Source organism: Haliotis asinina, chromosome 7, assembly GCF_037392515.1.
Source record: "Haliotis asinina isolate JCU_RB_2024 chromosome 7, JCU_Hal_asi_v2, whole genome shotgun sequence".
NCBI lineage: Eukaryota > Metazoa > Mollusca > Gastropoda > Lepetellida > Haliotidae > Haliotis > Haliotis asinina.
This window is the reverse complement of record NC_090286.1, coordinates 6,035,002-6,146,432: the sequence shown is the minus strand read 5'-3', so window position 1 is coordinate 6,146,432 and position 111,431 is coordinate 6,035,002. Positions and strand designations below refer to the sequence as shown.

General features: G+C 40.7%; 1 protein-coding gene and 1 long non-coding RNA gene across 2 annotated transcripts; both read left to right on the top strand.

Moving 5' to 3' along the window:
- Positions 1-7,044: 7,044 nt before the first annotated feature.
- LOC137290463 (multifunctional protein CAD-like) lies at positions 7,045-90,205 on the top strand. Its single transcript, XM_067821411.1, has 47 exons — positions 7,045-7,122; positions 7,229-7,444; positions 11,162-11,431; positions 13,952-14,010; positions 15,301-15,384; positions 16,007-16,148; positions 19,657-19,828; positions 20,268-20,453; positions 24,552-24,653; positions 24,987-25,143; positions 25,676-25,807; positions 26,803-27,036; positions 27,739-27,960; positions 28,612-28,800; positions 29,257-29,490; positions 30,008-30,145; positions 30,700-30,867; positions 31,668-31,750; positions 32,166-32,412; positions 32,746-32,844; positions 33,096-33,197; positions 33,876-33,998; positions 35,811-35,993; positions 41,014-41,232; positions 41,470-41,637; positions 42,275-42,457; positions 42,728-42,832; positions 43,256-43,498; positions 43,975-44,056; positions 44,248-44,414; positions 44,876-45,040; positions 45,613-45,744; positions 46,086-46,287; positions 49,428-49,543; positions 50,181-50,396; positions 50,846-51,056; positions 51,737-51,778; positions 53,483-53,515; positions 57,150-57,304; positions 58,179-58,256; positions 61,841-61,982; positions 62,687-62,757; positions 63,080-63,205; positions 63,838-63,993; positions 67,150-67,251; positions 85,810-85,904; positions 87,310-90,205. Exons 2-47 carry the CDS (start codon positions 7,357-7,359, stop codon positions 87,410-87,412), a joined length of 6,726 nt encoding a protein of 2,241 aa, XP_067677512.1. The 5' UTR covers positions 7,045-7,122; positions 7,229-7,356; the 3' UTR covers positions 87,413-90,205.
- A 17,308-nt stretch (positions 90,206-107,513) lies between these two features.
- Positions 107,514-109,456, top strand: LOC137291471 (uncharacterized). Its single transcript, XR_010957260.1, has 4 exons — positions 107,514-107,627; positions 108,077-108,213; positions 108,360-108,391; positions 109,308-109,456. It is a non-coding gene; the product is annotated as an uncharacterized lncRNA (long non-coding RNA).
- The last annotated feature ends 1,975 nt before the right edge of the window (positions 109,457-111,431 follow it).

Genomic DNA, 111,431 nt, shown 5'->3' with positions numbered 1-111,431 from the left:
ACTGACGAAAACATATCATTTATAGCACTTCGGCGTTAAACAACAAACAAAACCTTTCCTTTGACCTGAATAATCTCTCACAAACAGTGTGTATTTATTTCAGTGATATGATACATAATAGTATAACAGAACTTGGTGATTAGTCATTTGCACACAGCAACATTTTAGCTGTATGCAGTCTGATATATCGGGTGTTGGCATCCAGCTATTAACAGACTGAGCATCGATCTGTGCATTTGAGATACGACGACCTGTTAACCAGGTCAGCAAGCCTCACCAACCGATCCGTTAGCCGCTTCTTACGACAAGCACAGGATGCTGAAGGCCAGTTCTAACCGGATCTTTTCGGGTCTTATGAAAAGTCAAACTCGAAAACAGTTAATACTTTCCCTATCCACTTACGTTTTTTCCATAGATAAGGATATGCCTTACCAGTGTTTTTCTTGACACTTGAATGACCGGCCTTGGACATAGTTATGCTGTTGGCAACAATGCTTATAAGACCGACAATCATCATGATGGAACCTGTGGTGATTCGCCCACTTGGACAACTGGCGGTCTGAAACAGGAATGTTCCGTCAAAACTCGAATAGAACCATGACTTAAAAATATATTTTTACTGGCTTCAGCGGCGTGATGGAAATAGCTCAAAGTATGGCGTGACAATACCATCTTGAACTAAATGTTGTCGTAGGAGTGTAATGGATATATGTATCATTATCAACAAGATTCCATTAAAAAAGCAATCTTCTTTACGCTTTTTAGATGATGAAAAGGGCTGGCTGAAAATAGAAACGTCTGAATCAAACAACGATATACGCCATGACAAAGCTGGAATATTGCTCAAAGCGGTGTAAAACAATCCCTGTATGGTATAAGGTGCAGGTGTGGTAACCTAGTCGTTAAAGCGTTCGTTCGTCACGCCGAAGACCCGGGTTCGATTCCCCAGATGGGTGCAATGTGTGAAACCCATTTCTTTGTCCCCCGCTGTGTCATTAAGGGAATATTGCTATTCTTCTGAGAATAATAGATCATAAATAATCTTTGCTTAGCAACACGAGAATTATGTTAGAGTGAAATACAAACTCGACTTTGTGGATAGATGTGAGAGGTAATTTTGAAAAACTTGCGGCTGAGGGCACCAAGTTGGGCTTGTACATGGGTTCTCTTAGTAATGTTTGGGATATGTAAGTTAGACATTGTTTTGATTAAATTATTTAAAGTCTTTCTAAGGCACAACAGAAATACATGTTCACAACACAGGGAACCGCTAAGTCGGAGGAAATGCAGCAATCTAACTGGATACAGGTGTAATGTTTTGACGAAGCAAAACAAACCATTCACTCACCATTCACACAAACACGCGATTGTTCTTTATTATCAACCAAATCAATTACCAGTATAATTAATTCAGACGTCTTTGAATAAGCTGTAATACAACAGCCAGAATAGAATAAAACTCGGCGTTACAGCTATTGTTGAAGAAAGTGCATTTTTCAATACTACATATCAATCTCAACTCACTTCTGAACTGAGCAATGTTTAGTAAAGTATAATTGAGCATGCATTTGTACAGGTAATATTTTCCCAATAAAATAAACAAGTCAAAATCTGTCAGTAAAAACTGTTTTCTTGCAGTCAAAAATGTTTAGTTCCAAAATGAGTTTGAGATCATCGATGTGATCACAACCTTCTGTTCATCATGACAAAACATTCATACCAAAACGTTTGCACAAATTCACATTCCTATAACAAGTGACAAATTACATTCGTTTCTTCATTACAGAATGAACATAAATCGGAATCTTTCACTTTATATATTTTTCTATGAAATGAACTGGTGGCTAAGATTTCATGAAGTATCCTGTACTGAAATCACCTCAGTTTGGTATCGTTTAAACGATTTTAGGAGAATGCAGTTTAGTAATACTCCACACAGGCTTAGCCGCTGTACTGAAACGCCATCGCAAACAAAAAACAAACATATACATATGGTATAAACGGGAGTGTCTCGCTCAACATAACGATGTCACTTCAACATAACGATGTCACTTCAACATAACGATGTCACTTCAACATAACGATGTCACATCAACATAACGATGAAGTGGAGATGAGGTAGATTAGTGGCTAAAGTCACACCGAAGACCGGGTTCGATTCCCCGTGGGTACAATGCGGAGCCCCTAAAATTAAACACTGTCAGGAATTATGTGATTGTAGGTAAGATGATTCCTCACAAATCCTCAGAATCTGCCATCGATCTAACGAAAATTCAATTCATGAAAATTATTTATGCTACTCTGAAATAACATTTAAGTCTATGGAATTAACGTCAAGTGGCCCAATATAACTGGCACGAGTCTTTAAAAACGTCTCGACCGCAACGAAGTACTTACATCGTCAGCCATGTTTTCCCCTCTCTTGTTACTTCACAAATGCGCCAGATGTAGCCATAAAGCAGCTTGAAAAATGCCGTGCGTCTGTTGTGCCCCTAAATCTACAATTGGCTTAAATACACACAAATCATAAATATTCATGAGGAAACACGTATGACGTGGTCACATAAGCTCCGCCCACTCATGTATATTTATGATTCCTCTGCACTTAAGACCATTGTAGGTTTAGGGCACAACAGACGTCACAACAGACCTTTTGACATTCCTATACACTCACTCTATACCAGCATCGCATTGGCTGGCAGTGACTAAATAAAATGATTTTAGTTTTTCACACGTGCAGCACATACAGTGATTGTAACTGACGACAACTGCCTGGTATGTGACGTGCTCAACACCTTAAGAACAATTTAATTGTTAACAGTTTGGCATAGGATGAGGACTGGAGTTTTGATTGTTTTTTTTTAATCATAGAAGGGACATTGTCGCGTTTTGAAAAATATTTTTCTATTCATCCAAAGGGCGACTTGCGACAAAGAGACGCGACCAAAATATGTCGCGTGGTCATAAAGGTAACGCTATTTTTCAGGGCATTATCATTTGCAGAAGCCCGAGGTCTTTCTTTAACTGTCCGACGAAGGAGGGCAGTTGAAAAGACCGACGCCGTGAAAAATAGCGTTACCGTTATTATAGCTAAAATGAATAGAATTTTAAATAAAACAAGAATAAAAACAACAGCATCGGTTTAGAAGCATTTACTGCCAACAACAAACGGAGGTCACTGACACAATTTTTACAAATATAGACGCGTCTTAGAACAACACCGATGACGTCACCATTGAGAGTGACGATATTCGACCTTGACCTTTGCCCATACTACCAGCCACAATTGTTTTCAGTGATGAACAACGTTGGACTTCAAGTTGCTGTATGTTTTCATTGCTGTTTGTTGTCATTCATGGTACAACTGTTATGGTTGGTACAGGCAGGAACGTGCATAATGGCACAGGTGCATGTGACGAATGTGAGCCAGATCACAGGCAAACTGTAGCGCAAATGGGGTGCGCAGCATAGAGAAAATGAACAGTCTTCTTACATGCGCGCTCGCTTCGCTCGCATAAGAAGAAGTGTCATATTCTCTATGCTGCGCAACCCCAGTTGCGCTACAGTTTGCCTGTGGCCAGATATATGGTCAAAAATGAACTCTTGTTCAAACGAACCGTAGTTGATTGAACTTCAACAGCTGAGCTACTTATGGCGTCACCTAACAACGGGCTTGATAATGGCCCGTCCTCAAGCATCATCAAGTTACAGTGGTCCGCCTATTTCTGATAACGTGCGGGCGTTTTAATGATAATTCTATCCATTTTAACTATAAAGTATGTTACCCATTGGATGAGTGGAAAATATTTTTCAAAACGCGACATTGCGACGCTGCGACAAATAGCTGAAACGCCCAGTTGTCGCATTGTTGCGCTTTGGTTAATTTGGTCTCGTTCTCGCTTGTTTTTTTGTTTTTTTCAGACAAGGCGACTATGCTTGTCGTAAGAGGCGACTAACGGTATCGGGTGGTCAGGCTCGGTGACATGGTTGACATATGTCATCGGTTCCAACTTGTGCAGATCGATGTTCATAGTGTTGATCACTAGACTGTCTGGTCCAGACTCGATTATTTACAGACCGCCGCCATTTAGCTGGAATATTGCTGAGTGCGGCGTAAAAGTAAACTCACTCATTGGTTTAGAGAGGGTGTCAATGCGGCAATGTCCTTTCTAGAATTCCATAGTTACAGGGTACAGGGTAAAAACGCCAAACACCTCTACCCGATGCATAACAAGATAAATGTGATATCGTTGGAAAGTTTGGAATTTATAGTTTTCCAAAGCCAATGTTGTCAGACTTGGAAATGTTTGTCAACATTTTAGGGCGTTTCCATGGCTACCATGCTATTTTTCAGTGAACGTGATTGTTATGTACTTTAGACGTCATTAATAAGGGTCAAATGATTTATAGTACATGTAAAGAAAGGTTTATAGAACTTATAGAACTATAAGAGGGTCATCATACTGCTGAATGTGTACAAACGTCACTTATCGTACAGAAAATAATTTCAAACAGCTCTAGCAAACATTAGTTGTATAGATCAACTCCACTCTAAATGAAAACGCCAAACAAGCAGCACTCCGCATCATTCAATATCTTGTGTACACTTCTCGAGCGTCCAAGACACTGGTGCCCCCGTTCTCATGCTCCTTATCAAGTTCATAAAGAAAGCTTGTGGAACCGCATTCCATTCCTCTACTAGAACTCTGCAAAGTCCTGGGAGATCCACTGATCCCAAGCTCAAGTGGGTTAAGGTCTGTTGAGCCTGCTGGCCACTCCATCCGCCCTATACCCTGCTGCCTAAGGAATTCCGTGACAGTCCTGGCCCTATGAGGCCAAGCGTTGTCGTCTTACTGTAAAGATGGTCGACCAGAATAGCCATAATAGCGATAGGAGCCAGAATCCCCTCCCGACAACGCTGTCCAGTACGTCTACCGTATACCACGTGTGTGGTGCCCTTAAGTGCACAATGGTCTTAAGTGCAAAGAAAGCATTAATATTCATCAGTGGGCGGAGCTTATGAATGCTTTCTGAACATTTTAAGACCATTGTGCACAACACACGTGCAGTGGAGAACGTCCAGTTAGCGTTATCATTTGTTTTCATTTGGTCATTTCTATTATTAAACTTGAAGTCAAAACCTGAATATTGACGTAATCAAATGTTCACATGCGTCAAACTAACATCATGCTCATACAGGCTCATAAACACTATAAACTTTTCTTGTTTTAGTTTCCCCCGCCCATAACATTCATGACGATGTTGTGAAAAATACTCTTACCACACACAAAAAAAACCCCAGATATTGTTTCATCTGCATTTATTAAAATTTGTTTGTGATTCAATCTACACCGTGCATTAATGTAAAGACTATTTCCAAGTAATCCAGTTCCATAAAGGAGCGGCTTTCAGGAACATAAACTCTCTTTTGCTATTCCTACATTTTATATATACTTTTCCGCACATCAGAGACCCGCGAAGGTCTGCTCAACTATACATATCCTTCTAACCACAAAGGTACGAATCACTGTTTGGAAATTAAAATGCAAAATAAAAATCTAGACTTTTCAGAGTCGGATACGGATTTTTTAGAAAGTTGGGGAGCACACTCTTGAAAAAGAGGGAGCGGACACTTCACTTTCACCCGTTTTTAATGGTTATTTAATAAACCTTAAGGACAAAAAGAGGGGATGTACGGGTGTGGTGCGCATTTGGTATTAACATCGTGAGCATCGACCCACGCCTTGTACGAAATGTACAAGTGATCGAGTGAGTTTAGTTTTACGCCGCACTCAGCAATGACACAACCGATGACATGTGTCAACCAAGTCAGCGAGCCTGACCACCACGACACCACTTACGACAAGCGTAGTCGCCTTTTATGGGGAGTATAGGTTGCTGAAGGCCTATTCTACGACGGACCTTCACGGGTTTACGTGTACAAGAGGAAAGAAGCTTGTATAATGTAGGGTACAGGTCCAAACTAGCGTACAGGTTTGATTGTCATTAAAGGGAGAAACGTTCAGAAAGAGTATGATTAGAAGAAATTCATTACAATTTTTTAAGTATAATTATAAGCCTTAACGTCTCAGAGTATCTCAGTGTTGTTTATTTAAAACACCCTAGAGTGGTTACGTCTTTATTTCATGAGTATTGTCAGCCATACAACTGTTTATTTAATTATTACAAAGGTTTTACCAGGGTCAATGGTAACAATTCTGGTCAGACTTATGGCCACGTCAAGTTTGTAGAATGTAGTGCACTTGTGTGATGCGTGTAGTGATGATGTCTGTAGTGACCTTTATGGATGTGTGAACATTTGAACTACCTCTGAATATTATCACATACATCAACACCTAAATGTATGATGATCACACTACAGTATTACTACATAGAGATACAAAGATAAAACATATAAAATATATACTAGTTTATACAAGAAAGTTACCATTGTTCCCATTTGAATTTTATCTATGGCGACCCTGTTGAGTTTCCTTTGGTCCTTTCGACTTTTCTTTGGCGTTTTTTAATTTTTAAATTTTGACCCTTTTGTCCTTTGTTTTGGGATTTCCCCCCTACAACCCGTGTGTGTACAACCCGTGTATGCATGTCTCAGTATATGGCCATTCTTTTGAGTGGCCGAGAGCCGCAATGCGGTCCCACAGTCAGTTCAGTGACTGAGGCATTGCGCTGCGGCTCTTGGCAAGCTGTTGATCACTAGATTGTCTGATCCAGACTCGCCTATTTACCGTGCGGCGTCAAACAACAAACCATAACACAACTGCAAAATGAACACCCATATCTTAGCTCCATTTGACCATCATGAGATGATCAGTGGATTCAAATTTAGCAATCGAAATATTGGTTTGATGCATGGACCCGTGGCGCTGTGTGCATGCGCGCTAACGTTATTATAATTGAGAGACACTACATTGTTAATGTCATATAATGTCATTTTAGCTGATATATTTCTAATAGTTTCTGGTAATAGCGAGGTAAGAAATTCCGTTTTGTCTCTCGTAGAGTAACCTCCCCTCGCTGACAGTGATGGCGGCTGTTTGCCATGTGGAAGTCTCATTTTGAGGAGAACCAGCGAAAAAATTATTTTTCCGTTAATATCAGGTATGTCCCTTCATGTGATCATACCACATCTTGAACATAAGAACATTAGCTAATATGGGATGAAAAATTAAGCAGTAATAAGTCGGCTTTCTGTATTTTATTACAGATTTCAAGAAAACCGTTTTTGTCAACAGACAGTGCACTGGTAAACCACGTGCCGATTCCCGCGCTGATTTGTTCGTACATTCAAACGTGGTCAAATCTCAGTTGTCATCAAACGATTTCACTCGAAGCATGGATATGGCCACTTTACATCTAGAAGATGGCTCAACATATCACGGGCACCTGTTCGGAGCTGCTGTTAGTGTTCCAGGCGAAGTCGGTAAGATGATGTTTATTAGCGGATGTTGGCCTTGACTCGACATTCTAGACTTTGTCAAGGCTGTTCACACATTTTATATCTATACGGCTTGGCTGGCAGTGCCTCATCTTATTGGAGTGGTATTATGGACGTTTGGGATTGCAGTAATGGCAAATTATGGATAACAAGGTCATATTTTTTGTGGGTGCTACGTTCCAGTACAGATTCATCCTCAGTTGTCATGTATAAGTTTAATTAAGTTGTTTTCTCTAAGTATGATAGTATATATATTATATATTTACCTATGTTACTTTTTTTCAAAGAAAAGACTGAATTCCCTGCTTTTGATGGAGTTTGAAATACTAATCATGTGTTGCTAAATTTGTCTAGATTGTGGAGTTCTTATGTATGTTTAATATGTTTTCTTCTCACATTTTACTATGACTTGACCTTTTGGCTCCCTGGTCTGTTGTTTAATGCTCCCCTTAGCAACATTCCAGCTATGTGGCATCTGTCTGCAAATATGGAGGTGTCTGGTCAAATCCTGTGAGCAATAGCATGAGCACCATTCCATGCATTTTGGATACTATGAGACAACAGGTTCAAATGTAAGAAATAATTAGTGAAAAAAGCAGTGACTCCAATGTGGAAAAAGAGTACGAAAATAAGAAAGTATTGTGGAGTTTATTTGAAACATCTTTAAGTGCTCTCATTTACTTGGTCTCACCCAGGTACATTCGGTGTGATGCAATTACAAATTCAAATTTCTTTTCAACACTAACTGCATTTTGTAACCAATCCAGGTGTATCATATGTCCACTGTACTAGGGGTAGATATCTTTCTTCAACCATAAATGCTGTTTTCTGATTATCTTAGCCAATCAATTAATGTCCATAGCTTTCAAGCATGTAGCATTTTCTATATGTAACGGAAATGGAGAACGATGGGAATTCGCTAGATACTTTGTGTTAGTAGTTTATTGGCTGTTGACCTTATTTTGATCCATTACTCATGCTTCAAACAGTTTGAAATTAACATTTAGGGGCTCAGTAAATTAAGTAAGTTGCTCACTTGTCACAAAGGGAACATGGGTTGATGTACCCTCGATGTGTGTGTATGTTCCCCTCGCACTTGTGTCTCAAGGACCGTAAAGAAATATCGAGGGTACATCAACCCATTCCCAGATCGTGACCAGTGAACAACTTTGATTCCTTACCAGGATTCCTTACCAGCATCTAATCTTTATTTGGGATTTGAAGCAGACAGTCACCCTCTCGCATCAGTAACTTAACTCAGAATTAAGTCAAAGTACTCATGGGAAGAGAAATAAAATAGTTTGTTGTGTTTATCATGTGTTTTTTCTGTCTTCACTTGTTCAGAGTGTGCTACTGAGCAGTACTTTGGGACTGGAATTGGCGCTGTATATAAGAGTTTTCATGATGGTGATGTCTGTTGCTTCATTGAAATATGTTGTTTTAACTAATAATAAAATAACTATATTTTTTCCCAATTTTAGAGTTGGTCCTCTAATCATCATCCATTTAATGATAAAATAACGCTAACCTCAACCCTGACCTGAACCCTGACCCCTAACCCTTGAACCAGGTAGAAATAATGACATTTTGCATATTATCAACAAATTGAGAAGCATATGACAACATACATCACAATCAACAATGGGTGAAAACAACTGCTTGCAGCAATGTTTAGATGGGAAGATGCGTTTGCACAATGCATGTGCAATTGACAATAAAAGCTATGAATGAGCTTGTAGAAATAGTCAGTCTTAAGTAAACTTATCCTCAGTACTTTTCGTTACACTCCACCACTGAGTCTAACAAAACCTTACGAGAGGTCGCGTCAGGTAACCTTTGAGATTGACCAATCAGAGCACAGCTTACCAAATCGCGAAAGTGACCTATCAGAACACAGCTTACCAAATCGCGAAAGTGGACATTCGTACATCCCGAATGAACTTTTTATCTCGTAAAGGTTCGTACCCGAATGATTCCGAATGTTATTTAGCATACGATCGCTTCCGGGTGATGCACACGGCCATGTACTGCCATGACAACGGTGAGTAAACAGTCGCTGAAAATAGTGTTTTTGACAATATTCAAGGATGTTGTCTTGCGGAAATATTAGCTAATGGTAACCATGTCAACAGAAACCCCAAAGCGTATATACTGCAGCTCAAATAACTGTGTTATATGCTGATTTTTGTTTGTGGAGAGATCTGTGTCGGTGACCTGAATATTTTGAAAGTCCCTCCCATCCCTAAATAGTAGCCGTTGACTGATTGGTTATATCTATTTAACCGTCTCGCATTTGATTGGACTGTCATTGGTTGCTCAAAGGTTAACTGACGCGACCTTCTACTAGGTTTTGTTAGACTCAGTGGTGGAGTGTAACGAGTATGTGAGTGACTGAGTTTAGTTTTATGCTGCACTCAGCAGTATTCCAGCTATATGGCGGCGGTCTGTAAATAATCGAGTCTGGACCAGACAATCCAGTGATCAACAACATGAGCATCGATATGCGTATTTGGGAACCGATGACATATGTCAACCAAGTCAGCAAGTCTGACCCACCCGATCCCGTCAGTCACCTCTTACGACAAGCTTAGTCGCCTTTTATGGCAAGCATGGGCTGCTGAAGGCCTATTCTATCCCGTGACCTTCACGGGTCTGGAGTGTAACGAAATACACTGAGACGAAGTTTACTTAGACAGTAAAAATAGTAAACTTACAACAAAAACAAAAGTACAGTCATAGCCAATATACTGAGAAAATCCCCAAATCAATTAAGATCAATTCGTAAACTTAGTAAATATATCAAACATGATCCCTGATGTGCCATTTGGGGATTAGACCCAGATATGAATTGTACTTTTTGCGGTTTAAATGGAAACATGAATTAAGCTGTGGCCTTGAGGATGTTATCTTGTCTGGAGCAGATCTCCCAAAGCTTTTGCTTTATCAAACTTGGTACATATGTACACCATGTTCATCATGATCCCTTGATGTGCCTTTTGGGGGTTACAACAATGTGGGAAATTTATCTTTTGTGGTTTCAATGACAACAAGTTTGACTTTGAAATTGTTGGTTGTGCTCTTTTCCAGAGCAGAACTTTAAAACTTTTCGCTATTTCTTCATCAGACTTGGCATATAGATAGGTCAGGTGATACAGTGCTGCCTTTTGGTAGGTTTCAATTTCTGAATAAAATATTGTGTGTGTTACCATGACAACACTTTCGAACTCAACTGAATTTGGTGGTAGTGTTTCTTGCGGGAGCAGAACTGTAAAACCTTACAAAACTCTCCTTCCACTCTCCCATATAGACACCAAAACACTGACATATTGTAATCATAATTAGTGGACATATTCATGAAGAGTATTTTGCCATTGTGAGGGATAATTTTCTTGTTATTCTTGTTATTCTTACAACAGGATGGTAAGTTGTTATTAAATTGTCTTTCATTTATTCGCTATTTGATTTCGTAGAAACAGTGAAACTGTGTACAGTGTTGCCTATTTTGTTTTTTTTATTGGTTTGACTTTAACAAAATGCACCTGCAGGTTTCATTCAGTGCCTGTAGGTTTGAAAACCTGCAAGTAGTAGGAGGCCCTGATGGCCAACTAGCAAATTAAGGTATTGCAGACACTTGTCAGGATATATCCCGGATTACCCACTACCCAAAACAAATAACAATGCATTACTGTCTTTATTTTACAGTGTTCCAGACAGGCATGGTGGGTTACCCAGAATCCCTCACTGACCCATCCTACAGGAAGCAGATCCTGGTCTTGACGTACCCGCTGATAGGGAATTATGGAATCGCTGATGAAGAAACCGATGAGTTTGGCCTGAAGAAATGGTTTGAATCATCAGAGATCCATGTAGCAGCCTTGATAATAGGAGACTTGACTGAGAAGCGAAGTCATTGGGCTGCGGTGAAGTCGCTTGCAACGTGGCTTGAAGAACAACACATCCCAGCAATATGGGGTATGTTTGAAAATAGATTGGCAGTGGGGTAGCCAAGTGGTTAAAGCGGTTGCTGAACCATGCCACAGATCTAGGTTCGATTCCCCACATGGGTACAATGTGTGAATCCCATTTCTGGTTGCCTGCTATGATAGTGATGGAATATTTCTAAAAGGGGTATAAAACTCTCTTATAAGTAAGAAAATCAAGTCATAATACTTTAGTCCAGTGTGACTGCACCATTTTCGCTAGAACTTGAAACAATGATGTTTTGAAATTAAGTTTCACTGTATGAAAAATATTGCGGTTTGAGTGAACCTAGCGACATGGATTTCCAGTTCTGTGGTGTGAACCCAGATTCTTATGATTTCCATCGTCCAACATATTTCAGCTTATGGATTTTACTTCAGTGCTACATGGCCCATTCCTCAAAGTGATCATATCACTAAGGTGATCATAACTTGCGTACTTTAACATAGACTTACGACTGTCGTAATGACTACGATCATTTTATTATGTGAAACAGGTTAAAGGGCCTGAATCCATAAGGCATTCACAATACTACAGTTTTAGCATATCATACACTTCAACTAATGTAGTGCTACATATGAAATGTGGTTAACGCTCTAGGATGGATCTTTAAATTCTGCAGCTTAAAACTGAAACACACATAAGTGTTGTTGTTGCCTCGTTTGCCGCATGATGTCACGAGTCTGCGAATATTTGCCATTACCTTTTCCTGTAGTGAAATTGTTCCGTTGTAGTATTATCTCTTGGGGAATTATTTCCATGGAAAGATATTACAAGGTAATATTTCCTGTAGCCATTCTTTTTGTTTCCCCAGATTTCTGTGGGTATGTTATAAATTACCTAATGCTGACCCTGACCCAGATTAAAGCCCTAACCTTGACCCTCCCTTATGTAAAAATGCAAGCAAGCCGATTTCTACATTTTCTAAATTTTCTTTGGCCTTCTTGAGCTTGATTTTGCTTGGCAAGCTGTATTTACACATGAATTAATTCCGTGTTAGATTGATCATTGTTAACATGTTTACAGTTTTCCCCCTTCTGTTGGTATGAATACAAATGATGAATATTAATGAATATGCAACAAATTTCTGTTTTCCTGAAGGTGCTTTTTAAAATTCTTTGACACCTGAAGTTCATAATATTTATAAATGTGGTCATGTAATTCCAATACTGTGTTGATTACCTGAACTGAGGTGCTGTACATCGCGTCATGTGACTAGGTGCTCCAGTAGCTGAAAATGATGCAGTTCATCTTTCAGAGTTGCCTCCCTTGCGATACTGGGTTGCAGGTTCAAATCCCTTGTGTTTGGGGTATTTTACCAAATATGGTAGTCACCCTGCACCACTTCCTATCTGGGGCTGTAATGATTCAGTTTGATTCATCAAAAATTGTATCTGACACCTTAGTTTCGATTTTAGATAACTCTTATCGCTATTTAAATGGATATTTCCAAATCATTTCTATGCAGCGTGAATGTAATTTGACTCCAACTTCAGCAGTTTCTATTGCTGAAATAAGGAAAAGTGAAATTGTTGACGCTGAGATAATTATCCAATAAGAAATGTTGTAAGTAGACATGGATTTCATGAAGAAAAACCAACTCTGAGTGTTATATGAAATATGAAATATTTTACTTTAATATAGAATCAAATCAAAAATCATCATGTGAAAACCAATATTGAAAACTGAATCAACTCAAGGTCTGCGTGAATCATTTCAGCCCTATTCCTGTCGTCCTGCCACATAAAGCTGTTTATGGTGTTATCTGTGACGGTCCCGGGGTAGAATAGGCCTTCAGCAACCCATGCTTGCCATAAAAGGCGACTGTGCTTGCCATAAGAGGTGACTAATGGGATTGGGTGGTCAGGCTTGCTGACTTGGTTGACACATGTCATCGGTTCCCTGTTTTGCAGATCGATGCTCATATTGTTGATCACTGGATTGTCTGGTCCAGACTATCCAGATTATTTACAGACCGCCACCATATAGCTGGAATATTGCTGAGAGCGGCGTAAAACTAAACTCACTCACTTACTGCTTATGGTGATCCACTCACTCACTCACTCTACTATTTTAAGCCCACTGTCTCCAATAAAGCTTCCACATAGGTTCATTTAGTGAAACTAATTTCTGGTGTGCGTCCGCCATGATATGCCAGGAATATTGCTATAAATGGTGTTAATCTAAACCTCTCACTCACTCCAGTAAAACAGTAGATGTGATTTGGTTCTCACCTTCATACTGAGGAAGCTGACATGTTATATTAGGGCAGTGGGATTAAAGTATTCGCTCATCCCACTGAAGACCCATGTGCAATTCCCCACATGGGTAAATGTGTGAAGCCCATTTCTGGTCTCCCCTACCATGATATTGCTAGACTATTGCCAAACTGGCTTAAAACCAAACTCACTCACTCACTCACTCACTCACTTACGTTATGTTAACCGAATTATTGAATACAGCTGAACAGAAGAAGCTGATTTTTTTATTGATAATGTTTCTTTTATCCAGGAATTGATACTAGAGATCTCACAAAAAAGATCCGAGAGAAAGGGACCATGCTTGGGAAGGTATGATTGTCTTGATTGTCGTTACCATGGTTATCAGGTGTGATGTATCATGTGACTTATCCCCACCATGAAGTTGGGGGGGGATATTGGTTTGAGCTCTGTTCATCCTAAATGATGGGGATAGATTTTCTCGAAAACCATTATTGATAGGGAAACCAAATTTGATATGTGTTTTCAGGACATGAATAGCTTCATAGAGTTCAAAAACTTATTTTACAATCTGTTACCGAGTTATGGCCCATGTCATGCATTACTTGACTTAGTGTATGGTATCACCAATGGGGACAGAATAACTCAGTAAGCGTTAAAGATAAAGAGACCAAATGTATGTGTGTTCAGGACCTACTTGTCGAGGTGGAGTTACTAAGCACATGAACCAAATGTATGTGTGTTCAGGACATAATTGTCGAGGTGGAGTTACTAAGCACATGAACCAAATGTATGTGTGTTCAGGACCTACTTGTCGAGGTGGAGTTACTAAGCACATGAACCAAATGTATGTGTGTTCAGGACCTACTTGTCGAGGTGGAGTTACTAAGCACATGAACCAAATGTATGTGTGTTCAGGACCTACTTGTCGAGGTGGAGTTACTAAGCACATGAACCAAATGTATGTGTGTTCAGGACATAATTGTCGAGGTGGAGTTACTAAGCACATGAACCAAATGTATGTGTGTTCAGGACCTACTTGTCGAGGTGGAGTTACTAAGCACATGAACCAAATGTATGTGTGTTCAGGACCTACTTGTCGAGGTGGAGTTACTAAGCACATGAACCAAATGTATGTGTGTTCAGGACCTACTTGTCGAGGTGGAGTTACTAAGCACATGAACCAAATGTATGTGTGTTCAGGACATAATTGTCGAGGTGGAGTTACTAAGCACATGAACCAAACACAGTGGTGGGAGAAGTGATGACCATGTCTTCTTGTTTCAGTTAGTTGTAATAAATTCCAATATTTTTAATGCATCTACTCACCTATTTATTATGGTACAAAATATTATTCTTTAACAACAATACAGCATTCATGTAATCTCTTGAAGTAAATTTATGTTGTCTTCAAAATGTAGGAGATATCTTTGAGACAAACTCATTGATATGCTGTAAAAAGTTCTTATTTTTGGGGGGTTTTTTTCACTTTTTTTTTCAGTTTTTGACTTAATTTTTGTTAACATTTGGGGAAAAAAAAATCAATAATCTGTCATCAAATGTAAAATATAATTGTAAGAGCTGCTATCTTGATTTTGATGAAGTTTGAGTATGTATTTGTTTTCCTGTTTCTACTCGAAGGTTGTAGTGGATGGTGAGGATTCAGAATCTGTCTCCCTGCTGGACCCAAACATCACCAACCTTGTCAAGGAGGTGTCCATCCAGGTGAGAATGTCCTCCCAGTATGTACCTACCTCACCTTGTCTCACTGACACCTGTCTCCCAGATACCTTTCTCATTGATACCTGTGTCCCTGACACCTGTTTCCTTGATACCTGTCTCCCTGACACCTGTCTGCCAGATACCTGTCTCCCCAACACCTGTCTCCTTGACACCTGTCTCCATGACACCCGCCTTTCAGATACCTCTCCCCCTGTTTCGCTAAAATCCTTTTTCACTGACACCTGTCTCCATGATACCTGTCTCACTGACACCTTTCTCCCTGATGCCTGTCTCACTGAAACCAGTCTCTGTCTCACTGATACCTGTCTTCCTGATACATGTATCTAATAGATCGTTGTGACCCGTGAAGGTCCAGGGTAGTATAGGTCATCAGCAACCTAATACTTGCCACAATATGCAACTAACGGGATCGGGTGGTCAGGCTTGCTGACTTGGTGGACACATGCCATTGGTTCCCAATTGCACAGACCAATACTCACACTGTTGATCACAGGATTGTCTGGTCCTTACATGATCATAGAACAGAGATATAGCTAGAATATTGTTGAGTGCGGTGTAAAACTAAACTCACTCACTAATAGATCAATGTATTATCACTTTGCAGAAGCCTGTTGTGTATAATGAATCAGGAGATTTGAAGATCATGGCGGTGGATTGTGGCATCAAGTACAACCAGATCCGATGTCTCTGTCAGCGTGGGGCTCAGGTTACCATGGTGCCGTGGGACCACCCCATCAACAGCGCAGGTGAGCAACATCAACAACATTTAAAATTAACAGGGCAGTAATTGATAAATTGCAATTGTTGAGTCTCCGATAGCAATTAATTGATGGTAGAAACGGAAAACTATTGATGCATCGATAGTGCATGTGACTATCGATACATGAATGTCATTGATAAATGCATGGTGCAGAATACAAGATGTTGGCTTGCAGATTTTCAGTTCCATTGAGTTTGTTTTATCTGTTTACTTGATCTGGGTTTCAAGTTTCTTGTCAGTGAGTGAGTGAGTGAGTTTAGTTTTACGCCGCACTCAGCAATATTACAGCTATATGGCGGCGGTCTGTAAATAATCGAGTCTGGACCAGACAATCCAGTGATCAACAACATGAGCATCGATCTGCGCAATTGGGAACCGATGACATGCGTCAACCAAGTCAGCAAGCCTGAGCACCCGATCCCGTTAGTCGCCTCTTACGACAAGCTGAGTCGCCTTTTATGGCAAGCATGGGTTGCTGAAGGCCTATTCTACCCCGGGACCTTCACGGGTCTCTTGTCAGTTATGAAAAGAGACTGAAAGTACTTCAACTTGGTTTTGTTTCATATGAACTATACCTTCATTTGAGAAATGACTTAAGTGAGACAATTCAAAAAAGAAAAAGGCTGGTCGCAATAGAGTACCACTTTCACAATAGTTGTTTCGCCCTTAATAGTCACTGGTAGCTGTCCTCAAAATGGGAGTCAACTCTTGTAGACTTAAGAATGAACCTTACTACGTTAAGAGTTCTCTCCCCTGGTGATAACATGTCAAAATTGGCAGCAGAGGAGAAAAGAACTGGTTCTAGATGATTTTGAAAGAAATGTTGCAAATTGGCTGGTATTAATGACATTCCTCTGGTTATAATATACAGAACTTTGAAGAATGTTCCCCCTCAGTAATCATCCTTAATGATCATACCTCATGATAGTCACTGGCTGATGGGTATTGTGATCTGAGTCAAAATGTGCACTGAATAAAAATGTGACCAGTGTCTCAAAAGTATCATCGAATACATTTTGACCTCTAACAAATTTTCTGGTATGAGGTGTCAGGAAGCATGTTTATGGGTGTATTTTTAACACACTTACAGGTATAAGACTGAAATTATGTTTGTCATTATTCTTGACCATAGCTTGAATGACATGTTTTGAGAAACTGAAAAACATTGTTCATGGAACAGATGGGTAGCCATGTTGCTGGATGCTTTATGGATCTGCTGAGGCAAACATCCAACTATGGAGAAAAACACATCAAAGTTGATTGCCTTGCCAAAGAGAATGAAAGCGATAGGGGACTGGGTCTAACAAAACCTAGTAAGAGGTCACGTCAGGTAACCTTTGAGGACCTATGACCGACTGTCCAATCAAATTTGTGACAGCTAAATGGATTTAACCAATCAGATAATGTCTACTGTTTAGGGTTTGGTGGGACTTACAAACTACATCGGTCACTGACAGTGATTTCTCAACAAACAGAAATCCGCATATAACACTGATATTTGACCTGCAGTATATACGCTTTTGGGTTTCTGTTGACATGGTTACCATTAGCTAATATTGCCGCAAGCCAACATCCTTGAATACTTGCTCAAAAGGCAATTTTCAGCAATTGTTTTTTCACTGTTGTGGCGTGCTCCATGTGCATCACCTTGTAGGGAAAATGACATTCGGAATCGTTTGAGAACAAACGTTTGCATGGGTTAAAGTTCAGAAGGTATCTGTGAATGTCCACTTTTGGGATTTGGTAAGCTGTGCTCTGATTGGTCTGTCTCAAAGGTTACCTGACGCAACCTCCAAGTAGGTTTTGTTAGACCCAGTGTAGGAGTGTAACACGGGCTAAGTTTACTTAGCCTGTTGACACTGGTATCATCTGTTTGGGTTCAAATGAGAACAAATGAGTAAATATCTCAAAATTGGGATAATTGTACAAAACATAAATAAGTCACATGGTCCTGAAACCTCGGGACCCAACAGGATCTGAAATCTGAAGCTTTATGATCAAGTGCTTAAAAAGTGGTTTACGAAACTATCATGTAGCATTGTGCTGTGTTCGTGCTTCATACTGGAGGATAACAAATAGCTGATCAGACAGCACCTGACTAGCAGGGCCAATTTACCTGGCTGTGCTAGAATGCACCTGACTAGCAGGGCCAATTTACCTGGCTGTGCTAGAATGCACCTGACTAGCAGGGCCAATTTACCTGGCTGTGCTAGAATGCACCTGACTAGCAGGGCCAATTTACCTGGCTGTGCTAGAATGCACCTGACTAGCAGGGCCAATTTACCTGGCTGTGCTAGAATGCACCTGACTAGCAGGGCCAATTTACCTGGCTGTGCTAGACAGCACCTGACTAGCAGGGCCAATTTACCTGGCTGTGCTAGAATGCACCTGACTAGCAGGGCCAATTTACCTGGCTGTGCTAGAATGCACCTGACTAGCAGGGCCAATTTACCTGGCTGTGCTAGAATGCACCTGACTAGCAGGGCCAATTTACCTGGCTGTGCTAGAATGCACCTGACTAGCAGGGCCAATTTACCTGGCTGTGCTAGAATGCACCTGACTAGCAGGGCCAATGTACCTGGCTGTGCTAGAATGCACCTGACTAGCAGGGCCAATGTACCTGGCTGTGCTAGAATGCACCTGACTAGCAGGGCCAATTTACTTGGCTGTGCTAAAATGCACCTGAATGTATGCTAGTGCTGTTCCACCAGCTGTTTCAACCCAAACAGACTATAATTTTTCCAAAGGAGTCAAGGTACATGAGTATGAAAAGGGATAGAGTGTTAGAGATACGACTGAAGACTGGATGAAAACAATGTTGGACTGGACCCCTAGTGTGTGCGGAAAGAGAAATGTTCGCTTGTGTTGAATGCCATGCGATGTCTTCGTCTACAATCAGTGAAAAGACAAATGAAAGCAATGGAGAGAGATCTGGTTATCATCCCTAGGGACTTTTTTGATTTTATTGCTTCAAAAGCTGTTCCAGTCTCTTCTACAATCAAAATGGGAATAATGGATTGCCAACCGACAGATCACAACATCCACTGGTAGCAATTGCTGCTTGTTACACATGCAAATCAAAATGATGTCTTTTCTGTTTAGGAACACTTTCCACTATGTCAGTAGGAATTCTTCAATGCAAGATACTCCATCATCTTTTATTTTTTATGTCAGCAACCCATGCTTGCCACAAAAGGCAACTATGCTTGTTGTAAGTAGTTGACTAACTTGGTTGACACATTTCATCAGTTCCCAGTCGCGCAGATTGATGGTCATGCTGTTGATCACTGGATTGATTGGTCCAGACTCAATTATTTACAGACACCTGGCATATAGATGGAATATTGCTGTGTGCGATGTAAAACTAAACTCACTCACTCACTGAATTGTGGGGACCTCAATGGGAATTATATTGTAAGTATAGTCATGCTTATATTTATTCAGACAGGCCTTATTTCTGACTCTTAAGGGAAAATAAGTTCTTTTTCTTTCAGATTATGATGGGTTGTTCCTTAGTAATGGACCAGGTGACCCAACGATGTGTGATGCAACCATCTCCAATGTTAGTCGTGTTCTCAAAGAAACCAACTTCAAGCCAGTGTTTGGCATCTGCCTAGGCCACCAGCTCCTTTCACTTGCCATTGGCGCCAAGACGTTCAAGATGAAGTAAGTAGGGTAACTTGGAAATATGTATATATCCTTAGCCATCGGCGCCAAGACGTTCAAGATGAAGTAAGTAGGGTAACTTGGAAATATGTATATATCCTTAGCCATCGGCGCCAAGACGTTCAAGATGAAGTAAGTAGGGTAACTTGGAAATATGTATATATCCTTAGCCATCGGAAATGTGTATATATCCTTAGCCATCAGAAATGTGTATATATCCTTAGCCATCGGAAATGTGTATATATACTTCGCCATCGGAAATGTGTATATATCCCTATCCTGGCACCTGACATGCATGATTTTGTAAGTACTTGGAAATGTGTAATATATACAAAAAAAACAATCAGTAGCTCTCAGATTATTTGTCCTTTCAAACATGTCGGGGCCGGGGGGATATGTCATCTTCTGATGACTCTTGTTCACATTCATCTGTCCTTAGATACGGTAACCGAGGTCACAATCAGCCCTGCAAGTACGAGGATTCTATCCGCTGCTACATCACCACACAGAACCATGGATTTGCTGTCGATCCTGACTCGCTCCCATCAGACTGGGCACCACTGTTTACCAATGCTAACGACAAGACTAATGAAGGAGTCATCCACACCAACAAGCCATTCTTCAGGTGCGTATATACCGTCACCACGATGTAGTGGATAGACTGTTGCCGTTATATAGTAGAAAGAACATCACCATGATGTAGTAGACGGACGGTCACCATGATGTAGTGAACAGATGGTCACCATGATGTAGTAGACAGATGGTCACCATGATGTAGTAGACATACCGTCACCACGATAGAGACAGACCTGTGGCCATGTACAGATTGTCATCATGATGTAGTGGACAGACGGTCACCATGGTGTAGTAGACAGAGTCACCATGATGTAGTAGACAGACGGTCACCATGGTGTAGTAGACGGACGGTCACCATGATGAAGTAGACAGACTGTCTCCATGATGTAGTGGACAGACGGTCACCATGATGAAGTAGACAGACGGTCACCATGATGTAGTGGACAGACTGTCACCATGATGAAGTAGACAGACGGTCACCATGATGTAGTGGACAGACGGTCACCATAATGAAGTAGACAGACTGTCACCATGATGAAGTAGACAGATGGTCACCATGATGTAGTGGACAGATGGTCACCATGATGTAGTGGACAGACGGTCACCATAATGAAGTAGACAGACTGTCACCATGATGAAGTAGACAGACGGTCACCATGATGTAGTGGACAGACAGTCACCATGATGTAGTAGACTGACGGTCACCATGATGTAGTAGACAGATGGTCACCATGATGAAGTAGACGGACAGTCACCATGATGTAGTAGACAGACCGTCACCATGATGTGGTAGACAGACTCACCATGATGTAGTAGACAGACAGTCACCATGATGTAGTGGACAGACAGTCACCATGATGTAGTGGACAGACAGTCACCATGATGTAGTGGACAGACATTCACCATGATGTAGTAGACAGACGGTCACCATGATGTAGTAGACGGACAGTCACCATGATGTAGTAGACAGACTGTCACCATGATGTAGTAGACAGACAGTCACCATGATGTAGTAGACAGACTGTCACCATGATGTAGTGGACAGACAGTCACCATGATGTAGTGGACAGACATTCACCATGATGTAGTAGACAGACGGTCACCATGATGTAGTAGACGGACAGTCACCATGATGTAGTAGACAGACTGTCACCATGATGTAGTAGACAGACAGTCACCATGATGTAGTAGACAGACTCACCATGATGTAGTAGACGGACGGTCACCATGATGTAGTAGACAGACTGTCACCATAATGTAGTAGACAGACTGTCACCATGATGTAGTAGACGGACGGTCACCATGATGTAGTTGACAGATGGTCACCATGATGAAGTAGACGGACGGTCACCATGATGTAGTAGACAGATGGTCACCATGATGTAGTGGTCAGACGGTCACCATGATGTAGTAGACGGACGGTCACCATGATGTAGTAGACAGTCACCATGATGTAGTGGACAGATGGTCACCATGATGTAGTAGACAGACTGTCACCATGATGTAGTGAACAGATGGTCACCATGATGTAGTAGACAGATGGTCACCATGATGTAGTAGACATACCGTCACCACGATAGAGACAGACCTGTGGCCATGTACAGATTGTCATCATGATGTAGTGGACAGACGGTCACCATGGTGTAGTAGACAGAGTCACCATGATGTAGTAGACAGACGGTCACCATGGTGTAGTAGACGGACGGTCACCATGATGAAGTAGACAGACTGTCTCCATGATGTAGTGGACAGACGGTCACCATGATGAAGTAGACAGACGGTCACCATGATGTAGTGGACAGACTGTCACCATGATGAAGTAGACAGACGGTCACCATGATGTAGTGGACAGACGGTCACCATAATGAAGTAGACAGACTGTCACCATGATGAAGTAGACAGATGGTCACCATGATGTAGTGGACAGATGGTCACCATGATGTAGTGGACAGACGGTCACCATAATGAAGTAGACAGACTGTCACCATGATGAAGTAGACAGACGGTCACCATGATGTAGTGGACAGACAGTCACCATGATGTAGTAGACTGACGGTCACCATGATGTAGTAGACAGATGGTCACCATGATGAAGTAGACGGACAGTCACCATGATGTAGTAGACAGACCGTCACCATGATGTGGTAGACAGATGGTAACCATGATGTAGTGGACAGACTCACCATGATGTAGTAGACAGACAGTCACCATGATGTAGTGGACAGACAGTCACCATGATGTAGTGGACAGATGGTCACCATGATGTAGTAGACAGATTGTCACCATGATGTAGTGGACAGACTCACCATAATGTAGTAGAAGACGGACGGTCACCATGATTTAGTAGACGGACGGTCACCATGATTCAGTAGACAGATGGTCACCATGATGTAGTAGACAGACTCACCATGATGTAGTAGACGGACGGTCACCATCATGTAGTAGACAGACTGTCACCATGATGTAGTAGACGGACAGTCACCATGATGTAGTGGACAGATGGTCACCATGATGAAGTAGACGGACGGTCACCATGATGTAGTAGACAGATGGTCACCATGATGTAGTAGTCAGACGGTCACCATGATGTAGTAGACGGACGGTCACCATGATGTAGTGGACAGACGGTCACCATGATGTAGTGGACAGATGGTCACCATGATGTAGTAGATGGACGGTCACCATGATGAAGTAGACAGACAGTCACCACGATGTAGTGAACAGATGGTCACCACGATGTAGTAGACAGACTGTCACCATGATGTAGTGGACAGATGGTCACCATGATGTAGTGGACAGATGGTCACCATGATGTAGTAGACGGACAGTCACCATGATGTAGTGGACAGACTTTCACCATGATGTAGTGGACAGACTGTCACCATGATGTAGTGGACAGATGGTCACCATGATGTAGTAGACGGACAGTCACCATGATGTAGTGGACAGACTGTCACCATGATGTAGTAGACAGACTGTCACCATGATGTAGTGGACAGACTGTCACCATGATGTAGTGGACAGACGGTCACTATGATGTAGTAGACGGACGGTCACCATGATGTAGTGGACAGACTGTCACCATGATGTAGTAGACGGACAGTCACCATGATGAAGTTGATGGACGGTCACCATGATGTAGTAGACGGACCATCGCCATGATGTAGTAGACATACCGTCACCCTTATGTAGTTGACACTGTCACCAAGAGGAAGTTGACAGATATTCACCACTATAGAGACTGACCCATGGCTATGTACACACCGTCACCATGATGTAGTAGACACCGTTGACGGTGTAGTAGAAGGTCATCATGATGTAATAGACTCTCGCCATGATGTAGTTGACAGATTGTAGCCATGATGTTGTAGACAGACCATTTGCCTCTGAAAGGACTTACTTTCTAATACCGTATTCACATGACATATACCTGTCATGCTTTATAGTGCAGCATGATATGTCCCCACAAGTACATGTTAAGCACTATTGATGGAGCTGACGTTTCAGCAACAAGTGTTCCTAGGGCAACTGGTAGCCTACAGTGAGTAACTGACCAAAACAACATGTTGAACAGTTATCTCGTGATGGAGAAAGTTTGTTAGGGTATTTTGGGGCCATAATATTGCCTCCTTTTACTGTGTATTGATCATCTTTATTTCTATTTTGTCTTTAGATGTTTTGTTATTGTCTCATATCCATGGGATGTCCTCGGGACAACGTGGTTCTGTCTTGTTAGAGTGGCATTTTAGAGATTGCGACATATAACAGTTTTGTGGATAACAGCATCTTTATTTTGTGAGTGCTGTGTTTCAGTCTCAGTACAGACTCTGGTACTGTCATCACTCATGCTTGACAACAATACAAGAAACTGTATTGAAACATCGCTCTCACTAATTAAAGAAGTTTTTATCCATAACATTTGTTCTAGGTTAAACATGGTTCCAGTTGAACTATGCTTATAAGTTTTGTTTTATGTCTGACTATTATCAGAGCATTGACATTTGATTGAGCAATCAACTTTTTAAACAAAGAAAAAGTCTTGGAATGTGCTTTATTGAAAAATATAGGTAATCAGTGTACTGTCCCAAAGTGTCTTTAATGGTCCTAGCTCTAACCATGGTTGATGGACTGGACATGTTTGTTACAGCGTACAGTTCCACCCTGAACACATGGCGGGCCCACAGGACCTGGAACTGTTGTTTGATGTGTTCCTGGAACAAGTCAAGGCCCACAGGCAGGGCGAGATCAGGTCAGTATATGAGGTCAAGGTAAAAGACAAGGTGAGGTCAGAATATGGAGGTCAAGGCCACAGGTAGATGAGATCAGGCATATGGATGTCAAGGTCACAGAGATTTAACATAAGCTTTGTGTGGTGTTAATGCTTATTGTGCTAATGATTTTGAATCAGAATTCATTGAAATTTTGCAGTTGCCACTTTTTAAAATCTTGATATATTTTGACTCCTTACAGAAATATCTTATGTTAAATAGTCTATTCAGTAAACGAAGCTGGGTTTTCAACTGACGGGTCATGTGACAAGATCATTCCCTTATTTCACTGGATGTTTTTTCTGTGGCTGCAGCCCAACAGTGAGAGAGAGGTTGTCAATGAAGCTGAGGAGCCCAGGAATCACACTGAATGTCCAGCAGGCACCTCCAAGGCCCAAGAAAGTGCTGATCCTCGGGTCTGGGGGACTGTCCATCGGCCAGGCAGGAGAGTTCGACTACTCTGGGTCTCAGGTGGGGATAATGAAGGCTGGTTCAGGTACTGATCCCCAGGGTGTGGAGAGATTGAATACCCTGGATCTCCGGTGGGGTTAATAAAGGGAGGTTTAGGAGGTGCACATCCTCAGGGTGTGGAGATTTCAAATACGCTGGGTCTCCAGTGGGGATAATGAGGTGTGGTTTAGGAGGTGCTCATCCTCAGGGTGTGGAGAGATTGAATACTGTGTGTCTCCGGTGGGGATAATGAGGTGTGGTTTAGGAGGTGCTCATCCTCAGGGTGTGGAGGGATTTGACCTGTGGTAGGATGGATTGGTAGGATGGATGGGTGGGGAGGTTGAGGAGACCGCAACTGACACAGGTGGAGGGGTATGTGACCACTGCCAATCACTGTGATCAAAGCTGTTGTTGGGGGATTTACTATGTCTGAAAAACATCCCTAATTAGTCCTTCTGGGGATAGCAGCATAGGAAGGTATCCCACAGTCACAGGAGATGTGCAATTTGTGAGTTTAAGATGTGTGTGTGAATGAGCTGTCTCATCTGTGCAGGCCATCAAAGCCCTAAAGGAGGAAGGCATCCATACAGTCCTCGTCAATCCCAACATCGCTACTGTCCAGACGTCTAAGGGCCTGGCTGACAAAGTGTACTTCCTGCCTATAACCCCAGACTATGTAACTCAGGTGAGGGAAGTTCTGATACATCAATATGCCATACATGGACCACGAACAGGATAGATTGGTTTTTTTATGTTCTGTATTGCCACATTCAGCAATATTCTCACCCTATGGTGTTCCTTGTTGTGAGGCAGATCTAAGTCCTAAAAACTCCTGTGAGTCAAGCTGCCAAACACAGCCGCCCATCCAAGGACTCTATAACTTCAACTGATTTGTGACCTGAACTGTGTACAGAACCATACACCATTACTTAACACAATGTATGAACCTATATGGACCTTATGTGAACACTGCACAGACCCTGAACAGATAATGGCTGACTCATGTTTGGGACTTGCATTGGGCGTGCAAGGACCTTAGACAGAACTGTATTGTACAATTGACTCTATGTGGTGCTTGCCTGGTGTGGCAGTCTGTTGGTTACTGAACAGAGATTCATACTGTATGTCTGAAGTCAGTCCTGTCTGCAGTTGATACATTGTTTTGGAAATGTTAGAAGTGAGTACGTTTATTTTTATGCCGCACTCATCAATATTCCAGCTATATGGCAGCGGTCTGTAAATAATCAAGTCTAGACCAGATAATCCAGTGATCAACAGCATGAACAGTTGCCTTTAATGGCAAGCATGGGTTGCTGAAGACCTGTTCAAATGTTAAAATGTTGAATGATGCCACAAAATTCTATAAAGATGGAATTATCAGTGAAAAAATAGCATCTTTGCTGCAGTGTATTTTCATTTTGTGTATTGCAATGAGCTTGCACATAGTTTCTTGAGTTTGTGGTGCATAACAAATCTATTGTATTATATTTCCACCAAACCCACAGCAGTAGGAAGTGCTGCCACCTACAACTGAAATACAATGCTATGACAACATAATATTAGTGTATAAACCATGTACAAGTACGCTTTGCCGTTATATGATTTTGTGATTTTTTTAAATGAAATCAAAACCAAAGTGTTTCATCGTTCTGTTTAAACTTCTGTCATGTTTATTTGCAGGTTATAAGGAGTGAAAGGCCTGATGGGATTTTGCTGACATTTGGCGGGCAGACAGCGCTGAATTGCGGGATACAACTAACCGATCGGGGTGTACTAGAGAAGTACAGTGTCAGAGTTTTAGGGACACAGGTGGCATCTATCGAGTGGACAGAGGACAGAAAGATATTTGCAGAGAAAATGGCGGAGATTAAAGAACATGTGGCCCCCAGTGAGGCAGCCTACACTGTCGATCAGGTGAGGACATTGTCCCGTGTGAAGCGGACTCCTTTGGATGGTCTTTGTGTGACATGGATCTGTCTTGTAGAGTCACATGTTAAACACATGTGCTCTTAACAAGGAAATGTTACATCCGTTAGGTCAGTTTATTTGAGGGTACTAAAAGAAGACAATTAATGTCAGTTAATCTGAAATATGACCAGACGAGAGGGCTTTACCTCTTGTAGTAGGGATGCTTTTGGTGAATTAGTCATGAGTGGTGGGAGCACCTTCAAGCAAAGCTTTTGTCAAACATTTCATGTATTTTACAAATATTTTGTTGAGTTCCCAGACATGTCCTGAAACTCAGTTCTACTTCTACACTTATGGCAACAGAAATCAGATTAAGCGAGGCAAGAAATGGTAGAGCACAACAATCAATCAAAACTTTCGATTTTTGTCTCATTGTCATCATTCTTGCTCAGTCATGTAAATATTTACTGAAATTTTTTTCTTTTTCTTTTCAAAGGTGATTTGTTCATTATTGCTTTCCAATTATGTCTGTACCTAATCCTGGTGATGTACCACACATTTGGAAGATTTATAGAGGATGAATAATAATCAGTTGACTAACTGAATAAGTATGAAAAGTATAGACATTCATTATCAAAATGATCAATGAAATTTGCTTCTCTTTTGAATAATGGTTGGAGATTTCTAAGGACCAGTCATTCCTTACAGGTTGTGCAAGCGGCAGAGACCTTGGGTTACCCTGTTCTGATCCGAGCAGCATTTGCCCTCGGTGGACTGGGATCGGGGTTTGCTGCCAACAAGGAAGAGCTGCTAGTACTGGCAAATGCCATCTTTGCTCACACCAGCCAGGTGTTGATAGACAAGTCCCTCAAGGGCTGGAAAGAGGTGGAATACGAGGTTGTCAGGGATGCCTACGACAACTGCATCACAGTGAGTGGAGGTCATCAATCATATAGGGGCTTCGCCATCAAAATGGATTGTTTTTCTGTTTATCTGTGATTAAACCTTGGGTTGATGTTCAGTCACATCACCATGTACTCAGTACTTGTGTTACCTGTCAGGTAGAAAATAAGGTTGGATCAGTGCTCTTGGTCATTTCTGTGGTGAATACTCCGTGTCACTTTTAAGTTGGGTCAGTGTTTCTGGGTCAGCACCATAAACCCTGGGCTGACTCATCTAACATCATTGCACTGTGGTAGGGTGATTTAAGACAGTAACTATTTCTGAATGTCTCAAGGTGTTGGTTGCCAAGTGATGGAAGCTTCCACAAGTCTGAGGTCCATGTTCATGTCCCAACAATCTGTGCAATGATTAAACTTATTTTGCAATAATTTGGCTCAATATGTAGCCATTCTCACTGATTCATTCACTCCAATGTTACAAATCAGGCTGATTTTGGGGTTCGGTGGTGAAGGGGTGGAAGGTTGTATATTGATGATAACATAAACTGCAAGTGTCATTGTTTGACCAATTTGGACATGTACTTCAATGATTTCTTTATAGTTACACATGACAGTGGCTGTTTGTTTAATGATGTTTCTGTATCTGGCCAGCCTTTACTCACCTATCTGTGTGCTGCAGGTGTGTAACATGGAGAATGTGGACCCACTGGGCATCCATACTGGAGAGTCCATTGTTGTCGCTCCAAGTCAGACCCTCACCAACGCAGAGTACAACATGCTCAGAACTACAGCCATCAAGGTTATCCGCCATCTCCGTGTGGTTGGAGAATGCAATATCCAGTATGCTCTCAACCCACATTCACAGCAGGTAGGTCAAAGTCACTCAACAAGTAGGTCAAGGTTGCTCAAAAGTTCAACAGGTATGTCAAGGTCACTCAGCTGTGAGGTCAAGGTCTCAGCACAAGGGCTATATCAAGATTCAGTTATTTCAAGCTTTCTCACTTTCTCTGCAATAGATTTAGAACTTGTAATCATATCTAATGTGAATATGCATCATGTGTGATGACCAGTCAGTGAATTCAGGATGTAAATTGCCAGAGGTTAACAGGACGGTTTCGATTAAGACATACAATGTCCCTACAATGATCAGACATTATACCTGCTACACAACTGGCGGACAGGTTATGAATGTTAGTTCTAGAAGTCAATATATACATCAGGACAGATCTTGTCATGTACAGCTGGTCAGTTCTGGGAATCTGTAGTCACATATCCTAATCCTGTTACAAATCAGCACCTAAAGTATAAATTAATCATATTTCAGTATTACATCATTGAGGTGAATGCCCGACTGTCTCGAAGCTCAGCTCTCGCCAGCAAGGCTACTGGGTACCCACTCGCTTACATCGCTGCCAAGCTGTCTCTAGGAATCCCTCTCCCTGAGCTGAAGAACTCTGTCACCAACTCCACCACTGCCTGCTTCGAGCCCAGTCTCGACTACTGCGTCGTCAAGATTCCTCGCTGGGATCTGCGGAAGTTTTCCAGAGTCTCAACAAAGGTGCGAACAAAAATTATTGAATTATAGTAAGATTATGGCAGTATGTTGTGACTGTGGTTTAACATGCAATGGAAACAATGGGAAGGTTACACAGATCATAGATACTACAGAGAAGAATAAGACGACAACGAAGAAGAAATGCTTGATTGAGGTGTCACATACATACTTGCATGTAACAGCAACAGAGGACAGCACTGTTAAAAACTACACTATCAATTAGGACTGCTGAGAACAGTAGTAAGAAAGGGCAAAGATCATTTCACTGCTTCAGTGTAGCAGACGTAATAGATTTTGTCACCCTTAACATAAACATGAACATTTGCTGTGAGTCTTAAAGAGTTCCATGTGCCCTGTTGTATTTGATTGTCACCATGATGGGGAAGAAAAGGGGTATATTCCCCCGCATGATGATTGACTAAATCTGAGATAACAGAACTGACTTAGATAATGCCAATACTCTATTAATGTGGGATGTGTAAAGCTGATGTGTTTTGATTGTTCCCTTTTCTGCTTGTAGATTGGCAGCTCCATGAAGAGTGTTGGAGAGGTGATGGCCATCGGACGCAAGTTTGAGGAAGCAGTACAGAAAGCCCTCAGAATGATGGATGGGAGTGTGCTTGGCTTTGATCCATACCTCAAAACTGTCTGCGAAACTGTAAGTCATTCCCTTAACTCACAAGAGAGGAAACTCGGTGAATACTAAAATACACATTACCAGACTGTTTGATGTAATGTATTTGGAAGTCAGTCTTTGCGATTTCTGGGTATTATCTCAAAATACTCTAATCACATGGATCACTACTCATAGTATCATTTGCATGTTAAATGACGGACAGCATAATGCATGAATGTACTCCAGCATAGTTCCAGTGAAAGCAAACACATAGATGAACCACCAGCTAATGTCAGTGTCCCTCTAGTCAAGGACAAATCCCAGGAGGGAAGATCTGTTCGATCCCATGTTTGTGTAATACCAAAATGATTTACGGAAGTTTGTATTGTTTCCCTCTCTGCGCTCAGCATAAAGGTATCCAACTGGTTCTGACTGGTTCACTGTCCTACGGCTGCTGGAGTATTGTTGTGGCAAGTGACCAACAAGAGAGAAGGCAAACTACCCTGTCCTTTGTTCATCTTGATTGTGATTGCAATAGAAAAGAATGGGACACATTCTTTGTCGTACATATGTGCTACTGACTCACATTTTTTCAGGAACTCCGGGAGCCAACAGATGAACGCATCTTCGTCCTGTCTGCCGCTCTGAAGCAGGGATACAGTATAGAGCGTCTGTATGAGCTGACCAAGATTGACCACTGGTTCCTGCAAAAGTTTAAATACATCACAGACCACATCACTGCCATGGAGCAGTACAGAGGCAAGGTAGGACATTCCCAGGGAGTTTGATACATTGTAAGGGAAGGTAGGACATTCCCCGGGAAGGGGATACATTCTAGGGGAAGGTAGGACATTCCCGGATAAGCTGATACATTCAAAGGCAAGGTAGAATGTTACTGAGGGGGGTGATACATTCTAGGGGAAGGTAGGACGCTCCCAGGGAAGGTGATACATTCTAGGGGAAGGCAGGACATTTCCGGATAAGGTGATACATTCAAAGGCAAGGTAGAATGTTTCTGAGGGAGGTGATACATTCTAGGGGAAGGTAGGACGCTCCCAGGGAAGGTGATACATTCTAGGGGAAGGTAGGACGCTCCCAGGGAAGGTCAGACATTTCAAGGGAAGGTCAGACATTCCTGGGGAAGGTAGATCAAGTAAGGAAGGTAGGCTATTATTTTGGGAGGGTAGGCTGGTGGTGGTGTTAGGTAGGCCTGTTTGGAAGGGAGTGGAAGCTTGTGGGGATGGAGTTGGGCCTTTTGGAAGGGTGGTCTGTTTTGGGGGTGAAGGTAGGCAGTTGGTGTAGGGAATGTCTGTTTCAGAGGGAGATGAGATCTATTTAGGGCTGGTCTGTATGGCGTGAAGGTAGTCATTTGGTTTGAGAAAGACGGGTCTTTCAGAGGGGGAAAGTGGTTAGTTGGGAATGGGGAATGTGGCCAGTTAGGGAAGGTGGGCTTATCGGAGGGAGGATATGGTCTGTTTGAGGAGATGGTAGGTGGGTAATATAGGTAGTTTGGAAGAGTTTATAACTTTGATTGTTTGTCTTTTATATTCATGTTGTGTTTCAGGCCAGTACTGTTCCAAAGGAGACGCTTCTTTATGCCAAACAGCTGGGCTTCTCAGACGAACAGATAGCTGTAGCCATAGAGAGGTTGGTTCTAAACACTAACGTATTGTACACATACAAGTTTCATTATGATTGAAGTTGTAATACAATCGCCAACTAGGCATCAACTAATTACATATTGAACAACTGTTTACCTTCTGTAAATGATTTGTTTAAAGTTATGAATTAAACACCCAATCTGTTTAATGCAAGACTACTCACTTGATCAGATTTCCAATCTCAGATTGGTTGATTGCATGTCAGTGGCTACATTTCAGTGTAATAAATCACTGGTTTGTCTGGTTCAGACATGAATATTTATGGGAGGTTCTCGTAAGGCTGGTATATTGCTGATTGCAACGTTGGTCAACAGGCAGTCAGTGTGTGGTAAATTCTGTTTCCTAAAACTGACAAGGGTGTAACTTCTATCATTGAGAACAGTTTAATCAATATCTTTCAGTACGGAGCTTGCAGTGCGGAAACATCGTGAGGCTTTAGAGATTACACCATGGATCAAGCAGATCGATACAGTGGCTGCTGAGTGGCCTGCCCAGACCAACTACCTGTATTTGACCTACAGTGGCCAGAGCCATGATCTCGACTTCCCCGGGGGCTACATCCTTGTTGTTGGCTCTGGCGTGTATCGCATTGGCAGCAGTGTCGAGTTTGACTGGTGTGCTGTCAACTGCATAAGAGAACTTCGCACTGTAAGTGGTTTTACAGCTGTTAGAAGTGTTGTATACATGATACAAAACGTTGCATGCTTCTCTTGAAGGTAATATGTTCTGATGATGCCTCTTCCTAGCAGTGCCATCCGAGCTGGTAGGCAAGGGACAGCACTGCTACAAAGAGTGAGTGAGCGAGTTGAGTTTTACGCCACACCCAGCAATATTCCAGCTATGTGGTGGCAGTCTGTAAATAATTGAATCTGGACCAGACAATCATGTGGTCAACAACATGAGCTTCGATGTAGTTTGTAACATAGTTTGTAGATTGTAGATTATGAAAGTCCCATATCTACAGAGAAATGGATGTTGCAGATGGGGTACAAGACGATTATGGTCAACTACAACCCAGAGACTGTCAGCACTGACTATGACATGTGTGACCGTCTGTACTTTGATGAAATATCCTTTGAGGTAAGTACGAGAAGCTCTTGTTGAAATAACATCATGCTTGATCGCATGTGAAAGAAAATATATATCTTGTTTAATAAGGAGACACGAGTACTTCAAACTATCATAAGAATTTCAGGATTTAGAGTCTCGATCCATGCAGGTCTCATGAAGATCATGAAGATCAAGCATGAGAGCCCTTGTGTTTCTTAACAAACTATTTTAGTGTAAATTTAAACAAATTGTTTCTGGTATATCCCTGTCAACTATTTCAGACTGTAATGGACATCTACAATCTGGAGAACCCAGAGGGAATCATCTTGTCGATGGGAGGTCAACTTCCCAACAACATCGCCATGGCTCTTCACAGACAACAGGTATGTACTGCTCTCTTTCTTTGTTTGATGTAGGGAGTATCATCAAGTTTGGACGCATAGATTAGGGCGATCGGGTGGTTATTAATATTTTACATGACGTACAGGGATGTTACTTGCTTTGAACATAAATTGGGGTTGGGCATCATTCACATTGTATTCTATAAATACATTCTTCCTTATAAATATCGTCCTCACACTTAAGTACTCCAGCGTTTAGTCCACCTCAGTTCTAGTGTAACACTGTATGTTATAGCCTTACAATTCATAGCATTCCTGAAAAATAGTTTCTGTGGTCATGAATAAAATGGTAAAGTTTGTATTTTAAAAGATAACAGGAAAGATTTAGTTATAGCTATTGCCCAGAGTTATCCCCCTTCCTGTTGTCATCTGTTTCTATTCAAGTGCAGCCTGTCAGTAACAAATTAGAAAGGGGGTCCCAGAGGAGACCTATTGTATTTCTGTGCAAGTAAAGGGATAGTGTTTGATATGTGTCAAGTGTGGAGCAAGATTGCTCACTTACTTTGTCTCTCGGTAAAATTTTTAAATATTTTGAGTATGTTTTTCACTGTCTTCATCTGAAAAGCAGAAAGGGCCAAGATTCTGGAGATTTGAAATGATATATATAGATTACTGCGATGTCATTTTGTTAGCTGGACATGTGACTTTTGTGTTTTCTAGGCTCGAATTCTTGGCACGTCACCAGAGAGTATCGACAATGCGGAGAATCGGTTCAAGTTCTCCCGTATGCTTGACAATATGGGGATCAGTCAGCCACTGTGGAAGGAACTCTCCACTGTGGAGGTACATTTACAACTGTAGCAGGGTATTGAGTCATCCCGTAGATGACATCCTCACCTTGTCAGACTGCTGACTGTTGACTTTTCTGGATCAGAAGGTCTGTGGTTTGAATCTCAAGGCTTTCATGGCTGCTCTACAACCCTAGACATGAGTCTACCAATAATCTGTTCTATTTGGCAAGGTCAATTAAGAAAAGTTCATTTAATTACACAAAGTCTATGCAAATTGTGTTGCAACAAACTTTCAAACATAACCTGTGCTTCTTTATCAGCTTGTTTAATGTCCCACTTCACACTACAACTAATGGATAATGGGGATAGTTTTTATGTGTATACAACTTCTTTATTGTTATACCCCTGCTACGAAGTAATGGAGGTATATAGTGTTCATTCCGTCCATCCTGAAACTTTGCCCAGAGCATGTCTCTCAACGTTTACATGCTAGGTTCAAACACCACATACATGTTAATCATTTACCTTAGATGTGCCTTTTGCTATTTTGAAGTATGTCAGAATTTTATTTTTGGCTCTTTCCATGGAAACATGTCTCAGTGCCAAATGTGTTTCATGGTTTTGTCTGGATTAGATCTCTTAAAGTTTACATGCTAGGTTTAACAAACATCACATACATGTAAATCATTACCCATAGAGGTGCCTCTTGCTATTTTGAAGTTGTTTCAGAATTCTGTGTTTTGGGGTTTCCATGGAAACATGACTTGGTGCAGATTTGTTCGATGGTTACCTGGCCACACCATATAACCGAAACTATACATACTAGGTTCACCAAACTTAATACAGATGTTAATCATGTCCTACAGATACGACATGTGCTATTTATTTGCAAAAGGTTATTATTCAAAGTGTAATGTTAACTTTTCACTTTTCATGGTCTTTCTTCATGTCATATGTACCAGTATGTGGTTTATTCTCTGTATCTAGATTAGTTATTTCCTTGATATTATGAACATGTGATTTATTTTCTGTATCTACACAGGTTGTTTTGTTCATGTCATTAGTACAAATATAGTTCTGATTGATTCTAGATACTTAAATTCTTCATTTCATATATGCATATAAAGGTGTACATGGCATAGCTATTATCTAACATGTATGTAAAGTTTAGTAGCGTCTAGGAAACAGTTTTGTGTCCCAAAGTGGGAAGCGGGGTTATATGAGCTGTGCTCACTTCTACACTTGTTATTAATGTAATGTTGCACATCTATAGAACTTTCTCAGCTGTTCTTCACACACTCCTTCTAAATGTCACTTGGAGAAGTTACAACCAATGGGTTTCTCACAGGTGAGGAGCTCGGATGACATTGGGCTAAGGGGATGGGGCTAATGTGAACTTATTATGATGGAGCCACACTCTGAGATACAGTTTAAAGAAGGTTTAACATCAATTTGGAGCTGGCCAGTCCCTCCATTTCCTTGCAACCAAGTGCCAGGCAGGTTGATGAGAAGTTGCATCTTTGAACATCTGATTGTTTGGTTGAAAAAGGTGGACTTCACCTCCTTGAAGATCTGAGCCAGCATATTGCCATAGTGAACTGTAATTTTGGACTGTTCCTGTATCATTTCTCCTTTTGTCAGTATGGAATATTTTGCTTTTGTGTTTTCATGAAAACTTTGCAAGGTGGCATATTCTTATTTCAAGATGTAAGTCCCTTATCGAACAGTGCCAGTAATCATGAAATATTTGGTCTTCAGATACAGTCTTAGGCTCTGTTTTATTATCATGATACCTTTAAAGTATATTGAGTAATTTTGTCAAGCAGAGTTTGTTTGACGTTATTGCCCATGTGATGTGCTGCAGAGCGCCCGGAAGTTCTGTAAGGAGGTCAGCTACCCCTGTCTGGTGCGACCCTCGTATGTGTTGAGTGGTGCAGCGATGAACGTGGCTCACAGCCCCCAGGATCTGGAAACTTACCTCACGCAGGCCAGCGCTGTGTCCAAGGAACATCCTGTTGTCATCTCAAAGTTCATCCTGGAAGCTAAGGTGATTGTCAGTTGTTGTCATTACAGATTGATCTAGCCTCACAAACATTTCTCAACATCTGTAAACACAAATCCCCTCAGCATGATACAAATGGAGGCACGAGTAGACAGAGTTGCTTCCTTTTGGTGTATCAGAATCTTATGATTACAGGCACTATGAATGGGATAGCCTTGAACAGTGATTAGAAGTTTCTTGTCAGAAATGTGAGTGAATGAGTGTAGTTGTGCCTGCTTCAACACTGAAAATATCCTACTCAAAAGTTGAACGGTGAGTGAGCTTAGTTTTATGCTGCACTCAGCAATTTTCCAGCTGTATGGCAGTGGTCAGTAAATAATAGAGCCTGGGTCACACAATCCAGTGATCAACATCATGAGCAATGATCTACGTAGTTGTGTTACGATGACGTGTCTGACTACCTGATCTCATTAGCCGCCTCTTACGATAAGTATCAGTTAGTGAGGATCATTTCTAATCCAGATCCTCATGCATGTCAGAATGGTGATCTCGGACCTCTGTTTTGCTATGTAGTCTTTTGATGCAGTTTACTAAGGGCTTAAGTCTTAATTTCTTTTGACTCACAGCCTACCACCTTACACCAAGATATACTGTTCAACTTTTGAGTAGGATATTCTCAGTGTTGAAGCAGAAACGAAACTGATTGCTGGATTGCCCAAGGGATTAGCTCTTCATAGCAAATTGCTTTATATTTCCTTATCATGCTTAATTGTTTATCTCCTCTTCCCTGGCAAGACCTGTGAAGAATAGGCCTTCAGCTACCCATGCTTGCCACAAAAGGTGACTATGCTTGTCGTAAGAGGCGACTAACGGGATCGGGTGGTCAGGCTCGCCAACTTGGTTGACGCATGTCATCGGTTCCCAATTGTGCAGATCGATGCTCATGTTGTTGATCACTGGATTGTCTGGTCCAGACACGATTATTTACAGACGGCCGCCATGTGGCTGGAATATTGCTGAGTGCGGCGTAAAACTCAACTCACTCACTACACCACCAAGTCCAAGTTCTCTAACAAGGGATAAGTTTAACACTCGAGAGAAGTCATTTTCTTTTCTTCTCCCCTATGGAGGAAACAAGCGTCCTCAGATGTCAGGTCATTCGTCTACGGATGGAAGAGGAGGTAAACATTGCAGACCAGGTTCGGAATGACTGGAGTCTTCCACCCCTAGCTGTTCCCGTACAACCGTCTTCAACTGTACTGGAAGACTTGGGGAATTCTCAACGACAACTTCGTCCTGAAAATTCTTGGAGACATCTACAAGATACCACCGCAAACTACACCTCCAATCACAAGAGATGATGGTATTATCTTCGATGGAAAAATTCTGACACATCTACCTGGACGACAGTCTGTCTACATCAGCTTTAAGCAGCAGGAGTTTTTTTTGCGCGCTTTTACTCATCTAGTCACGTGCTCGCCGAACAGAATGGTTACGGACAAGCCTGAATGCTAGCAAGGGTATCACCGTCTGAACAAGATTTCATGATGATCAGCTGACTGGTACACCGGAGACATCACGTCTGCAATCTGATTGGTCCCCAAGAGACAACTCCTTGCGCGGAATGTGATGTTATCCTTCCAGTGTCAGGAAGTCGTCTACTTCGATTACAGACTTACATTGCTGGAAAGATTCGATTGCACACTAGATTAGCAGTTTACAGCATCATTTGATTCTTCTTCAGGCGGCATAGAGGTCTTCTAACAGCAGATTCAGCGATTCCTAGCAGGGGGCTTGCAGCAATTGACAGTTTCTGACAGGCAGCCAGCTATAAATAGACTTCCTTTGAATGTCAACTCGCTCATAATGAACAGTGTTGACGATCTGAAGACGAAGAATGACGCATCTTCACAACATACAAGCTCATCATGAGAGACTCAGTCAACTCAGTCTACACTTGGACTTCAATATCAGGCTAGTAACTCAGCTTCAATGGCTTGTGAATCTAAATTCCTCTGGATTTGATTCATCACTACATTGAAATACATCACTGTTCCAGAAGTTTGGTGGGTCAAAGTTCACGCCGATGTTAGGACAAGTTCTACTCCCTCTGTTATTACTGCAACAGTGACAACGTCTGCTCACTTCACCTCAGGATATGACCAGATGAAGACGCTTACATTTGCTTCTATGACAACGGTTCCTGAGTCACGGTTTCACGTCTTGACTGGTTTACGACACTGGACATCTTGAGAACATAGCTGCCATGGTGGACACACCAGTCGAATGTCTGCGCAGGAATTTATATGTTAGAGCCGGCATTCAACAACCATCTCTACGCAGGCACGTCTCTCTATGGATGGGGTGCCCGTCTAAACACTGAGGATGCAGCAGGAATCTGGAATAAGGAAGTTCGAGCTTTTCACATCAACCAGTTGGAGATGAAAGCGATGATTCATGCCATCCATCACTGGTCGACGATACAAACTATTGATGATCCACACAGACAACTCAACTGTGGCTTTCTACATAAACAAACACTGGTCAACGAGATCGCCATCTCTGCTACACATTTCAACTCTTCAACATGGTCGACAGAGTGAATCTCCAAATAAAAGCACGTCACATACAAGGAGCCTGCAGCATCATGGCAGACACCTTATCTCGTCCTCTTCGTCCATCACCAACAGAGTGGATGCTGCATCGAGAGGTGTTTCAACTACTCAGCCAGACATTAGGAACACTGCAAATAGACTTATTTACAACAAGGTTCAACAAACAGACAACGACCTTCGTGTCACCAGTACCAGATCCTTTAGCCTGGGCAACAGATGCTCTCAGCATCCCATGGGAAGGACTAAACATGTTTGCGTTTCCCACTCCAGTACAGATACCAAAAGTCATTGAGAAAATCAAACAGACGAAGCACCTACAACTTGGTCACGCCTTACTTGCCAATGAGATATCGGTTTCCAAAACTTATAGAAGAGTTAGGACAACCAGTGTTACAATTACCGGATTGGAAGAATCTTCTCGTCCATCCTCGCACAAAACAGGCTCATGGCAACCCATCTGCGTTCCGACTTCACGTGTGGACCATATTAAGAACTGCTTGGAAAAAAGAGGATACTCAGTGAGAGCAGCAAAAATAGTTACTTTAGCCTTGTGGAAATCTACTCACACCCTGTATGATGACAAATGGAAGCGGTTTGAGTCATATGCCATGAGGAAAGGTTTCACGGCGATGAAGGCGACACATCTTCAGATAGCAGATTGTCTATGTCATCTACGACATTCAACAGGTCTGAAATTTTCTACATTATCTACGTATTTGGCGGCCCTCAGCTCAGTCATCACCATGAAAACAGGGATCAAGCTGACTAAAGTACCCACGCTACTCGCCTTGCTTCGCTCCTTCAAGCTGGAAGATCATCGACGCAGGTTTAGAGCTTCAGCATGGGATCTAAACGTCATACTCCAACATCTCACAAGTGATACGTACTAGCTGCTTGATCGGACCTCATTTGAACTGCTAGCCCAGAAGACGCTGTTTTTACTTGCCTTGGCTACAGCTGCACTAATGTCAGAAATTCATGCTCTTGACTTCAACCGCATGAGGTTTGATGCAAGTCATCAAGAGACAGCTTGGGATTTTATTGCAAAAAATCAACTGCCATGTCAACCAGATAGACAGTTACACATACCAGTATTATCTTCAATCCTTGGACCTCATGATACACAAGAATTTTCATTATGTCCAGTTACAGCATTGAAAATATATATCCGACATATCAAGATGAGGAGACAATGTTTCAAGTGCCTATTTATCCCTATATCTACTGAGACACATACGGAAGTATCCCGCAACAATAGCTCAGTGTGGATCAGAGCTGTTATATTGAGAGCCTACAAAGCAACATGATTGGAACTTCCGCGAGCCTCCAACCCACATGAAGTCAGAGCTTTGGCCCCTACACTAGCGCTACATGGAAATTGCTCGCTATCAACTATAATGGAGGGCTGCCTTTGGAAGTCAAACACAGTGTTTGCCAACCACTTACCTACGAGACATAGCCATGTCACTGGCATTCATTTGTTTGGACCTCTCCTGATTGCTCAGCAACTGAAAGTTCCTCGAAGGCGCTGAGTTCCCTCACCAGTTTTATCACATGACTTGTGGAAGCCAGACGCTCTGCAAAATATAATGGTGGAAAGTCCATGCACATGTCTTGAACAGACTAGCAAGAGTGATTATGACCCTGTACTCGTAATGGAGATACTTGTACATGATGAAAGGGTCGCAACTAGTCTTGATTACAATATCTTGACATTTAGTTGCATCAGAAACTAACAGGACGTTATTTACTCTTTGATGACATCATGTCCAGTCAATGAAGCCTTCTGCAGATGACAAGTTCGCTTGGATGTGATTCCCCCAGAATCTACAATGAATATTAGAAGAACAAAACTGAATTATCACCGTTATGGGGGAGAAATATTGGACATAACTTTGACAGCCAGCAGAGTCCAGTGTGGCCTGACCCACTGCCGTTTCTGTCAGAATCTGAAAGCAATTAAACATGAGTCAGGATAAGGAAAAATATGTAATTTTCGGAATAAAATTGATATTTAATACTTATCCTGACTCATGACGAAAGCCCTCCCAGCTGCCCCTCACAGGCACCCAGAATTCCTATAATTCTCATGTCGGGCGATTAATAAGGAGAGAGTGACAAGGATGGCCGATCAGCTGACCATGAGTACGGGTAAAGGGAGGCTACTCGTGAATGAGTGTATTTTTACGTCTGCTTCTTTTAGAAGGGGACTTCAAGGGATTTCAGGTATTCCACTACCTTCGCCTGGGAAGAGGAGATAAACAATTAAGCAGGAGTCAGGATAAGTATAAAATATCAATTTTATTCAGACAATTACATAACGTATACAACATGGCTGCCTATCCATTCTCATTTATCAGAGGGTTTCCTTGATATGAAAATACCTTCATGAAAATATTATTCGTTACTATTTTCACCTGCTAAATGTGATGTCCTGAGTTGTCCTGCAGGAGATTGACGTCGATGCTGTTGCCTGTGATGGAGAGGTGGTCTGCATGGCTGTGAGCGAACACGTGGAAAATGCAGGAGTACATTCAGGGGATGCAACTCTAGTGACCCCACCTCAGGACTTGAATGATGAGACATTGGCAAAGATAAAAGCTATCTGCTGTGCTATTGGTCGAGCTTTGGAGGTGACGGGACCATTTAACCTCCAGCTTATTGCCAAGGTAGCTACATGTCTATTTTCACATCTGTATCACATTTGATATCATCATCCATTGTGATAGATATACCTTCAGCAGGGTGGAACATGAAATTCTGAAATTATTTTTTAAATATCCTTGTTATGTTATCCAGTTTGTGTACAATTCAATGTCCATATTTTAAGCATGTAATGTGTTTTGGGCGATTAAGTTCATTATCCAGAATATATATGTGACTTGACAGGATTATTCTGTTTTCAGGACAACCAACTGAAGGTCATCGAGTGCAATGTTAGAGTTTCAAGGTCATTCCCATTTGTATCCAAAGCTTTGGACAAAGATTTAGTTGCCTTGGCAACAAGAGTGATAACTGGGGAAATGGTTGACCCAGAAAACATCCTTCAAGGCTGTGGAAGAGTGGCAGTCAAGGTGAGTTGCTATGGTGACCAGAAGTGGGTTCAAAATTGAAAACAAGGATGATTTGAATGAATTGATTATTATGATCAATGGTCCATGACTTTGGACAACCAAATACCTTCACACCATATTATTCATAGAAGATGTGTGCCTTCAAATTTGTTGAACATTTTGCTACGTGCTGTTTTTCTAGTGGACCAGATTATACCGTAGCCTGTTAAACCCAGTATCCCAGTGAAGCAGATGGGAGCAGTGTACAGAATAGTTTTGCTATGCCTGAAACTTATTAGCCCACAAAATAATTAACAAGCACAAATTTGAATGTAGACACTAACATCTTTAAGCTGCTAATATGAACATTTTTATCTTGTTATAATCGTGCATGATTCAAAAGTCTGTTCTAACTTAACAGGTCAGAAAGAGTGATATGTTTACCAAATGACCCCCTGGAAATTTTCTAGCCATTTGGGCCAGTGATTATGGAGATTAAGGGGCCTGACATTGAGTTTTACTAGCCACGGGCTAGCAGGCCTGTGGCTGTCTGTGGATTGGGGACCAGGTCACTGTATTTTAAAGTGCTATTGGTCTAAGGGACCCTCCTGGTTAGCAAGTGCCCTAGAGAAGCACTGTATGTTGTATTCTCCTTCAGGTGCCGGTGTTCTCCTTCATGAGACTGCAGGGTGCGGACGTGCTCTTGGGAGTGGAGATGGCCAGCACAGGGGAGGTGGCGTGCTTTGGGGAGGACAGGTATGAGGCCTACCTCAAGGCTCAGATCAGCACGGGGGTGAAGATTCCTAGGAAGAATATCCTCTTGTCCATCGGAAGCTTTAAGGTTTGTGTGGACGATGTATTGTTGTAGAGAGAGCTTTACTCTGTTATGGATGATATGTCATATGCTTCACTTGTCAAATATGAGCTGTTTTAATGTTTTTGGGTTCCATATTTTTTGTACTTTTCTATTCTCTTATGTTCTGCTGTACAGCGGTCCTGTTTTACTGTTTTGTTCTACTGTCCTCTAATTTGTTTTGTTCTACAGTTGATTTGTTCCGCCATTCTATTGTCCTCTTAAGCTGTTCTACTGACCTCTTTATGTCACCTGCAGTACAAGAACGAACTGATCCCCACTGTACGGACCCTCACCGAGATGGGTTACAACTTGTTTGCTAGCATGGGCACTGCTGACTTCTACAATGAACATGGATTCCAGGTATGGCTTAACGTGGTCCTTACTAGACACTGTAGTTCATTGCTGTATCAGCTGAGAGTCTGGGTTTGAATCTCTATAGGACTCAAATCCAAAATGAACTTGATTCCTTCAATGTCATCAAATTTTCTCTCATGTTAAGACGGACTGACTAATATTGTGGCTTTGTAGAGTTAAGTGTTTGCGGATTTGTGTTTCACATATGACAGGGCCCAATAATGTTTCAAAACAATGTACAATATGTGTAAATCCTTGATAAAATATGCATTTTACAGAAAAACTGTTTTGATATAATTACATATTTCTTAAACTGCACTTTGTAGGTGCTTTGTTCAAATTCCTGTACAGATCATTTCTAGTAGATGTTTAAGATTCATTTTCAATATGCAGATATTTTCATACAAGCGTTGTTGTTGGCTCTTTTAGGTGAAGGCAGTTGATTGGCCATACGAGGACACAGGTGAGAGTAAAAATGGTGCAGAGCAGCGTACTATTGCTGACTATCTGGCAGACAACATGTTTGATTTGGTGATCAACTTGCCTCTACGGAATGGTGGTTCTCATCGGGCGTCCTCGTTTGTCACCCAGGGTTACAAGACTCGAAGAATGGCAGTGGATTATTCTGTTCCCCTGATCACAGATGTCAAGTGTACTAAGCTCTTTGTGGAGGTCAGTTGTTTGTCGTTTACATATTTTGTCTAATTCTTTGTGTTATAGTTTTTCTGAAACATTTTATCGAATGGTAATGGTTCAGAGTATGTTCAGTTATCAAGCAGAATTAAAAACACTATTATGTAGTTATGACCTTTTTCCTCATGTAACGCAGATGGCAGAAAACATCATCTTGTATTTCTTGAGTATGGATTGATGCTCATGCTGTTGAGCACCTGATTATCTGTTTTGTAGGTTTTTTTTCAGTATTTTCAGACCTCAGTATATCTGGAATATTGCTGAGTGCAGCATTAAACAAACAAATCAGCACCCTCCTAGTATTAATGACTAACTTTTTGGTGACTTTCCCCTATATTTGCTTAGATCCACCCATACCTTTCAATAAATCACTTTTCCCTTTTTGCTGCTGAAGCTGTGCTATTTTCTATTTGTCGTACAGACAGTACAAGATAACATGTATATTGTGATTCCAGGCACTGAGGAGACGGAAGGGGGCACCACCGATGAAGACGCATATTGATTGCATCTCATCACAAAGAATCGTCAGACTCCCTGGTCAGTGAAATTGAATACATTTGCCCAAATCACATTTTTATTTGTATTCATTTTGAGACTGCAATATATGGTCAGTCTGAAAGCACACTGTTGTTCGGATGATTTAATGTTGTCATCTTGTCACATTGTAAACAATGGTTTATCATGTCATACTTTCCTTAACACACTGTTTCACCCTGCTTTTCACCCAGGCCTCATCGATGTCCATGTGCATGTCCGTGAACCTGGTGCCACACACAAAGAAGACTGGTCCTCCTGCACTGCAGCAGCTCTAGCAGGAGGGATTACTCTAATCCTTGCCATGCCTAATACAAACCCAGCTACCGTTGATCAGGCGTCATTTGCCCTGACACAAAAGGTACGTTGTTTATTTCCAATGGGCCATTTGGAATCCCATTTCTTCTGATATTTCACAAGATGTGACTTTTCCTGGAGCTTGTTTATCGTACTTGCTACCACTCCAGTGATACGACCACTGTGGAATTGCTGGGATATTGCTAAAAACAGCAGAAAACCATCCTCACTCATTCCTGAGACAAAATGCTTAGAATTATGCTATGAAATAAACACCTTATTAAAATGTAATGCACATAGTATTTGGGAAAGAAAGAAGTTCCCATTGCCCCCCAAAACCCGACCCAGGAATAGCAGTGATCAATCCCAGATGAGGTTGCCAGTGATTACACAATCATGCTTCATTCACACACCTTCATGGACACAGTAAATGAGCTTCAAATCTGTACAGATCCATGTTCAACATTTGTGACAGGCAATGGATGGACATATGTAAATTCCCTTACTTTCATTTGTATATTTTAGTTGGCTCAAGAGAAGGCTCGTTGTGACTATGGCCTGTTTGTTGGAGCTAGTGCAGACAATTCTCAGATCTTGCCATTGTTTGGGGCAAAGGCTTGTGCCCTCAAGATGTACCTGAACCCAACCTTCACCACTCTCCATCTTCAGGACATGTCGGACTGGATGAAGGTGAGGAGTTCTTCCCCTTGGTATTATACATACATGAGTCATCCCCCTTGACTTTAATATCTTTGCATGAGATGCTATTATTGCTCAAAAGGTCAAAGGTCAAAGATCAACCTGAGCTTGAAGATTTTACCAGAGAGAATTGCCTTCAATCGTTTAACCACTCGAATGAATTTTGAGATTTGAGAGTCAAACATACCTGCAAGTGTTTTTATTTTTATTTTTCGGAGGCTTTACAGGCAAGATGCTTGAAAATAATGAATGTGTGTTTGCATAGATGATTCAGACATGATGTTGAACATGGTTGTTCAGTGATTAAGCTTTCAGATATGTATATACAAATATGTATATTTCTGGGTTATTGTCATCGCAGTACATGTGTTGTGGTACATCATGTATTTAAATTGATGGCTAGACATAACTAATCTACATATTATTTCAGATTTGTGGTTTATGTAAAATAATTTGATTTTTTAAGGAAACAACAGGTCCCTCTGGATTTTCTCTGGCTCCTGGTCAGAGGTTCAGCAGTGATTTCTGTCACTAATTGCCACGTCTCTATTTGCATGTTACAGCACTTTGAACATTGGCCCAAGAACTTCCCGATGTGTGTCCATGCTGAGGGTGTCATGACAGCTTCAGTCCTGCTACTGGCTGAGCTGTACCAGAGACCAGTGCATGTGTGCCACGTGGCACGCAAGTCAGAAGTAAACACTTTCATTATCTTTATCAGGAGTCAGTTTTTTTAAAGGCTGACAATGTCATGATTCAGTTGTTTATCATGATTCAGTTGTTTAAGGTTGATTTAGTTGTTTCATATATCTCTATATCATGTTATAGAGGTATGAATTTGTGGATATAGTGGGTTTAGTTATATATTTTTCATGATGTCAACAGTCAGTTGTGTATTGTTGTTATCAATTGTCAACAATAGTCAAAATGCAATGGAGATGTCAAGTTCGGATGAACATGGGTCCTAAAATTGCCCTGGTTGGACTCTAGTAATTCCAGCTCCACATTAAGATGACATGTTGTTTCTTCTTTTCAGATTCAGGTGATCAAATTGGCGAAAGAGCGCGGACTTCCTGTAACGTGTGAGGTAACACCCCATCATCTGTTTCTTACTGCAGACGACCTTGAGAATATTGGGGATAAACGGGGTCAAGTTAAACCATGCCTTTGTTCAAAGGAAGACCAGCTTGCATTGTGGGAGAACATGGATATCATTGACTGCTTTGCTACAGATCATGGTAATTTTTAACTTTTGTAGATACGTTCAGCAATGGTCAAGTAGAGCAAATGCAACAAAAAGTATGAAACTCATTCTTTTTCAGAGGAAGTCCTCCTTGGAAAACATATAAGCATTTTTCTGTCCATTAAAAATCCCTAAGACATTTGTAACTATTTTGATAATAAAATATTTACAAAACAAAAACCTCATTTTGGTTTGTGAGGCAGGACCTCCCATGGCCCCCAACAGCCAAGAGCAGGTAACTCTGGCTGTCTACCTCGCACCTCACTTTTCATGCTGTCGTTGAATGGTCGTTGTGCATTCAAACAGTCTTCTTGTAAACCTACACTTTAGAGAAATGAGTGAGAAAGAGTCAGCTACTGTATGTATGATTCCTTGTCTTTCGCACAGACATTAGTTGGAATTTCATGGCTGAAATTTTCATTCATTAATTGTTGTAACTTTGCCTGTCAGGTGCTGTCTTCTTGCCATGTGGCTGGCAAGATTGCGGCCTTTATGGCTTTGTTTTACTGCAGGAAGTGTTTCGCTTGCATCTCACTTATTCCTGCGGTTTGCTTGTTCGTATGTTTTTACATACTGGGATGTCATAACCCGTTTTTGCTTGTTTCAGTCCAATTGGGTAAGTTGGTTTTAAGACTTTTAGTCTTTTTTCATGACATTACGCAATTATATGTACACACCTGTTGCTTGCATTTATCTGATACATGTTCTTTAGCTGGATTAAATGTATTTCGGCTTGATTTTGGCAATTTATTATTGCCAGTGCATTTATGTTTTGCTTGTGTGTTCAATTGTGTATGGCGAGGTGTCTCTGTTCTAAGAGCACGTTACCAAGGTACAGGGCATAGTGTTACAATTCCTACAGTCCCCCCCAGTGGCCTCAGCATGAACTTGGCTTCAGTTGCTAGGCAACGTGGTGGTGACGGTGAACATAGTTTGGCATGCACTTCCCATTCAGCAGGCGTTGGCACACCAGTGGTCCCACTCGGAGAGCTACGAGAAGAATCTGGCTATTCCCCAGTGGTTGATTCCCCACTTGCGGTGGTGGACTGACACCGGAAACCTGTCCAAAGGTTTACCTGTGATGACTTTGGTGCCGTCGCTCACAATCAGATGGTGATGTCCTACATTCTGAAGCAAGGCTTCACAATGTCTCGGTTGCTCCTTCAGGAGGTGTGGCAGTTTCTGCATTCAGTTCAGCATATCAGTTCTGCAATCAGTTCAGTTATGCCTGTCTATCTCCCAGGGGTGAACAACGTGCGTGCAGATGCGCTCTCACGGCATGTTCTAGCTCCCCACAAGTGGCTGCTCAATTGAGAGATATTTGGGATCATCTCCCAGTTGTTCGGGTCGTTGCAGGTGGACCTGTTTGCCTCTGGGGCGACAAATCAGATTCTGTTTTTTTTTGTTCTCGGATTCAGGATTCGAAAGCGATTGCCACGGACACCTGCCAGCTGGACTGGACGGACAGGGTGTTGTTGGCGTTTCTGCAAATTCCCCTGATTTCCCAAGTCCTGTCTCAGCTTGCGCCCCAACCAACGGGGCTACTAGTGCTTCTTGCACCTCTGTGGTCATTGCTACTGCAGCCACCTGTTCTATTACCACGGCGACCGAACCTACTATCCCAGAACGGCCAGTCACATCCCAATCCCTGGATTTAGTGGGTGGCCTGGCCTCTGTCCGGAATCGCCTCCAAACGAGCGGAATTGCTGCATTAGTTCTGTCTTCGCGGAGGGATTCCACGAATGTACAGTTTGAGGATAGATGAGCCTGTCATGCGCACTGGTGTAGAAATACAGGGATTCTCGATCCCTTTTCTTCGACTGTAGTTGAAGTATTGGAGTTCTTACAGTCTCGTTTAGAATCGGGTTTAGCCGCTTCTACGATTCGAGGCTGCTCCACGGCTGTTTCAGCCTTCCACATACCCGTCGAGGGTGCCTTGTTGGGACAGTACCCCCCGGTACAGCATTTTCTTGCAGGCATGGACATACTGCATCCGGTCATTAGACAGACAAATCCTCTGTAGTATTGGAATGGGTGTCCACTCCTCTCTTTTATGACTTGGCCAACCTGTCGTTACAACTGTTAAGTTGGAAAATGGCTTTTTCAGTGTTAGCGTCTTGCACGCCATGTCCTCAGACCCGGAACTTACTGTGTTCCATAAGGATCAGGTTAGCGTACGCTGACCGGATTCATACCGCCCTAAGATCCATCACTCATTTCATGTGAAAGCAACTATCGATCTTCTTGTCTTTATGCTTCCTGACAATACACGGCGTAAGGCTCATATATTGGACATTAGGAAAATCTCTTAAAGCATACATTAAGGGAACAGCTTTACTCTGTAAGGACAAAAGGGCTATTTTGCTGTTATGGCAGCGGTAAAGATGGTTGTCCAGCTAATACACAGACAGTAACCTGATGGATTGCATCGGCAATCTGCATGGCCTATATACATTAGGTCTTATCTCCTTAGGTTTTATTGAAAACTAACTCAGTGAGAGCAGTGGCCACGTCAAAAGTGTATGCCTTTGCTCTACCCATTGAGGAGATCTGCTCAGCGGCTATTTTGAGCCGTCCAAGCACAATCATCCATTATTACCAACTGGACAGACACTCCCGAGAGTGTGCTTGGTTCAGTCGGTCAGTTATCTGCAGTGGAAAGAGTAGCTCTGCTAAAGCTGATTAAGCTTTGTCAGATGACTATATCTGTCTGCACTCAGCAGTGAATGACTATCCATCTCCCATTTTATTTGTGGTGGTATTTGGTGATGTTTTATTAGTCCCGCCTTCCCTTGGCTTGGTACCTTACTTTCCTTTCCATTTATCCCGCTTAGCTTGCTAATGTGGTATGGACAGAGTTCAGTTTGGCGAGTTTCCCCTATGCCCAGGTCTCCAAACTTTGATTTGGGTGGGCAGTTTTTGTTATTTGGGGTTTCTCAATTTCTAGCCAATGGGCATAAGCTTTGTCTTCTAAGGAATTCATAACCTCTACAGGTTTGTACATTGTTTTACATTGTTCAGCAACATTTTTTTCAAACTGTGTATGCAAGGATTATTTAATAAAATGGTGATCTACATGTTGGTGAGTGGCATAAAACCCTATTCACTTACTTACTGCTGACACTGCTGTTGCAGCCCCCCACTCTGTGGAAGAAAAGGATGCAACCAACCCACCCCCGGGATTCCCCGGACTGGAGACCATGCTGCCCTTGCTGCTCACTGCCGTCAACGAAGGGCGACTCACTCTCGAGGTATGACGATACTGTGACATGCAGCTGCATATATTACATGCTGCTTCCATCAAACTGTCACTGTTCTTTCATACAAAAGAGCCCAGTTTGTCAGAGGAAATGCGATTTGGTGTGCGGAGTTGTGTCCCTTAGACCATGGCAGATTTGAAATAAGAATCAAATATATTTTGTGTGTACATTAGTCAGCGGTAAGTGTTAAACTCTTAACATCACATTCCTCCCCACATCTAACAAGCATCTTAGATGCTGTTCATTACAGTATGTTATCTCACTCTTTCTTACGAGGGATGTAGTGGTCACTTTCACTGATGAATCACATTTACGTGTCCCATTGTCTTGTGCTGAATGACTTATTAGTGTGGTCTAGACTCGTTGATTTGCTTAATGTTGAGATAACTGCGGGGTGTGGCATTAAACAACAAACTCACAGTAGTGAACTTCTCCACCCAGTACTGTTAGTCTCCTCTTGCAACAAGCATAGGTTTCTAAAGATCGATCTGATTCAGACCCTCATGAGTGAAGCAAACTGCAGAAGTGGTTCGTATGTTGCAGTAATATCACAATAGTGTTTAAATGTCACGTGGTTGATGCTATTGTCTGCTCTGAGTCCACAAAAAATATCTCCCATCCCTCACAGGACATCATCAGCCGTCTCAGCACCAACCCACGTCGCATCTTCGGTTTGCCAGAGCAGCCTGATACGTACATCGAGGTCGACCTAGATCACAAGTGGACGATCTCAAAGGCCATGAAGTTCACCAAGTCTAAGTGGACACCGTTTGCTGGGATGAATGTGGTTGGAGCCGTGCGGAGAGTTGTGTTGAGAGGGGAGGTGGCCTACATAGATGGTGACGTAAGTTACAGGCTGACACGCAGACATCCTTCATATTATCATTGGAATCTCAGGGGGATGGCTTAGTGGAGTGGTTAAACTATTTGCAGGAAATTCAGTAAGTTTGATTCCATCCATCAAAGTGCTACAAGGAGTTTTGGTTCCTGACGCACTTCATCTGTGCCTCAGAAAACTCTGGATTACGCCATACGTTTTCATGAAATATTACTGCCGAGATTGTTCTGTATGCATATCAAAGCAATGCCATTTCAACAGTCATAGCAATGACATTTCAAAAGTTTTATGATGCTAAAGTCACTGTGCAAATTGACTTCGGCAAATCTGTTTCCAGAGTTCTGGGTACACCAGCATCAAATACACTAATCTGGAGACATAATTTCTAGATGCCATGTCCTCGTTGGTGAATGTTAAATCAGTGAATGCAAACACAACCACCACATCTTTACCAGGTTTTGGCAGCACCTGGAAATGGCATTGACGTAAAGACAATACCCCAGCCAGCCACACCCAAGCAGGCGACAGAACAGTTGTCGGTCCATATCCCTACCATGCCTTCGTCCCTACCTTCATCCGAGCCAGCAAGTCCTCGACGGTCCCTCATGGACAAGTTCCCCCTGCCTCCCCGCCCCTCCCGAACCCTGGAGGGTCAGCTCCAGCCAAGTGAGTTTATATGTTGTCCATCCTGATTGTTGCTTCTGGTCCTTGCCTCATCTTGTGCTTTTCCTTAACAGTAAAACCGAGCTGTTAACTTTCAGGTTTGCAGAAGTGATTTGGTTTTCACGGTCATGTTTATATCAGAGAGACATTATCTAATCCTCCGGGATTGCGTGTTTGTGATAACTAAAGTATTTTTGTATTAATCCATATTGTATTTGAATTGTAATTTGAGATGCGGGCTAGTGTACACATTTATATTTTAAGTTTTCCCAGATAATTGTCTGTCTGAAATCTGATTACTTATCCAGAAGATTGCCATGTGACAAAAACATATGGTTATCTCCCTTCGATAAATGTTTTGAGCAGATCACTCTTTTTGACCTGATTTAGGATGGAAATCACATCAAACATCATTCCACAGTTCAGCATCAATGATACACAATATACTTTCAATAAAAAGTATAAATTGTTTCTTTCAGTTTGTAATGAAGCAGTTTTTATTTTTTCAATGCTTAAAATTTCATGTGATTGGTAATGCTGACCATTAATATATACCCTTTGTCTATCCTTGACTCCTGCTGTGTTATCCACCCCCAGTCAGCTTAACATGGACACTAACAATGTTTTAGACTAATTGTTTGACTCCTGTGTGCTGTCTGTGAGTTTTGAGTTTGTGTCCTCAGTCGGAGATTCCCCTGAACATCTGCACAAGGAGATGAAGCCAGGTGAGTGGTCTCCATTTTATCCATCACAGATTCACTTTGTTGCCTAGCAACAGCAATCTGACTTGTTATCAAACAGTAGAGTAGGAAATATATTTTTACTTATTTGTCACTTGTACTTGAAATGCAATATGTCTCCATATGTTGCTTAGTAACAGACTGTCAGTCATGATATTAGGTCATTCAATAAAGAGTTAAGTGGTAAATGCATGCGCTAAAATTGCAGTACATAGCTTCTTTATTGAGATGCTGGTATATGTACTGAGTTACCACAACCTATATAATTCTCTGTACATGGTTTTGTCCCTTTGCCGTAAAGGATCCTGCAATTCTAGGATCAATTTGTCGTGATTAAGATTCTATTGTGTCCACACCCAATTGGTGATTGTGAGTAAATGTTTCATCCTTTCCTCGCACATGCTCATTTTACTTCAATGACTCTCTTAGCAAGCTGGGCAGTGCGGTAGCCTAGTGGTTAAAGTGTTTACTTGTCACGCAGAAGACCCGGGTTTGATTCCCCCTGTGGGTGCAATGTGTGAAGCCCTTTTGTGGTGTGCCTTGCCGTGATAATGCTGGAATATTGTTAAAAGTGACATAAAACCATAGTGACTCACTCACACAATCCATTAAAGCAGTCTAAGACTGTCTCATGCCAACTGTGGAAACATATATTGATTGTGGGTGGCGTTTACTGTATCGTGCATTGGAGGGGGGGTTGTCTGCTGCTGAACACCATATGGAACAACTAAAAAATTTGACAGTGTATCTCTCTTTCTTAGCCTAATATGTCAGACTCATTGCACTTCCCAGCAATGCATGTAGCTGGATTTCTTTCAATAATTTCAAAGTATTTTTAATGATTTAATGCAGATATTTCAAGTGCACATTGTTAATCTAACAAGTAACTCAATGCTGTTTTTCTTCCTTATACATTATATTCTTTTTGTTGATTTACATATGTTATTATCAAATTTGGTTTAGGGACAAGGGTAGTAGTGTTGTCTGTGACTTCTGAACTATGTTTCTATCCTCTGGAATAAGTTAATTCGCCACAATATAGTTTTTCAATAGAATCGTTCATGGTGAATAGAGAGACTACATTAAAGGTCAGCAGTGAGTGATCCTTGAGGCTTCGGACCTGATGTGTCATGTGACCTCAATTATAGCATTCCATTTTGCACATATACTTAATTAACATACCAGTAATGCAAACTGATCCATTTAGCACAAAAATCATTTAGCAAGAATAGATCCTAATGTTTAGCAGTCAACAGAAGTTTTTGAGAAAACAAATGTTTGTGTTAACCGAGGAAAGGTATGATTCATTAAATTCTGTTTACACAGAAACATTTCTTTATCTAATCATTAAACAAAACTCAGTGTCACTAAGCCATTACTAGAAACAGTATTTATTGAGAGATGGAATGTTTGTGTTAATCTAAGAAAGAAATTAATGCTTTCTAAATTCTGTTCCCTGAAGAAACATTTCATTGTATAATCATCAAGCAAAAGTCAGTGTCACTTGCCAAGTAATTGAATATCTGAAATGAGTGGATATGATGTAAGTTATTTTCAACCAATGATAGCGGTCCATTTAATTGGGTGCCAGACAACACTATTTTGCCCTTGACCTTGTTTGACATTTGTGTGTGTTGCTTCACTAGTTGGCTAAACATTTGCCCCTTGATTTCCCTATCACCTCGCCAGCTGCTGTCTCTAGTCTTCTAGAAAGTCTCACAGGTAACGATGTAGTAGAACAGTGTAGTGTTGTAGTCTAGTATTGCTTATAGAGCACCAGCATGTCATGCACTCTTCACTCACATTCAGATCTCGGATGATTTTCAAACTTGCAGAGCATAGTTCATGTGGCTTTATTTTAGATCTCATTGTAGCATGTCTGCATATGATACAAAGTTACATTTTGTTTGAATGAACTTTCCAGTGGTTAAGGGCTTCGCTCATCTCGCTGAAGACCCGGGTTCGATTCCCCAAGGGGTGTGATACTGCTGGAATATTGCTGAAGTTGGTTTAAAACTAAACTCACTCACACGCTTACAATATAACAGTGAGCAGAGGATAGCTGAGGGCTTGGAAAATCGTCTTTGATCCGAGTGTAGGATATATGTACTGTATTCCATGTATCTAACGTCCTGAACATTATTTTGACTTGACACGTAGGAATGTATTTGCCTTGCATGAACACCTGTCTTTGACCTACATATGTAGTCATCATATGTAGTGACCTTGACCTTGACCAACATGAAACAGTGATGTGAACTTCTGGTGGTTATACTGATGTATCTTTGCATAAATGAAAACTATAATGGTATTCACACTTTCGTTGTATTTTGTTACTACCAATTATTCTGAAAATAATATTGCCTGCATGTTATGACTCGTGTATAAAGATCAGGATGTTGTTTATCCCCATGTGCAGCCATCCGCAATATTGTTGAGTAAACATGCATGTTGAATTACAGAGAGAAATGAATATTTTTCATGGTAAACTATAAACTACTATGAAACGTGTTTGCATGTATTTTTATTGCCTGTTGCTGTTGATCAGAAAGCTTTGCCTGGAACTTACTTGAAGATGAAATAGTACCCAAATTTAATGCAGATCCGCTTTTTAGTGGACAGTTCATGTTACTAACAAGTTCAAGTGGGTCACAATATTGATTTCTGGAATATGTGAGGATTAGGGAGGTTGGGTAGAGATTAAAAAATAGAACTGTGGCAGTCCTAGCACAATACTGCTGTACGTGTATGTATCATGTGTCCGCATCATGTCTGTATGTCTTGTGCTCTTGTCAGGTGTATACAATGTGTAGCCAATACGTCCTAAAAACCTTAATTGGCTGTGACCTCCATCTGCATGTGTTTTGATGCTGGCTTGGACCTGACTCCTGTAGAAGACCTTGTAACTGCCTGTTTGGTGTCTTTTCTTAAGAGGTGACTGAGGGGATGTGATAATTGGAACAGCCTGGCTAGTGCAGACCTGTTCCCTGATCTGGTTCAGATCTGTTCTCCCAATCCTTACTAGGTCAGGAGTGTTCTCTCCATCCTGACCGGTTCAAACCAGTTCTGCCAATCCTTAGTTGGTCATACAAGTTCTCTTCACCCTGACTGGTTCAAACATGTCCCAGTCCTTACTAGGTCAGGCCTGTTCTCTCCCTTCTGACTGGTTCAGACCTGTTCTCCCAATCCTTACTTGGTCAGGCCTGTTCTCTCCCTTCTGACTGGTTCAGATCTGTTCTCCCAATCCTTACTAGGTCAGGCCTGTTCTCTCCCTTCTGACTGGTTCAGACCTGTTCTCCCAATCCTTACTAGGTCAGGCCTGTTCTCTCCCTTCTGACTGGTTCAGACCTGTTCTCCCAATCCTTACTAGGTCAGGCCTGTTCTCTCCCTTCTAACTGGTTCAGATCTGTTCTCCCAATCCTTACTAGGTCAGGCCTGTTCTCTCCCTTCTGACTGGTTCAGACTTGTTCCCATAACTCTGACCATGTCAGCACCAATCCTGGAGCGTGTTCAAACCCGCAGGCTCTTGTCCAGGCACACACAAACCATCCCCACTGCTGCCTCGCCAAGCAAACCAAGGTGGTGAGCATACATAATGTCATTAAAAAAAACCCAAAACATACACATAAGAAAAGCAAGATTTTATAAATGTCAACTTCTTTATTGTGAATAACATGATGGTTCAGAGCATATGTTTGCTCCTTCATCAGGAACTATGTCAGTCATCACCATTCGCCCCAATCTGTAACCTCCAATAAAGAACAAGAAGCTATTTGGTTTGTGACGGAATAACATGAGTTGGTCACAAATGGTTTATTGTAAGAAAGCATTCGCATCCATTCAGGACCGATGTGAGCACTCGCGGTTCTGAACACGCCTCAGGTGTGTGGCAAGGACAGGTAACTCTGACCACATGCTGGAATTACTGAGTCCTCAGGCGAAGGTGGGTAATCCGTTTTGTGAATCCTTTGCTAAAATTCCAGCGTGAGAAAGCAGGGTTTGTTGGAAGTTTCAAACTTATGAAGGTTTGCATTTTTTGCAGCAACTTAATGTAAGCGTAAGAGCCACACCATTCCTCTTTATTGGTCAAGTGTATCAGTATTTTATTAACATCCAGGGAGGTTCTTTTACTCTGCAATGTCATGACAGAATGAAAGAAGTTTTTATGTGTGTATGGAACTTCTATTTCAGTTCTGGAATGTTTGCCATAATTTGCAACAGACTAGGTGACAAATACCAGCATTTGAGTTGGTCATAATGATTCCCAAGATTTCTAGCATATCCTCCTGTGGAGTAGACTTTGGAGAGACTACAATCAGCTTACCGGTAGCTTAGATCCATTGCACTTAAGAGTAGCCAGTGTGGAAGTCTTCATAAAATACGTCTAAGTTAGAAAAGAAATTCAGTTTTCAGATTTTAATGAAACTTTGTTAGAAATATGTTTTTATTTACCCCCCACTGTGCGTTAAGCGTGAAGTGGGGGATACAGTATTAGGCTACGTACATATGGATTGGAATATCTTAAGAACCATTCACTAGATTCTTTCCATATTTGGTACCTAAGTTCATCATAGTAAAAGACAGGTCTCAGTCATGTTTGGTGACATTTACCTTCATTTCAAGGTCACAAGGTGACATTGACCTTTTACCCTTGTCAGTGAGAGATCTCAAGAACCATTTCCAAAATTTTCTTCACATTCATCACCAGTCTTACTCTTGGGAAGGTGCAGGCCCAGTCGATTTTGGCGATCTTCACTTAATGTTCAAGATCACAGAGACACTTTAATCATTTCAGCATGTTCACCTGCATGTTAACCTCGTCAACTCGATGTCTCGAGAACTGGTCACTGAATTTTCTTATTCGTCACCAAGCTTCATCCTGGGAAGCTTCGTCCTTAACTTCGTCTTAAACTGATACCTTCATTTTCATTACTTTTTAAGTTTAATTTGATAATTTGCAGCAGGGGATTAGTGACAATACTTGTTATAAAGCATATGCATCTTTGATGTTTCAGATTTTTGTTGTTACAAAACCATGATTGTTTGCCATGCAAGCATTTTCATGAAACTTGTCATATAGCTTATTGTAACCTAATTGTCTTGCAGTTAGTTAGTTTAATGCAGTTTTGGTGTGACGGATATGTATGCTTGTATTGTTGAAGGTGAATAGCTTCTACAAGTAATATCTTCATTTTGTATCACCTTGAATCACATGTTTCTATAATAAGTCATGATAAGCGTACAACATTTGCGCCTGATAGATGTATGTGCAATTACGATAGCTTTTGTTTCGTTCAGACCATGTCTTGTGTGCTGACATGCCAGTAGTCATGACAACAGAGTTGTGTTATTACAGATTTGTATGGAGGTCATGGCGACTTCCTCCGCAAGGAGCTGCCAGTCACCCCTAGCCAACACAGCCACGCCTTGCAGCCTGTGGGACTGCCTCACTACACCCCAGGGCTCACAAACCACCATGTGCTCACTGTCATGGGTTTCAACAGGGAACAGGTAACAGACGTACAGTCACGTCACTCTCTCCTGAGGCTATGAATGTATGTGTTCACTCACAGAAATGTTTGGTCATATCAGAAGTCACTGAAAGTGAGGAGATGTCGTGCCAGACTAACATCAGCTTTCTGACTGTACTAGATCATGGAATTTTTTTACAAATGCTACCTGCAGAGAAGGTGGAAAACATGTAGAATAATATACAAATGTGCATTCTACAGGAAGGTCTGTCGTTGAACCCGTGAAGATCCAGTTTACACTTGATCTTCAGTAGCTCATGCTTGTTTTAAAAGGCGACTAACAGGATTGGATTGTCATTCTCGCTGACTTCTTTGACACGTCATTGTACCCATTTGCATAGAACGATGCTCATGCTGTTAATGACTGGAATGTCTTGTCCAAACAAATCAGTTTGTAAGAAGGAGTAGGCTTGTCTACAGGTTACTTGTTACAAACCACTTTTGAGGGGCTAAGAATAAAACATCATATTGCTTAGTGTAAACAAAGAAGAAAAGACAACTTGGTCAGTGAAAACAGTGTTTGCAATGAAACATCACTAGACAAGTTCTTATTTGTGTTTGCTGGGTGTTGCTTTTTATCCAGGGATAGATTACTGTGTGTATACAGAGCTGGCAATAGTATTCGTCTGTACACATCCTTCCCCACGATCTAGTGGTGATTTTATGTACATACCTAGTTGTATTTTTGATTTGGGTGTTATAGTTGAGGTTTTCACCTATGATGAAATGTTTGTAATTAGTCGTTCAAATCTAATTTTTTGACTGTTGTATGCTACTACTGTAGCACTCACAGCCGTACATTTCATCACAAATGTTGATGTTTGTAACTGATAACAGTGTAACTCTGTCAACAGCTTCATCAGATCTTCAATCTTGCCCACAACTTCCGTGTTGCGGTGATGAGGGATCGCCCACTTGACTACATCCTCAAGGTCAGTATGTCCACCTTAATTTTACTTTTCTGACAGATAGTCATCTCAGCCTAATGGAATTCTTACTCCTGTGTCAAGGAGTTGGGTGCTACCCACAACTTCCGTGTTGCGGTGATGAGGGATCGCCCACTTGACTACATCCTCAAGGTCAGTATGTCCACCTTAATTTTACTTTTCTGACAGATAGTCATCTCAGCCTAATGGAATTCTTACTCCTGTGTCAAGGAGTTGGGTGCTACCCTTGAGGTTAAAGAAGCTTCCTTGGTTCCTTGAGGTCTGTCACAGTGCTTAAATAATTGTCGTAGCCAGTTCACTCAAGCATGTGGTTTCTGGAAGTAGGTTCTTATTTTGTAGCCAAACCACCGTAGAAAGAAACAACACTAGTATTCATCTGAGGGGATTTCATGTTAGAATATGTCCTTGGTTACCTTTGCTGGTGGTAAGAAGTGACAAGCCCATGAGGTGGCTGGTCGTAATTACGTGGATTGTCGTTCATGCAGCAACCTGTAAAATTTTGAAGTCTTGGTGTAAACTGAACCACTGGGCCCAGATTTTCGAGGCTCTCTCTCTCCAAGCTAGGATAGTCGTAAATCTCATACATTAACATTAAGTTGACATGAACATTTATGGTCCTCCTTAATACAGCCATAATATTGTTAAGTAGGGTTTTAAACAACAGAAAAACAACACATTCTTTGCTCCTTGACCACAGAGCAACAGCGATGGTTTGATTGTCATGAATCTGTTAAAGTTACAAAAACGTAACCTGTCTGTGATCTATGTGATCCTGTGTCAGTCTATGATCTATGTGATCTGTGTCAGTCTATGATCTATGTGATCTGTGTCAGTCTATGATCTATGTGATCCTGTGTCAGTCTATGATCTATATGATCCAGTGTCAGTCTATGATCTATGTGATCCAGTGTCAGTCTATGATCTATGTGATCCAGTGTCAGTCTATGATCTATGTGATCCTGTGTCAGTCTATGATCTATGTGATCTGTGTCAGTCTATGATCTATGTGATCCTGTGTCAGTCTATGATCTATGTGATCTGTGTCAGTCTATGATCTATGTGGTCTGTGTCAGTCTATGATCTATGTGATCCTGTGTCAGTCTATGATCTATGTGGTCTGTGTCAGTCTATGATCTGTGTGATCTAAGTCAGTCTATGATCTATGTGATCCTGTGTCAGTCTATGATCTATGTGGTCTGTGTCAGTCTATGATCTATGTGATCTGTGTCAGTCTATGATCTATGTGATTTGTTTCAGTCTATGATCTATGTGATTTGTTTCAGTCTATGATCTATGTGATTTGTTTCAGTCTATGATCTATGTGATCTAAGTCAGTCTATGATCTATGTGATCCTGTGTCAGTCTATGATCTATGTGATCTGTGTCAGTCTATGATCTATGTGGTCTGTGTCAGTCTATGATCTATGTGGTCTGTGTCAGTCTATGATCTATGTGGTCTGTGTCAGTCTATGATCTATGTGATCCTGTGTCAGTCTATGATCTATGTGATCTGTGTCAGTCTATGATCTATGTGGTCTGTGTCAGTCTATGATCTATGTGGTCTGTGTCAGTCTATGATCTATGTGATCCTGTGTCAGTCTATGATCTATGTGATCCTGTGTCAGTCTATGATCTATGTGATCTGTGTCAGTCTATGATCTATGTGATCTGTGTCAGTCTATGATCTATGTGATCCAGTGTCAGTCTATGATCTATGTGATCCTGTGTCAGTCTATGATCTATGTGATCTGTGTCAGTCTATGATCTATGTGGTCTGTGTCAGTCTATGATCTATGTGGTCTGTGTCAGTCTATGATCCATGTGGTCTGTGTCAGTCTATGATCTATGTGATCCTGTGTCAGTCTATGATCTATATGCTCCAGTGTCAGTCTATGATCTGTGTGATCCAGTGTCAGTCTATGATCTATGTGATCTGTGTCAGTCTATGATCTATATGCTCCAGTGTCAGTCTATGATCTATGTGGTCTGTGTCAGTCTATGATCTATGTGATTTGTTTCAGTCTATGATCTATGTGATCTAAGTCAGTCTATGATCTATGTGATCCTGTGTCAGTCTATGATCTATGTGATCTGTGTCAGTCTATGATCTATGTGGTCTGTGTCAGTCTATGATCTATGTGGTCTGTGTCAGTCTATGATCTATGTGATCCTGTGTCAGTCTATGATCTATGTGATCTGTGTCAGTCTATGATCTATATGCTCCAGTGTCAGTCTATGATCTATGTGATCTGTGTCAGTCTATGATCTATGTGATCCTGTGTCAGTCTATGATCTATGTGATCTAAGTCAGTCTATGATCTATGTGATCTGTGTCAGTCTATGATCTATGTGATCTGTGTCAGTCTATGATCTATGTGATCTGTGTCAGTCTATGATCTATGTGATCTGTGTCAGTCTATGATCTATGTGATCCTGTGTCAGTCTATGATCTATGTGATCTGTGTCAGTCTATGATCTATGTGATCTGTGTCAGTCTATGATCTATGTGATCCTGTGTCAGTCTATGATCTATGTGATCTGTGTCAGTCTATGATCTATGTGATCTGTGTCAGTCTATGATCTATGTGATCTGTGTCAGTCTATGATCTATGTGCCCCATGTCACTATGTGATGAATGTGCTGCATCAACTTTGTAATCTGTTTGTCCTTGTCACTTTGTTATCTGTGTGCCCCATGTCACTTTCTGATCTATGTGCCCCATGTCACTTTCTGATCTATGTGCAAGACCGTAGATAACTTTTCTTAGTAAGTGGGGCACCATCCACATGAAAGCAGTGTTATGTCAACAGGTTGATGCACAACAAATAATCTGTAAAAGGTTTCAGGAGAAGGGGTGGTAGGGTGGACAAAGAATATGCGGCCTGGGCTCCCTATGGCCCCCATGTCACTTTGTGATAAATCTGCCCTGTGTCACTTTGTGATCTGTGTACCCTTGGTAACTTTGTGATATATGTGCCCCATCTCACTTAGTGATCCATATGCTCTGTGTCACTTTGTGATCATTGTGCCCTGTGTCCATTTTCAATCTATGTGCCTCATGTCAGTCTATGATCTATGTGCCATGTGCCACTTTGGGATCTATGAGCCCTGTGTCACTTTGGGATCTACGTGCCCTGTGTCTCTTTTGGATCAATGTGCCCTGTGTCACTTTGGGATCTATGTGCCCCATGTCACTGTGTGATCCATGTCAATCTGTGTTGTATATGAGCTGTGTCATTTTGTGATTGATGTGCCCCTTGTCACGTTGTGATCCATGTCCCCTGTGTCACTATGTAATCTTTGTGCTCCTTGTCAGTCTATGATCTATGTGCCTTGTGTCAGTCTATGTGCCCTATGTCACTTTCTACTTCATGCTTCCCCCTAATCCACAGACATCACATCATGATCTACTACAGGTATTCATGCTCTGAACAATCTCACTTGCCTATGTCCAGGTATATAGATAAAATATATATTCAGTACTCATAACTCATGTGATCACAGACTTAAAATCTAGGCCGTTATTGCTTTCCCGTCATATTGACAGTGTTGCTGTAACCATGTTTTAGGGGAAGGTGATGGCGTCGTTGTTTTATGAGGTGAGCACGAGAACCAGTTGTTCCTTCTCTGCAGCCATGCAGCGTCTAGGTGGCGCTGTCGTCGCCCTTAATGATGCCACTTCTTCATCCAAGAAAGGGGAGACCTTGCAAGGTGAGGATACATGTAACCATGGATGCCTGTGTTCCTGTTAAAGCTGACTGGCTCAAAATATTGAATACATGAATTTCATTCGAACTCGAAAACTAATAAACATTAAAACTGTCGATGAAATACTTATCATAATCAGATCATCAGACCAACTCTGAGAGCTGAGAGGTTTTTGCAGAATTTTGTCCTAAAAATAAAAAGTTGTTTAACAAACTATCATTATAGTATTGTTCACTATTTGTTAAGCTTTAGATTACTTTGTTGGCACTTGTACACATGCTTCTCAAACTCATGACTCTCCCAGCTATTCATCAATCCGCTTTTGAGACAAATGGACTATAGTGTCGATAGTTTATCTTACAGATATTGAGTGGCAGAAGAATGAGTGGTGTAGTATGTACCCTTATTCTTTAAATATTTGAATGTTTTTAATGTTTATAAGTTTTCTGTCTATTCTGTTATGGTGTATTAATTAATAGTGTATAAATTTATGTGTGGTATCCCGGCAGCTGTTATATTGCTGGAATATTAAAGTGCCATAAAGCCAAACTCACTCACTCACTCACTCACTCACTCACTCACTCACTCACTCACTCACTCACTCACTCACTCACTCACTCACTCACTCACTCACTCACTCACATTTTCTTATTGTCTAGTTTTGTACATAAGATTTTGTTTTGTGTCCTAAACTCTGCTGTTTTCAGATACTGTGGCAATGATGTCAGGCTATGCAGATATCATAGTGATTCGCCACCCTGAACCAGGGGCTGTCAGTGTGAGTACCTCAGAGTTGCATCCCTTAGGTGTGGCAGGATATGAATATTACGGAGTCAAATCCCAGTTACTATCTTCAGTATGTCAAGATCATACCAGTGTTTGGTTTCAACAAAGTAGTTTTTTGGGGGTTGCTATTGACAACAATCACATGACCTTAGGGACGTTTGGGATCTGGAATCCCTACAGGTAAATATTGCCTCTTTGTCTAGACACAAGATGGCCAGAAATCAAAACTTTGATCAAAATGCAGATGTAAGATTAGTGATTACTGTTCTTTTTTTGCAACATCAGTTTTCTGATTTCCTGTTGTCTCATGGCAGACTGCAGCAGGAGCAAGCCGAAAGCCGGTCATCAACGCTGGCGACGGGACTGGCGAACACCCAACACAAGCACTACTGGACGTCTTCACGATACGAGAAGAGATAGGAACTGTCAATGGACTCACAGTAAGCACAATATCTGACACCTGTATACCATCTTAATTTTACCATCTTGAAAAATATCTCTATATTTTGTGCATGGTTATTGACCATGGTTATAATATAGTGGCTTCTTTCCATTGTTATATGGAGAACTCTATGAATAGCATTAACAAGGGAGACCACTCTCCAGACCATAAACAATTTTTTATTGCCTACATACTATTTTAGCACTGTGCAGCTTTGCTAATAAAAATTATCTAAAAAGTATTTTTATTTTGTTATCTTATAAAAAATTATTTCATTATTCAACAATCAGCTGTGTAAGCAAACGTTGGTAAAACATATTCTTGCATATAAAATAAGATTAAAACAGCAAGGAATTAGGCTGTGACAATTACCACATTTTTGACAGTAATTTCAGTCTGTATGTACTTATTGTGACCAGATGGATAGAGATCATTTAATGTGGTAAACTCCTGTAGTTCCCCATGAACGTGTTTAATGTTAAATCATCTGAAGAGATCAAGTTATGAAGCCACGTCATACCCAAGGATATTAATCTGTGGTTATGCTATCAACCACCTGTTTGTTCCCACTTTATTAACTGATGTAAAATTCCTCTTACAAACAGCACTGATCACATTTCTGCTTGACAGATTACTATGGTTGGGGATTTGAAGAATGGACGCACAGTTCACTCCCTTGCCCGTCTGCTGACGCTGTACCGTGTCAACCTACGCTACGTGTCTCCACGGTTTCTGCAGATGCCAGAGGATGTCCAACAGCTGGTTCGGTCTCGCGGCATTAGACAGGTACTCACTACTGATCTATTTTGCTTGAGGTCCTGTCAGTTATAGTTGTAATTGTTTGAGTGCATAAATATTGATCAGAGAACAACAACATGCTGTTTAATACCTTCAGTGTGCCAGAAAGTATTATAAGCTCACATAAATCGTGCTTCTGATTGAGTTGAAAGTTTTGTAGCTGCAAAAACCTTTAAGTAACAATGTTCATGAAAGTTGGGACACCAAAATGCGTCGAAGGAATTTCTGAATGTCACGTGTTAAAACACCTCTTACCACATGCTTCTCATGGGGAAATTGTTCGTGAGGGAACACATGACTGCCAATAGCGTCAGTCTGACATCTGAGCTTGTCAGTGAAAGAGCCATTGTTGAGAAAATTATAATGAAATATAGAACTAACATAACATTTTGCATTTCCTTATCAAAGTCAATTTAAAATGATATTAGAAAACCTCATTTGAATTTAGGAGGATGTGAATCAAAATGATTTGAACTATGAAAAATAAATCATCCCTTATGTTTGTATGTGGACGTAGTGCAATACTTTTACAAATCAAGGTCTGTGTCAGACAGAAGTAGTGGTGTGCATAATTAATTGATCTACAAAACATGGTAAATGGCCTCCTTTCAACTTGTCTGTGTGTTAATAGCCACAAGGAGTTGGAACTCCTGTGTACAGGGATGACAATCTTCCTCAAATCCGCAGAATTCCCTGTATTTGATGGCACTGGTCTCATCCCTGTGTGTAACAGATTGTATTGAACTTCTACGATGTTTATGTTTGAAAATATTTCTCATTCAGTTTTGGAATTTATGAATATTTCTGGATATTCACTACAGTGTAAATATAAGTATTTCCTTTGTGTGTAGTTTGCTTCAAGGCTGTGTTAATACATAGAGCTAATGAAAACCCTGTCAGTGTGTTGAATTTATGCAAACCCCAAATATGGATATTGATATTTTGTCAGTGTCAGATTAATGAGATTTGACTGTATGTTTGCACAAAAATCTCATGCATCAAAGCAAAGTTTAACTGTTTAACATAAATATGTTCTCAAAGTAGTTCGGGGGCAACCTGTCACATCAAAGCATTCTTTGGTAAGACAAGTGTCAGGCATTCCATGTTTATCTCACTATGGGATTCTTGTGCAAGGTAAGTTGAGAATTGGTCTTCAGTAAACCATGCTTGTTGGTAGAGGCGACTGGATGGGATCAAGTGGTCAGGCTTGGTGAGTTGGTTGACATGTGTCATAGTTTCCCAGATGCATAGATCAATGCTCATGCTGTTGATCACAGGGTTGTTTGGTTAAGACTCAATTATTTACAGACGGGTGCCATATAGCTGGAATTTTGCCGAGTGCAAAATACTACTAAACTGACTCACTCACTCACTCCCCCACTCATAAGGCTGGAAATGTGATACATGCAATGTCAAATGGTGGGAATTGAAATAAAAGTTTGCACGCCCTCACACTCACTCCTTCACTCACTCACTCACTCACCGGCCATTCACAGCATAGAATTGATTCTATTTGTCTCAGCGTTAAGGTGTGGTGAATAGCTGAATGGGCTGGTAATTCCTCATGAACATCTGGCCCACAGGAACAGCAGATGTATGGAGCCCACTGAAGCTACCAGTGTTCTTCAGGGAATCCATACTGGAAGCTGTAAAGTGCAATAAACACCACATGTGAGATTGCATGCATAATTAACCGCAAATATAACAAATGTATTGATGTAATGTACATCATGTAAAGTGCAGTGAGCAAAAGAACATCATGTTCTTCAGAGCTTGTAGCCAATGTTGGTGCCATTTATTTTGTCACTGGAATGTTTGTTTGAGTTGATTTTGTTGTTGCAAAATCATTTTGCAATTTTCTATCTTTATAAAGGTGGTGTCTTTATGCATACAGTAAAACAGCATTTTGTCAGAGTTGAAGGGAGTTATGCATAAGTTGACGCAGTGAAAAATGTAAATTAACAAGAAATATTCCAGAACCAAACTTTCAGTTCAAAGTGTTTGATGCATCCAAGATAAGGTGTAATTGATAATGGATCGCACATTCCAGTGATTGACATCATGATCATCAGCTTTGATAGGAAAACACGTATCTACCAAGTCATATTGGTGTGACTGGCTTCATTTGTTACCGATGGTTGACTGGAAATGTTTGGTATGTATATATGACTGATTGGAAGTGTGTGGTATGATTGATAGTAAATGTCATGCATAACTGACTGGAAATGTGTAGTATGACAGGCAGTATCATCAGCAGTATTTTCATTGGAAATGTTTGGTATGTCTGATGGTAATTGTCATGTATGATTGATTGGGAATGTTTGGTATGACTAATAGTAAATGTCATGCATGATTGACTGGGAATGTTTGGTATGACTGATAGTAAATGTCATTCATGATTGGCTGGGAATGTTTGGTATGACTGATAGTAAACGTCATGCATGATTGACTGGGAATGTTTGGTATGACTGATAGTAAATGTCATGCATGATTGACTGGGAATGTTTGGTATGACTGATAGTAAATGTCATTCATGATTGACTGGGAATGTTTGGTATGACTGATAGTAAATGTCATTCATGATTGACTGGGAATGTTTGGTATGACTGATAGTAAATGTCATTCATGATTGACTGGGAATGTTTGGTATGACTGATAGTAAATGTCATGCATGATTGACTGGGAATGTTTGGTATGACTGATAGTAAATGTCATTCATGATTGACTGGGAATGTTTGGTATGACTGATAGTAAATGTCATTCATGATTGACTGGGAATGTTTGCTTATATTGCCAGCATGTCTAGTATGATGGACAATGAATGTTTGTATGATTGATGGTTTTTCTTTAGTGGGTTGACAGAGAATCACCCCCTCACTCCTTGTACATATGAACTGGAAAATTGCTGAATGCAGCATTTAACAAAAAGATAATATTAGAGATACAGATATTTCAGGTGACCTGCAGTGCCATGTTCTAGCCTAAATGTTTACTACCCAAGATGTTTACTACTGTTGATGTGTCATTCAATGAAGAAACAGAGCCAGCAGAGCGCCCTAAGGAATGCAAAGATTTGGGGCATTGCAGATATCATGTTTGTTAAAACCAATGCCTCTTTTGTTAACTCTTTTATTTCTCTTTTAGGAGGTGTTTAATTCCCTGGAGGAGGCCCTGTCAGACACGGATGTTTTGTACATGACACGGATACAAAAAGAGAGGTTCACATCTCTGCAGGAATACGAACAGGTAACCTGACTATTATTTCATTTGTCTGTAGCAGATTTTATTGCTTTTCTGTCTTAGTGCTGTATTATATTTCAGGTTTAAGGATATTGAGCGAATCTAGTTTGTGGACAGTTGTCTGGATTTCTTACTTGAATTTGTTTTCAGGATCATTTAGGTGTGGAAACTTACTGACTGTATTGAAACCAGAATCATGACGTTATCTGGGTGTGCTTTGTCGTGTCACCATTTATGGTTATGTTCAGTTTGTGATTTAATAGTGTGAAGTGATTTTAATCTGTGGCTTATTTTGATAGTCATTTAATACTAATCCAGTAAATAGATTATGCCTAAGTGTGATTGGTTGACCTCCAAGATCATTCAGTCTGTCAAGGATTACAAAAGATTGATCAAGTTCTTTCGATGAAAGATATCTTTATGTGAGAGGACCCCATTCTTTGAATTCCTTCTTCATGGGTCAGAGACACATGGTTTGTATCGTGCAATGCCTGAGTCAGTGACGCTGTTTAGCTCACCTAAACAGACTGATAAGGATGTTTGTCTCACCTGAACCATTTAATAAGTTAAGCTCCCATGAATCAGCAAGATGAGTTGACCTCACTTGAACTGTCTGACGATAAGAAGGTTAGGTCACCAGAACATTGATAGTAAGAGGTTAAGCTCTCCTGAACCTTGGGATAAACATAAGGTTAGCTCATCTGAACTATGGGATAACCATGAGGTTAGCTCACCTGAACCATGGGATAACCATGTAACCTCAGGTTAGCTCACCTGAACTATCTGCTAAGGACAAGTTTACATTTAGCTCACCTGAACCATCTGATGAGGGGACATTTAGCTCAGCATATAGGTATTATGGGAATCAATAAGAATGGAAGTTAAACTACATGGATTACATCCAAGAATTTTCTAAATGTTATAATTCATGTAATTGAATCTTTTTTTAGTTTCAAAAGTTTATAGTTGCTGCAGCTCCTTCCAGCATTGCTAATATTTCCGGTATCCAAATTTCAGTGAGGAAGGAGAGCTACAAGCCATTACTCCAAACAAGCATAACTTACAAGCTGAGTTTGGACATTAACAGTTGGCTCAGTAATCATTCTCAGTCAAACTCTGTGAAAAATTCAGCTAATTATTTGTACAGAGTACTTGTGATTGATCTGTTTAATTCTGTCATAGTGTGGGCAGTATTTGTGCTGAATTTGACATCCATTTCTCATGCATATATTGAAGACATGTGTACATTTTGTTGTCTGCTGATTTTCGCACGATGACTGAATGTTATGTGAACAAGATGATCCAGTCTTAGATAGAGAGAGTTGTACATACTGACATTGTCAATGAAGTGCTAGATCGTTTCTTCAGATAGTGCATAATTAGATACAAATCAAGAATTAACAATGAAATCTTAAAGGGGAGATAAGTAGGTAATCTCTGTTGCAGATGTTTGACATCTTGCGTGTTCTAAGTTATTCATATCAGCTTATTCGTGGCATCTTCAAAACCTTACTGTGAAGCAAATAAATACATAAATATATTTGTGGACAAACTGGCACTGCGCGAAGTGAAATGTCTTGACTGCACTCTGAGGCTTATCAACTTCAATATGCTAGGTGTTCTCAGTGCAATCAAGGCATTTCACTGAAAACATCTTTAAGTCAAATAGCCCCAAAGTTTAGATAGTGTCGTTTGAAAAATAACACAGGGAGAATAGCTTATCAAACAATGCAAGAGAACATTGATTCAATCTTATGTGTGAAAATTTGTGTAATTTTGTACTGTTTTACAAATTTGATTTTAATGTTCGCAAAATGAAATATGGCAGACAAGCATCTCTGGTAATGAAGCACTTTACCTAAATAGTGTACGTGACAAAGGAGGCCCAAACCTTCAGATTATGTTGTTATTGAAAAATACATACCTGCAATCAATTTCCTGTTTATGAATTGCCAAGCAGTTGCTTGGTGAAGTAATGCAAGGCGGTAGAGAAACCTTTAGATCCAAAACAGTCATGTGTATTCATTGATATTGACTTTGCAATAAAGTAAGACATAAATTATAAAATATGCTAACGCATATTGGGAATGTTACTCTGATTCACCAGTTCCCAGTCAGTAATAGAATTATGTGTCAGCTGGTGATCATTTCTGTAACTCTGACTATAAACATTGTTCTGTTTCTTTTGTGGCTTTATTTTGGGGACTGAAATGTTTATCTGAGGAAAAATTAGTTTCTTCATGAATTGTCCAGACTTCAGTCAGGAGGTTAGCTTCTCAAGATCCTGGACTCATGGCATCTCAGCATCTTTGAGTCTACGCATCTCAGGATCCTGGACTCCGCATCCTTGAGTCTAGGCTTCTCAGGATCCTTGAGTCTTGGCATCTCGGCATCCTTGAGTCTAGGCATCTCAGGATCCTTGAATTTCGGCATCTGAAAAACCTTGTCTAGGCATCTTGGGATCCTGGACTCATGGCATCTTGGCATCCTTGGGTCTAGGCATCTCAGGATCCGTGAGTTTCGGCATCTGAAAAGCCTTGAGTCTTGGCATCTCAGATTCCTTGAGTGTTTGCGTTTTGTGATCTTTGTCATGATGTCAAGTAAACATAGAAATACTAGATACGTGTGACCTAGATGCTTTATTTCATGTGTGCTTATGTTTTTAAATTTGAACTTGATACAAATAATTCACTTGAAAACAAATGTGAGTATGTAGCATGTGGAATGGATATGTGAGATAAAATTGTGAAAATATTTACCAAAATGTGTATTTCACCCTGTAATTTCAATAAAATATGTATTCTTATGTCTACAATTTAGCATGATTGTAGGTAATTATTTGGCAAAGCTACTTAGCCGGTCCACTAGTTTTGGGAGCTGGTTTATATAGTCATCGTTCTTCATTAAAAAAATTTCTAGTTTCAGACTTTTTTTTATGTGGATTATAATCATTCATTTATATGTAGATTGTATGTAGATTGAGTGGGAACATGAGCGGTTTCTGCATATACTAGCATATACTTCACAGTCTGGTTTCTTTTTCTACTCTTTGAATAGATCTCAGGGCAGTTCAAAAATACTTTTCTATACAGGACTTAAATCTTTTTACGTGAGGTTGAAATGTGCGTCTGCTACTCACAAATGTATAGAATGAAAGCGTAATTTTAGATATACCAGTGTAGAAGGCCATTTCTTCCCCGGGCTAAACTTTCATGGGGGAAGTTTTGGTCCAGTATATTCTTACCCTGGAGAAAGTTTGGGCTAGGCTAAAGTTGCAAGATATCTTCATGTACTTCTGGCTACATATCTGTAGATACTTCTGGTTCGGAAAATGCTGGGTGACCAAACATGTACAGTTTGTACATGCCGAGAGTCACAATGCAGTCCTGTACGGTCAAGACATGATCATAGATTCTTGTGACCAATTACCCCTCATTCTAGATGTTTTAGAAATATTATCCGTGGGGTTTTGACTGAAAAGTTCATATAGAGTGAGTGAGTGAGTTTAGTTTTACACTGCACTCAACAATATTCCAGCTGCATGGCAACGGTCTGTAAATAATCGAGTCTGGACCTGACAATTCAGATCTGTGCAGTTGGGAACCGATGACATGTGTCAGCCAAGTCAGCAAGTGTGACCACCTGATCCCGTTAGTCACATCTTACGACACACATAGTCGCCTTTTATGGCAAGCATGGGTTGTTGAAGGCCTATTCTACCCCGGGACCTTTACGGATCAGTTCATATAGTTTCCTCGATAGTTTCCCATTTTCCAAACCGAAAGTATTTACAGCTATATAGCCAGAAATGTTTGAAGATATCTTGAAATCATTTCCATTCAACATATCCTTAATTTATTTTATGATATCTCTAATTCAATTCCACATATATTCAATACAATTCAAGATATCTTTAAAGCAATTTTAGATATTGGTAAAAGCAAGAATTAAAGATATCTTAATCGAATTAAACAACTGAAGTGAACATATCTGTAATTCGTTTGTCGATATGTATAAATCATTTCAAGATATCTAGAACTGAACTCAAGATCTCTAATACAATTATATACAATATCATGTTTTATTTTACAGATATCTTTAACACATTTAGAGATATCACGAAATATGTTCTTTATATCTCTATCACATTTTGAGATGTCAGTAATTCTGTTTGGGATATGTGAATTTAATTAAAGATATTTTCAGTTATTTACAGATATCTTTAGAGCCAAGTTTGAAATCTTTAAATAAAATACAGATATCTTTAAAACAATTGAAGATGTCTGTAATTGCTCAATAAATCTCAAAACAGCTTGCCATATTAGGCTACTTCCTCCCCCCCACCCCTTGTTTTTATATCAGAAGTGGGAGATTCTGGCCTAGATAGGCTACTTCCTCCCCCCCTTCCCCACCCCACCCTTGTTTTTATATCAGAAAGGGAGAACAAGTTCTTACAAACATCAAACTGACAGTTTTAAATTTTGGTGACACATTTTTGCCAAATAGTACATTCTTGCCACTGACTTTGGTATAGTGAATTGAATGCATGCATGTGAGAACAGCTTATATCTCTACATCCATCTTGCTCCTGCTGCCATTTCTATGAAGACACATATTTCTTCATCTGTCAGAATCATCCCGCCATAAGATTTCAACATTCAGTCACACATTTGATGGCTGAATAAGATGTAATGTACACAGGCTGCTTGCTCTATTATCATGCCGTTTAAGATGTAGTATACACAGGCTGCTTGCTCTATTATCATGTTGTTTAAGATGTAATGTACACAGGCTGCTTGCTCTATTATCATGCTGTTTAAGATGTAATATACACAGGCTGCTTGCTCTATTATCATGCTGTTTAAGATGTAATGTACACAGGCTGCTTGCTCTATTATCATGCTGTTTAAGATGTAATGTACACAGGCTGCTTGCTCTATTATCATGCTGTTTAAGATGTAATATACACAGGCTGCTTGCTCTATTATCATGCCGTTTAAGATGTAATGTACACAGGCTGCTTGCTCTATTATCATGCTGTTTAAGATGTAATGTACACAGGCTGCTTGCTCTATTATCATGCTGTTTAAGATGTAATGTACACAGGCTGCTTGCTCTATTATCATGCTGTTTAAGATGTAATATACACAGGCTGCTTGCTCTATTATCATGTTGTTTAAGATGTAATGTACACAGGTTGCTTGCTCTATTATCATGCTGTTTAAGATGTAATGTACACAGGCTGCTTGCTCTATTATCATGCTGTTTAAGATTTAATATACACAGGCTGCTTGCTCTATTATCATGCTGTTTAAGATGTAATATACACAGGCTGCTTGCTCTATTATCATGCTGTTTAAGATGTAATATACACAGGCTGCTTGCTCTATTATCATGCTGTTTAAGATGTAATGTACACAGGCTGCTTGCTCTATTATCATGCTGTTTAAGATGTAATGTACACAGGTTGCTTGCTCTATTATCATGCTGTTTAAGATTTAATATACACAGGCTGCTTGCTCTATTATCATGCTGTTTAAGATGTAATGTACACAGGCTGCTTGCTCTATTATCATGCTGTTTAAGATTTAATATACACAGGCTGCTTGCTCTATTATCATGCTGTTTAAGATGTAATGTACACAGGCTGCTTGCTCTATTATCATGCTGTTTAAGATGTAATGTACACAGGTTGCTTGCTCTATTATCATGCTGTTTAAGATTTAATATACACAGGCTGCTTGCTCTATTATCATGCTGTTTAAGATGTAATGTACACAGGCTGCTTGCTCTATTATCATGCTGTTTAAGATTTAATATACACAGGCTGCTTGCTCTATTATCATGCTGTTTAAGATGTAATGTACACAGGCTGCTTGCTCTATTATCATGCCGTTTAAGATGTAATATACACAGGCTGCTTGCTCTATTATCATGCTGTTTAAGATGTAATGTACACAGGTTGCTTGCTCTATTATCATGCCGTTTAAGATTTAATATACACAGGTTGCTTGCTCTATTATCATGCTGTTTAAGATTTAATATACACAGGCTGCTTGCTCTATTATCATGCTGTTTAAGATGTAATGTACACAGGCTGCTTGCTCTATTATCATGCCGTTTTAGATGTAATATACACAGGCTGCTTGCTCTATTATCATGCTGTTTAAGATGTAATGTACACAGGTTGCTTGCTCTATTATCATGCTGTTTAAGATGTAATATACACAGGCTGCTTGCTCTATTATCATGCTGTTTAAGATGTAATATACACAGGCTGCTTGCTCTATTATCATGCTGTTTAAGATGTAATATACACAGGCTGCTTGCTCTATTATCATGCTGTTTAAGATGTAATATACACAGGTTGCTTGCTCTATTATCATGCTGTTTAAGATGTAATATACACAGGCTGCTTGCTCTATTATCTTGCTGTTTAAGATGTAATGTACACAGGCTGCTTGCTCTATTATCATGCCGTTTAAGATGTAATATACACAGGCTGCTTGCTCTATTATCATGCCGTTTAAGATGTAATATACACAGGCTGCTTGCTCTATTATCATGCTGTTTAAGATGTAATGTACACAGGTTGCTTGCTCTATTATCATGCTGTTTAAGATGTAATATACACAGGCTGCTTGCTCTATTATCATGCTGTTTAAGATGTAATATACACAGGCTGCTTGCTCTATTATCATGCTGTTTAAGATTTAATATACACAGGCTGCTTGCTCTATTATCCTGCTGTTTAAGATGTAATATACACAGGCTGCTTGCTCTATTATCATGCTGTTTAAGATGTAATGTACACAGGCTGCTTGCTCTATTATCATGCCGTTTAAGATGTAATGTACACAGGCTGCTTGCTCTATTATCATGCCGTTTAAGATGTAATGTACACAGACTGCTTGCTCTATTATCATGCTGTTTAAGATGTAATGTACACAGGCTGCTTGCTCTATTATCATGCTGTTTAAGATGTAATGTACACAGGTTGCTTGCTCTATTATCATGCTGTTTAAGATGTAATATACACAGGCTGCTTGCTCTATTATCATGCTGTTTAAGATGTAATATACACAGGCTGCTTGCTCTATTGTCATGCCGTTTAAGATTTAGTATACACAGGCTGCTTGCTCTATTATCATGCTGTTTAAGATTTAATATACACAGACTGCTTGCTCTATTATCATGCTGTTTAAGATGTAATATACACAGGCTGCTTGCTCTATTATCATGCTGTTTAAGATGTAATATACACAGGCTGCTTGCTCTATTATCATGCTGTTTAAGATGTAATATACACAGGCTGCTTGCTCTATTATCATGCTGTTTAAGATGTAATATACACAGGCTGCTTGCTCTATTATCATGCTGTTTAAGATTTAATATACACAGGCTGCTTGCTCTATTATCATGCTGTTTAAGATTTAATATACACAGGCTGCTTGCTCTATTATCATGCTGTTTAAGATGTAATATACACAGGCTGCTTGCTCTATTATCTTGCTGTTTAAGATGTAATATACACAGGCTGCTTGCTCTATTATCATGCTGTTTAAGATGTAATATACACAGGCTGCTTGCTCTATTATCATGCTGTTTAAGATGTAATATACACAGGCTGCTTGCTCTATTATCATGCTGTTTAAGATGTAATATACACAGGCTGCTTGCTCTATTATCATGCTGTTTAAGATGTAATGTACACAGGCTGCTTGCTCTATTATCATGCTGTTTAAGATGTAATATACACAGGCTGCTTGCTCTATTATCATGCTGTTTAAGATGTAATATACACAGGCTGCTTGCTCTATTATCATGCTGTTTAAGATGTAATGTACACAGGCTGCTTGCTCTATTATCATGCTGTTTAAGATGTAATATACACAGGCTGCTTGCTCTATTATCATGCTGTTTAAGATTTAATATACACAGGCTGCTTGCTCTATTATCATGCTGTTTAAGATTTAATATACACAGGCTGCTTGCTCTATTATCATGTTGTTTAAGATGTAATATACACAGGCTGCTTGCTCTATTATCATGCTGTTTAAGATTGTTTAAGATGTAATATACACAGACTGCTTGCTCTATTATCATGCCGTTTAAGGTGTAATATACACAGGCTGCTTGCTCTATTATCATGCTGTTTAAGATGTAATATACACAGGCTGCTTGCTCTATTATCATGCCGTTTAAGATTTAATATACACAGGCTGCTTGCTCTATTATCATGCCGTTTAAGATTTAATATACACAGGCTGCTTGCTCTATTATCATGCTGTTTAAGATTTAATATACACAGGCTGCTTGCTCTATTATCATGCTGTTTAAGATTTAATATACACAGGCTGCTTGCTCTATTATCATGCTGTTTAAGATGTAATATACACAGGCTGCTTGCTCTATTATCATGCTGTTTAAGATGTAATATACACAGGCTGCTTGCTCTATTATCATGCTGTTTAAGATGTAATATACACAGGCTGCTTGCTCTATTATCATGCTGTTTAAGATGTAATATACACAGGCTGCTTGCTCTATTATCATGCTGTTTAAGATTTAATATACACAGGCTGCTTGCTCTATTATCATGCTGTTTAAGATTTAATATACACAGGCTGCTTGCTCTATTATCATGCCGTTTAAGATTTAATATACACAGGCTGCTTGCTCTATTATCATGCTGTTTAAGATTTAATATACACAGGCTGCTTGCTCTATTATCATGCTGTTTAAGATGTAATATACACAGGCTGCTTGCTCTATTATCATGCTGTTTAAGATGTAATATACACAGGCTGCTTGCTCTATTATCATGCTGTTTAAGATGTAATATACACAGGCTGCTTGCTCTATTATCATGCTGTTTAAGATTTAATATACACAGGCTGCTTGCTCTATTATCATGCTGTTTAAGATGTAATGTACACAGGCTGCTTGCTCTATTATCATGCTGTTTAAGATGTAATATACACAGACTGCTTGCTCTATTATCATGCTGTTTAAGATGTAATATTTGTTGTGTTTATGTATAAATATAATGGAACGTTATTCACATAGGCAATTTTACTAATCCATAATCACTTATGGTGAGAAATATTTTTCATGTATCCATGGGCCAAGTATACCCCTTATCAAGCTTTGTCTTCTGAATGTAGAATAAGGCACTACAGTGGATTGATAGATGATACAGCATTTGATACAGGTATTGTATCATCTGTCCAAATCATGTCACCATAAGATGTAATATACACAGGCTGCTGTGGGCCAAGTATACCCCTTATCAAGCTTTGTCTTCTGAATGTAGAATAAGGCACTACAGTGGATTGATAGATGATACAGCATTTGATACAGATATTGTATCATCTGTCCAAATCATGTCACCATAAGATGTAATATACACAGGCTGCTGTGGGCCAAGTATACCCCTTATCAAGCTTTGTCTTCTGAATGTAGAATAAGGCACTACAGTGGATTGATAGATGATACAGCATTTGATACAGATATTGTATCATCTGTCCAAATCATGTCACCATAAGATGTAAACATTCAATCTCACTTTTGATTGGTATGGACATGCAAGGTGTTTAGTTTAAATTACGAATATAGTAATAATTTTGAGATACGTAGGAAGAATGGCCTAGGCTAGAACTTCCCCAAGGAAAGTTGTCATAGGCCAAAGTTCACCCAATGAAAGTTTGGCAGGGGAAAAGTTTGGCCTGTTACACCATCATATTCACTGTTCATAGTGCCAAGAAATATACAGTTCGTTTAACTATAGTGATCATTAAACCATATGGTTTCATTTGCTAGATTATTTCATCACATTATTGGATCCTTGAATCTTACGTATGGACGCTTGCAGTTAGTAAATGGGGTTCTGTGGACCACTAACTCTATAAGTCAATGTAAAACTCCGTCATAATTTTATTGTGAAATGGTAATATTTTGATTCCATATTGTATTGTGCATCATTTTCATTCTCATAGGGGCAGTGAGGTAGCCTAGTTGTTAAAGCGTTTACTAGTCATGGTGAAGGTCTGAGTTCGATTCCCCACATGGGTACAGAGTGTGAAGCCCATTTCTAGTGTTCTCGCTGTGATTCTGCTGGAGCAGTGCTGACAGTGGCACAAAACAATACTCGCTTACTCATTCTCACATAGGTGGCAGAAGGGCATGTTAGTGGTTAAAGCATTTGATCAAACTAATGGCAAAAACCTTGGCTCGGTTACCAATGTAGGTATTGTTGATTAGATAATACTAGCCCATAGATAGAAAACCGAGGTTTTCAAGAGTAATTGCTGACCACGCCTGACTGAACAAGTGACTGTGCTAATCAGCACCCCATATTTCATCAGTTAAAATCTGGGAAACCACTAGATGCTGACTTGTAAATGATGAGTAAATAGAACAGAACCATTAGATGCTAGATGATCATTTCCTTTGAGTGACTGAAGAATTTCAGAGTCCCCAAGGTCGTTAGTTGCCTCTATGTAAACACCAGGTGTCTGAAAGACAGACAGTGTGCGAAATAGTTTCCAAAATTTGCTGGCTCGTCAGGCTTAGCTATGTCTGAAAGTTACTTGCCCACAAAAGAATTCCCTAGTCCAAACATTTAATATAGAAATCAAGCAGAAGATTTCATCAAGGTAAGCTGCGAATATGATGAAGATTTTTATCATGTCATATTCTTACATAATTTAAAAGTGTATTTCATAATTTAGAAGTTCGCAAGGTGGAGACAGTGATATATTTAGAAAATGACTCAATGACTAACCAATCGGGCCAGTAAATCTGCACAGTCATTGGACCTAGGTTTGATCCCCTACATGGGTACAGAGTGTGAAGCCCATGTCTGATGTTCCCTGACGTGATATTGCTGGAATATTGCTGAAAGTGGTCTAAAACCATTCTCACTCAATCCAGATAAGATAATCACTGTTTTAATGTGAAGAGTTAAAGACATTGATGCCAGGTTTGCCTGCACTGAGAGAATGTCTGACACTTCCTTTCAGTGGCCTTGCATGTCTGCTCATGTCAACCCCTTGGCAAGGTATTTGTTACCTGTGTACCATACACGTTTCTGTCTTGTCACTCACCAATGACGTAAACCCATTGTCTTTCCAGTAACTTTTCGGTATCTTTTCCCATCAAAGTGACCTCAAAAGGGTTTTATTCATTCTCTGTTCAAAATCTAGATTTCCATGTACACGTCTTACGTTTGCCATTTCACCAAGGCTTTGTTGTGCAAGTTATGCTTCGGAGTGCAACAACTATCAACTACATTGGCTCCCAATGTTCATATTACCACTTCGTGTAACAAAATCACTTTGAAAACCGTATCAAAACTGGTGTGAAATGAGAGACTGAGACAAGAATCGGCTTTGGTTCACATTATTGTTTTGACATAATGGTAGTTGTTGACACATCGTTTTATCTACACTACATGTGACATTAGAATAGGTTGAATGAATGAGATACCATCTCCTGCAGATGCCAGACTTGTTGTTTCTGCTCCTGCTTATATTACAGTCGAAGACTTCATTACTGTTGTAGGAATAAGCCATGTCCCTCACCATACACAGGTCATACAATCCTGGAAAAGCCTGGACTTTGGGCGCTTTACTTTAAAAAGCGTGGAAAAAAAATTTTACCTTGAAAAGCCTGGTGAAAGACTCAAAAGCCTTGAATTTCAAGTTACAGCTTGAATTGAAGATTGTGTCTGCTAACCCATTCAACACCGTAGGCCAGTAAACCATCTATTCAGTAGTTGCATCAAAATGATATACAATTTTAGGAATCTAACTAATGTTAGCAGAGTTCCAAGGTGTTTAGGTGTTGGGTATTGATGAACATCTTGCTCTGTAGTATTTTTTAATTACCTTTCTAAACTGATATATTTAGCAATTCATGGGGACACTTTCTAGTCAAACAGACTAAAACTGTGCTCAGAAGGTCATTCTCGTATTATGTTCATTAGGTTTACTTATATAATTGCTTGTCTTATTGGTCTTAATTTTGCCCAGAAAAGCCTGGAAAAAAGACAGGAAAAAGCCTTAAATTTTGGTCTTGAAATGCTGTACAAACTCTGCATGTCAACACTGACTCGACTCTAATCCCAGGTATGAAAAACATGGTGATATACAATAGGCCTCCGTAACTTCAATTTTGTGTCTTGTTAATGAAGTATCTGGAAGAAATATTGACATGTATCCATTTTTTTGTGTGTGTGTGTGAGAAAAGGAGCAGTGGGGTAGTCTTAATAAAGAGTCTACTTGTCACGCCAAAGACCCATGTTCAATTCCCCCACAAGGTACATTGTGTGAAGCACATTTCTTGTGTTCCCTGCTGTTATATAGTTGGAAAAGTGACATGAAACTAAATTCATTCACTCACTCACTCACTCACTCACTCACTCACTCATTGAGGGATTTTGTAGAAATAAATAGTATTGAATGAAAAATTGCATCACACTTTGTGAGACTATAAAAGCAAAGGTGCCATTGTCTCTCTGGCCTTTATCTGGCAGTAGGGTAGCTGAGTGTTTAAAGCATTCACTCATCACTCTAAAAGTCTGGGTTTGATTCCCCTATACAATGTATGAAGCCCATTTCTAGTTCTCAACACCACACTATAGCAGGAATATTGCTGAAAGGAGCATAGGACCACACTCACACTGGGTCAATACCAGTTGTTACGTTATGATATGAGGCACAGGGGCCAGTCTACTTCATTGCAATGATATCATGATGATATCATGAATGGGATACCGCTTTACGATCAGGAGAAAACACGCCTCCAAGGATTTGGTAGATCATATAAAAACGGAGAGGGAGGATTTTCCTGACCCCAATGGATTTATATTATCTACCAAAACCGAGAAGTGTTTTCCCTAACATATATACCATCAATGATCGATAATTACAATGTAGATGATCATTTAATGAAGCTACATAGCAATAACTGAAGTGCAAGTAAAATTTAATGACCGTAACTATAAATAGATAGTTCAACCCCACTTCCTTCGTCGGCCTGTTGGCCGTGTGGTAGAGCGTCTCCCGTCACAGCTGAGAGTTGCCATTCCAGTTTTTCTAGCGAAAACATTTGCACTCTGTGCTTAAACATGTACGATATTTTACAACTGATTTCAAACACTTATAGATCATTTGAATGTTGATGTTCGTACAGGGTTAGAAAAAGACAATTACAAAACATATAACATGGGAAGAGGTCTTACTAGCAAAACAAAAACCTCAACTGCGGTTATTGTGGGAAAACGAGAGATGACCTAATATGTAGTGAGAAGCACACTTCAGGTTTATATACCAGAAGCAGCAGCATGCAGCTTATTCTGTGACAGCATGTCATGAAGCTTGTATGAAGCAATGATATATATTTATAGCAAAGGTCTGTTTGCTGAGCATGCTTGTCAAAGATGGCCGTACAAATACCATACAATTTAATTAATTCATGCAAACTTGGCTCACTTGCACAAAGAAATCTTAGCACAACAATGTAACTCATTCTCCAGTATAGGTTAAAAAAGCTGCAGTGCTGACATCGCTTTGTACAAGTGAGCCCAGGTTTTCTTTTCAGAAAGAAGTAAGATTTATGGACGTCAACTTCTATATTGTGAATAACATCATTTTTCAGCGCGTATGCTTGCTCCTTCCTTTTTTCTCATCACTCCATTTCTAAATGCCCTTCTAAGATTTGGTTTTCTTTTGTTTGTCATTTTAACCGATGACTTAATTTTGTCAATGTAAGCAGACGTCAGTGTCTGTGGTAGTAGTCAAATCATTTCAAGAGACTTTTTAACTTCAAATGAGTATATACAGGCATTATGAAAGTCAGTCAATGAAATTTCATAGTAAAATACAAAAGTTTGCTTGAAGAAATATCTACTCTTTGTTCAGATGGGTGGAGATAAGTTGCAAAATATAGGTTAACATTTTCATGACCTAATGGAAGGTAAAAAAAGATAGTTGAGCTTGCAGAGTAGGTGGGATTGATTGTATGTGTTGAGAGAAAGGCAGCATGTGACATATGACAATCTGGTATCAACACTTATGTGGAGGTGTATTCATTCGATGAAGATCCAACTGGTATGAAATCATATGCATGTGAAACAGAACTATCATATAGTGACTATCTTGAGACAGCTAGGCATGTGGTGGACGTAATAGAATATTTAATCAGTGTGGGTAGACGGAAGTTGTGTGGAATGTCTTGCAATGAATGAAATACTTGTTTTCAAGTACACATCTTTTAAAAACTAATATTTGTAGATCCTGTTGTGTAGTCATGTGTCTGAAAATGTGATCCTTGTTACTTATTTCTCACAGTATGGTGGCAAAAGTAGGGGATTCGACTCTGTAGATAATTAGATTATGCAGTCTTCAAAAGCATGATTTTTGTTTGTCAGGAATTTTTCCAGGTCCCCCGGACATAACTGTTCTTCTGTTGTAAAGTATTCATTTGTGCAAATTGAATGATGTTAGTCATGAACACACAGAGCTATCTGTTTTCAGTTTTCTTGGGGGATGGGGAAATCGGTCATATTTCTGATGTTGTGTTAGTGTAAACAATTAAAATGATATTAGGTCATAAATGATTACACTTTTGATCTTTTCCATGAAATGTTTTCTGATTTTCCTTTGAAGTCTGTCACGCCGAAGACTTCAGTTCGAATCCCCACATGGGTGTAATGTATAAAGCCCACTTCTGTTGTCCCCTGCGATATGTAGATATTGCTGGAGTTTTAGTTGGTAAGACTCAACTCACTAACTGGTTCATGCTAATCTGGAAGGGAAGGTGTGGATGTTTTACAACTTTTATCAGTTTTTGAAATAAACCAAAAACCCAGTCAGTCATCCAGGCAAGTAACCTCAAAATGTTACCAGCCCTCAATGGATTTGTTCAGGCAAGTTCTGGTGAATTTACCATCACAAGTGGTACATGCAATATTTTTACCAGTTCATCGGGCTGGCTAGATGTAAATTTAGACTGTCCGTAAAAAATCTAGCCTGTCTCGTGTGGGATGGCCTTATTTCATTCAGTGGTTTTATGAAACCTACATAAACCATGACGATGATGCTGACAAGTCTTGATATGGACCAGGCATATAATCATACTCCCTCACTTGCTCAGCTTGTCAGAATAAGGTAACGACATGTCCAAAATAATGACCAGTTACTGGGAGTTGCAACAAATACACTAGGAGGCAAATGTGCTGTTTCCTGAATGTAACGAATATGAATACTTATATTCATGAATGCTTATTAGTTGATATCAAAGCAATATACATAACAGGAAATCCCTTTTGATTACTTGCATCAGTTTAAATGACATTTTATGTAAATAAAAAATGTCAATTACAGCTATATGACAGTGTCGTAAAGGCCATGGCACAGTTATATTTGGGCAAGATTGCATTTTGCATATCTAGATTAGCAACAAACTAGTTTCAACTAAAAACTCTTAATATATTCATAAATGTTTGATTGTAGTGAACATGAACAATGAATTGAATTCCTGCAGCAGTACACTTTAATTCACTCAATACACAAGTGAATTGTAACAGGACTAGAGTCTGATGGGTTCACTCTTGTCAGTTGAAAAGCACAGATGTGGGCATGCCAAGAAATGTAATTCTCGGTCAGCTATGATTCAAACCCATGGACATAGATTTCTTGGATGTTCAGGGGTGGTGGGGTAGCCTCATAGCTTTAGCTTGTCACGTGGAAGACTCATGTTTAATTTCCCACATGAGTACAATATGTAAGACCCATGTCTGGTGTCCCTTGCCGTGATATTGCTGTAAGACCAAACTCACTCACTCACATGAATGCCCAGGGGGTGAGGATGTTTGAAGGCTTAGCCTATTTGAAATCTTTCATTCTTTCTGTCAATGAAGGTAGAAATAAAACTGTTTCTAGATGTGGTTGGTACTGAAGTATGTGAGTCAGATATTGTCCAGTGTTATCAAGAGATGGTGCAGGAGACTGCCTACACACACATCGTTGAGACAACTCAATAGATTTCATGTCTGCTCATCTGTGACTAATATGAACACTGGGTGTGAAGAAGCCACAATCAAATGAGGTCAAATTTAATTCAATTTCGTGTTCATGTGACAAAAAAAGAAGTCTCACAAGAGCTTAAATGTGTCTAGATTTAGAACTATAATTCAGATATAATTGATTGGCTGTATGATTTTGGTTGAAAGGTTGTATGAATGCCCTCAAGTACCTCATGACCTAGTCTAGCCCTGGCTAGCTGTTGAAATGTGGGAATTCTTGTTTTGACTTAGTTTTTGTTTCACGACCTTTGCACTATTGTCAAGATTTTCAGAGATTATTTCCTATTTCCACTTTCAGTTGCAGACTATCCTATATTTGCTCTGGTTATGATTTGTGGTTAGACTAATGCTTAGCATCTGAATATATCATTTTGATTGTAACAAATATACCCATTTAAATAGAAAAGGAGCCCCAGGGAGATGTGGGATTCTGGTTCCTGAACCTAATGAAATCTAGACTTCCCTCATTTAGGGTTTTATCACTGCAGGGAGGGGTAGGTTGTAGCCAGGTGTAGACTGCAGGGAGGGCTAGGTTGTAGCCATGTGTAGGCTGCAGGGAGGGGTAGGTTGTAGCCAGGTGTAGGCTGCAGGGAGGGCTAGGTTGTAGCCAGGTGTAGGCTGTAGGGAGGGGTAGGTTGTAGCCAGGTGTAGGCTGCAGGGAGGGGTAGGTTGTAGCTAGGTGTAGGCTGTAGGGAGGGGTAGGTTGTAGCCATGTGTAGGCTGCAGGGAGGGGTAGGTTGTAGCCAAGTGTAGGCTGCAGGGAGGGCTAGATTGTAGCCAGGTGTAGGCTGTAGGGAGGGGTAGGCTGTAGCCAGGTGTAGGCTGTAGGGAGGGGTAGGTTGTAGCCAGGTGTAGGCTGCAGCGAGGGGTAGGTTGTAGCCAGGTGTAGGCTGTAGGGAGGGGTAGGCTGTAGCCAGGTGTAGGCTGTAGGGAGGGCTAGGTTGTAGCCAGGTGTAGGCTGCAGGGAGGGGTAGACTGTAGGGAGGGGTAGGCTGTATGGAGGGGTCGGCTGCAAGGGGGGTTAGGCTCCAGGAAGGGGTAGGCTGCAGGGAGGGGTAGACTGTAGGGAGGGGTAGGCTGCAGGGAGGGGTAGGCTGCAGAGAGGGGTAGACTGTAGGGAGGGGTAAGCTGTATGGAGGGGTCGGCTGCAAGGGGGGTTAGGCTGCAGGGAGGGTTAGGCTGCAGGGAGGGTTAGGATGCAGGGAGGGTTAGGATGCAGGGAGGGGTCGGCTGCAGGGAGGGTTAGGATGCAGGAATGGATAGGCTGCAGAGAGGGTTAGGATGCAGGGAGGGGTCGGCTGCAGGGAGGGGTAGGTTTGAGAGAGGGTGAGGCTGCAGGGAGGGTTAGGCTGCAGGGAGGGCTAGGCTTTAGGGAAACTAATGTACTTCAGGGACTGTGAGACAGACTAATCTGTGGTTTGTCAATAGCATAAACATGGCCCTGAAATTTACCAATGGTAAACATCTTTGACAGGTTTTCCTTTCATGTAAAGTAGAGATGTATCTCAAAACTTCAACACGGTTATAAAACCAAATTCACTTACTCAATAAATGCTGTAAGCAGATTTTTGTGGAGCATTTATATTGCGAATTGAATGGGTACTTCAATTTACTGGGCGCTGTATTTCAATAAGTGTTGTGCTGAGGACATTGTCAGCTTGGAGCTAAGCAATGCTTAGGAGACTACTTAAGCTATCACTGGTCCAGTGGACTATCACAAATAACTAATGCTAGCACAAGTTTATTTACCTTGACGTGGACATGGGGTAGTCATTTTATTGTGTGATGAAAAAAATATATAGTAATCAGAAACTTGTAGTCACTGCCTGAAATGAGAATGTATAGATGTGTTATCACCAATGTCCCAGTGATGTCACAGAAGTCCATGTCATGTAACCAATGTCCCAGTGATGTCACAGAAGTCCATGTCATGTAACCAATGTCCCAGTGATGTCACAGAAGTCCATGTCATGTAACCAGTGTCCCAGTGATGTCACAGAAGTCCATGTCATGTAACCAATGTCCCAGTGATGTCACAGAAGTCCATGTCATGTAACTAATGTCCCAGTGATGTTAAGAATAGACCTTCAGCCACACATGCTTGCCATAAAAGGCGACAATGCTTGTTGTAAGAGGCGACTAATGGGATCGGGTGGTCAGGCTCACTGACTTGGTTGACACATGTCATTGGTTCCCAATTGTGCAGATCGATGCTCATGTTGTTGGTCACTGGATTGTCTGGTCCAGACTCGATTATTTACAGACCGCCGCCATATAGCTGGAATATGAACCAATGTCCCAGTGATGTCACACAAGTCCATGGGATGTAACCAATGTCCCAGTGATGTCACACAAGTCCATGTGATATAACTAATATCTTAGTTATGTCAAGAGATATCAACATGATGTCACAGATGTCTCAGTAATTTAGATTGTATGTGTGGGATTAAGATGGGAATCCTGTTATGTTTCAGGCCTGTGGACAGTTCATCGTAACCCCAGAAGTGATGACAAAAGCCAAGAAGAAGATGGTCGTGATGCATCCCCTTCCTCGGGTGTTCGAGATCAGGTACGTTAAGGGGAGACAATCATAATGTGATCAGCATCTCAGTTGATGAGATGATGTGACATGGAATGTGACTAGTCTAGATATACCTGGTAACACAGGTGTGACAGGTGGTGTGACAGCTGAATTCTGTCAACTGGAAATACATTCTGGATGAGCATGTTGCAACCTCAGATATTGACAAGCTGAACAGTGGAAATTCTGGACTGACATCTTCTTTCCCAAGTGTCTGTGATGGTGGATCTGCTGGTTGATAGAGGATCTGTATTTATTGTATTGGGTTGTCAGGCTCATTGACTTTGTTGACTCCTGTCATCATATTCCACTTGGGTAAACCGCTGTTCATGACGTTAAACACTGGATTGTCTGGTCCAAACTCAATTATTTACAGACCATCACCACATGTCTGAAATATTGCCGAGCGTGGCATACAAACACAAACAAATAAACAACAGTGTTAACTTCCTCCTAGGGTGGTCAGCTGGATGTTTCTTCATATTACTGTCAGTGGTTTTTACCTTGAGTGACATGAAAGAATGGGGTGCTGTCTTGAGCAGTGTGTTCAAAAGCAAGGACATACTGATCTCTGGGGACGGTATCTAGATCCCGGATGCTCTCAATGCACCACGATACAGTCTGACTGCACTCAGTGCCCTGTGAATATTGACGTCAGTACCTCAACTCCATCATGGCCTTGTCCCTGTTATTAATGCACTAAAATACTATAATTAGTTTAACATCAAATTGTTTCATGCATGTGTTTATGGCTCAGCTATCATATGCTGCACTTATGACCTTCAGGGAAAGTAGATCAGCCAGTCACGCTTGGAGGAAGTTGCGCTGGGTCTGTATCGTGATGTGCTTGCTGCATAGCGGAAACATAGATGTAGTATGCTAATTGGGGAATAGATGTTAGTTTGGCAATGCACTGAAGTAAAATTGCCGCAAGTCTGCCCCGTCGATAAGTATCACATCAGATACATCTAAAACACCAGATTTTTGTCAAAATGCAACACATGTACACGTGATCCATGCCTGAATCTATGGTTGTGGGGGCCAGTTGGGTAGCCTTGTGGTTTATGCATTTGCTTGTCATGCCAAAGACCTGGGTTCTATTCTCCCCATGGGCAGATGAGAGTAATGCCCAATTCCGGTGTCCCCTGCCATGAAATTGCTAGAAATTTACTTAAAAGAATGTAAAACCAAACCAACTCTCTCCAGCCCAGATCATGACTTGGTTTGTCTCCACATCAGATTCAGTCAGTGTGAAAATAGTCCTGTATGGAACTTGCTTCAAGCCTGTCTCCCACATCAAGCTGACATGTCTTTTTAACTGTATTACTGTAAAAGTGTTAAAGAAAACTCGCTCACTAATCTTGTCTGTCATATTTGCCAATTTGTGTTACAGCTCCAGCTTCGACTCAGATCCCCGGGCTGCATACTTCCGCCAGGCCGAGAACGGCATGTATGTTCGCATGTCCTTGTTGGCCCTTGTCTTGGGGAAATGCTGACCTCAGACCACAGTCTACATTCAGATGGTAACTGGACAACCAATCACATGTTCAGACAGATATATGACAACCGAACACATATTTAGATGCTCCACAGACCACAGCCTACATTCAGATGGACATTGGACAACCAATCACTCATTCAAACAGACCTTGGATATGCTCTCACATATGGAGACATATCTTTGATAACTCATCAACACAGAGCATGGACAACCATTTACATATTCAGAAGTCCCTTGGAAGACCATGCACACATTGAAAGAAAGCTTGAACAACCATTCACATACCCAGACAGACTATGGACAACAATTCACATATTCAGACAGACTATGGACAACAATTCACATATTCAGACAGACCTCAGACAACCATTCACACATGGAGACAGACCTCAGACAACCATTCACATATTCAGACAGACCTCAGACAATTCACTTATTCATATGGACATGCACACATTCAGCACACTGGAGGGACTGTGGATAACCATTCACACATAGAGACAGACCTCGGACAACCATTCACACATAGAGACAGACCTCGGACAACCATTCACACCTAGAGACACCTCAGACAACCATTCACACATAGAGACAGACCTCGGACAACCATTCACACATAAAGACAGACCTCGGACAACCATTCACACATAAAGACAGACCTCGGACAACCATTCACACATAAAGACAGACCTCATACAACCATTCACACCTAGAGACACCTCAGACAACCATTCACACATAGAGACAGACCTCGGACAACCATTCACACATAAAGACAGACCTTGGACAACCATTCACACATAAAGACAGACCTCGGACAACCATTCACACCTAGAGACACCTCAGACAACCATTCACACATAGAGACAGACCTCGGACAACCATTCACACATAAAGACAGACCTCGGACAACCATTCACACATAAAGACAGACCTCGGACAACCATTCACACATAGAGACAGACATCAGACAACCATTCACATAGAGACAGACTGACAACCATGCGCTCACTGGAGAGACCTTGGACTACCATCAACATTGATGGACATGTTTGGTTGTGGCTGAAACTATTTTTTGGAATGAAATACATCAGAACATATATAACTTGATTTTTCTGATAATCCTATTCTACTGAAAGCCAGATCTTTTTGCAGGACGTTATACATGGAAGCCATTGCACCTTTTCCAATGCCTTTAACATCTGTAGGCTTAGGGTATGCAGGGTCTCTGTAAGCTTAGCGTGTATTCTATCATGAAGTGACTGCTGGACGTGTTTACATGTTTGATTATGGCCCCAATAGGATTGTGTCTGTCTATATGCCAGTTTTTCATGTGCTTAATGTATATAATTTCTTGAAACAGGCTCACAAAGCGTTTCAGTCATAACTCGCAGAATGTCTCAATCATAGCTCACTGAGTGTTTCAATCATATCTCAAGGAAAGTCTCAATCTTACTCTGAGGAAAGTCTCGATCATAGCTCACCAAGTGTTTCAATCATATTCTCACCATGCATCTCGCACAGCTCACTGAGTGTCTCACATGGCTCACCAAGCTTCTCACGAATGTCTCACACATCTCAGTAAAGGTTATATCTCTCACCCATGTCCATCAGTGTCACTGCATGTGCCATTCTTCACAGCAATTTCAGAATCTCAAGAATATCTTGGAGTATACATCGGAATGCAAGTAGAAGCCATATCTGTATATTAGTGAGGCATGACTGGTGTTAATTGGAACGTCATTGTTTGATGTGTGTTTTGTTCCTTTCCTACAGCTACAACACATAAATAACAGTGATAAGTATTCAAAGCTTCAAAATGTTCCACGCATTATCATGTAAAACTTGTGCTTGTGTATGTATACTTCTCAAAACAAGTTAAGGGACACCCACAATTGGTAGAAATTGTTTGCAGCCATGAGAGATTATCAAAAGTAAATCAGGTGTTCTGTAACTTCTTTTGAGGAGTATATATATATATATACTTTTGATGTGGCACCTTGTCCACTGACAAATTAGGAGGTGAATAATGTTTTGTTAAGATATCAGGTGTATCCTTACTTCACTCTGTTGGTATATTAACTGAGAAATGTATTTGGTATTGGATATAATTTGAAAACCCCACATCATGCTCATTAAACTTGCTTTATCCCTTTGATGCTGATTTCCAGGCAGGGTAACAACAGGCAACTTTGAGTAGCATCTTTTAGGCGAGATAGGTTGCATCTGTTAACTCTAGGTTCATGAACATCATGGTTGCCTATTCATTTTCAGGTGTGTTTTCAGAAATCAAAATGTTTTTTGTTGCGTAGAATCATCATTAATTTCTCCGTTAAGAACTTTCATATATGTAAACAAGATATGTGATTGCCAGGAGACATGGATGTTTATTCAGATGCAACCTCTTGTATTAACAGAGCTGTCTCAAGTTTGTTTTTCGGACCATTGTAACGCTTGTTTGATGAACTAGAACTCTACAAGTAACTGTATTTAGTGTGCTGGAAGAACAAATCAACTTTAAGACCCATGTTATATGGTGGATTGAAATTAAAGAAAACAGTTTTTGATTGTGATGTATTTGATCAGCACATCATCGGTAAGTCTTAGGCTTGTGTTAGCACTGTTTCGATGACTGTTTCCTGCCCAGCAAAGTTTTATGATGTTTGTAACTTTGGGGCCAAGATCAGATTTCAAGTGTATGAATATTTTGTCAGCAGTTTGTTAAATGTGTGTTGTTGAACTGAATGAAACGGATACACTTCACAAAGATAATGAAACATGAAAAATGGATACCTGTCGTGTCTTATGTACGTAAAGTGTCTTGAAGCTGCCCCACTGAGGATTAGTTTGATGTTATACATCTGTGTATCTGTGTGGAACATAACCACCCACATGAATATGCTACTACCTGACAGTATGTTTACTTGGCCGTACAGTGACTGTGGGTGAGTGAGTCAGGGTCAGACTCATCAGCTCTCTGACCACCCTGAGCCATGGAATTCACAGTCATGTCACAAGCAACCTGTGCTGGTCATGAAGAGGTTAGATGTGGACTGATGATCATAGAGTTGATTTGTCTGAGCCAGATTCATCTATAAGTAGCTGTCATTCTATTGGGAGGTAAACATATTTAGGGTGACAGCATAATGATGTTAGTGGGGGTATCCCACACAGATTGAACAAATCTGGTTCAAACTGACCATTGACCAGCTTCATGTTGTCCTCGCTATAAAACCACTGTAATTCAAGACGAGGATACCAGACTGAAAGTTTATGTTGTACTGAAAAGTTCACATCATGAATGATGATTGAGCCATTGGTAGCAAAGCTGAATCATGTGGTCTAGTGGACAGAGCCAGTGCCAGGAGAGGGAGGCCAGTAGTTCTATCCTCGGTCAGCATGTACCAATAGTTGTGCAAGATGTTTCATAGCAATAAAGGACAATGCAAAGAGTGTTCCTGTCAGGATACAATGTGTGAGATCAATATCAATGTTAAACTTAGGACTTGGGGGGAACCAGAGAGTTTGAACAAGGCATGCAAACAGAAACACTCTCTGTCACTCACTCTGTAGTAGAGGATATAGTCTACAGTGAGACATTGAACTCCATTTCATCTCATGGTTTAGTGATTTTGCTAATTAGAGTGTCATATATCTATCTACTTCTAGTATGAAGGATTATTTACATGTAACTAATGAGTGAGTGAGTTTTGTTTTACGCCCGACTCCGCAATATTCCGGCTATAAATAATCCGGCTGTAAATAATCCAGTCTGGACCAGCCAATCCAGTGATCAACATCATGAATTTAACTTATGAATACTTGAAGGGAAATATATAAATGTATTTATGAAGTATCAATACACATGACGCCACAACAGACGAACACACAAAACCGTCACTCTCTTCATAGGCGGGTCCAGCCTTGTACTGGTGTGAACTCCACTTGAATTCTGTAAGTAATATACAAAATTTACTTACTTAGCCATCACGACAAATTGTTTACTTAAACTGTGCATTGAACGACCTTTTTGAACTAGTAATGGCGTTGTTGTCCCACCTGTACTTGAGAGGATATGTTGCAAAGGCTGTGTCCACATTAACAGAAACACCAGTCTCTACCGGGAATAGCGGGTCATCCCAAAACCTCAACTGGAAATTTATACGGACCTGGGGATTTGTTTTCACCGCAGCTGCGAAATGAGGTCTTTAAACCTGTAATTAGACCGTTCACTTTCAATACATTCTTAAAGCCACCTTGCTACAATCAGTTTTTACAATAATTCATTTTTCAAAATCTAAATGCACAATTTATTTTTCACAGTTCTTTTTTTCAATTCCACCCACTAAAGCGTGTTTTAAACCTATAAACCATTATCAGTTGCCCGATTTCGTTATTTGTTGAGCCTTTAGAAAGAAGAACAGCTTTTAGGGCATAGAAACTACCTTTTAATCTTTTTAATCTTCCATTTGGTGAGACGCATATACTTGTGTTTGTGTGCGTTAATCCCACTGGCTCCACAAGAACCGACACTTTTAGCCTTTATTCATCAGGCTAAAGCAGAATCAAATGAATCTTTTTGTCCTCTTTTTACTTTTTTTGTTTTGTTTTGTTTTGTTTTGTGCCACTTTTGTAGCTTGAGACTTTGCGATGATATCCAATATGCAGGTAACACTACCTACTCGCAAAGTATTCCGTGTTACCCAGGGAGGTGTAAAAACTCCACTTAAGTTTTCGAAAGACACCTTGTGCAGGGATTCAACCGTTCTTTACTCTTCACAAACAGCTAGGACAGCTCATTTGGGTCTTCCGTAATGGTTATTGGTGTTGGGTATTTTCAGAATGTCATAAAGATTGGCCAGTTAGTCTCAGTTTACGCAGGGATAATCTACAATGTGTGTGTGATCTCCCTGGTTTACATGACAACGAAATAATCGTTTAATGACATTGTCTAAAGCGGTCTTGTATTTGAGTCCAAGTTCCCAGTGAGATATGGGGTTCAATCCTGAAGCTGCACGTACCCCCACTCATCAGACGTACTGAGAGGTCGACGTGCAGGAGGGACCTCCTCACCAGATGGAGAAGAGAGGAGTGACCGAGTTTAGCTTTAAACCGCACTCCGCAGTATTTGAGTTATATGGCAGCGGTCTGTATATAATCGAGTCTGGACTCAACAATCCAGTGATCAACAGTATGAGCATCGATATGCGCAACCGGGATACAATGACGACCAAGTCAGCGAGCCTGACCACCCTTACCCGTTATTCGTACCTAACGGCAAACACAGGTTACCGAAGATCAGTTCTAACCCGGATCTTCACGGATAGATTAGGACAGGAAAATCTTTGGGTCAGAATCTGTATCCAGATGCCACAAACATACGGAAAGACATGTCAAATATCGACATGAAAAACATGGGAAGATATGTTGACACAATCACGGTCCATGAACAATATTATTGCACCCCCACCACCTAACCTTAACTGCAGTGCAAAAGTGAGTGAGTGAGTGAGTGAGTTTAGCTTACGCCACTATTACTAATATTCCAGTAGCATCACTACAGGGAACGCCAGATATAGGTTTCACACATTTTACCCGTGTAGGGTATTGTGTATGGCTTAGATGTGACACGCGAACGCTGTGTCCACTATACTACTCCACCGTTCCGCAGTGTAAAAGCCGGACATTTACGATTTCCATCAGTTCTGAATCTCCACCCTCATTAAAGCTCTTTTTTATTTTAAATGGAGATCTGTAGTTCTATCATATGGGTTGATTTATGCTCATGGTATTAATCACTGGCCTGTCTGGTCCAGATCTGATTGTTTACAGACAGCCGTCATGTAACTAGACTATTGCTAAGTGCTGCGTAAAACAACCAGCCGAAGAAGCGTTAACATAGACACTAAAAGTAAAAGTTTTAAAAGTGGTTCAGAGTAGGTGAAGATGTCGCAATATTCCTCCCGGAATCTTGTGTTCCTAACGTTAACGACGTTGACGTTCAAACTTCCAACACCAAAACATCCCACCCCAACTGATTCGTCAAAGTTGGACAGGTTTTCTATCAAATGTAAACGTTTATCAAAATGTTGTTAAAAAAGATAGTAATGTTGTTACATTTCAGTTTTTTTTCAGTTGTGGGTGTATACACGCACTCATTCACACTTAACATACAGCACAAGTCAAAGTAGGATTTTTTTTCTCTCTGTATGAATCAAACAAAGAAGTAAAGGCGTGCAATATTTACATAAGGCCTCTTCAACAGTCGCCCAAGGTCGTATTCAAGTATTCTTTTTCACACTCGACATTTTTCTCCGAGAAGATCTGAATTTACAGAGACAAGTATACAAAAGTATTGATATATGCGACATGGTATTGACAGCCAATTTCTTTATTTCTTACAATTTTGAGTGTCTGAGTTGTGTCTATACAAATAAATGTTACGACAGACGTAAGCATAACATTAGACACTGTGAGACATATGCACACAAAAAGATACTTGAGGAGACGTTTGTCAGGGTGTGTTTCAAGGTCAATACTGTCCTGCGGAGGACACAAGACTCTGAGGTGTGAGATCCTATTGCAACACTGGTCCAAGTGTCCCTGAGGTCTGAGAAGCTAATGCAATGGTGGCCCAGCGGAGGATCTAAGGTGCTGTGGTCTTAGAACCCGTTGCAACGGTGCTCCAACTGACGGTCTAAGTCCCTGAGAGCTGAGAAGCCGTTGCAACGCTGGTCCAAATGAGGATCTAAGGCGCTGAGGTGTGAGAAGCCGTTGCAACGCTGGTCCAAATGAGGATCTAAGGCGCTGAGGTGTGAGAAGCCGTTGCAACGCTGGTCCAAATGAGGATCTAAGGCGCTGAGGTGTGAGAAGCCGTTGCAACGCTGGTCCAAATGAGGATCTAAGGCGCTGAGGTGTGAGAAGCCGTTGCAACGTTGGCCTTACGAAGGATATAAGTCGCCGTTTCCTTTGAAGAAGTCACAGACAGTAGTGAAGCCGCAGCTCAGAACGTTACACGCCCAGGACAGAAGTGGGGCCATTGCAGGAGGTGAATCCATAGGATGTGTTGCTCGCCTGATTCAGGTGTCTGTGCCTGTCATTCACAGACTGCGGGACAGGCTCAATGGCCACAGGTAGAGTACAGAACAGCCCTCGCGCTGGAAGATCCAGAAAGACATCAAGGGCAGATGACCGACACGTTGTGCTCCAAGACACTCGGAACCGATTCACAGCCGCCAGTGCCCAATTGCCACAAGATGCATAAGTCTGTCTTCCACATGCACTAGGCTGTTGTGTGGGGGCGTATGAATGAAACATGGTGCAATTGTTTATGCTCCATGATAAGGTTAACTGATGCCAGCTGGTCCATGTTCGCATTCCACACCCCACTTTCCCTCAAACATGTTTATATAGATATTCTCCTGTCATAATAGTTTCTTAGGACGCAGTCTTCAACAGTCTCCTTGGTGACCGTCCCCGCCCCGTCTCCTCCCTCCCCACCCTGCCCCATCACACCCACATTCATCACACCAGCAAACCCGTGAAGATTCGCGTTAGAATATTGATCTTGACCAAGCTTGTCGTAAGAGGTAACTAATGGAATCGAGTGGTCAGACTCGCTGACTTGGTTGACATATGTCATCTATTCCCAGTTGGGCAGATTGATGCTCATGTTGTTGATCACAGAATTGTCTGGTCCAGACTCGATTATTTACGGACCGCTGCCATATAGCTGGAATACAGAGTAAGATTAAACTCACTCACTCACTCACTCACTCACTCACTCACTCACTCACTCACTCACTCACTCACTCACGCACTCACTCACTCACTCACTCACGCACTCACGCACTCACGCACTCATAGCAACTGTAATGTTTTGCCCGTCCCAGATCGTCCCGTTATATATGAGACTCTGCTGTTGCACCTCCGGTTGACAACAAATAACACTTATGTTTGAGACAAACATATCAGTGTCATACTAAATGTCTATAGTCCGAAATATCATTCATCAATTTATCAAAAACGAAACATGAAAACTTCACGTCAGTTTCACGAAGGTCCCTTTATTGTTTTCTGACAGCCGCATCAGTTTTCGAACCTTATCTGCATCACTTGAAATGTACATATTACACACGATGCACACACGCACACGTATACACACATATAAAAAAGACGAAAACACAATTTTTGAAAACCAAACCGTTAAAAAATAATATTTATTAAATCACTCAGTTCGAGATAAACGATTTGATATACTCCTGATTCAGCACACGTGTGGAAATGTTTTTCACTCCGACTGAGTTGTTTACAGAATGGAAACATGCTGCTGAAGTCAAACAGACGTCATTCAATGTTCGTGTGCATATCCGGGGCACTGGTTGGCGTGTCATACAATAATACACACAGCAGAAATCGATCTATCGGAAAATGTTGTATTATTGTCATTTGACGTTTAAAGTAGTTCACACTGAACGAACGTCCGTGAACGAATTATGACACCCTTCAATGTCTTTAAAGCAAATTTACTGACAAATTCCACCCAGTCTTTTTATTTAACTGTCCAGCATTTGTAAACAATTTTTATCAGTTATTTAGAATCGAAGTTTGAAAAAAACAAAAAAGTATATAGTACGAATATACGTATGTATATACGTCACGTGACGTCAGTGCACCTCGCCAGAAACACGTTTTTGTTATCATTTCAGTCGAATCGGAAACTGCATTTGAGGGAATTTGATTGAATATAATTTTCGCGATATTTACAAGTTTGCAAATGGTTCCTTCCTTAACAAGCGTTTTTCGATTTTACCGATCGGCGAGTCATTCATGCTGATATTAACAGTGGCATAGATGTGAGTGAGTGAGTGAGTGAGTGAGTGAGTGAGTGAGTGAGTGAGTGAGTGAGTGAGTTATATATGAGCAATATTTCAGCCATATCGTGCCACTTGACATTCGTAATGGAAAGTGTATAAAAGAGTTTTACCACAAAACATCAACATTCCCCACGTGGTGACTTAGAATATTTTGTCTACTACATTTATAACGAACTCTACAGAGCCTCAAAGTTCATTTCTTTATAACCGGATTTCAACATAACGCACACCCCTACTAAAATATACAGTAAGTGGACGGGGTGAATAAAACACCCAGTTAGTTATATCCGCCGGTTCTAGGTAAACGTGTTCGTTGTAACCATAGTTTACTCTTAAGTACACTTGTACATTCTCCCGTCAAGAAATGATGCATCAATATTAATCATGCACGTCCTGTTTCAGAACACAGGAGAAGCATTTTGTTTCGTATCACTGATCTAAGAATTCCGTATATTAGCAATCTTAGAACGATAGGTTACAGTTTGTTTACAATCGCAGCCGACGTTCGGGAGAACGTATGGATGTTTTTCTCTTATTGTGTGACGTATTTCATGAAATCTTTGACTTAAATTATGTCCTAAATCGAATCACTTTGTTTCGATACCAAGAACAATAAGGCTGAAATGTTTTTGTTTTGTTGGGGCTTTTTTGTTTTGTGCGTGTGCGTGTGCGTGTGCGTGTGCGTGTGCGTGTGCGTGTGCGTGTGCGTGTGCGTGTGCGTGTGCGTGTGCGTGTGCGTGTGCGTGTGCGTGTGCGTGTGCGTGTGCGTATAGCTTTTGATTATGAAGCGCCGTTTTTGGTATATGTCTTTACAACGAATATTAGCAGGACTGCACTAACTCGCTAAGGCCTCTTTTGGAGCATGGATTATTTTTACCGACATTTCTCGTCTCTTCGACAATTTTGTCTGTGCTTGGGAGTATTTTCTTGTTATTTCAAATACATCCCCGTTACTTATATTAATTTCTCGCTGCTTCAGGTTACTTTATAAACCTCGAAAATTTAAGAAATTTCTCGTTGCTTCCAATTTCTGTAAAAAATAACCTCATGAAATTTCGAGTATTTACTCGTTACTTCTCGTGTTTGTCCGGACCCGTGAAGGTCCCGGGGTAGAATAGGCCTTCAGCAACCCATGCTTGCCATAAAAGGTGACTATGCTTGTCGTAAGAGGCGACTAACGGGATCGGGTGGTCAGACAGCTGACTTGGTTGGCACATGTCATCGGTTCCCATTTGCGCAGATCGATGCTCATGTTGTTGATCACTGGATTGTCTGGTCCAGACTCGATTATTTACAGACCGTCGCCATATAGCTGGAATATTGCTAAGTGCGACGTAAACCTAAACTCACTCACTCACTCACTCGTGTTTGTCCGTGTGTTCCGTGATTGTCTTGAACATCGAGGCAGATTCGATCAACATTGATGAATTTGACGTAATGGACAGAAGGATGCTTTGGCCAATCAGGTAACAAAGTCTATGGTCATCTGACGTTCATAGACTAAAGAACATCTCAGTCTGACGACGTAAAATACCAACATTTGTTACAATTATTCATCGAATATCCCTGGCATTTGTTTATAGTCTATAATAGCTGAGAGATTAACAGAAACAACAATTTTCATAACTCACAAGGATTAAGATGAGCGTGCATGATTACTGTGTTTATTTTGTTTGTTTAACACCGGTATGTATGTAGTAGAGACTGGACCCGACAAACCAGTGATTGACATCATGAGCAATGATTTAGGTATTGTGATACAATGACTTACACCAACCATGTCAGTCTAAGTCACCTCTGACGGCAGACATGCTATTCTAAACCAGAATTTCATTAGCCCATACATCAACTTAAAACGACAGAGGGATACACACATACCAGATGAACTGGCTCTGTATGATTGGCTTTGCTCCGTTATCTTTTTAATGGTGAGTTAATTCAATACTGAAGTTGTATTCAATGATGTGTGTGTTTCAAAACTACAATAATTCATATAAAGGTCATTTTATAATCTGGCTGCACGTTATATTGGAATAGATATTTGCAAAGCGTTTTATGTTTGGAAATGTTAAACCGTCAAACCACAAAGATATAATATTCAAACACCGTGACGATCTCGTGTCTCCATCTTGACACCTCAAGGACACAGGTGTCTCGAGTAGGTATTCAAATGTCGCTCCGTATCTTCTCCTTATAAAATTCCAAACAGATATGTAGTCTTATTCATTCGTTAAGCGCTCGGGCGAGGTAGCAAGTAACTTATACAATCTTTATAAATATCATGAACAGCCTTTGTGCGAATTGAACTGATAATGCGATTTCGCTGAACTGGAGAACTTTGAATGCACGGTGCTTGCCACGTGAAAGTGGTTTAGCTGTGTTGTGTGATTCTGGGTTCAGGTTTCTGTAGCTTGTAGACAGTGGTTACGAATTTGAGACGTATTTGATTACTTTAGTTCTTGAGTACAGTTGAGTGAGTGAGTTATGTCATAACTGTAGATCAATTCGATATTGCAACATATGTCATATTTGGGATTTCACTTTCTTAGTAAAGTACAAATTCTAGTACTTTTTTGGTTGAGTCCCATCCCGAATTCGAACCCGCACCCCCAGAGTCAGGCACCGCGACTTCCTTGTGGAAGTCGCGGTGGCTCAGCGGGCTAGGCGGCTGACTTTGTGTGCTGGCGATTAGGTGCCTGACTCTGAGGGTGCGGGTTCGAATCCGGGATGGGACTCAACCAAAAAAGTACTAGAATTTGTACTTTACTAAGAAAGTGAAATCCCAAATATGACATATGTTGCATTTGACCACTTTCTAAATGGCATCGTGTAATCACAATTCGATATTGTTTTTTTAATTTTTTTTGCTTTTTTTTTTTTGTTGAAAATTACAAAAGTTTTAAGTCTCCACATAGAGATGGTATACAGATCCACTTACTTCAGATCAGGATGCAAGGTCTTTATATTCGTTATGTTCAATTAAATATTAAATGCTAAATATTTTCAGCGTGGTTTGTTTGTGACTGTCATTGCTAGAGTCTTGAACTGACAAACCACAGGTATATCCATAAGCCGTGACATCCTCGTCTTTTCGACGTGACATCTCTTTGACACGAGACGGTGACATTGCTAACTATTGCTACATACGGCGTAAAATGCAGATTACTCACTCACTCTTAGCCTGTTGAAAGTACATGGTTCAAAACCAGTAAGAATCCCATGCAGAGGTGTGTTTTTTGTTTTGTTTTTCTTTTTTTCTTCTTTTTTCTTTTTTTTTCTCATTTTTTTTTGCCTATGCTGTCGGTGGAGGCAAGTGCTGGGTAGCATGTTACTGATAAATCTATCAAGTCAAATAATTGATTACAGAACAGTCTCGTTTCCTGTTTGCTGGGTTCCGTCCTACGGCGCAATTAGTGCGATAACCAATCCAGCATTTTCAGAACTAATTTATACTGAATCAAAAAAGAAACTTCACATTCTTTCTATAGGGCACTATAAAAGAACAAGAGATGGTAAGATGGTAAAAGTGTTATTATTTCTTTGCTGTGATCTATGTGATGTACTCGATACTCTGACAGTACCACAATCAGTTCCATAAGGGGTTTACAGTCTGAGAATGTCAAGTCACAAGAATAAAAATTCGAAATTTCTCAGTTCAGTGTTGGCCGCCCCGCGCATTCACAACTGCCAAACACCGTCTCCTCATTGACTGCCTGATGCTCCTGAACACGTGGTTGGGGATTCTGCGCCATTGCTCTTACAAGGCAGCGCCAAGTTTCTGCAAATTCTGGGTTCCTGAGACCACGAAACCTCCTCCCAAGTGCATCCCAAACGTGCTCTATTGGGTTAAGGTCAGGGGACCTCGATGGCCAGTCCATGACGTTGAGTCCAGCGTTTTGTAGAAAATTTCGTGTCAACATCGCGATATGCGGCCGAGCACTATCGTGCTGGAACTGTATACCTGGGCCATGAGCCGCCATGAAAGGAACAAGTTCAGGTGTGAGCACCTGGTGTGGCGGTAAGCAGCAGCTGTGAGGTTTCGACATAGATACCGCGAATCTAAGGGTAACCTGGATTCACTGCTAAAGACGACTCGATTCCAGTCTCACAGCAGACGTTGACGTTGATGACACGGGGTCATTATTGGCCCACGATATGGACGTCGAGAATGGAGACTGGCAGCCCGCAACCGATTTCGAATGGTGTGTGAGGACAGTCGACCTCTAAACATCTCAACCGTGGTTCGTGTAGCTGGTAGAAATCTGTCACGTAGGTGGCGTAGGACGATTTGACGGTCTCCTGCTCGTGACGTCACACGTGGACGACCCGACCATGGACGATCAGAAGTGGTGTCAGTTTGTTGTAGATGACCTCGCAAGTCATACACAGTATTGTGTACCACATCCCACTGCTCTTGCGACGTCAATAACTGATCTTCCCACTTGCAACATGCCAACGGCACATTCACGTTGCACATTTGCCAATTGTGGCATTTAAAGTACCGTTAGAACTGTGGTTTAAAAGTGTGTTTTTTAATTCTTGAGGCCAGTGCAAACACGTGCAAATGAAGAAAACTAGAATGCGAAGATCACATGATCGACTACACGTGCAAAACCTTATATGGCACAAACGTCATTTGCACGACGAATGGATGGGTTTGAGTGGGTTTTGCTAAAGTTTTTCTAGAGTCGAAAGATAGGGATCCTATTTCGGATACGTAGATGTATCATCAGAGACAAATTATTCATTATTCTTTTTTAAATTACATGTTGTGAAGTTTCATTTTGACTCAGTATATTTATCAGGATACATAAATATTAATCAGAATGAATTTGATACGTATAAGCACTTGTGTTTTGCAAAACTACACTCCGTGTAATGCTTGCAAAACTACACTCCGTGTAATGCTTGCAAACACGTCGTACAGCAAGCTTTAACAAACAGAATCCTGGAAATCGTGAAAATCTCAAAATGAGGTTCCGTCGCTTGAAGACTTTGGCGGTGTGTTAAGGAAATGATAACTTATTAGTCTAATCGTGTTTTACTGAACTACACTGATTAAGCGTAAAAAAGGCACATAACAGGTGTACACAGTGAGGCAGATGCACTGTGACCCATTTTACGACCTTATCAAACAGTGACAGAGTGATATCTTGGTGAAGGTCGGCTGCCTAAACCTCAACACAAAATATAGAAATACGGTGTTATGAAAGTTTATTAAAGTTAAAATTCATTTGTAAGTATCATTTTCTTATGAAACAAGGAATTGGAATTCAGTGTAACTATGGTTGTTTGTGGTGTCTCTTTTCACTTTCACACGAGAAAATTCGGATTGGCTGGCAAGTAAGTCCGAATAGGTTCAATGAGACTCGTGTTCCGGTATGTTACAGGGTCAACACCATATTTTTGAACTTCCTGGTGCGATGGGTAGTCGAGTGCTTAATGCGTCCGCTCATCACTCCGAAACATGAGTTCGATTCCCCACATGGGTACAGTGTGAAGCCCATTTCTGGTGTACCCTATTGTAATATTGAGGGGTTTATTGCTGCCCGAAGCGGCATAAAACCATATTCATGTACTCACTCCTGTGTGATTAAACAGTCCATGGGAGTAAACAATTACTCAAGTGAATTTTGACAAAGTCACATAAATCATTTACCACAACGGTAATATCAACGCAAACCCATCATACCAGCATCAACTGAAAACACACCAAAACTAATTCTATTCTAGGGTTAAAATTATGAAGTAGATTCCTCAGATCCAGTTTATGTTGTGTGTCGATACATTCTAACTAAAGTTTCCCACAAACATATGCACTTCAAGCTTGGCAATAATGTTCTTCCCGGCGTAAACATGACATTAAAGTGTTATCGTTGGTCCGATGGATGCAGTATGTGGTATATAAAATGGTATGTGTCTGCATGATTGAGCGATATAAGTACGCCGCCTATTTTCTTTGGTTTTATTGTCCAATAATGTTTAGCATATAACCATTGAAATGACAGTGTAATAAAACTGTTACATGTTTTCTTTTATATTCGGCGCATTTAAAACAGCCCATTCTGAAATTTGGGCTGTGATATGAAAAGCGCAGTTGACAAAATCGTTCAAGAAATGGCATTCCTTTTGGATATGTCGTTTAAGATAGTGTTTACATGGGTGATTCAAGCTGTATATTGTTCCGTAGGCGTAGATGGTTGCAATGAAAAGGTAGCCAACGTACACGTTATATACTGGACAAAAATAGTTAGGGAAATTTGTAAATTTTGCAATTATGAATCATGATATATTTATTCATTGACATACTGATAAAATATCAGTAATAAAACTACCAATATCCCTAACTTATTTTGTCCAGTATAGATTGTTATCGGGCACTCATTTAAACCGGCATCGTTGAACAATATTCTACAATGATTCAACTCAGATGGTAGAAGGATTCAGTTCAAGCACTACTCGGATACTACACAGATTCTAGTCAGACACTTCTCATATAATGCAAAGATACTACACAGACACTATTCTGATAACGCAAAGATTACATTCAGACACTACTCAGATACCACAAAATACTGGTCAGACACTACTCAGATACCACAAAGACACTGGTCAGACACTACTCATATACCACAAAGGCACTGGTCAGACTCTACTCAGATACGACAAAGATACTGGTCGGACACTACTCAGATACCACAAAGATACTGGTCGGACACTACTCAGATACGACAAAGATACTGGTCAGACACTGCTCAGATACCACAAAGATACTGGTCAGACACTGCTCAGAAACCACAAAGATACCGGTCGGACGCTGCTCAGATACCATAAAGATACTGGTCAGAAACTACGACACGCTTGGGTCACTGAGGATCAGTTCAAATTCGGATCTTCAAGGGTTTGTTTGCTGTCAGTAAGGGACGTGTTCACCAGGTCCAACTGACAAAAACAGACACGGCCCTCTCAATGAATAGATTAGGATCACTTCGTGAGGATACTTTACGTACACACGTACTCACATGGATGAATATATAGTCACGTACATTGCACCAGGCATTGAAGAACATCAAAAACATTAATGGAAAAGAAAAACACGGCAATGTGTGCACCGAACATACGATGTGACAATTCTCCAAATCAGAATCTCTGTACCAGTGTTGAGAGCCCGCAGTGTAGATTGGGGTCGGTTGGGGTAACCTAGAGGTTAAACTGTTCGCTCGTCACGCAGAAGACTCGGGTTCGAGTCCACATATGGTTACAAGGTGTGAAGCCACACAAACACACACACACACACACACACACTCTCTCTCTCTCTCTCTCTCACACACACACACACACACACACACACACACACACACTGGTTTAGCAGACTCAATTATGTACAGACCTCTGTCATACAACTGGAATAATGGTGAGTACGGCGTAAAATTAAATTCACCCATTCAAATTTCAAATACATTTAAGATTAGAAAAAAGCTGAAATCATAGACGTGGCGATTGTGTGGACTTAAACGCAACCAAACAGAGGACATAAGAGTGACTTCATGCATCGACTGTGAATTGTTGGTTTACAGCCCCATCGCCTCAAAGACATCACCACCTACATAGTCAATATGGCCTCTACGGATTTACCGTGGTGGTTTTACACATGACCACCTGCGACATATTTGTATAATACAATATTGTATTTCGTCTACAGATTGTATATTCTGAAGTGCCATTTATATATGTATAGCCATAGGCTATCAAGCAAATGGTTAGGATATGTGTGCATTTATGCTTCTTCGTGCTTAAACTCTGGTCAGTGGGTTATGCAAATATTTGGGGAAAACCAATATCTGGAGGAAATAGAGGAAACTACCAGCACAGTGATCAAAGACGGCTGTAAATCCTGTAAATCCTTCACCATGAAGAACGCGTTTAGATTCGGAACACAACGTTACTTTTCTGTTTTTAGATCTTTTGCGTCTTTAGATCATGCCTCCCGCTTACTGAAATGATAAGTGTTTATTCTCTGGATATTCATTGGGGGAATTCGAAGTAATATTAAGCAGTTACTATGGGGTGGCCCTGTGGTTAAAACGCTGGCTACTAACTCTCGGTTTTTCTCAAAAGTCTCGATTCTTCATTTTTTTTTACAAAAAATTGGAGGATAAGAGTCCTCCAGATACAAAAATGGTGTTATATTCACAGACAACCAACATGTTTCTTTCTGTCAAAGCAGGCGTATGTCACTGTACAGAGTTGAGTCCCTTAGTTGCATCAGAATCCTGGTTCTCATGGATGTCAGTATCAGTGCCACGGTTGCTGTGGCTTTCACAAAAGGCTTAAACTTAGGGACCTATTCTTCCCGCTTACGATGAGTCAGTTAGTGAGTTTAGTTTTACACCACTTTTACCAATTTTCCACCAATATATCTCAGCAGGAGACTTCAGAAATGGGCTCCACATATTGCACTCGCGTAGGTAATCTAACCCGGGTGTACGGTGTGACGAACGAATGTTTTGACCACTGTCCGCTACTCTGGTTCAAATGAGACCCCAGCTTATAACCAAAATACGTAAATCACTCACCTCCTGTCACCTGTGTGCTTTGGGCTGCATAATTATACTGTCTTCTCATGCATTACCGAAAACACATGCACAGGAAATCGATTTAGCTCAAACTCATGTTATATTTATGGCAGCTTGCTATTAAAAATATATTAGTACCAATTCTTCTCAAAGATGCAAATGTCTATCCTATCTTAGCTTCATGTTTTCCCCCTTAATGTAGTTTTTTAAAAGTATTATGGGTTTTCTCCGCGTTCTATTTCCAGCCGTTGATGCTAATGTTCTGGCGACTATGTGCTACGCTTCCAGTTTGTTGTTAAACGCAACGTGTAACGATATAATTGCTTCTGTAATCGAGACTGGACCAGACAATCCAGTGGTCAGCATCATAAGGATATACAGATCCGTGCCAGTTATATTCGTACATTTGACGTAATTTTCATAGACTTTAATGTTCTTTCAACGAAGCGTAAATAATTTTCTTTAAGTGAGTTTATGATCGATCTTTGCAAAATGTGACGGGCAAATGTGAAGCCATCTCTGCATTGCACACATAATTTCAGTTCAGGTTTCTGACCATTATTTAACTAATGACATCACATCTATCAGCTCACAATGCACAATCCCATGGACCCCCATGTTAAAGGGCGTCTTGGCACTGTGCATATGTTGATCCTCTTGTTCCCAATCGATAAATAATCAACAGAAAATTAAACAGAAATTATGTCATTGGTAAGATGATTCCTTACAAATGTACAAAGTTTGACTTGGATCTTACGAAAATTACATTTGAATTATTTATGCTATACTAAATTAAGACGTAAGAATATGGAAAATAGATAGTCTAGTGTCCGAAATAGATTCGCAAATGTCCGAACATAACTGGCACGGGTCTGTAACTACACATCTGGGACACGATGACATGTTGTCAACCAAGTCTGCAAGTCTGACCGCCCGATCTTCACGGGCCTGACTGTTTCTGTACTGTCACTCAATTTTATATTGAACGCTTTCCAAGTGAAAGGTTCTAATTATTACCTGTACACCAGTTAACTGTTTAGTGTATCACGACAAACGCAGCGCCATTTGACCTGCACTTTGTACGTATACTGTTTCGAGATTCAGTCGGGTAATGACGTGTCCCGACAGGTCGACAGGATGACAGGTCATCCGCAGCTGTGCTAACATCCGTTTTGACTGAAATGGAACCACAGTTAGTATTTGTTGTTGTTTCAAATTCATTACTGGAATAAAGTAACTGTTTATTATTTGACGTTATGCCATTTTAAGGCCAAAAAGGCGATAAAATAAGGCGTCCTACGCCCTTGAAGAGATGTGGTGTCAAAAGTCAGCCTACAAATTCGGTATTGTGTGTGCCCACCACAGTCGTTGATGTAGGCTTGACCACGACGACGCATAGAAAACGCTTGGTAAATATTGTTCCTTGTCTGAACCAGGGATTGTCTCAATTCAGCTAACGTCGTAGCCTTGTAACGCAAACTTGCTAATGTTAATAACAAGTTGTGTCCAACCCATGAGTTGTGGAATCGACTCCTTTGATGGATGATCCGAATGTGGTTGTCTTGCTGACGTGACGTCACGCGTGGACGACCAGTCAGAGGCAAGTCTCTCGTGTTACCATTATGCTGAAATCGTCTCCATAGAGATGAGATCATGTTTCGATGGACACCAAAATGTCTGATCCCTTCATTTTCAGCCATCCCAGTTCCAGCATAACCTCAGAGGGAAGAAGCTGATTTTCTGTAAGCTGTCTTAAGACGTACTCGCGTTAGGCTGAAATTAACGCGTTTTCTTCAAAATGCAGAGGCTGGAGAATAATCAACCTTTCTTCACTTTTCCACCTCAGGTGTGTGAACTTCAGGTGTCAAAAAGTGACTTCGTGAGTGAGTTTAGTTGTACACCGCACTCAACAATATTCCAGTTATATGGCCGCGGTCTGTAAACAATAGAGTATGGTGGACCAGACACTCCAGTGATCAACAACATGACCATCGATCTGCGTAACTGGGAACCGATGACATGTGTCAACCAAGTCAGCGTGCCTGACCACCCGAGGTGTCAAAAATCATTCAAAACGTGAGCTAGAAAATTATGTACAAGTGTGCGATAAGCGACACGATGTTAACGGCAGACAGATATAAACTATACAACAGCTGTATACGAGGACATTTCAATTATTTGAAATTCTAATTTGTTTAAATCTTCTTTTTTTTCATTGCGCTCTCAGTATGATATGTTAAAACAAATAAAATAGGCATGTCTGTTCAGGTGTGAGTTAGTGCGTTTGGTCTTACGTTACGTTTAGCAGGAATCCAGGAATATCACACCCAAGGACACCAAAAATGAAACTCAACGAGGAAATCGAACCTATTATGTCTTCGGCGAACACCATACCCGCTAGGCTATCCCACCTCCATGTATTTAAGTATGCTCCACAGCCGCCATATAGGATGTGCACTGTTGAAAGATGACTATATTCAATGGTGCTTGCTTGACCTATATCCAGGACACACATGGCACAAAAGCAGACGAGCACGCCAGACCCGATTGCAAATAACCTACCGCCGCTGTGAGAAACGTCCTTGGGTGGTGGAGTAAGCTCCAATTGGACAATGCCATATATGGGTAGGATTATTTGACACGCCTCTTCGGTTTTCCTATAAGACCAACCGCTGTGCTAATTTACGAGCATAACATCGGTGAGTCGTTCACACCTGGTTTACGTTCGACATCAACAACTGAACTGTTCATCATGCAGGTAAGTTGCTCTGCTATATCTAGTTGTTTGTCTGTCTGTCTGTCAGTCTGTGTCTGCCTGCTTCCTGTTTGCCTGTCTGTCTTTAGTACGTATTGGAGTGCAACTGCTCTATATTCTCCATTCATTTACTTTTTTTCGCAGTGTCGTCAACAACAAATTGATCAGTTCGTTGGACTTTCTGCTCAAATGGAAAAGACTGATAGCTGTTCCATTTTTTAAAAGCAAATTCCTCATGAAAATGTATTTCAAAGATTTACACTGACTGGTCTCCCTTATTGGTGTAGGGATCAGTTGTTTGAATCCAGTATTTGCCTTGATTGTGTTCCTTGATTTGTCATAACCGTGTTTTATGGTTTATCCAACATAAAGATGCTTTAAAATAATGGGATAGTGTTTGTGGTAGTGAAATTACTCTCTCTGAAAAATGTTGGTTTACTGGTTTCTTGCAGAGCCTGTTGCTTAGGCTCGCTCTGACCCTTCTTCTGCTGAGTCTCACGGTGCTGCTCGTTGTCCAAGCAACAGACCCATGTGTAAACAAGGAAGGTGCGGAAAAACTAGCATGCTGTCTCACGAACTCGACTGCGGCGTGAGTATAAATATCTCCATAAACCCAGAGAGAGAGAGAGAGAGAGATATAATGTGTTCTACCATTTATCTAACTTGCTAGGAAAGAAATGTCAGGAAAGTCTTTCCATGGTAGAGTGGTAGTGTCACCAGTTCCATTTGTTGCAGGTCATGCAGCTCCAGCAATGGTTAGAGAGAAGGTAAGTTGAAGTTCCTTGACTTATATGACAAGGGTGAAAATCGGACAAATTTTCAGGCAGCTATTCAGTGCAATGGACTTTTTACCTCCCCTAACAACGTACGTACTCTCACAAACCAGCATATACCACCGGATATACGGCCTAAAGAAAGGTGGACACGATTCATTCGCCTATAAAGGCGGAGCGCGTAGGAAACCAAAATGAACATAGGCCGAATAAGCCGAAACTTTTCAGAAAGCTGGCATTTGATTGGTCCTAGATGTAGATTGGCTGGTAAAATACGTTGACGGTTCTCCTGACACGGCCTTCTTTACCCTGTGTATCACACCCTGAAGCTGAGTGTGTGTGCGCGAGCGTGCGTGTGTGAGTTTTTGTTGTTTAACACCACACTCAGCAATGTGCCGGATATATGGCGGCGGTTGTAAATAATCATATCTGAACCAGACAATCCAGTGACCAACATCATGGGAATAGTGTTAAGAAACTGGGATACGATTGCCGTGTGTCAGCCATGTCAGCGAGTCTGACCACCTGATAGTCGCCTCTTAGACATGCATGAGCTACTGAAGAGTAGCAGAGTGAGTGAGTACATATTTACGCCGCACTCAGCCAACTTCCATCTATATGGCGTTGGTCTGTAAACAGACAAGACATTCCAGTGATCAACAGCATGAGCACCGATCTGCCCAATTGGGAATCGATGGCATGTGTCAACCAAGTCAGCGATCCTGACCACCCGATCCCGTTAGTTAACGCAGAGAGGCATCGGATTGAAGACAATCTGATTTAGATTCACTCGATGGAGTTTGGAGTGTACACTGTGCATTTCATATATTCCTTGCCAATCCCGTGCTATGTGTTTGGTGGCATCCTGCCCTTGTAAAAGAACTGATAATGTTTGTTCCCTTTGTTGCAGGGTATCGCCCAAAGCCAAATCTGGTGACGAAAACTACCCGAGTGTAGCATTTCAATGATGAATTCAGATTTCGTTTGAAATGAATTGATGTTTTCTGAAAATTGATGATTGCTTTCGACTAAATTTTGAATAAAAAAAATACATACAGAGCTAGATTTGTTTGCATTCATTTTAGACATGGTCCACCGTGCCCCGTTTACAGAAACCAGTGCGTTGCGCTGGACTAACGAAGTTTTAACAGTACATGCAACTAAAATACCCCGCTACAGTGTAGGGGCGGTGGGGTAGCGTAGTGGTTAAAGCGTTCGCTCGTCACGCCGAAGACCCGGGTTCGATTCCCCACATGGGTACAATGTGTGAAGCCCATTTTCTGGTGTCCCCCGCCGTGATATCGCTGGAATATTGCTAAAAGCGGCGTAAAACTTAACTCACTCACTCACTCACCCGCTACAGTGTAACATGATTGCCTAGACCGACTCCGAGCCGCCTAATCCTGTTTTTATTATCTGCCATGTCGAAAGTCAGGAAAGGTAACAACAAGCTACGTCTTTTAACGCATTTTGGCACCACACAGCTCCCGACTTTCCACTGTCTGTGTAGCAGGTGTCACCATTGTACCTTGGACGCCAACAAGACTAGACAAAAAACTTATTTTCATGCCATGTCAAAACATTGATTACAGAACAGTCTCGTTTCCTGTTTACTTGGCTCTGTCCTATTGCGCAGCTTAATGCGATAACCAGTCCAGTATTTTAGACTATGTCATTTAACTGGATGCATAAATATTAATCAGTGTGATTTGATATGTCTGCGCAGTTGTATATTGCAAAACTAAGCTCCTTCTAATCCTAGTAAATTCGTCGTACGGCGTGCTATGTCGTACAGCGAGCTCTGATAAACAGAAACCTGGAAATCGTGGAAATATCAAAACGAGGCTCTGCCGCTAGAAAAGTTTAGCGGTCTCTGACGGAACTGATATTACATCAACCTCATTGTTCGTTACAGAACTACGCTCAATAAGCGCAAAACAACACATAACAGGTTTAACCAGTAAGCCAGATGCATTGTAAATCGTTTTACAACCTCATCAGACAGGGGCAATCTGTGATTCCATAGTTAAGGTATGCTGCCTCAACCTCGACATAAAGTAGAGAATGACGGTGCAATTAAAGTTTAAAATTGAAATTCATTTGTAAATACCATTTTCTTATGAAACAAGAAAGTGGAATTCAGTTTAACCAGAGTTGTTTGTGGTGTCAATTTACACTTTCACACGAGAAAATTCGGATCATCTGAAAAGTAGGTCATTGTCTGAATAGGCTAATGAGACTTATGTTTCGGTATGTTGGTAATGGCGTCACAACTCCATAACATTTCATCATCTCTCGGTGGAATAGCCTTGTGGTTAAAACGTTCGCTTCGATTCCCTACAATATGTGAACCCATTTCTGCTGTGAATTACCGTGATATTGTTGGAATATTGCTGAAATTGGGTTTATCGACCCAAATCTTTATAATTATTTTCAGCTTTTCCGATTTATTTCAATCATTTTTATCTCCACTTTCATTATAGTATTCGTTAGTTCAGGAATATTTTATAAAGTTCAGATTTCGAGAAAATAATCGAAGCTCATATTTCGAAATGACAGAAAGTTCGACACATCAAGGATCGACTCAGGATGCTTGATTCTAATAGTGGTCTTTTGGAAACATGTATACGACGTATATCATGTATATAAGATATAATCACTACAGTTTTAGAAATATTTACGTTGTTTGGAAGCTAGATACCACAAAACACCAGGTGTACATTTTCTGTTACTAACCAGTGAGTACTATGAAGATAGTATCTGGACAAACTCAGACATTTTACGAGCGATTCATACATTTGTCAAATCGACAACTCATCGACCAAGACCAGTTATTACGGAATTCAAAAAGTAACATTAGTTATAACCGGTCTTAATTGATCAGTCATTATAAAGCTTAGAGACGGAGAGTAGTATCTCGAATTGAAAAAATGGACGCCCTTTGAAAAGGACAAACGTTGGTTGGATGTTTTTTAAAACCGCACTCAGTAATATCTAATCTACACGGCGACAGCAAAACATCTAGTCTGGAGCA

Coding starts and splice junctions, on each gene's coding strand:
- LOC137290463 (XM_067821411.1), top strand. CDS start 7,357: ATGGATATGGCCACTTTACATCTAGAAGATGGCTCAACATATCACGGG. Junction 16,149..19,656: donor CCACCCCATCAACAGCGCAG/GTGAGCAACATC, acceptor TTTTTCTTTCAG/ATTATGATGGGTTGTTCCTT. Junction 24,654..24,986: donor CACAGGCAGGGCGAGATCAG/GTCAGTATATGA, acceptor CTGTGGCTGCAG/CCCAACAGTGAGAGAGAGGT.